Genomic DNA, 144,179 nt, shown 5'->3' with positions numbered 1-144,179 from the left:
CACAACCGCCACTCACCCTCACCACTCATCATCACCACTCACCCTCACAACAACCACTCACCCTCACCGCTCACCACTCACTCTCACCATTCACCCTGACCACTCACCACTCATCCTCACCAATCACACCCTCACCAATCACCAATCACCACTCACCCGCACTGCTCACCCTCACCACTCACCACTCACGCTCACCCTCACCACTCACCCCACACTAATCACCACTCATAACCGCCACTCACCCTCACCACTCACCACTCACCCTCAACACTCACCCTCACCACTCACCCTCACCACTCACCCTCACTACTCACCACTCATCCTCACCAATCACACCCTCAACAATGACCACTCACCCTCACCACTCACCCTCACCACTCACCCTCACAACAACCACTCACCCTCACTGCTCACCACTCACCCTCACTACTCACCCTCACCACTCATCCTCACCAATCACACCCTCACCAATCATCACTCACCCTCACTGCTCACCCTCTCCGCTCACCACTCACCCTCACCACTCAACCTCCCCTCACCACTCAACCTCACCCTCACCACTCACCCTCACAACAACCACTCACCCTCACCGCTCACCACTCACCCTCACTACTCACCCTCACCACTCATCCTCACCAATCACACCCTCACCAATCATCACTCACCCTCACTGCTCACCCTCACCGCTCACCACTCACCCTCCCCACTCACCCTCACTACTCACCACTCATCCTCACCAATCACACCATCACCAATCACCACTCACCCTCACCACTTGCCACTCACCACTCACCCTCACGATTCACCCTCACCACTCTCCCTCACCACTCTCCCTCACCACTCACCAGTCACGTTCACCACTCACCCTCACTACTCACCATTCACCCTCAACACTCACCCTCACCGCTCACCACTCACCCTCACCAGTCAGCACTCGCCCTCACCACTCACCCTCACCACTCACCCTCACCACTCACGCTCACCACTCACCCCTCACCGCTCACCACTCACCCATCACCACTCACAACCGCCACTCACCCTCACCACTCATCCTCACCACTCACCCTCACAACAACCACTCACCCTCACCGCTCACCACTCACCCTCACCACTCACCCTGACCACTCACCACTCATCCTCACCAATCACACCTTCACCAATCACCACTCACCCGCACTGCTCACCCTCACAACTCACCACTCACGCTCACCCTCACCACTCACCCCTCACTAATCACCACTCATAACCGCCACTCACCCTCACCACTAACCACTCACCCTCAACACTCACCCTCACCACTCACCCTCACCACTCACCCTCACTACTCACCACTCATCCTCACCAATCACACCCTCAACAATCACCACTCACCCTCACCACTCACCCTCACCACTCACCCTCACAACAACCACTCACCCTCACCGCTCACCACTCACCCTCACTACTCACCCTCACCACTCATCCTCACCAATCACACCCTCACCAATCACCACTCACCCTCACTGCTCACCCTCACCGCTCACCACTCACCCTCACCACTCAACCTCCCCTCACCACTCAACCTCACCCTCACCACTCACCCCTCACTAATCACCACTCACAACCGCCACTCACCCTCCCCACTCACCCTCACTACTCACCACTTATCCTCACCAATCACACCCTCACCAATCACCACTCACCCTCACCACTTGCCACTCACCCTCACTACTCACCCTCACCATTCACCATCACCAATCTCCCTCACCACTCTCCCTCACCACTCACCAGTCACGCTCACCACTCACCCTCACTACTCACCACTCACCCTCAACACTCACCCTCACCGCTCACCACTCACCCTCACCACTCACCCTCACCACTCACCCTGACCACTCACCACTCATCCTCACCAATCACACCCTCACCAATCACCACTCACCCTCACTGCTCGCCCTCACTGCTCACCCTCACCACTCACCCTCACCACTCACCACTCACGCTCACCCTCACCACTCACCCCTCACTAATCACCACTCACAACCGCCACTCACCCTCACCATTCACCCTCACCACTCACCCTCACTACTCACCACTCATCCTCACCAATCACACCCTCAACAATCACCACTCACCCTCACCAATCACGCTCAACACTCACCCTCACCACTCATGCTCACCACTAACCCTCACCGCTCACCCTCACCACTCACTAATCACCTCTCACAACCATCACTCACCCTCACCACTAACTCTTACCACTCACCCTCATCACTCACCCTCACCACTCACCCTCACAACAACCACTCACCCTCACTACTCACCCTCACCACTCATCCTCACCAATCACACCCTCACCAATCACCACTCACCCTCACTGCTCACCCTCACCGCTCACCACTCAACCTCACCCTCACCACTCACGCTCACCCCTCACTAATCACCACTCACAACTGCCACTCACCCTCCCCACTCACCCTCACCACTCACCCTCACCAATCACCACTCACCCTCACCACTCACCCTCACCACTCACCCTCACCACTCACTACTCACCCTCACCACTCACCCTCACCATTCACCCTCACAACTCACCCTCACCATTGACCCTCACCACTCTCCCTCACCACTCTCTCTCACCACTCTCCCTCACCACTCACCCTCACCACTCACCAGTCACGCTCACCACTCACCCTCACTACTCACCACTCACCCTCAACACTCACCCTCACCGCTCACCACTCACCCTCACCACTCACCCTGACCACTCACCACTCATCCTCACCAATCACACCCTCACCAATCACCACTCACCCTCACTGCTCACCCTCACTGCTCACCCTCACCACTCACCCTCACCACTCACGCTCACCCTCACCACTCACCCCTCACTAATCACCACTCACATCCGCCACTCACCCTCACCACTCATCCTCACCCTCACCACTCACCCTCACTACTCACCACTCATCCTCACCAATCACACCCTCAACAATCACCACTCACCCTCACCACTCACGCTCAACACTCACCCTCACCACTCATGCTCACCACTAACCCTCACCACTCACCCTCACCACTCACTAATCACCTCTCACAACCGTCACTCACCCTCACCACTCACTCTTACCACTCACCCTCACCACTCACCCTCACAACAACCACTCACCCTCACAACAACCACTCACCCTCACTACTCACCCTCACCACTCATCCTCACCAATCACACCCTCACCAATCACCACTCACCCTCACTGCTCACCCTCACCGCTCACCACTCAACCTCACCCTCACCACTCACGCTCACCCTCACCACTCACCCCTCACTAATCACCACTAACAACCGCCACTCACCCTCCCCACTCACCCTCACCACTCACCCTCACCAATCACCACTCACCCTCACCACTTACCACTCACCCTCACCACTCACTACTCACCCTCACCACTCACCCTCACCATTCACCCTCACCACTCTCCCTCACCACTCTCCCTCACCACTCTCCCTCACCACTCTCCCTCACCACTCTCCCTCACCACTCACCCTCACCAGTCACGCTCACCACTCACGCTCACCACTCACCCTCACTACTCACCCTAACCACTCACCACTCACCCTCAACACTCACCACCACCACTCACCCTATTCCCGTTTTAAAAACTTACTTACGTGTCGCCAAGTATGCTTGAGGGTGATTGGTGATTGGTGAGGGAGAGTGGTGAGGGTAAGTAGTGAGGAATAGTGGTGAGGGTGAGTTGTGAGGGTAAGTGGTAAGGGTGAGTGTGAGTGGTGAGTGGTCAGTGATAGTGAGTGGTGAGTGGTGATGGTGAGTGAGGGAGAGTGGTGAAGGTGTATATATTTTTGCCTATGATGACAGCAGTACATGCTGACATTTTGTATGTTAAATGTAAAAGCTAAATGTGTGAATGTGTGTGTCGGAAATGTTAAGCAAGCGTGGCGACACGTAAGTATATTTAATGGGAATAGGGCGATTCTAAAGGAATCTACAACCTTCGATGATTCCTTTGCGCGATTCAAAGAATCGATTCCTGGCGCGTAGGAGGTTTCCATTTTTAATTACAGAGTTTTATTTTCATTGGTATGTTATGTTTTAAAGTTTTCAGGAGTTGTTAATTATATTTTTGCCCCGGTCAACGCCGGATATTTCCCATTCGTAGCAATTTATATCGACTCTATAACAAACTTATATTAAACGGGAATAGGGCGATTCTAAATGAATCTACAACCTTCGATTCCTTTTCACAATTCAGAGAATCGATTCTTGGCGCGGTCGGGTTTAGAATTTTAATTACACAGTTGTATTTTTATTGGTATGTTATGTTTTAAAGTTTGCAGAAGATTTTAAATGTATTTTTCCCCCGGGCAACGCTGGGTATATCGAGTTTATACCACAAAGTCGTCGCCTGAGACGTGTGGGGTGTCGAGGCCTAGTACCGTGCAGAGCCTCCGGCCTTGCCTAGATTGCCCACCCGGCCGAGGCTGGGTGCTGTGGCCGTTACCCCCCCCCCCCCCCGCGCTACAATAATACTGTCTAATCGCTATAATTTTATTATCTACCGACCCTATGATAGTAATTGCACACATTGGAGTGGGGGGGGAGTGAAGAGGACGTGAAACTTTGATGAATTGACCTCAGCGTCGCGTGTTAATGCGTGCGCATATTTTAACGGGAATTAAAAATGGCGTCCACCCCGCAGCGACGGCGTTCCGTTGCCAGGGGCCAACCGCCCGTTGCCAGGGGCAACCGCCTTCGCGCATGCGCAACGGCGTGCTTCGTTACGTTCCGGTCGGCAATAGTAAATAAATAAATTAAGAGAAATCACACTAAATCGATCATCGGTCCGCTTTAAAGTTTAGAGACGAAAAATCGGAAATGCCTAAGTTCACCGCGGGGCCGGGGGCGTGCCCACCGGCAAAATTTTATCTCGGCGAACCCCACGGTCTGAGAGCTAAATCCCCCGGAAGCGAGCGTACGCAGACGGACAGACAGACGGACAGACAAAAAATGAATTAAATAGGTTAGATTGTTAATCACTGAGGCTCCAATAAACTTCAGTGTTACAGTGGTAATGACTGAGACTCCTATGGAGTTCAATGTTCATCATGGTTCTCCCAACCCAGAGCTGGCGAAACGGATGTAAATATGGGCGAGGTGAAGATGTGGAGGGCGGTTCCCAAAGGGGGTTCCCCAAGGGGGATTCTTGGCGTGGGGATTTCCACTTTTCTTCACTTTCTTGATGTGCGGCGACTCTGTGCGTAGTGCGGCGCAAGGCCATGATTGAACAGTCGCACGGCTGTGAGTTCCCAGGGTTGTCTCTCCTTCGCGTGCTTTGCCTTCGCGTCTCGTATGCATGCATGGTGCCTACAATGCGGTTCGAAATGGAACATTTCAGAACTGTGAGTTGTCTCGCGACACTTTTGGCTGTGTGCACGACCTCTTACGAGGGGGATTTCCAATATTCGACTGTGGGCCGCTTTCCTTTTCGAGACTCACTTTTACTGAAATAGCGACGGATGTGTCTAACCTGTATACAATAATACGTAGGCAATAACTATATATTACTTCAGTTGAAACCTGTATTGGATTTAGAGGAAGATAGTCTCAAAGTGACAGTATTAATACGCAGATTTATAGGTACAATATTCACAATTTAGTTATCACGCGTCTTGATTTCAAGTCGGTCCCATCGCTCTAGGATTTCCTCACAGGGGATGGATCGCGCAACTTGATGCTGCTCTATTGATTCGATAGCCAGATGCGTTAATCGGGCTTGGTCCATGGTAGACCGCAGGTCATTTTTCATAAATACATTTTCTTAACATGTTTTACTTGTTCATCTGTTGATTCTGGGCCCTCTTGTGGCCTGATGGTCCCTATGCATCACATATGCTGCACACACCCCCATAGTGTCGCCGCTGGCTGTGTGCGCTGGGTCACCACCAGTGATAGCAGCGATTGTCTGAACAACCGGTCTTCTCGGGGACTCTTCCCCTCGGTCGACTCAGTCTCACATACAAGTGCGTGTATCTTGAACTTCCTTTACACCATATGTAACCAACTGTGGTGATTGGAGGTGCAAAATGAGTACCTGGTGCCGTGTGTAATTAACATCGCCCATCGGGAGACAAAGGCGGCTGGGCGGGCGGGGATGGTGCTGACCAACCACCTCCTCGTGTACCAAAATGCCGTCCTTCATAGTCGCTGCTGTTGCACACTAAGAGCACTTACCCTTACAGCCTGCTAGAGGCTATACGGGCAACCTTCGTATTTGTCTCCTTTATGGGCAATGCTGCTACTCTCTGCTAACAACAGTGCTCGAGTGCTGCCGACCGACTCCATAGTCTTACTGGGTGACTTTAATGCTCAAGTGGGAAATCATGGAGATACCTGGAGAAGCGTGATTGGTAGGAATGGCCCCACGATCTGAACCCGAACGGTGAGATATTATTGGAATGTCGCGCTAGTTACAGAATTTCAATTATAAACACCATGTTCAAACACAAAGATGCTCATAAGTGTCCTTGGTCACAAAACACCTTGAGCCGAAGGTTAATTATTTACTTCATAGTTGTATCATCTGGACACTCGGGTGAAGAGAGGAGCAGAGCTGTCAACTGATCACCACTTGGCAGTAAGTTGTATCTGACGATTGGGTCACTGACCAGATAGACGTGAAAGGCCCAAACTAATCGTTCGGGGTTTCTGGGAACATCTGGCGGAAGACCCAATGCAGAAAGATTTTAACTTTCACCTCTGGAAAAACTTGTCTTACACTCCAGGCGAGGCCATGGACATTGAGTCCAAGTGCACGATGCTCAGGACCGTGATTGTCGATGCAGCTGCGATAAGCTGTGGCCTGAATGCAATTTGTGCCTGTCATGGCAGCAACCCTAGCACCTGCTGGTGGATACCAGTGGTGAGGGAAGCTGTCAAGTTGAAGAAGGAAGCTTTCCGAGTTATGCTCGGAGAAACATCTCCCGACTCAATTGAGAGGGTTGGGCTTGCCAAGTAGTCACTGAAGTGAAAGCCCAGGCATGGGAGGAGTTTGGAGATGCCATGGAGAGGGACTACCGGGCAGCCTCCAAGATGTTCTGGAAAACCATCCGACGCCTTAGGAGGAGTCGACGGGACGTGGCCCAGGCTGTTCTTAGTAAGGGTGCCATAACCTTACACTCAACAAAGGAGATAGTCGAGAGGTGGAAGGAACACTTTGAGGAGCTCCTTGACCCGGTGGACATGCCCTCCTCTCAGGAGGCAGCCCTAGAAACAGCTGAGGAGGGGATAGGTCGGATCCATCATGGCTGCTGAATTTACTGTGGTGGTCGAGGGCCTTCGTAGCGGCAAAGCTGCTGGGGTGGATGAAAGCGCTGGACAGTATAGGAGTATCGTGGTTAACACACCTCTTCAATGTTGCATGGAAGGCTAGTACAGTTCCTCTGGATTGGCAAACTGGGGTCGTAGTCCCCATTTTCTAGGAAGGAGACCAGAGGGTGTGCTCCAACTACAGAGCGCTCACACTCCTCAGCATCCCAGGCAAAACCGATGCCAGCGTCCTGGAGAGGAGGCAGCGCCCGGTGGTCGAGCCTCAGGTTCAGGAGGAACAATGGAGATTCCGTCACGGTCGTGGAACAATGGACACGCTCTTTCCCCTCTCACAGATATTGGAGGGGTCATGGGAGTATGTTTCTCCAGTCTACCTCTGCTTTGCATATGTAGTAAGTATATATGGAGGCTTGACGACAGGATCGGAGGCACACTTATTTATTACACCAACACAGTTGTACAGGTCACTTGGCTACAGGGATTCTCGACAGCTAACCCCTCTAACCTATATCAATTCCTCCACTACGGGACTAGGGGAGGCTATCTGTCCCAGCTTGGTTAAGCTGGGATCCCGGCTCCCTGAGTCACCAGACCAGCTTCGTCTGGGCTCTCGGGGCCACGCCACCGGCTTGCCCTGGTCGGCCCTTATAAGGACAGCGAGCCAGGGGAGCTCTGGGGCCTACACTAGCTGGTCTTCCGTCTTCTCTGGTTAAAGCTGAGTCCCGACCTCGAGCCCTCGAGCTCATCACCTTTTATAGGACTCGCCCCCGAGGGGGGGCCCGTGGGGGATACACATGCGGACGTCGGTGCTAGCGCCACCCTTGTGTACGGCCGTAACCCCGCCCCTTGTGTTTGTTGGCCATCCGTGGCCATGCATAATCACACCTCAACATTCGTAGCCATGCGCAATTACACCTCTACATCACCCCCCCCTGTACAGCTCGCAGCCGTCCCTGGCTGCAAAAAAAAATAAAAAATCAGAATAAAGGTGCATCCCTCACAAAAACCCCGTGTGTGTGCCTCGCGTAATTTTTAACAAGAACAAGAGAACCTTAACAAGAACAACAACAGGAAGAGAGAGAGAGAGAGAGAGAGGAAAAAAAATAACCCGACGCACCCCCCCCGAATAAATACCCCAAAACCAACATATATACACACACTCCGGACGCCACCCCTCCCATTTTCCGCAAGGCCCCCCAACGGCCGACCTCACAATAGTCTGCGCGTTTTGGCGCGCGTCCGCGCGGCGGGCCCGTCACAAGGGCCCGTCCTGGCACGCTCAGTGACGGTTGTTGACGGTCCGGGTGCAAGAGAGTCAGGCGTCGCTGCCGAGTGACCCCCGACCCCTCCGGGAGGGGTTGGTGGGTGTGGACCCGTCACTCCTGTTTCACCTGGGGACGGAACAGTTGGCGTCAGGTTAGGCGAGTGCAGCGACGACGGGGAGTCGGCGACACCCTCACACGTTTGGCCATGCGTGTGTGTGTGTGAACCACGGGGCGGCGCGACAAATGGTTTTAACCTTGAGGGGTGCACATACCACCGGCGCCTCCCCCATTTGACGCGAACACATTGCGGCCGCAAAACCTGCACGACCTCCACTGGCCCCCGCCACGGCCGTACCAATTTCGACGAGGTTGCCAGCGGCACCTGAGGACAGTGCAACCACGCCCTGTCCCCTGGTTCCCATTTGACCACCTGCACCCGCCCCAACCGAAGCCTCTCGTTCGCCTTCTGGCGGAGTTCAGAATTTTGCACGGCCGCTTCCCGCGCCTCAGACAATTTAGCGATGTTAAATTTAATGTGTTCGGACAAATTAGACTTCGCCGGGAGCGCCGAGAGCTTTAGCTGGGTCGCCACAGGGGGGTTAACTTCGCGCCCATACATTAAAAAGAAAGGGGAAAATCCGGTGGCCGCATGAGGAGCCATTCTGTAGGCCTGCAACACACCGGCTATGCGGAGGTCCCAATCCGTCTGGGATACCGACACCTGCTGGGACAGCATGGACGTGATGGTCCGATGCAGCCGTTCCACCATCCCGTCAGTTTGTGGGTGATACGGAGAGGTCCGAACCTTCTCCGTACCCAAGAGGTCGCACACCTCACGTAGGAGTTTACCAGAAAAATTCCTACCCTGGTCAGTAAGCAGCCGTTCCGGAGCACCTTTGTCGAGGACATAGCCCTGGACAAAGGCCTCCGCGATGGCTGCTGCCGACTGGTTCGCCAGGGGCCAGGCCATAGGCCATCTCGTGAAGTATTCAACCCCCGTTAGTAAATACCTATTGCCCCTGGGCGTAGCGGGAAATGGCCCAAGTATGTCCAGAGCGACGAGCTCGTTAACCCGGGAAACTTTTATGGACTGCAGCGGAGGGTTGGACCCCCTCGCAGGCGGCTTCCTCTGCGCGCATTGCGTGCATGACCCCAAGAGATCCCCCACGTCCTTTTCCATGCCCGGCCAGAAGAAATCCAGCTGGAGCGTGGCAAAGGTCTTGTGAACCCCCAAGTGCAGAAGCCGCTCATGAACAGCCCATACCACCTTACCCCTTAAAGCAGCAGGCACCACAAGCCGCTGGCGCCGGGTTTTTCCATCCCAGTGCATCAAAAGACCCTGGAACAACCCCCACGAGTCAACGTTTTCCACCCCCTGACCAGCCCCCCCGACGCGACGGCGCAAAGCGAGGAGGGAGGTGTCCTCCATTTGGAGGCGTCCCCATTCCGCGACCGGCAACCCCAGCAACGAATCCCTCCCTTCTTGCTCGATAGGACCCGAAGCCGAAGGTGCATCGGTAGCGGCCACGAGGACCGAATCGGTGGTGACGTTCGGGGGCCTACAACGCCCCGAACCCAACAGGCACGCGCACTCCGAAGTGGGTGGCAATCGTGACAGGGCGTCAGCGTTCGTGTGGCGGACACCCTTACGATATGTGGTGACAAAGTCATAGTCTTGGAGGATCTCCAACCATCGAGACAACTGGCCCGATGGTTGTTGAACCCGCAGGGCGTACTGTAGGGCCGCATGATCTGTACGGACGGTGAACCGCCGACCGTACAGATACGGGCGGTACTGCTGAATGAAATAAACAATGGCCAATAATTCCCGACGGGTAACGCAGTACCGCTGTTCGGCTGGAGACAGTACCCGACTACCGTAAGCCACCACATGCTCTACGCCCCCGATGAGCTGGGACAGCACACCCCCGATGCCAGTGTTACTTGCGTCAGTATCGAGCAAGAAGGGTTGTGAAAAATCCGGGTAATTCAACGGCGGAGCTCCCACCAAAGCATTTCTGAGGGCGCGAAAAGCAGCCTCCTCCTCCGGCCCCCAATGAAACCTGACTCCCTTGGACGTCAAGGCATGCAATGGTTTCGCAATCGTAGCGAAGTCAGCCACAAATCGCCGATAATACGACGCGAACCCAATGAAACTCCTGACCTCTCCCACAGAGGTGGGAGTCGGCCAGGAGCTGACGCATTCAGTTTTGGCGGGATCAGTGGATATCCCCGAGCGCCCAACAATGTGACCCAAATATCGCACCGATTCGCGGAGTAAATGACACTTCTGTGGTTTAAATTTCAAATTGGCAGCCCGCATTTTGAGAAAAACAGCACGCAACCTCTGGAGGTGTTCCTCGAAGGATTTGCTAAAGACGATGACATCGTCTAAGTAAATCAAACACGAATCCCATTGCAAACCTGCCAAGACCAATTCCATTAACCGCTGAAAAGTTGCCGGCGCAGAATGTAAACCCATCGGCAAACGGTTAAATTGGAAGAGGCCCTGCGGTGTACGAAAAGCAGTCTTAGGTTTCGATTCGTCATCCAGAGGAAGCTGCCAGAATCCAGATAGCAAATCAAGGGTGGAAAAGAATCGCGCACCGGCCAAGGCGTCGAGCGACTCATCCATCCGAGGAAGCGGGTACGCATCTGCCACAGAGATTTTGTTGAGACGCCGAAAGTCAACACAAAATCTCAGTGAGCCGTCGTGTTTTTTCACCAAAACGATCGGCGCGCCCCACGGGCTGGTGGAAGGGGAAATGATATCGGCGGCTAGCATGTCATCAACAGCCGATTTGACATGATCCTTTTCGGCGGGACTCAACCGAAAGGGATTTTGGCGGATTGGCGCGCTGTCACCCGTGTCAATATGGTGTCGCAGCAATTTTGTACAACCAATATCAAATTTGTGTTGACTAAAAACGTCAGCAAATTCGCTCAGGAGAACTCGCAGCTGCGCGCGCTGCGAGTCAGACAGGTCCACTGAACCCGCGCAAAGCGCATCCAGCCATCCGTCATCAGAGTCCGAATGCGGTCGCGACGGAGGATCGGTGGATACCTGACCCACGAGTGGTTCCTCATAGGGCACCGGCGTTGCGTGTGCAAGCACGGTCCCTTGAGGAACCACGGCCGTTCGCGATCCCACATTAAGGACTGCAATGAAGGGGTCCCCATCCCCTCTCACCATAGTCTGAGCCGCGAGCAAATCGGGTCCATTGACCCCGGCCCGAGATGGACCCAACAAGACCCCCCGATCCGCAACCCCTGCATCAAACGGCCGACGCAACCTAAGAGGGACGAGCATCTGAGCCCCCGGAGGCACGCGCACAGTTTTTGTGACGAGCGCCTGCACGGTGGCAAACGCCCGACGCTCCGTGGTGGGGGAAGACAGAAATGTAACGCGTCGGCCCGATGGGAGCTCAATGCACCCTTGGTCAATAAGGATACGGATGGGCATTTTGGCCAGAAAATCCGTCCCCAACAGGCACGGAACCGCGAGTGAGGAGGAAACCAAAACAGGGCCGGATAATTTAATGTCCCCAATGCAGATAGTGGCGCGGATTTGGCCAATAATGCCCAGAGAGCCCCCGTTAGCGGCATAGCACGGCACGTCAACAGGGAGCAAGGGACGACTTTGAACGGGAAGGATGTTATAAATTAAATCAGATATAATGGTCGCCGATGCCCCTGTGTCAATTAAAATCCGCACCTCTACCCCATCAATGTGACCGACCACGACCGATGATCCCGCCGACGCAGCAACGACACGATGGGCGAGCTCCGACCACTGACCCGGTTGGAGCGCTCGCCGCATAACCGAACAATCGCGCGCGACGGACGGGGAATTTGGAGCCCTGTTTAGTTGAGCGCGTGAGTGTGTGTCGGATGTGTGCGTGGGCCAAACGTGTGAGGTGCCGCGACTCGCCGTATTTCTCTGCTGGAGCTTGGGAGGAGACGGCGTGGCGTCCTGACGAGGTGTCGCCCCGCGCTGACGGGGAGCCCGGCATCCAGACGCAACGTGGCCTTGCAGGCCACAGTTGTAGCAGCGTGTGAGCGCCCCAGATGACCTGGGCTGCTCCTGGCGGCTCGGTCCATTCCGAGCCTGCGGTGCCGCCGATCTCCATTCCCCTCGCCGCTCCACCCCGCAGACCTCCTCCGATGGGAGGGCGGTGGTCGCCATGGCATGGCCGGCCGCCCCCTTTGCCGCCTTCCGACGCAGGGACCGCAAGCCCCCGTGGATGTGGCGCGCGACCAGCAGGGACGACATCTCCGCGTCGTCCTGAGCCAAGACGTTGACGTCCAGCTCGTCAGCGAGTAGCAGCAGCTTCTCAGCTACCATGGCATCCACTCCTTCCTCGTCCATCCTTGGGAAAGCAGCCTTTGCCAGAGCCAGGAGAGCCGTCCGGAAGGCCAGGGGTGACTCGTTGGCGCCCCGACTCCGATCGTGGAACAGCTGCCTGCAGTCCGAAGGCGGCCCATAGACGGCTGACAGCAGCTGCAACGCCAGGTGTAGAGTGGCGCGCTTTTCCCTCGGCGCCGAGGTGAGGGTAGCCAGGGCGTCGTTGTCCAGCATCGCTGGCAGCGCGCGTAGAGCCTCGGCGTCCGTCCAGTTCGCCATCTCTTGATGAGCGATGAACCGCCTCTTGAAGCCGCCCCAGTCTCCGTCAGCGCCGACAAATTCTTTAAGAGGCGGCAGACGCTGTTGTAAGGCGGCGTCCGTGGCCGCAGAACGCTCTCCGTCGCTCCCCGCCGATGATACAGTGTGGGCGGGCCGTGCACATGGCATCGCCGGTCGCTCTGATGTTGACGCGCCGGCCGGCGTTGATGATGTCACGGCTTGTGCTTGGCGCTCAGCAGACACGTGACGCGGGCCGGCCCCGCCCTCCGCTCGTACTGTAGAGATGGCGGGAAATTTGACCGCGAGCCGCGTCGGGGTGGCGGGAAACGTCGCCCCGCGCCGGCTGCCGTCGTCGACCCGCGCTGCTCCTCCAGCCCCCAGCCGCGTGATCTCCTCCAACGCGGCGGCCGCGGCGTAGAGCAGGTCCGCCAGGCGGGAGTGGGCCAGCCGGAGTCCTTCGGCCGACGCATCCCCCTCCTCCTGTCGTAGCGGCGCGGGCGTACTCGGCCCCGGCTGCTCCGATTCGACCCCGGCCATCACTGGTGGAGATTCGGCCGCGGCGTCTTCCATCTCCGTCTCCCTGGTACGTGTCGTCCCTCGTGTGTCCATCGTTGGACGTTTACTTCTGACACCAGATGTAGTAAGTATATATGGAGGCTTGACGACAGGATCGGAGGCACACTTATTTATTACACCAACACAGTTGTACAGGTCACTTGGCTACAGGGATTCTCGACAGCTAACCCCTCTAACCTATATCAATTCCTCCACTACGGGACTAGGGGAGGCTATCTGTCCCAGCTTGGTTAAGCTGGGATCCCGGCTCCCTGAGTCACCAGACCAGCTTCGTCTGGGCTCTCGGGGCCACGCCACCGGCTTGCCCTGGTCGGCCCTTATAAGGACAGCGAGCCAGGGGAGCTCTGGGGCCTACACTAGCTGGTCTTCCGTCTTCTCTGGTTAAAGCTGAGTCCCGACCTCGAGCCCTCGAGCTCATCACCTTTTATAGGACTCGCCCCCGAGGGGGGGCCCGTGGGGGATACACATGCGGACGTCGGTGCTAGCGCCACCCTTGTGTACGGCCGTAACCCCGCCCCTTGTGTTTGTTGGCCATCCGTGGCCATGCATAATCACACCTCAACATTCGTAGCCATGCGCAATTACACCTCTACACATACTTGAAAAAGGCATATGACCGTGTTCCCAGAATGTCTTGTAGGAGGTGCTGCGTGAGTATTATGTACCAATGCTGCTTTTTCATGCTATCCGTTCCCTATATTCCCAGAGTGAGAGCTGTGTCTGTATTCTTGGTGTTAAATTTAAGTTGTTCACTGTGAGTGTAGGACTCTGTCAAGGGTGCGCCTTGTCCCCACTCCTGGTTGCGATTTTCATGGACAAAATGTCAAGGCACAGCCGAAGTATGGAGAGTATTCAGTATGGGGGCATGGAGGTGGCATCGCTGCTTTTTTCAGATGACTTTGTCCTCTTTGCCTCGTCAGTCTGTGATCTCCAGCATGCACTTGAACGGTGTGAAGTGGCTGGGATGAGGATCAGCACCTGCATATCCAATGTCATGGTTCACTCCCCCGAGACAGTGGAGTGTGCTCTCCAGGTGAGGGGGGAACAGCTGCCCTTAGTAGAGAAGTTTAAGTACCTTGGGGTTTCTTTTGCGAGTGATGGCGAGTGGAAGTAGGAGATCCGCTGGCGGATCGGGGTGGCATCTGTAATGATGCAGGTGCTGAACCATTCCATGATAGTGAAGCAGAAGATGAGTTTTCGAACAAAGCTCAGTTCGATACAAGTTCACACCCAACGCTATGGCCATGAGCTTTGGGTAATGACTGGAAAGATGAGACCGCGAGTACAACAGGCCGAAATGAGGTTTCGCCACAGGGTTGCAGGGCTCACTCTACATGGTCAGGTGAGAAGCTCTGCAATCTGGGAGAGCCTTAGAGTCGAGCCGTTGCTCCTCTGGATCAAGAAGAGCCAGTTAAGGTGGTTCGGGCACCTGGTAATAATGCCCCCCTGTAGACTCCCCCTGGAACTCTATCGGATACGTCCCACTGACCGAAGACCCCGTGGCCAGCCCAGGACACGCTGGTGAGACTATGTCCCTCGACTGGCCTGGGAACGCCTGCGAAGTTCCCAGGAAGAGCTGGAGTCCGTCGCCAGGGAAAAGGAGGTATGGACCACTTTACTCAACATGCTGCCGCTGCGACCCTCACCAGGACAAGCAGATTTAGAAATGAACGAACACTGGGGCTTCCATAGCGTTCAGTGTTAATCACTGAGACGCCCATAGGCTTCAGTGTAAATCACTGAGGCTCCTATAGAGTTCAGTGTTAACCACTGGGGCTCTCATAGTGTTCCGTATTTATAGCTAGGGCTCCAATAGGGTTAAATGTTAATCACTGAGACTCCCATAGAGTTCAGTGTACATCATTTGGGCTCCCATAGCATTCAGTGTCAATCACTGAGGCTTAAATAGGCCTCAGTGTTAATTACTATGGCATCACAGAAATACACTCCGCTTACTCCTGATGCGGTTATCTGAGCTTGCCTCCCTGAATGTTACATTGTTGTCGTTGTCTCAGCATCTACATCAGTCATACGGAAGAAGAACAAGATGGAGACTGTTACCATCGTGTCGAGGTCACACAGGGGACATGGGATCATCCCCAGAGAAATAATTAAACAATTAAATCGGGGAGCTGGCCAAGGAAGATGGGAAAATGGGATTGGGGCTGGGGGGACCCCAAGATGATATACACTGGTAAAATAAAGTGGGGGAGGAGAGAGGGGATATGAAGGCTCAAATGAATTACTCAGATGGTGCCCTGCAGGTCTCTGTGTCGGTGTTTAACAGGTGTTCTCTTAGGAGTCTTGGCGCCACGGTGGCTAGGAGATCTTAACTCCCTCGCCTGATATGCAGGTCGTGGGTTCGACCCTGACTATGCCTGCTGTATATTTGAAGTTTGCATGTTCCTTCTCTCTCCGTGTGGTCGCGTGCATTTTCTCCACATTTTTTAATCAACGTCACACGTTTAGAGTATTTGGCTGCTGCTATAAATTTATACGTGATGATAATAAGCCACTTCGTTGATCTATTATTTGTGATGGCCGGGTCGTTTTTGAAAAAGAGCTAATTAGCTCAGTGGGCGTTTCCTGATAAAGTAAAAAAAATGTTAAAGTTGTACTTTAACTCACGGGACAGCAACCTGCGGCTCTTTAAGGACTGCAGTACGGCTATTGAAATGAAAAAAAAATGTTATTCTTGTTATGTTGATTGCTGACAGCTGACCATGGAAGTCCAGTTTACAATGGAAGTCCAGTTTATGATGAGCACAGTTCGGCAACCTGGACTCACCATCTCAGCCCATTAAGGATTGCTGCTTCGTCACATTTTTTATTATGGACTCACCATTTCGTATGCTCCACGTGTCATTGCGGCTCTTCAAATATTTCGGTTTTATTTTATTACCGAATTCGAATAAAATGTATCTTTTTGTTATTTTGGTTGCTGACCCTGGTTTAACGGAACAATGGGGGTTCCCTTTGCCGGGATGACTCACGCACAGTCCCTTTCAGCTGCATTGTGGAATAGCTAACGTCCCCTTTTACGTTGCTCCGTTGACAGATGAAATTGCGCAAAAGAATCCGCGCAGTCATTATCTTCGGAGTAATAATCGGTGAGTAACACGACATTGAAGTATACCTGTTATACTCTTCGTTGATGTGTTGTTATTACGTCCGCCATTATCTAAACAATTACGTTCGATTTACATCCTGTTTGATTATGTTTTTTTATTGTAAATCATATTTTTTTTCACGCGGAAGAATAAAAAAAGAAAATTCCTGGGGTACATGCAGATGGCGTTATTAAAATGATGCGGTGGACTGTACATACTGTACATAATCGCCTAACCTCCCAGTCTCCTCGTCTCTTTTGATTCGTTATTACGTTTGATTCCTTACTACGTTGAATGGCCCACAGGGGGTGTGGCAGACGCTAACACTGCCCCTCCCTCACCCTCCCAGTGAGCAAGCTTACATTTGATGTTGAAAATCTGCAAAAATGTACATACAGTAATACCTCGATTTTATGTTTCCCCCTTTTATGTTGTTTCGCAAATATGTTGTCACTTTGGTGAAAAAAATAAGAATATGTTTTACCATTTCTGGCAATAAAACAAAAGTTGTGTTAAGATGTTCCAACACCAAATAGATACATTTTGTAAGGCATCAAGTCTGCATTAACCACACATAGCAAAATATGCAAACAAACATGCTCTGATAATAATAATGTACGCATTGCCTTTGAATCTGATTGTCCGACATCCGACAGACTTATTTATGGCCTTGTCTCACCACCCACTGTTTTAGACCAGAGAACGCCAAAAGTCTAACACTACAAAGACAATGCAAGTGTTGCGCCGTTACCAGGGCGTTGTATGTCACCTTACTTGCCACCACGCTCACAGGCCGATAGGGGGCAGCTGGAAGGGTGAACGGGATGAATGACGGTTAACCTAAGTTAACTCCCCCTGGGTACTTTGGGTATCTCGTGACCGGAGGTGGAGACCCCAGACCCCCAAGGGGTGGGGGATGGGGTCTAACGTTCATTCCTGACCCTTCCAGAACCCTCTGGAAGGTTCGAGAGGGGACGAGTGGCTGGGGGCGGAGTAAGCCCCAACTTGCGTATAAAAGCCGGTCCTCTCAACGGGACTGGCAGTGTTCGTCCACTCAAGACCTGAAGACGTCTGAAGACTAGACCCTGGGACCCTCAACCGAGGCTCTTTTAAGAGCTAAGTTGTAGCAGACCAGCGGTGAGACCCGTACACCCTGGCGAGGTCGGGTCAGCCTAGCCTCCCCTAGGTCCCATAGTGGAGGATCCGTGAGAGCGTAGCCCCGAGTCTGTAGGGCCCCACTAGAAGGGAGGCTGTACTTCCCTTAGGTTATCGAGTGAAGGGGCCGTACCCCTTAGTGTTACTGCTACTGTTAGATGTTTGATTGAAATAAACGAGTTTCCTCTAGATGATGTCTCCGCGAAGTTTATACCCACAACACAAGTATCAGAACACTTTTAACTCAGATCAAGCAGTTATATCTTTGGGACCATTTTGCCAGTGCAATATGATGAAAACATAATAGGTTTTAATCTTTCTGGCAATAAAAAAGGTGTTGTCCCTTTCGTAATACCACTACTTGATTTGCATTTCCTCAACCCACACATACGTCACTGACACCATCCGTCACCTTGGCCTTGTGTTAAAGTTCAGTGCTGTACACGAATGTTGAGTTGAATATTTGTAGTAATTGTAATGTAACATTGTTGTGGGTATGCGATCATTAAGCATCGCACCTCCTCAGCGTATTGTAAGTGACATGGGTGTATCTGTGACTAGGAGGCAGAGTAAATGTGTCACATACTGTATGAGTGAAATTAGATATTAATTGGTGGCGCCGGTGATACAAGACACACGTACACTCCTATGGGTGAGTGTATGAATGTGTGAGTAGTGTAGTCCAGCAAAACAACCGCCTACCTCCTCGTGGTCCCGGACGGCAACGCTGTCGTGGGCAGTGCTGTGGGGGGAGGTCTAACTCCGATTGGCCTTTCTCCTCATGGCGTTTGTGACCACCACAGCGGCCAAAAGGAGGCTTTGGACAGATGCGAGGGACTGGTAACCCCTCCACCTTTAATCAATTACCGCTACACTACGACGGAAATGTTTTATTAATAAGCTTGTGCCGGAGGTCCCAGGGGAACAGGCATCTATGACGTCTCCTGGCCAAACTCCATTTGGGGTAGCAAGGAGAGTGAATCCATACCCTCGGGGCTCCTCCAGAAACAACAAAAAACCACTACGTGTGGCCACGTGGAATGTTCGAACGCTCACTGCGGAGGAGAGGCTGCCACTCCGTCGGGAGCTGGACCGGTACCGTCTGGATCTCTGGTATTCAGGAGGTCCGGTGGACTGGCTCTGGCTCCTGCCACCATGAGGGGTGGACAGTCCTCTTCTTGGGGAAGGAGACTGCCAAACAACAGAGAGTGGCGCTTCTTCTGAACAAAATAATGAAGGGAGTATGGGAGCATGGCGGTGAGGTGTGGGAAGCTGTAAGCCCCAGGTTACTTTGGACTCGCCTACCCATCAAACAGAGGCAAGGAGTGCTGGTCGTGGTCACTTATGCCCCCACTGAAGACGAACATCTGTGGAGGGATGCAGGCAAAGCCAATGAGTCAGATGCCTTCTATGACCTGTCACAGGTGCTGGCTAAAGTGGCCCCTCGGGATAGAGTCATCTTGTTGGGTGACTTCAATTCCCGTTGGTCATGATGCTGGCACCTGGTCTGGAGTGATTGGAAGGCATGGGCCAGATCAGTTCAATAACAAGGGCAGGAGGCTTCTAGATTTTTGAGCAGCCCATGGGCTTGTAATTACCAACACGCTGTTACGGCATCGGCGCATCCACACAACATCATTGATGCATGCCGGGTCCAAGCAAGAACATCTGCTGGACTACATAGTGACGGAACAGCGGATGCGGGCCCATGTCCTTGACATCAGGACCTACCATGGAGCTGATCTGCCCACTGACCATCGACTTGTCATCTGTAAGATGCGCCTGCCATTCTTCCACTCCAGTGGTGGGTGTACACCCAGGACCCAATTCAAACCCTTAGTGGCATGGTCTCAGCAAGCTGATGAAAGTTGCAAGTGAGAATTTAATCATCGCTTACAGCTGGGGTTGGCATCGTTCCCCACTCCTCCTGATGTCGAGGGGAAATGGGCGAGGTTTAGGACTGTGGCTCATGCAGCTGCAATGGCTGCTGTGGGTACATGTGTAGGGGTGTTATGGAGGGGCTGTTATAGAATGGGATCAGATGGGAAAGAAACACAGTGGGCGTGGCTATGTCGGTGCACGGGAAGGTGCTCCCAGCGACGTCCGCATCGGGCAGCCTGGGGGGCTGACTCGGAGCTGGGATCCCCCGGGGCCCCACCCCTCAGCGGGGGTTTTGGTATAAAAGGGGATGAGCCGGAGGGCTCAGGGAGAGATGTTGAAGCTAACCAGTGAAGGCTGAAGATCGTCGTAGATAGAGCCCTGGACTCCCCTGGATCGCCGCCCTTATCAGGGCCAAACAGGATCGAGCCAGCGGCGTGGTCCCGAGAGCCAGAGCCGGTGCTCTTGTAAGAGCTGGTCTGGGACTCCGGGTACCGTGAGCCCGACTTACCAGTGTCGGGCTAGCTAGCCTCCCCTAGCCCGTTAGTGGAGGACCCAGAGGTAGGCTAGGCGTAGCTAGAGAGTGTATTCCTAGTTAGACGGGTGAGGGGGCCGATACCCCCTCCAGTGTTGTATGTCAGTGTTGTGCTGTACCGACACGGAATAAATACGTGTGCCTCCAACCCCGGCGTCCAAGTCTCCTGGAACACTATTACATCTGGCGTCAGAAGTGATCGACCACGAACATGGACACGCGACGGACAGCTCGTGCCAGGGTACCGGGGGCGGAGGACACCGCTGCAGAAGTTGAGCCCGAGATGGCTGAAGGCGACGCCGAGCAGCCGGGGCCGGATCCATCCACACCGCAGCGTCTGGATGGAGGGGAGCCGTCAGCAGATGGACTGCGGCAGGCTCACGCGAGACTGGCGGAGCTGCTTTACGCTGCTGCCGCCACGCTTGACCAAATTACGCGGCTGGGGGCTGGTGGACCGCCACAGAGCGACGACAGCCGACGAGCAGCACGGGTTCCCGCCATTTCGACGGAGCCGGATTTTGAATCTCCCGCAATCGCCGCAGCAGCTGCTGAGGGCGTGGCCGGGCTGAGCCTCGCGTCCGACGTCGGGCGTACAGTGGCTGCAACGTCATCAACAGCGGCCAGCGCGTCACCAGTGGTGCGACCGGCGATGCCACTCGTCGTTCGCGCCGAAGCCGAGCCGAGTGACGGGAGCGACGGGGAGCGACCTTCCACTGCGGCCGCTGCGTTGCACCAACGTCTACCTCCCCTCAAGGAGTTTGTGGGCGAGGATGGTGACTGGGGCAGCTTTCAGCGGCGCTTCCTCGCACACCAGGAGATGGCGCAGTGGACCGATGCCGAGGCTCTCCGCGCGCTGCCGGCGCTGCTCGACAGCGATGCCCTCGCCACTCTCACCTCGGCGCCGAAAGCCAAGCGTGCCACGCTGCAGATGGCGCTTCAGCTGCTGGCTGCAGTCTACGGACCACCGTCTGACTGCAGACAGCTATTCTACGATCGTCAGCGGGGTGCCAAGGAGTCGCCCCTGGCGTATCGCACGGCTCTCTTGGCACTGGCAAGAACGGCTTTCCCGCGAATGGATGACGAAGGAGTGGACGCCATGGTGACGGAGAAGATCCTCTTGCTGGCTGACGAATTGGACATCGTCGTCGTGGCGCAGGACGACGCTGAGATGTCTTCCCTCCGGGCCGCACGACACCTCCACGCCAACTTACTCTCGCAGCGACGAAAGGCCAGCAAGGCGGCGACCGGCCGTGCCGTGGCTGCAGCCACCCTCCCGGCGGAGGAAATTTGCGCCGTCGACCGTCAGCTGGAGTGGAGAGCGGGAGTACGGCCGGTTCGGGACGGACCGAGCCGCCTCGACCAGCCAACGTCATCGGCAGCGCTCCCGCGCTGCTACAATTGCGGCCTCCGGGGTCATGTCGCCTCGGGATGCCGCTCTCCTCGGCAGCGCGGGGCGACGCCTCGACAGGACGCCGCGCCTCCTCCCAAGCTCCAACAACATAACCCGGCGAGTCGCGGCACCCCTCATGTTTGGCCCACACACACACCCGTCACACACTCACGTACCGCAACGAACGGGGGGCCGAAATTGCACACCGTCGCGCCAACACGTACCACTGTGGGGACTAATATCCAACCCAGCCAGTGGTCCGTGTTGGCCCATCGCGTTGTGGCCGTGTCGTCGGGGTCGTCAGCCATTGTGGGGAACATTGATGGGGTTGAGGTGTGCATCCTGGTCGATACGGGAGCATCGGCGACCATTATTTCCGAATTGATTTACAACATTCTTCCTGTTCAGAGCCGTCCTTTGCTGCCCGTTGATGTTCCGTTCTATGCTGCTAACGGGGGCTCACTTGGCATCATTGGACAAATTCGAGCGCAAATTTGTATCGGAGATATCAAATTATCTGGCCCAATTTTTGTCTCCTCCTCGCTGGCGGTTCCGTGCCTGCTGGGGACAGACTTCCTGGGCAAAATGCCGATCCGTATCTTAATCGACCAGGGCTGTATTGAGCTCCCGTCGGGCCGACGTATGGCATTTCTGCCGTCTCCTTCTGCGGGTCGGACGGCGTTCGCGGCGGTACCGGCGCTCGTTGACAGAACGGTACGCGTACCGCCGGGGGCCCAGATGCTGGTGCCTCTTAAACTACATCGGCCTTTCGCTAAAAAGATTGGGGACCAGGGGGTTCTGCTGGGGCCTTCTAGGGTCGGGGTTAGCGGACCTCATTTAATTCCGGCCCAGACCATCGTTAAGGGGGACGGGGACCCTTTTATCGCGGTCCTCAATGTGGGGTCACGGACGGTGGTGGTTCCACAGGAGACCGTGCTTGCTCACGCAACGCCGGTGCCCTGTGAGGAACCCATCGTAAATCACGTGAGCGCTGCCCCTCTGCCGCGACCACATACGGACAGTGATGAGGGGTGGCTCGAGGCGCTTTGTGCGGGATCGACGGACCTGTCGGACTTAGAGGGTCAAAAGCTTAAAACACTGCTGCGTGAATTTTCCGACGTTTTCAGTCGGAACAAATACGATCTGGGCTGTACTCATCTGCTGCGTCACCATATTGATACGGGTGACAGCGCCCCAATATGCCAGAATCCTTTTCGGTTAAGTCCCGCCGAAAAGGACCATGTCAAATCGGCCGTTGATGACATGTTAGCCGCCGACATCATTTCTCCTTCTACCAGCCCTTGGGGAGCGCCGATTGTCTTAGTTAAAAAACATGACGGCTCGTTGCGGTTTTGCGTCGATTTTCGTCACCTCAACAAAATTTCTGTTGCCGACGCATACCCGCTCCCACGGATGGACGAATCGCTTGACGCCTTGGCGGGGGCGCGATTCTTCTCCACATTGGATTTGCTTTCGGGATTCTGGCAGCTTCCTCTGGACGATGATTCGAAACCCAAAACTGCATTCCGTACACCGCACGGCCTGTTCCAATTCAACCGGTTGCCAATGGGACTCCACTCAGCGCCGGCAACTTTCCAGCGATTGATGGAATTGGTTTTGGCTGGGTTACAATGGGAGTCGTGCTTGATTTATTTGGATGACGTTATCGTCTTTAGCAAAACATTCGACGAACATCTACAGAGGTTGCGGGCAGTTTTTCTCAAAATGTGGGCTGCTAATTTGAAATTTAAACCCCAAAAATGTCATTTGTTACGCTAATCTGTGCGTTATTTGGGACATATCGTCGGACGCTCAGGTATTGCTACCGATCCCGCCAAAACGCAGTGTGTCAGCTCCTGGCCGACTCCCACCTCTGTGGGAGAGGTCAGGAGTTTCGTTGGATTCGCGTCGTATTACCGACGGTTTGTCGCGGATTTTGCAACGATTGCAAAGCCCCTACATGCTTTGACATCGAAGGGGGTCCGGTTCCACTGGGGACAGGAGGAGGAGGCTGCCTTCCGATCCCTCCGGGACGCGCTGGTAAAGGCTCCTCCCTTGGTTTACCCTGATTTTTCCAAACCCTTTTTGCTCGACACGGACGCGAGCAACACGGGTATTGGGGGCGTGCTTTCGCAGGTGGTTGACGGCGTGGAACGGGTAGTCGCGTACGGTAGTCGGGTGTTGTCTCCTGCGGAGCAAAGATATTGTGTCACCCGTCGGGAACTGTTGGCAATTGTTAACTTCATCCAACAGTATCGCCCATATCTGTATGGTCGGCATTTCACCGTCCGCACAGATCATGCGGCACTATAGTACGCCCTGCGAGTTCAACAACCATCGGGACAATTGTCTCGATGGTTGGAGATTCTCCAGGACTTCGATTTCGAAACTACGTACCGTAAGGGCGTTCGCCACACCAATGCGGACGCTCTGTCACGGATGCCAACCACCTCCGAATGCGCATGCCTCCTGGGGTCGGGACGTTGCAGGCCTCCGAGTGAGATATCCGTTCTGGTCCTGGTGGCCACCGCTGACGCAACGTCGATGACGGATTCGATTGCACAACAGGGAAAAGATTCCCTGTTGGGGTTGCCTGTTGCTGAATGGGGGCGCCTCCAGATGGAGGATACCTCCCTCCTCGCGTTGCGTCGTCGCGTCGGAAGTGCTGGGCGGGGGAGGGGTGATGTCGACTCATGGGAGATGGTCCAGGGTCTGTTAATGCATTGGGACGGGAGATCCCATCGACACCGGCTGGTGGTCCCTTCTGTTTTGCGGGGTAAGGTGGTGTGGGCTGCTCATGAGCGCCTCCTCCACCTGGGGACTCAAAAGACCCTCGCCATGCTCCAGCTAGATTTTTTTTGGCCGGGCATGAAAAGGGATGTCGGGGATGTGTTGGGGTCATGTCCTCGGTGTGCACAACGTAAACCACCAGCACGGGAGTCTAACCCGCCTTTGCAATCCATCAAAGTTTCCAGGGTCAACGAGCTTGTCGCGCTTGATATTCTGGGCCCATTCCCCGCTACCCCCAGGGGCAACAGATACCTGTTGACCGGGGTGGAATATTTTACGCGCTGGCCTATGGCCTGGCCCCTTGCCAACCAGTCGGCAGCAGCCATCGCGGAGGCCTTTATCCAGGGATACGTCCTGGACAAAGGTTCTCCGGAGCGGCTGCTGACCGACCAGGGCAAACATTTTTCTGGTAAACTTCTCCAAGAGGTCTGTGAGCTCCTGGGCACGAAAAAAATTCGTACCTCCCCATATCATCCGCAAACTGACGGGATGGTGGAGCGTCTGCATCGAATCATCACGTCAATGCTGTCCCAACAGGTCTCGGACTCACAGACCGATTGGGACCTTCAAATTCAAGGGGTCTTGGCAGCATATAGAATGGCTCCCCATGCGGCAACGGGATTTTCCCCCTTTTTCTTGATGTACGGCCGCGAACCTGACCCGCCTGTTCAGACCCAGCTGCAGATCTCCGCGCCGCGGGGTAAAACTAAATTGCCCGACCATGTTAAATTCAATATTGCTAAATTAACAGAGGCACGGGAGGCTGCTATGCAAAATTCCGACCTCCGCCAGAAGGCTAACGAGAGGCTCAGGCTGGGTCGGGCGCACGTGCTGCAGTGGAAACCGGGTGACAAGGCATGGTTACACTGTCCACAGGTACCACTTGCAACCTCCTCTAAACTGGTGCGGCCGTGGCGGGGCCCTGTGGAGGTGGTTCAGGTTTTGCGGCCTCGGTGTGTACGCATCAAATGGGGGAAGCGGCGGTGGTTTGTGCACCCCTCCAGATTGAAACCGTTCGTTGCGTCCCGAGTTCCCACTTCACACACGCGTGGCCAGACATGTGGGGGGTCCGCCGACTCACAGGGTCCGTCTCCGCTGCTCTCACCTAACGTGCTGCCGGCTGTCCCGCCCCCAGGTGCACCGGGAGTGACGGGCTCACGCCCGACAACCCCTCCTGGGGATGCCGAGGGTCACGCGGCAACGGAAAGTGACTCACTCGGACACGGACGGTTGCCACCCAACAGTCCGCCATCCGGGGTTGCCCCGTGTGACGGGCCTGCTGCAAGAACGCGCGCGAAAACGCGCAGACTTTTGTGATGCCCGGAGGATTGTACATATGTTGTGTTCACTGTGTGTTGTGTGTGTGGTGTGTTTTCCTGCAAATTGGATTGTATATATGTTGTGTTCATTGTGTGTTGTGCATGTGGTGTGTTTTCCTGCAAATTGTATATAGGGTGCTCTTACGGAATTCGTATTTATTCGGGGGGGGGGGTGCGTCGGGTTATTTCTCTTCTTGCTGTTGTGGTTCTTGTTGGTGTTCTTGTTGTTGTTATTGTTGAAAAAAAATTATGAGGCACACGCGGGTTCAAGGGGTAAATACACTTTTATTGTTGTTTGTTGCGAGCTGTACAGGGGGGGGTGATGTAGGGGTGTTACGGAGGGGCTGTTAAAGAATGGGATCAGATGGGAAAGAAACACAGTGGGCGTGGCTATGTCGGTGCACGGGAAGGTGCTCCCAGCGACGTCCGCATCGGGCAGCCTGGGGGGCTGACTCGGAGCTGGGATCCCCCGGGGCCCCACCCCTCAGCGGGGGTTTTGGTATAAAAGGGGATGAGCAAGAGGGCTCAGGGAGAGATGTTGAAGCTAACCAGTGAAGGCTGAAGATCGTCGTAGATAGAGCCCTGGACTCCCCTGGATCGCCGCCCTTATCAGGGCCGAACAGGATCGAGCCAGCGGCGTGGTCCCGAGAGCCAGAGCCGGTGCTCTTGTAAGAGCTGGTCTGGGACTCCGGGTACCGTGAGCCCGACTTACCAGTGTCGGGCTAGCTAGCCTCCCCTAGCCCGTTAGTGGAGGACCCAGAGGTAGGCTAGGTGTAGCTAGAGAGTGTATCCCTAGTTAGACGGGTGAGGGGGCCGATACCCCCTCCAGTGTTGTATGTCAGTGTTGTGCTGTACCGACACAGAATAAATACGTGTGCCTCCAACCCCGGCGTCCAAGTCTCCTGGAACACTATTACACATGGTCCAGACCTCCCCAGAGACCCTGACCCTGGCTGACAGAGGAGGTATTCAAGCTAGCTGAGAAAAGCGACAGGCCCACTCTCATCGGCTACAGCATCCCACATCGGAGAATGAGGAGACTTCACTCGGAGGTTCGGAGAGCCGTGAGGCGCTGCAAGGATGGGTGGTGGTCGCGGGTTGCTGAAGAGATTGAGTCTTCCTCAATGGCCCGTGATCACAAATCGCTCTTTAATTCCATCAAAAAAGTAACCTGCAGCGCCGCACCTATTACCATCATTAGGGGAAAGAATGGTGATCCAATCTCCGACCCCCAGGAACAGGTTTGCAGATTTGCTGAGCATTTATGTGAGGTCCTGGGGGAGGGGACATCCCTCAGCCTGGATAATAACGTGGGACAAAGTGGGGATGACCCTGCTGAGGCTGCGGTGCCTCAAATATTGGAAGTCACCCCTGTAAGTGGCTGGTTGAGGTGCCATTTGTTGAGAAAGTACTGAGGGTGATCCAGAGTCTGAGACCACGAAAGGCACCGGGCAGAGATGATCTCCCAAGCGAAATGCTGATGGAGTGTGGCGTTTGTGCACAGACTGCCCTACATGACATCATAACAAGTCTGGACCACTGGACGGGTTCCGCAAGACTGGAACAATGCCCTGGTGGTCCCCCTCTTGAAGAAGGGGGACCGCACATACTTTAACAACTACAGGGGCATCTCACTCCTCAGTGTGCCGGGAAAGGTCCTGAGGAGAGACTTGCGGGGCCCCAATGCGGTTTCAGGAAAGGGTGGTCCTGCACAGATGCCATATTTTCTGTCCGTCTCCTTCAGCAGAGGTGTAGGGAATTCCAACAAGACCTACATCTCTGCTTTATTGACTTGGTCCATCAGTAGGCCTGGGCTTTGGGTTGTTCTTCATGCTTTCGGAGTCACTAAGTGGCCGGGAGTCAGAGCCATTCCCTGTACACCTTGGGTGCGTCAGGGAGTTCCTCTGGCTCCCACATTATTTAACATCTATTTCGACCACGTAGTTCATGAAGCCTTCAATAGCTGTATTGCAGGAATTTCCATCTGGTACACATACAATGGGAGGGTGATCGATGCCTGGGTGCGGTCAAGGGATGGCTCCCTATTGCGCAACCATGTATGCCGATGATCTGGTAATTGCTGCTCACTCAGAGGAGGAGTTGGAGGCGCTGTTGCTGAACCTGGAGCTTGCCACTAAGAGGTGGGATGTTACCATCAGCCCCACCAAAACTAAGCACCTGCCTGGGTATTTTGTACCATCAGACACTCCACCCCCACAACTCCCAATTGGTGATAGGGCGGTTGTGGAGAGAGTAGAAAGTTTCTCATACCTGGGCAGTGTGTTCATGACCGGCTCCAGTTTAACAGCAGAGGTCTCACTTCGAATCAGTCGAGCGGCATTATCTATTCATCGGTTGCATAACGCTGTGTGGAAACTACCTGGTCTGTCGCTGCACACGAAGCTTCAGGTCATCTCAGACCAGTCATTCCCTCCCTTCTCTATGCTTGCGAAACGTGGACCCCCCTAATGGAACATCTTCGCCGGTTAGAAACATTTAGGCTGGCCTGCCTACGATCCATCCTGGGTTTAACTAGGCTGGATTGTGTGAGGAGCTCACAAATCCTTAAAAGATCTGGACAAAGTCCCATCGGTGAGCTCCGCCGGCATGCAAGGCTGCGTTGGCTGGGTCATGTAGCCCGCATGCCCAGCCACCGCATGCCTAAACATCTTTTATTCGGCCAGATCGAGGGGGATAAACGGGCGCGGCACCGGTTAGAGAAGAGATGGAGTGATGTGGTACAGGATGATGTGGAGCTGAGTGGACTTGCCGATGACTGGTACCAGCGGTGTCAAGATCGGCCTCTGTGGAGGAGGCTCGTGAAGGACGCTACTGGGCAGTTGGAGGCAGTCGCCCTCCAACAACAACGGAGGGCAGAGGAGTGACGATTACAACAATGAGCGGAGCGCCGGGTGGCTAAAGCACAGCAAGTTGGTACAGTAGGGGTCTAGGGGGCACAGGTGGTGCATCAGCCAGTCGTCTCAGTCAGTCGACCTGTGGCATCTGGGTCTGCCCCGTGACACTACACGTGCCTCAACGTGCACAAAGCCTAGCACAAGCGTCGTGGTAACGTCACCACCACTTAGTGGTGAATGGCGGTTGTTGTTGTAGTGTAGTGCCACTCACTCACCCACACGCGTTGCGCTATGAACCCGAGTTCGATTCCCGCTCATGGCCAACACCAGTGACGATTATTTTAACCAGTCCTGGGCCTCCGCTAGATCGACTCAACCTCAAATTAGTACCTAATGTGGTGTGTAAACATCGTCATTGGTGGAGATAATTGCAGTCGAACGTAGTTCCGGACTTCATAGGTGCCCACTGACAGCACTTCCGCAACAGTATGTTAAGGCTATACTGAGGATCTTTGTATTTTTTTAATCTGTGTGCGTGGATCTGTGAGTGTGTGATGTCACCACCGCTAGCACGGTGCCTGTGCAAGGTTAGGTGCACTTTTAGGCCACGTGAACTGTCGAAGGCTCCCCGCAAGTCACGGGGACAAAACCAAGTGCCATTAGTTGGCTAACTGAGATGACTGGCAGATGCACCACCTGTGCCCTCTACTGTGCCAACTTACTGCATTTTAGGGTATTATTGTAAATCAAAGCCTATCCACCATTGTGTTTATGACGTCAAAATATAAAATAAGAACCAATAACGATAAGAAAAAATACCCAAAAAGATGTTATGTAACACGTTTAAATATATAAGCTAATATAGAGTGGGTAAGTGTGTGGGTAAGTGAGTGATCGGGTGAGTAAATGTTGTGAGTGAGCGTGTGGGTGAGTGAGTGGCATTCGTGGCAACAATAGCCATGGAAGTGATAGAAGAGTGACACGGGTGATGATGTTTCGCAGATTTATTTGATCTGACGTTACAATTCAGTCCGAGGACGGCTCATTCTGCGCCACAAAGAAGCAATCTTCACTGGAATTGTTCCATCCATGGAGCTTCACAAATCTTCCTCTTTAGAGAACTGGAGGAAATGGTAAGCATTGGCACATCAACATACATATATATGGACACACTAATGTTAAGGTGTTCCAGCTCAGGTAAGTCTTGAACTTGGACCTTTATTCTATCCTAAGCGCTGCGAGTAGTAACGCATCAAGATATCACTCCGTTCAGGCGCCATGAACCCTTTCTCTATGCTCCTTTTATCCACTTCCTCATCCTTTCTGGAGCTTTCCCTGCCTCTCCACACAATCCCTTCCGTCTCTCCTCCCCACGCTCTCCCAACCAAACCCTAATTTGTATTTATTTTTTCTTGGTCTCTTTCAAAAGCACCCTGATGACTAATCAGCTCTGAACGCACGCTCTACATCGTCAGCTTCTCCCCTGTGTAGTTCTGAGCCAATGAGAGATGGAGCACGCCAGAGGCGTAGCTAGGGGGGGGCAGGGGGGTACATATGTCCCCGGGCGCCAAGGTAAAGGGGCGCCAAAATGAGCTTACAACGTTACATTATAACTTATTGCGGCGGGCGCGGCAGCCTGAAACTACTGCACAAAATTACACCTCAACCTAAAAGTTTTTATATCCCGCCACACACAGCCTACATGTCATGTAATTACATTTTTGTACGCGCGCCTATTAAGAATTTACATGGAAGAACGTCCCAAACAACAGACAGGCGCAGTCTTTCAGCCTTAGTCACTGGCCTGTTTTTTGGTGGCGGAAACTACGACGGCCTATTTTTAGTTCTTATTAGTGACACCACGCTCCAGGCGGCTGCAGCAGCCGGAGCAGCCCACGCACGTCAACATAGCGTGGCCTTCATTTAGCAGCACAATGTTATGACAATGCTGCTGTGATGACTGGGCATATATCCGGCCTTCAACAACGAATATGTGACAAAAATCACAGAGCATTGTTTGTCAACTGTGACAACCACAGCTTAAACTTAGCAGGAGTACACTCAGCTAAACAGGATCCACTTGTCTTCACAATTTTTGTAACAGTTGAACGTATATATTTGTTTTTCTCTCGTTCAACAATTCGTTGGGAAGAGTTTAAAAAAGCTGTGCCCATCACAGTAAAGCGGGACTGAAACACGCTGGAGTGCATGGTCAGAAGCTGTTAAAGCTATCTATGAAGGACTGGATGAACTAGTAGGGCTGCTAGACAAATTATCAGAGGACGTAACTATGACGCCTGAAACCAGAAGTGATGCAGTTACTTGCATGCGTATTAAATTTTAACTTCATAGTTTTATTACATTTCTGGAATGTCATTCTTGGAAAAATGTATCGTGTTCAGAAGCGCTTACAGGATCCTACTATGAATTTCAAGGAAGCAGCAACTGATCTTGAATCTTTGGAGCATGAATTTGTCAAGCTTCGTGATGATTTGAGCCAAGTTGCTGTAGAAAACGCCAAAACAAGATGCACAGCCTGGGGGATCGATGTGGACAGAATAATTAGGCGACGTCGGAAGATGCCAGGAGAACTGGCAAGAGTTGCATGACTTTCAGGAGAAGAAGAAATTGTGTGCGTTATGAAGAGCGTATTTTATCAACACGGTTTTTACGACTAAAAGACCTGAACACAAAATTTGGATTTCTGCTGGACGTCAAAACTCTTCTATCCGACACAGATGTCGATGCAATTCGTCGAAATTGCACAGATTTTGGAAATTTCTATGACACCGACATCAATGGCCACGAACTTTTCACAGAAATTGGAGATTGCAAAATGCTGCTCAGTAACCGGAATTAAGTTCTACCAGAAACTCCTTTGGATCATCTTGGTTTTATTGTGTTTTATGGAGACAACATATTTCCGAATTTGCGAATTTCAATGCAAATTGTATTAACAATAGCAGTTTCAATTGCAAGCTGTGAGCGGTCGTTCAGCAAATTGAAACTTAAATTTCGATTTAAAGCTTTCGTGACTGCAGGGATTCATCTTCTTGGTTCTTTCGGTAAAGTCACGTAGAAGGGAAGTAATAAAATATTAAAAATAAAACAATAAAACAATTCTCACGACGTTTCGGCCACAACGCAAGCAGCCGTCCTCGGGTGAAAACCAGGTCTGTCGAGGCGACAGCATCTGAATGAATTGTTTTATTATGTTTTATTTTTATTATTTTATTACTTCCCTTCTACGTGACTTTACCGAATGAACCAAAAAAATTGAAACTTATTTGATCGTATTTGCGTGCTTCAATGGGACAAGATCGTCTCAGCGATCTTGCTCTTCTTAGCGTTAAAAGAGAAACATTGGGAAAAACAGATTTTGATTACGTGATTGACCAGTTTGCGACAATCAAATCAAGAAAAAATAATCTTTTGTAGACTATGTCAACCAGTCTACAACAGTGACTGAGTGAGCCATGTAATATAATTTCTATAAATTTGCTTCTTTAAATACAATGTTTCATTAAAATGTTTATTGTTATTCCTTATTCGATGTATTAGGAAAATGTGATTAAACGGGGGGGGGGGGGGGTGGGGGGCGCCAATTTATAGTTCGTCCCCGGGCGCAAAATATCCTAGCTACGCCTCTGCTTGGCACGGTAACCCCAGACACGAGGAGGCCCAGACTCTGCTCTCGATTCGGCGCGTGTTTGTTTACAAAGAGCGTGGTCACGCACGAACGCACTCGTCAAGCACGGCAAGGGTCTCCCTGCTAACGCTGCCACTACGGCTCGTGGTGCCCGCCTCCGCCCTCTCCTGGGCTCACTGACCCTACGGGGCTGTCCTTTGAGTGTTCAAAGCATTGAGCATTGCAATGTTTTGAGCATTCAAATACAATTGGATCACAGTGTGTCAGGTCAACTATGGGCGGATACACCAGTTGCATACAGCACGTAAAGTGGAAATCTTAACTCAGAGCTAAGGGGCCGTCCATAAATGACGTCAAGCGATTTTGGACGATTTTTGACCCCCTCCCCCTTGTCACACGGCGTCACAAAAAGTCAGACCCCCCCCTCAAATATGACGTCACAAGGCTCTGCCCCCCCCCCCCCAAAAAAGAATAAAACATGCTTCAAATAGCTTTAAACTATTGCCATTGTAGTGCGTATTTAATGTGGCGCTGCACTATTATGTTGTAAGAGAAAACATTAAAAAAGTATATTACTGGTAGGAACCTCCTGGTTACACCAGCCCACATGGGATTATTGTGTCCGTCCGTCCGTCGTGCAGGGAGGGGCTGGGTGGGGAGGGAGGGGAGGGTGGAGAGGGGCTGGGTGGGGAGGGGAGGGGCTGGGTGGGGAGGGGCTGGGTGGGGAGGGGCTGGGTGGGGAGGGCGGGGAGGGGCTGGGTGGGGAGGGTGGGGAGGGGCTGGGTGGGGAGGGTGGGGTTGGGTGGGGGGTGGGTGGGTGGGAGAGGTGGGGCTGGGTGGGGAGGGGCTGGTCACCCCGTGGTGCCCTTATAAAACGCACCGTTTAACCTACTCACGCCGGATTGTGCCCGCCCTCACAGTCGGCCATATTTGCGGAATACACCACGCCGCCGTTGACCCTGGTCATTGACCGAGCAACCCAACGTTCCTACCAGCTCCCTCCGCAGGAATGTGTTTAATTAAGTAGAACGTGTTGTCTATATTTAAAGTTGCGCATTTTGATGTGACGTCACATTTCTCAACCCCCCCCTCTCGTCACACATTGTCACAAATGTCTGACCCCCTCCCCCCCCTAGGTGCGTGACGTCATTTATGGACGGCCCCTAAGGGAGTGTTGCACTCGCTTGTGTTGGGAGCTGCCTGTGGTGGCGTCGTCAGCGGCACCGGGTCGAGTCCCAGAGGCGTAGCTAGGGGGGGGCAGGGGGGTACATATGTCCCCGGGCGCCAAGGTAAAGGGGCGCCAAAATGAGGCTTACAACGTTACATTATAACTTATTGCGGCGGGCGCGGCAGCCTGAAACTACTGCACAAAATTACACCTCAACCTAAAAGTTTTTATATCCCGCCACACACAGCCTACATGTCATGTAATTACATTTTTGTACGCGCGCCTATTAAGAATTTACATGGAAGAACGTCCCAAACAACAGACAGGCGCAGTCTTTCAGCCTTAGTCACTGGCCTGTTTTTTGGTGGCGGAAACTACGACGGCCTATTTTTAGTTCTTATTAGTGACACCACGCTCCAGGCGGCTGCAGCAGCCGGAGCAGCCCACGCACGTCAACATAGCGTGGCCTTCATTTAGCAGCACAATGTTATGACGATGCTGCTGTGATGACTGGGCATATATCCGGCCTTCAACAACGAATATGTGACAAAAATCACAGAGCATTGTTTGTCAACTGTGACAACCACAGCTTAAACTTAGCAGGAGTACACTCAGCTAAACAGGATCCACTTGTCTTCACATTTTTTGTAACAGTTGAACGTATATATTTGTTTTTCTCTCGTTCAACAATTCGTTGGGAAGAGTTTAAAAAAGCTGTGCCCATCACAGTAAAGCGGGACTCTGAAACACGCTGGAGTGCACGGTCAGAAGCTGTTAAAGCTATCTATGAAGGACTGGATGAACTAGTAGGGCTGCTAGACAAATTATCAGAGGACGTAACTATGACACCTGAAACCAGAAGTGATGCAGTTACTTGCATGCGTATTAAATTTTAACTTCATAGTTTTATTACATTTCTGGAATGTCATTCTTGGAAAAATGTATCGTGTTCAGAAGCGCTTACAGGATCCTACTATGAATTTCAAGGAAGCAGCAACTGATCTTGAATCTTTGGAGCATGAATTTGTCAAGCTTCGTGATGATTTGAGCCAAGTTGCTGTAGAAAACGCCAAAACAAGATGCACAGCCTGGGGGATCGATGTGGACAGAATAATTAGGCGACGTCGGAAGATGCCAGGAGAACTGGCAAGAGTTGCATGACTTTCAGGAGAAGAAGAAATTGTGTGCGTTATGAAGAGCGTATTTTATCAACACGGTTTTTACGACTAAAAGACCTGAACACAAAATTTGGATTTCTGCTGGACGTCAAAACTCTTCTATCCGACACAGATGTCGATGCAATTCGTCGAAATTGCACAGATTTTGGAAATTTCTATGACACCGACATCAATGGCCACGAACTTTTCACAGAAATTGGAGATTGCAAAATGCTGCTCAGTAACCGGAATTAAGTTCTACCAGAAACTCCTTTGGATCATCTTGGTTTTATTGTGTTTTATGGAGACAACATATTTCCGAATTTGCGAATTTCAATGCAAATTGTATTAACAATAGCAGTTTCAATTGCAAGCTGTGAGCGGTCGTTCAGCAAATTGAAACTTAAATTTCGATTTAAAGCTTTCGTGACTGCAGGGATTCATCTTCTTGGTTCTTTCGGTAAAGTCACGTAGAAGGGAAGTAATAAAATATTAAAAATAAAACAATAAAACAATTCTCACGACGTTTCGGCCACAACGCAAGCAGCCGTCCTCGGGTGAAAACCAGGTCTGTCGAGGCGACAGCATCTGAATGAATTGTTTTATTATGTTTTATTTTTATTATTTTATTACTTCCCTTCTACGTGACTTTACCGAATGAACCAAAAAAATTGAAACTTATTTGATCGTATTTGCGTGCTTCAATGGGACAAGATCGTCTCAGCGATCTTGCTCTTCTTAGCGTTAAAAGAGAAACATTGGGAAAAACAGATTTTGATTACGTGATTGACCAGTTTGCGACAATCAAATCAAGAAAAAATAATCTTTTGTAGACTATGTCAACCAGTCTACAACAGTGACTGAGTGAGCCATGTAATATAATTTCTATAAATTTGCTTCTTTAAATACAATGTTTCATTAAAATTTTTATTGTTATTCCTTATTCGATGTATTAGGAAAATGTGATTAAACGGGGGGGGGGGGGGTGGGGGGCGCCAATTTTATAGTTCGTCCCCGGGCGCAAAATATCCTAGCTACGCCTCTGCTTGGCACGGTAACCCCAGACACGAGGAGGCCCAGACTCTGCTCTCGATTCGGCGCGTGTTTGTTTACAAAGAGCGTGGTCACGCACGAACGCACTCGTCAAGCACGGCAAGAGTCTCCCTGCTAACGCTGCCACTACGGCTCGTGGTGCCCGCCTCCGCCCTCTCCTGGGCTCACTGACCCTACGGGGCTGTCCTTTGAGTGTTCAAAGCATTGAGCATTGAAATGTTTTGAGCATTCAAATACAATTGGATCACAGTGTGTCAGGTCAACTATGGGCGGATACACCAGTTGCATACAGCACGTAAAGTGGAAATCTTAACTCAGAGCTAAGGGGCCGTCCATAAATGACGTCAAGCGATTTTGGACGATTTTTGACCCCCTCCCCCTTGTCACACGGCGTCACAAAAAGTCAGACCCCCCCCTCAAATATGACGTCACAAGGCTCTGCCCCCCCCCCCCCCCCAAAAGAATAAAACATGCTTCAAATAGCTTTAAACTATTGTCATTGTAGTGCGTATTTAATGTGGCGCTGCACTATTATGTTGTAAGAGAAAACATTAAAAAAGTATATTACTGGTAGGAACCTCCTGGTTACACCAGCCCACATGGGATTATTGTGTCCGTCCGTCCGTCGTGCAGGGAGGGGCTGGGTGGGGAGGGAGGGGAGGGTGGAGAGGGGCTGGGTGGGGAGGGGAGGGGCTGGGTGGGGAGGGGCTGGGTGGGGAGGGGCTGGGTGGGGAGGGCGGGGAGGGGCTGGGTGGGGAGGGTGGGGAGGGGCTGGGTGGGGAGGGTGGGGTTGGGTAGGGGGTGGGTGGGTGGGAGAGGTGGGGCTGGGTGGGGAGGGGCTGGTCACCCCGTGGTGCCCTTATAAAACGCACCGTTTAACCTACTCACGCCGGATTGTGCCCGCCCTCACAGTCGGCCATATTTGCGGAATACACCACGCCGCCGTTGACCCTGGTCATTGACCGAGCAACCCAACGTTCCTACCAGCTCCCTCCGCAGGAATGTGTTTAATTAAGTAGAACGTGTTGTCTATATTTAAAGTTGCGCATTTTGATGTGACGTCACATTTCTCAACCCCCCCCCTCTCGTCACACATTGTCACAAATGTCTGACCCCCTCCCCCCCCTAGGTGCGTGACGTCATTTATGGACGGCCCCTAAGGGAGTGTTGCACTCGCTTGTGTTGGGAGCTGCCTGTGGTGGCGTCGTCAGCGGCACCGGGTCGAGTCCCAGAGGCGTAGCTAGGGGGGGGGCAGGGGGGTACATATGTCCCCGGGCGCCAAGGTAAAGGGGCGCCAAAATGAGGCTTACAACGTTACATTATAACTTATTGCGGCGGGCGCGGCAGCCTGAAACTACTGCACAAAATTACACCTCAACCTAAAAGTTTTTATATCCCGCCACACACAGCTTACATGTCATGTAATTACATTTTTGTACGCGCGCCTATTAAGAATTTACATGGAAGAACGTCCCAAACAACAGACAGGCGCAGTCTTTCAGCCTTAGTCACTGGCCTGTTTTTTGGTGGCGGAAACTACGACGGCCTATTTTTAGTTCTTATTAGTGACACCACGCTCCAGGCGGCTGCAGCAGCCGGAGCAGCCCACGCACGTCAACATAGCGTTGCCTTCATTTAGCAGCACAATGTTATGACGATGCTGCTGTGATGACTGGGCATATATCCGGCCTTCAACAACGAATATGTGACAAAAATCACAGAGCATTGTTTGTCAACTGTGACAACCACAGCTTAAACTTAGCAGGAGTACACTCAGCTAAACAGGATCCACTTGTCTTCACATTTTTTGTAACAGTTGAACGTATATATTTGTTTTTCTCTCGTTCAACAATTCGTTGGGAAGAGTTTAAAAAAGCTGTGCCCATCACAGTAAAGCGGGACTCTGAAACACGCTGGAGTGCACGGTCAGAAGCTGTTAAAGCTATCTATGAAGGACTGGATGAACTAGTAGGGCTGCTAGACAAATTATCAGAGGACGTAACTATGACACCTGAAACCAGAAGTGATGCAGTTACTTGCATGCGTATTAAATTTTAACTTCATAGTTTTATTACATTTCTGGAATGTCATTCTTGGAAAAATGTATCGTGTTCAGAAGCGCTTACAGGATCCTACTATGAATTTCAAGGAAGCAGCAACTGATCTTGAATCTTTGGAGCATGAATTTGTCAAGCTTCGTGATGATTTGAGCCAAGTTGCTGTAGAAAACGCCAAAACAAGATGCACAGCCTGGGGGATCGATGTGGACAGAATAATTAGGCGACGTCGGAAGATGCCAGGAGAACTGGCAAGAGTTGCATGACTTTCAGGAGAAGAAGAAATTGTGTGCGTTATGAAGAGCGTATTTTATCAACACGGTTTTTACGACTAAAAGACCTGAACACAAAATTTGGATTTCTGCTGGACGTCAAAACTCTTCTATCCGACACAGATGTCGATGCAATTCGTCGAAATTGCACAGATTTTGGAAATTTCTATGACACCGACATCAATGGCCACGAACTTTTCACAGAAATTGGAGATTGCAAAATGCTGCTCAGTAACCGGAATTAAGTTCTACCAGAAACTCCTTTGGATCATCTTGGTTTTATTGTGTTTTATGGAGACAACATATTTCCGAATTTGCGAATTTCAATGCAAATTGTATTAACAATAGCAGTTTCAATTGCAAGCTGTGAGCGGTCGTTCAGCAAATTGAAACTTAAATTTCGATTTAAAGCTTTCGTGACTGCAGGGATTCATCTTCTTGGTTCTTTCGGTAAAGTCACGTAGAAGGGAAGTAATAAAATATTAAAAATAAAACAATAAAACAATTCTCACGACGTTTCGGCCACAACGCAAGCAGCCGTCCTCGGGTGAAAACCAGGTCTGTCGAGGCGACAGCATCTGAATGAATTGTTTTATTATGTTTTATTTTTATTATTTTATTACTTCCCTTCTACGTGACTTTACCGAATGAACCAAGAAAATTGAAACTTATTTTATCGTATTTGCGTGCTTCAATGGGACAAGATCGTCTCAGCGATCTTGCTCTTCTTAGCGTTGAAAGAGAAACATTGGGAAAAACAGATTTTGATTACGTGATTGACCAGTTTGCGACAATCAAATCAAGAAAAAATAATCTTTTGTAGACTATGTCAACCAGTCTACAACAGTGACTGAGTGAGCCATGTAATATAATTTCTATAAATTTGCTTCTTTAAATACAATGTTTCATTAAAATTTTCATTGTTATTCCTTATTCGATGTATTAGGAAAATGTGATTAAACGGGGGGGGGGGGGGGGGGGGGGGCGCCAATTTTATAGTTCGTCCCCGGGCGCAAAATATCCTAGCTACGCCTCTGCTTGGCACGGTAACCCCAGACACGAGGAGGCCCAGACTCTGCTCTCGATTCGGCGCGTGTTTGTTTACAAAGAGCGTGGTCACGCACGAACGCACTCGTCAAGCACGGCAAGGGTCTCCCTGCTAACGCTGCCACTACGGCTCGTGGTGCCCGCCTCCGCCCTCTCCTGGGCTCACTGACCCTACGGGGCTGTCCTTTGAGTGTTCAAAGTGTAGTGACAGAACGGTCACTACTGTGTTGGCCCGTACGAGGGCTGGGGGCCCCAAGGGGGTGCCTGGGGGGTCACGTGCTGGAGGGATCCGGACCTTCCCAGAGGTGGGGGAAGTGAGGCGTGGCCTGGGAAGTGAGGCGTGGCCTGGGAAGGGAGGCGTGGCCTGGGCGGAGCCGGCCACGCCAGAGAGAGACGAGATATAAGGGTGGTGTGAAGGCAGAGCAGGGCTGTTCCTGAGAAGAATGAAGACACCTCGTGAAGATGCCAGAAGAGAAGACCTACAGTGAGCGGACTGCCAGCAGCCACCTGGCTGGGTCACGCTGGAGAGAGACTAAAATACAATTGTGTGTTAGCTAGTGTAGGTCGGTGGTCACCACCCTATGTGTAGAGTAAGAGTAACTGTTGAGTAAACGTTGTGTTAATTAATAAATGAGTGTTGCCTCCCAAGAAGTGTGTGCGCCTAAATTGAACCCATTACATTTGGTGTCAGAAGTTGTGGAAAAATAAATATTGCTAGGTGTTATCCTAGGGAAGTAAAATGGGCACACGAAAAACAAATATAAAACTCATCTGGACGTCTTCGTACGACGGGGATGGTGTGACGACCATCCTTCGGACAGCCCCGGGGATGGCAGCCCCGGTGACAGAGAGAGAGAGAGATGGCGCTGCACGCGGAGCGGCGGGACTTGCATCGCACTGCTGCTTCGCCGCCATCGGGAACGGAGCGACGGAGCCGCGGCGAGAGGACACCATCGTCGCTGCGGTGGCTGGCGGGGGAGGCCCGGGCATGCGGGCCACGCGGTGGGCCCGCCATTTCGGCGGCTGGTCGGGGCGCGGTTCCCGCCAAAACGCCGTTCCCGCCATTTCGGCGGCTGGTCGGGGCGCTGTTCCCGCCAAAACGCCGTTCCCGCCATTTCGGCGGCTGGTCGGGGCGCTGTTCCCGCCAAAACACCGCTCCTGCTGCCGAAATGCCGCTCCCGCCGACATCAACGCCTGCAGAGGGGGAGTTCCAGCCTTCTGCTCGAGCGTGAGAGGTGGATGGGTTCGCAACAGCAGGCCGTGTTCACCATCAAAGATTCTTCGGGCCGTTCCAGTGCTCCACCTTGCCGCCCTCCGCTATACACAGTTTGCCAGGCGAGTTGTGACTTGACAAGCACCCGGCCCCAATAAAAATAATAATAATAACTTCACCCATCTTGCGTGTGCCGGGTTGCGATCGCGGGTGGTTTTTTTTTACTCGCTGGGTTGCGGAACGTGTTCGTCCGGTTGTGTGCGTGAGAAATTGACGCGGCGACCAGTGTTTGTTGTTAATTACGGCGTCGAGATCGGTATCTTCTGCGTGTAGTTAATGATTAATTCGTTGTTGGTGTCCCGAGTTCCGTGGATATCCTGTATGTTGCCGTGTTAATGACTCGTGTTGTTCCATCGTTGTGTTGCGAAATCACCATTGTTATTGTGTATACTGTATGGAGTTTCGCTCGTGATTGTCACTTGCAACTGTCAGAAACTTTGATCGTCATTGTTAACAGTGTATGGAATGTTGGGTACTTGCTTGTGATTATTTACTATGTACGGATTGTCTGGAGTATTGATTGTGTGTGTTGCCATGTGGGGACTGGATGGTGCATTGTGCCAAATGATTGACTGTACGAACTTCGTATACTGCATATACTGTATTAATCAATTCGGCGATTCTTGGGGTTTGTGTACAGTTTTTTTCTCTCAAAATTCGAATGCCCTGAGTCCCATGGTTAATGTTGAAGGGGATTTTGAAGTGACAGGTTCGGTTTGTTTCAAACTCACTGGTTGGTTCCTGTCCGTTGTTGCACAGATGATGTCTTTTGTGCGGGAATGCTCCTTGTGTTCTACATGGATCGGGGGTGCGTTTCCGTTAATTGCCGTCAAATTGCATTGCTCTCTCCACTCGGTTGGTACAGCTGCATTGCTGCAATGCGAGTCTCGGAGATGATGTGTACGGATACGGGATGTGAGGTGTATTGTTGTGACCATTGAATATTCGGGATCGTCACAAATTGTGCGTACCTGTTCGGCATTGGATCAGTTCTGTGGGGGATCATAATTCAAATTGTATGTGTTGTGATGGTGTTAAATTGCGATGGTGACATGCTGCCAGGGATTTGGAATTGTGGTGCTGGCTGTCACTTATCTTGGGGCGCAGATCCTGACCAGGATGGCCCAGTGAGTGTTGCGTGTCTAACATGAACGTTGTGGTCCCGTCATGCAATGGCTGACGGCTTGACCTGACAGCCCGGAGATTGAAACACTCCGTGGTATGTCTAGCCTAGTGGGCTGTGCGCTCACAGGGCTCGGAGAGTGTGGTCCCGTCATGCAATGGCTGACGGCTTGACCTGACAGCCCGGAGATTGAAACACTCCGTGGTATGTCTAGCCTAGTGGGCTGTGCGCTCACAGGGCTCGGAGAGTGTGGTCCCGTCATGCAATGGCTGACGGCTTGACCTGACAGCCCGGAGATTGAAACACTCCGTGGTATGTCTAGCCTAGTGGGCTGTGTGCTCACATGGCTCGGAGTGTGTGGTCCCGTCATGCAATGGCTGACGGCTTGACCTGACAGCCCGGAGAGCGAGACACTCTGTGGCTTGTCGAGCCTTGTGGGTTGTGCGCTCACATGGCTCAGGGAGGGTGGTCCCGTCATGCAATGGCTGACGGCTTGACCTGACAGCCCAGAGATCGAGACACTCTGTGGCTTGTCTAGACTTGTGGGCTGTGCGCTCACATGGCTCAGGGAGGGTGGTCCCATCATGCTATGGCTGACGGCTTGACCTGACGGCTCGGAGGTTGAGACCCTCTGAGGCGCGTTGAAACAGTGGGCTGGAGATTCGTAAGGTTCGGGTGGAGTTGGCCTGTTACGTTGAGACTGTTTCCCTCAGTTGTTAGGGTGCATGTTGTGCAGTGAGTGAACGATGGGTCGTTTCAGCTCGGTCGGTACAGCTATATGCTGCGATGCGAGTCTTGGAGAGAGACTGGGTTAAAATCCCACCGATATGGCCGACGTGTGCTACTGGTTGTGACGCCGCGTCGGAAAGGCGGTGGGGTGGTAACATGGAAATTCCCCCCCCGATATGGCCGACGCGTGCTACTGGTTGTGACGCCACGTCGGAAAGGCGGTGGGGTGGTAACATGGAAATTCCCCCCCCGATATGGCCGACGCGTGCTACTGGTTGTGACGCCACGTCGGAAAGGCGGTGGGGTGGTAACATGGAAATTCCCCCCCCGATATGGCCGACGCGTGCTACTGGTTGTGACGCCACGTCGGAAAGGCGGTGGGGTGGTAACATGGAAATTCCCCCCCCGATATGGCCGACGCGTGCTACTGGTTGTCACGCCACGTCGGAAAGGCGGGGGGGTGCTAACGGGTGACTGTCATTGCATGCGTGATTCTAACGGTGGGGGGGCTGTGATGGAGCGTAAGTGGGTTAGCCGGTTTTCATGTATATTTGTTGTTAATTCCCCGTTTTCTATGCGGTTCCCTTTTACCCTCGTCGATTCTGTATATATTACGTGATGGTATTTCTTATCGGTCGCCGGTCATTTATTGATGTTGCTGGTTCGGAGGCACACCTTTTCGATGTTCACAGTTGTGTTACAGCCGGGGACGGCTGTGTGTTTATACAGGAGGGGGTGATGTAGTGACAGAACGGTCACTACTGTGTTGGCCCGTACGAGGGCTGGGGGCCCCAAGGGGGTGCCTGGGGGGTCACGTGCTGGAGGGATCCGGACCTTCCCAGAGGTGGGGGAAGTGAGGCGTGGCCTGGGAAGTGAGGCGTGGCCTGGGAAGGGAGGCGTGGCCTGGGCGGAGCCGGCCACGCCAGAGAGAGACGAGATATAAGGGTGGTGTGAAGGCAGAGCAGGGCTGTTCCTGAGAAGAATGAAGACACCTCGTGAAGATGCCAGAAGAGAAGACCTACAGTGAGCGGACTGCCAGCAGCCACCTGGCTGGGTCACGCTGGAGAGAGACTAAAATACAATTGTGTGTTAGCTAGTGTAGGTCGGTGGTCACCACCCTATGTGTAGAGTAAGAGTAACTGTTGAGTAAACGTTGTGTTAATTAATAAATGAGTGTTGCCTCCCAAGAAGTGTGTGCGCCTAAATTGAACCCATTACAAAAGCATTGAGCATTGAAATGTTTTGAGCATTCAAATACAATTGGATCACAGTGTGTCAGGTCAACTATGGGCGGATACACCAGTTGCATACAGCACGTAAAGTGGAAATCTTAACTCAGAGCTAAGGGGCCGTCCATAAATGACGTCAAGCGATTTTGGACGATTTTTGACCCCCTCCCCCTTGTCACACGGCGTCACAAAAAGTCAGACCCCCCCTCAAATATGACGTCACAAGGCTCTTCCCCCCCCCCCCCAAAAAGAATAAAACATGCTTCAAATAGCTTTAAACTATTGTCATTGTAGTGCGTATTTAATGTGGCGCTGCACTATTATGTTGTAAGAGAAAACATTAAAAAAGTATATTACTGGTAGGAACCTCCTGGTTACACCAGCCCACATGGGATTATTGTGTCCGTCCGTCCGTCGTGAAGGGAGGGGCTGGGTGGGGAGGGAGGGGAGGGTGGAGAGGGGCTGGGTGGGGAGGGGAGGGGCTGGGTGGGGAGGGGCTGGGTGGGGAGGGGCTGGGTGGGGAGGGCGGGGAGGGGCTGGGTGGGGAGGGTGGGGAGGGGCTGGGTGGGGTTGGGTGGGGGGTGGGTGGGTGGGAGAGGTGGGGCTGGGTGGGGAGGGGCTGGTCACCCCGTGGTGCCCTTATAAAACGCACCGTTTAACCTACTCACGCCGGATTGTGCCCGCCCTCACAGTCGGCCATATTTGCGGAATACACCACGCCGCCGTTGACCCTGGTCATTGACCGAGCAACCCAACGTTCCTACCAGCTCCCTCCGCAGGAATGTGTTTAATTAAGTAGAACGTGTTGTCTATATTTAAAGTTGCGCATTTTGATGTGACGTCACATTTCTCAACCCCCCCCTCTCGTCACACATTGTCACAAATGTCTGACCCCCTCCCCCCCCTAGGTGCGTGACGTCATTTATGGACGGCCCCTAAGGGAGTGTTGCACTCGCTTGTGTTGGGAGCTGCCTGTGGTGGCGTCGTCAGCGGCACCGGGTCGAGTCCCAGAGGCGTAGCTAGGGGGGGGCAGGGGGGTACATATGTCCCCGGGCGCCAAGGTAAAGGGGCGCCAAAATGAGGCTTACAACGTTACATTATAACTTATTGCGGCGGGCGCGGCAGCCTGAAACTACTGCACAAAATTACACCTCAACCTAAAAGTTTTTATATCCCGCCACACACAGCCTACATGTCATGTAATTACATTTTTGTACGCGCGCCTATTAAGAATTTACATGGAAGAACGTCCCAAACAACAGACAGGCGCAGTCTTTCAGCCTTAGTCACTGGCCTGTTTTTTGGTGGCGGAAACTACGACGGCCTATTTTTTGTTCTTATTAGTGACACCACGCTCCAGGCGGCTGCAGCAGCCGGAGCAGCCCACGCACGTCAACATAGCGTGGCCTTCATTTAGCAGCACAATGGTTTGACGATGCTGCTGTGATGACTGGGCATATATCCGGCCTTCAACAACGAATATGTGACAAAAATCACAGAGCATTGTTTGTCAACTGTGACAACCACAGCTTAAACTTAGCAGGAGTACACTCAGCTAAACAGGATCCACTTGTCTTCACATTTTTTGTAACAGTTGAACGTATATATTTGTTTTTCTCTCGTTCAACAATTCGTTGGGAAGAGTTTAAAAAAGCTGTGCCCATCACAGTAAAGCGGGACTCTGAAACACGCTGGAGTGCACGGTCAGAAGCTGTTAAAGCTATCTATGAAGGACTGGATGAACTAGTAGGGCTGCTAGACAAATTATCAGAGGACGTAACTATGACACCTGAAACCAGAAGTGATGCAGTTACTTGCATGCGTATTAAATTTTAACTTCATAGTTTTATTACATTTCTGGAATGTCATTCTTGGAAAAATGTATCGTGTTCAGAAGCGCTTACAGGATCCTACTATGAATTTCAAGGAAGCAGCAACTGATCTTGAATCTTTGGAGCATGAATTTGTCAAGCTTCGTGATGATTTGAGCCAAGTTGCTGTAGAAAACGCCAAAACAAGATGCACAGCCTGGGGGATCGATGTGGACAGAATAATTAGGCGACGTCGGAAGATGCCAGGAGAACTGGCAAGAGTTGCATGACTTTCAGGAGAAGAAGAAATTGTGTGCGTTATGAAGAGCGTATTTTATCAACACGGTTTTTACGACTAAAAGACCTGAACACAAAATTTGGATTTCTGCTGGACGTCAAAACTCTTCTATCCGACACAGATGTCGATGCAATTCGTCGAAATTGCACAGATTTTGGAAATTTCTATGACACCGACATCAATGGCCACGAACTTTTCACAGAAATTGGAGATTGCAAAATGCTGCTCAGTAACCGGAATTAAGTTCTACCAGAAACTCCTTTGGATCATCTTGGTTTAATTGTGTTTTATGGAGACAACATATTTCCGAATTTGCGAATTTCAATGCAAATTGTATTAACAATAGCAGTTTCAATTGCAAGCTGTGAGCGGTCGTTCAGCAAATTGAAACTTAAATTTCGATTTAAAGCTTTCGTGACTGCAGGGATTCATCTTCTTGGTTCTTTCGGTAAAGTCACGTAGAAGGGAAGTAATAAAATATTAAAAATAAAACAATAAAACAATTCTCACGACGTTTCGGCCACAACGCAAGCAGCCGTCCTCGGGTGAAAACCAGGTCTGTCGAGGCGACAGCATCTGAATGAATTGTTTTATTATGTTTTATTTTTATTATTTTATTACTTCCCTTCTACGTGACTTTACCGAATGAACCAAAAAAATTGAAACTTATTTGATCGTATTTGCGTGCTTCAATGGGACAAGATCGTCTCAGCGATCTTGCTCTTCTTAGCGTTAAAAGAGAAACATTGGGAAAAACAGATTTTGATTACGTGATTGACCAGTTTGCGACAATCAAATCAAGAAAAAATAATCTTTTGTAGACTATGTCAACCAGTCTACAACAGTGACTGAGTGAGCCATGTAATATAATTTCTATAAATTTGCTTCTTTAAATACAATGTTTCATTAAAATTTTTATTGTTATTCCTTATTCGATGTATTAGGAAAATGTGATTAAACGGGGGGGGGGGGGGTGGGGGGCGCCAATTTTATAGTTCGTCCCCGGGCGCAAAATATCCTAGCTACGCCTCTGGAGCACGCTGTATGAACTCACAAAGCTGTTAGACCCAGTGAGTACAGTAGGTCCTCGTTTAACGCGATAGATGCATTCATGAAGTGTCGTGCTAGGCGAAAAATGTTGCGAAAACAATTTCCCCATAAGTAATTTAGTAACGATACAGTTTGGCGAGATGTGATGTACTACGCACACAGTAAGATGGCGGGAATAACTGAGCATTACGCCGACACTGCGTTACTGTATCGTTTCACATTACTGTATCATTATACTCTGCAGCCACTCATAAACCGAGTTATATTGGGTACATTCTGCATTATAACTGTGCGCATTCTGCGTAATAATGGGGCGATTTCTGCATTTTAACAGTAGGGGCATTCCGCATTATGATAGAATGGGCTGTCATCGTTATAACAGAGCACGTTTAGCATTATAACGCGGAGCATTCCGTGTGTTCACGGTGATGGTACCGCATTAACACAGATTACGTTCCGCGTTGTATGAAAATTGCTCCTAATGGAATAAATGCATTATAGCGAAAACGCGCTATAGTGTGAACACCACACATTAAGGAAGGACTTACCATGTTGTTAATATCACCAACATGGATATATAGTCTGTTTTAAAATAACGCCGCATGTTTTCATAACGTGAATTGGATATAACGCGATCAAGTGAACAGAATTACGTCGCGGGAGTATGGCTGCCTCGGCCTAGCATCGCACAAGGCGGGAAACTGCTGGATGCTTATGTAAAGACGACTTCAATGCACTTGTCCTCGGAAAGTTTTCTTTATGAAGGAGTCACCTGCTCACCCTCGGACAGGCGGAGACCCTACTGCACAGCCTTGAGTCTCCCGCGCATTCCCCTTATATATAGTGCGTGGCCACGCGCCCGCCCCGTGCCCACACCCCTATTCCCTAACCTTCTCGCTGGCTCTAGACCACTCGTTCTATCGGCTTACTCCACTGTCCTCTTACATCACCTGGCCACGCACCTATTCTCGATCATTCCCGTGGCCACCAGTCCACTCGCACTGCAGGCTGACTCCCCTGTCATTATATCCAGTGCCACTAGTCTACTCGCACTGTAGGTTGACTCTACTGGCATTACCCTTATATATGCTACCCACGCGCCTCAGACTTTGTTCAGCCTACGTACGAATCTCACATGTTATCTTGGACTGTGCTTTACTTAATATAATTTATTATAACGCGAGTTATCCCATAACACAGTGTTCTTCAGGAACTCAACTACTTGGTTACAGGAGAAGGGATTACAGGTTTCCGTGTGAGTCTGTGTTAGTATTGGTCTATGAGTAATCCTATTGCGTTTTTGTTTCATCTAGGCAAGCTGCTTTACGGTGGGCCAAAACACCTGTTCGTCAGTGACAGATAGTCTCCAACTGGACGTAATTGACTGGGAAGTGCCTCGGGGCCTGATCTTGCAAGACGGAAACGAGACCGGGCCCTACACTGTGAAGGTGGAGACGCCAAACGGCGATTCAAAGACCTGCCCACTATCGAATTCAGCTGGTGAGACACAGAGATGAGTTACACCCGGAGCGAGTAATACCATCATAACCTCTCAATTGTAACGTTCATCCTAACCCCCCATGAATCGCCGATGAGGTTCAAAGTTAGTGTGCCATTTAATTTAACACGTAGCAGGCTTTTGCGACCAATATTCATAAGAAAGGTATTTGGTTAGATCGCGTGAATGTAAATGTGTCGTTAACTCACTACCAAACCTTACAAACCTTTCAGCCAATAAGTAAGGTTTGACACGTAAATAAAACATACCAATTAGTTACTACTTCAGCACACCGGTGTGTTGGAGAGTAAACCCACAACATTTACAATTTGAAACCTTTATTATGAATGCCCCATTTAATTAAAGGATTATGTGTTGGTTTGGTGTGGTCTGAAACTGTTGTTCTTGTTGTTTTTGTTTTGCTGCCTTGCCCCAAGCTTGAATTTGGTGTTGAAAAATCAACAAGGATATATCCTTATGGAATTTATACATACATACTTTATTTATAGTTGTTTATTTACTTTTAGTGGCTTTCTTACCTTTATATATTTTGCACTCCTATCGTGTTTTGGGATTTTTTTTGTAACTTGCTGACTCGCCCTTACTTGATATATGTGAAAAAGAGCTTTATAGCTAATCGAATTCCTCCTCCTGTATAAAATACAGATTTAAATTCTGACTCCCCCTAGACTTAACACCTCCCATAGACGTAAAACTGCCGATAGATTCAACACTGATCCATAGCCTCAACACTGCCCATAGACTTAACACTGCACCATAGACTCAACACCATCTAGATTTGAAGCTTTCGTGACTGCAAGGATTCATATTCTTAGGTTTTTTCGGTAAAGTCACGTAGGTAAAACATCAAAATTAATAAAAATAAAATAAAATAAAAATCACGACGTTTCGGAGGCAACACAAGTCTCCGTCATCAGGTGGGACCGTCACAGCCAGATTAGCTGCATCAAGTGAGGCAATGATTCAAGATGTAATCCCTTAAAAGCAAGTTGAGGGGGGAGGAGAGGGGGGGAGCTCATCAGAATGTGGTAGCCAATGAATGGAACGTATCGGGAGGGAGGGAGGCGGGGCTCAAAGACGGCACGGAGTGCCACGTACAACGCATCGGGAGGGGGAGGGGGGCGGGGCCAAAAGGATGGACGACGGCGTGGACGCGGTTGTGCGCAAGCAACTACTGCTGCACACGCCAACGCATTGGACAGAGAGGGGGAGGGGAGGCCTGATACACATGATAGAAAAGAACGAAAATGCCCATGTTTATACCAATGCTGGCTGAACAATGAAGAGAGTACTGTTAAACACTGGGGATGTTAACACTCGGTAAAGTAAAGTAAAATAGTGCCTGTCAGATAAGATGGTCTAAAAAAGTGTAATTAAGTCTTTTTTGCGTGGTTGATAACATCTGTCCAATGATTACTAAGTTTGTACCCATCATCACGGTTGAAATTATGTTTGTTTAGAACATAAGATCCAAGTCCGATTCAGTACAGTGCATAAAATCCGTGATCTGATTCCATCTGTGAAGGATGTCGTTCCTGACTTACAGTATCCTGGAGTCTACAAATTGAGTTGCATTTGTGGTGATTGCTACATTGGAGAAACGAAACGTCATGTTTCTGATCGTGTCCGCGAGCACTGTACTGAATCGGACTTGGATCTTATGTTCTAAACAAACATAAGATCCAAGTCCGATTCAGTACAGTGCATAAAATCCGTGATCTGATTCCATCTGTGAAGGATGTCGTTCCTGACTTACAGTATCCTGGAGTCTACAAATTGAGTTGCATTTGTGGTGATTGCTACATTGGAGAAACGAAACGTCATGTTTCTGATCGTGTCCGCGAGCACAAGTCAGATCTGAAACACGGCAGAACTGATTCTTCGGCCGTTGCCGATCATTGCTACAACTCGGTGGGCTCTCATGAAATTGTCTTTTCCGAGACCAAGGTTCTCTGCAAACCTCCTGGCTACCATCAAAGGTTTGTACACGAAGCCATACAAATATACAAACACAGACATAATTTCAACCGTGATGATGGGTACAAACTTAGTAATCATTGGAAAGATGTTATCAACCACGCAAAAAAGACTTAATTACACTTTTTTGGACCATCTTATCTGACAGGCACTATTTTACTTTACTTTACCGAGTGTTAACATCCCCAGTGTTTAACAGTACTCTCTTCATTGTTCAGCCAGCATTGGTATAAACATGGGCATTTTCGTTCTTTTCTATCATGTGTATCAGGCCTCCCCTCCCCCTCTCTGTCCAATGCGTTGGCGTGTGCAGCAGTAGTTGCTTGCGCACAACCGCATCCACGCCGTCGTCCATCCTTTTGGCCCCACCCCCCTCCCCCTCCCGATGCGTTGTACGTGGCACTCCGTGCCGTCTTTGAGCCCCGCCCCCCTCCCTCCCTCCCGATACGTTCCATTCATTGGCTACCACATTCTGATGAGCTCCCCCCCTCTCCTCCCCCCTCAACTTGCTTTTAAGGGATTACATCTTGAATCATTGCCTCACTTGATGCAGCTAATCTGGCTGTGACGGTCCCACCTGATGACGGAGACTTGTGTTGCCTCCGAAACGTCGTGATTTTTATTTTATTTTATTTTTATTAATTTTGATGTTTTACCTACGTGACTTTACCGAAAAAACCTAAGAATATCAACACCATCTATAGACTCAAAACTGCAATTGCAAGTTTATCTGGAAACATGACAAAATTGACACATTTTGTTTTGGATATTAATTGATATTTTACTGATATTTAATTTTAAAATGAATTTAGGTAAATTACCTTCATTAAACTACTCTATTTCGTGTATTTGACTGCTGCAAATTTCCACTTGATAAGCAACTTCGTTGAGCTATCATTTGTGATGGCCAGGTCGCTTCTGAAAAAGAGCAACACTGCTTATTTGGGCCTTACCTGGTAACATAACAATATTAGTAACAGTAAATGCCAATGCTATAACAAAACCTTATAGCTGCGTTTAAACATGTGTTATTTTACGAATCGTGTTGTAGTATGAGTGGTATTTAGTTAGAGAAGTGAATGTGTCGTGTCACCAGGGGTGGGGAGCAGCAGGGTGGTTTGTGGAAATGTTTGCATCAGCGATATTGTGAGATGTAGTTTGCATTAATGAGACTATAAACTATATTTGTTTAATTCAATGGTGAATATGATTACGAATTATTGTAACACTGTTCGGAGGATAGCGTCTAACATGAACCAGTGTTGGAAAGAACCTCTCAAATATTCCGTACATGACCAGCACTAATTATGATGATTGTCCAGGTCAATGAGTCCACAGTGTTCCGGTCGGATGTTTAACCCTAATTCTGGTTTACTCGAGTCGCAACAGGTCACTTGTAGACAGCAATAAGTGCAATTGTGACTATAGGACCAGTTCTTCTGTTATGCTTTACATGCAGGGCCGGATTAAGGTTATAAGGGGCCTAGGTCTAATGGGAGGTAAGTGCCTAATTATGTTGAGTATATATTGCAAAAAATAACAATTTTCAAACATACTTGATTTCGATGTAAATTAACACATAAATTCGACTCAAGGGAAGTCATTAAAGATTAAAGCACTCACTGCACTCCATCATACGTCAAGGTCACGAATGATGTCATCATGATTCAAGGTCACGAATTATGTCATCGTAATTCAAAGTCACGAATTATGTTATCGTAATTCAAAGTCACGAATTATATCATCGTTATTCAAAGACAAACCATTTCTGCTGGCAATGCTACCCATCGCTCAGCTGTTACTTCAATGTGGAATGGAGGAGGGCCTATAAGGAGGGCCTCCAAAATATGAGGGCCTAAGGCCTTATTAGCCCGTTGTTTAATCCGGTTCTGCTTCTATGGCACATGATATTGCCATTCTGTGTGCAAAATGCAGAGAGCCTCGTTTGGATTAATTTGCGTTCCTGATTTTTGTTTTGTCTTTCAGAGCCCAGCGACGCTTCTCAATCTCAGATGAAAAGCGTGCCAAGGCTTCTCTTCCACACCTCGTCTGCACCTGAGGCTTCAGCGTCGCAGCCGACCCTCCACAGTCGAGTCACTACTGCAGCCGTGGTGTCTCTTTCCTTAGTTTTCCTTCTCGTCATCTTCTGTATAATCATCATTTACAAATGTTCAAGATCAAGATTATGCAGTGGCCCACTCCCCATTCCCCCAAGCGGCCTTAACCCCCACCTGGCCACACGCTACCTACTACCCGCACCCCCCAGTTGCCACCCACTAACCCCCACCGACCACCTGCTAGCCCCACCCCCCACTAGCCTCCACCCACCATTGGCCACCCACTTACACCCACCGGCCACCGGCTAGCCGCCACCCCCACTAGCCCCCATTGGCCACCCACTAGCCCCCTCCCCGACTGGTCACCCCCCCACCCTCACCTACCACCAGTCACCCCCCCCACCATAACCCCACCCCCCATTGGCCACCCACCGCCACCCCCACCCTGACCACCTTCACCCACTCCCCCCACTGGCCACCCATTCGGCCCTGTGGTGAGTTCTGTGAGCCGTGATAAATCAGCTATGGCGGAATTACCGTTGTTTTTTTTGCATGTGAGCTGGCCGTACAAAAAAAACCTAACCTATAAACAACTTGTTTTATATTACCAAGCAAGGCCCACTGATAGCTCAACGATGCGGCTTATCATGTGGAAATGTATAGCAGCGAAATCATCTAAATAATCTCAATGCATGTATAGTGAGCGATTTCCGAGACATGTCGAGTAGAAGGCTTCTTATTTATTAAGAGCACACGGGGCAACACTCAACCTAACAACCTGGCACCACACAACCCAACAACCTGGCAACACTCAACCCAACAACCTGGCATCACAAAACCCAACAACCTGGCAACACTCAACCCAACAACCTGGCATCACAACCCAACAACCTGGCAACACTCAATCCAACAACCTGGCAACACTCAACCTAACAACCTGGCATCACACAACCCAACAATTTACCAACACTCAACCCAACAACCTGGCACCACACAACCCAACAACTTGGCAACACTCAACCTAACAACCTGGCATCACGCAAACCAACAATTTACCAACACTCAACCCAACAACCTGGCATGACACAACCCAACAACCTGGCATCACAAAACCCAACAACCTGGCATCACACAACCCAACAACCTGGCATCAAAACCCAACAACCTGGCACCACACAACCCAACAACCTGGCAACACTCAACCTAACAACCTGGCAACACACAACCCAACAACCTGGAATCACACAACCCAACAACCTGGAATCACACAACCCAACAACCTGGCATCACACAACCCAACAACCTGGCATCACACAACCCAATAACCTGGCAACACACAACCCAACAACCTGGCATCACACAATCCAACAGCCTGGCATCACACAATCCAACAACCTGGCATCACACAACCCAACAACCTGGCATCACACAATCCAACAACCTGGCATCACACAACCCAAAACCTGGCAACACACAACCCAACAACCTGGCATCACACAACCCAACAACCTGGCACCACATAACCCAACAACCTGTCATCACACAACCCAACAACCTGGCAGCACTCAACCCAACAACCTGGCATCACTCAACATAATTACTCGCCAGAAACACAGCTAAATATGCACATTTACGAACATTTTCTAGCCTGGCTAACTTATTTAGCTGTCAACACGACGTGCATCCAATATCTTCCATACTCACCACGAGACCAGAACACCCCCCCCCCTCCCCCGTCACTGCACACCAAGACTGTGTCGTGGCAATGTTGAGCTTATTTTACCTTGGATCCCTCACCTTAGCCAGATACGCTCTAAGTCAAAGAAGGAATGCTGTTTGTTGAGTTGTTGAAATCCAACCCCCACCCACCATCAATCAACGTGGTCGAACGAGTGTTTTGTCTGTGTGTGTTTGCTTATCGTGCCCGTATGCTCGGAATCGCTGCTCTCGGTGGATGTGCGTGCCGATGTGTATGAGAGCGTGTCTTTGCGTAGGGAGCGGTGGCTCTATGAATTCCTGCGACCCGAGTTCGATTCCCGCTCACAGCCAACACCAGTGACGATTATTTTAACCAGTCCTGGGCCTTTCCTAGGGTCGACTCGGCCTAAAATAAGTACCTGCTGCGGTGTGTAAACATTTCCAATAGGGAGACAAAGGCGGTTGGGCGTGGTGCTGGCCACCCACCCCTCGTAAACCGTGCCGGCCTTCATAGGTGCTTGCTAACAGCACTTGCCCCTACAGTCTGTTAAGGCTATACGGGGGATCGTTGTCTTTGATGTTATGGTTATAAAGCAAGCGGGTCAATTTTAAACTGTATGAAGAATATGGAGCGAGTTGATAAACAAGTATAACCCGTAAAAACAAAGTTTATCACTATAAATCCTTTATATGCGTGGCGGCTAGAGTCCTCTCGTCCTCTGGCTTGAGATGGCTGTCACCTATGGGTCAGATGATTGCATGCCACCATTAAGCAATTGGTAATTAAATATAATATTTTTGTCCTAAAAAGTGTACAATTTAGGAAAAAAAATTTCACGAACATTAATTGTCACGCACAACGTGTCTGTGTGCAAAATGTCAGCTCGATTGGATCACGGGAAGTGGGTTAAAAACGACCGAAAGATTTGCACGGTCGTAAGCACGCAAGCAAGCAAGCAAGTGCATCTTCTTGGTTCTTTCGGTAAAGTCACGTAAAAGGGAAGTAATAAAATAATAAAAATAAAACATAATAAAATAATTCTCACGACGTTTCGGCCACAACGCAAGCAGCCATCCGACCTTATGGAAGAGGTACGTAGACGACACTTTTGTCATCTGGCCACATGGCCGGCCTGCTCTAGACCAATTTCTCGACCACATCAATTCCATACACCCAGCCATCAGATTCACCATGGAAGTCGAAAAAGATGGCAAGCTACCCTTTTTGGATGTCCTAATCAAAAGGAGACCTGATGGTTCAATGAGCCACTCTGTCTACAGGAAAGCCACCCATACGGATGCTTACCTAAAACCTGATTCCCACCACCATCCATCCCAGAAGAATTCCCTCATCAAGACTCTATACCATAGAGCCCAATGCATATCCGACCAGGAACACATTGCCAGTGAACTCAAACACGTACGCAAAGCTCTTAAGGCTAATGGTTACTCCGACTACACAATCCGCAAAGCCATCACTCCAATCATCAAGAAGGATCCTGTTGAGGAGCCTTTCAAGACCATCACCTTACCCTACATTGCTGGGGTCACAAAAAAGATCTCCAAAATCCTGATTAAACACAAGATCCAGGTCCGATTCAACACAGTACATAAAATCCGTGATCTGGTCCCGTCTGTAAAAGATGTGGTTCCAGACATACAGTACCCTGGCGTCTACAAACTAAGTTGCCTCTGTGGTAGCAGTTACATTGGAGAAACCAAACGACATGTCTCGGACCGCATCCGTGAACATAAAGCAGACTTAAAACACGGTAGGACAAACACCTCAGCCGTGGCAGATCACTGTTACAATTCAGTGGGCTCACATGATATTGACTTCTCCAAGACAGAGGTTCTCTGCAAGCCATCTGGCTACCATGAGAGATTCGTTCATCAGGCGATCCACATATACAAACACGGAGACAATTTCAACCGAGAAGATGGATTCTGGCTTAGCAATCATTGGAAGGACGTAATAAACCATTTCGGATCTTAACTGATTATGTTCACGTTTACGGTGACTTTCAGACTGCGTTCCACTCACTGGCATTGTATTCTCCGCAGGGAATGGATTCTTTGCTCCGCTGCAAGTTTTCCCCCCACGACTCACCCATTGACACGACGATCAATGGTACAGCGTATAATAACAAATAGTAGAACATTTATATACAATGTACAAAGTAATATATATTATCGTAATTGTATAGTAAACATATAGCAGTGTGATACACATTAGGGTGGGTAGAATAATACATAGTGTTATATTAAAATGTATAATGTGGTTTATAGCAATACAGTATATAATTTAATGTTGGGTTTATCTATGGCAGTATATAGTACGGTGTATGCTCGTGTGATGTAAGAGAATAAAGTTTAGATGGAAGCATATTATATAATCTTTACGACGTAGAATTGTAATGTATTACTTGCTGTTAGTAACTCAGCTTATTGTAGAGTATAGTAAGTATACTGATGGTGCTATGCAGTTTATACTTTAGTTTTTTATGTAGTTTATACTTTAGTTTTCTACGTGGTTGTTTAGTAACTGCAGCTACATACTATTAACATTCCTTTCCTTTGTTAATGCTACTCCCTGCACCCTCCCTTGGTGCTGCTGATCCTGCATAATGAATGGGCATAATATGACTATGAAACCCCCCCACCCACCTCCTACGCATTTCCCATGAATATGCTAAATTCCTCTTCATATGCACATTCTTTTTGTTAAGGCGCTCTTCCACCTCCAACCCAGCTTATATATAAGCTCCTAGCTTGGTAGTGTCTCATTCTTCACCTGAAGACGGCTGCTTGCGTTGTAGCCGAAACGTCGTGAGAATTATTTTATTTTATTATGTTTTATTTTTATTATTTTATTACTTCCCTTCTACGTGACTTTACCGAAAGAACCAAGAAGATGAATCCCTGCAGTCACGAAAGCTTTAAATCGAAATTTAACCGCCTCTACGGGGAGGGTTTCCACATAACTTTGAGATCCTTCAACAAGCTCCGTGATAAGAAGGCTCAGCTAATCGAGTCTCTCACCTTTCTGAAGAGATGCCGCGACTCTAAGGTAATACCAAACGCATTTACACTAACATCTGCTGCTGTAACTTCTTCTAATGCGAAACTAATTCTGTCTAGAACTAGCTTAGCTCTTATCTCAGAGAAAATCAGACTTACGCGCACCGAACTAGATCAGTTAGACAAGACACTCTACAAATCACACTTATCTTTGAGTGCAACAATGTCCACATCGGATTGGAAACATGTAGAAAAAATGACTGCCTCTTCAGCTGCCGCTATGTCGACTAAATGTAAGGAAAACTTGATTTCCAAATTCAACCGCCTCTCAAACAAGAAACCGGACCCACACATTGAAAAGCTAGATGTTAACAAAGTCGTAAAATAATCGCAGTAACAGTACTATTTCTGAAGGTCTGAAATCCGTTTTAACTAAAGGACTAAACTTTGCAGTCACACCTAGACACATACCAGTTAATTATATAATTGCTCGAGTAGATGTAGCGCTCAAGGGCTTGAGTCACATCGCTGCAGACGTAGCAAGATCTGAAATCTCTGCAACCCTCAAAAACGCTAAGATGCCAGCTAGCAACATCAGCAAAGATGAGCGTTTTGAATTAGCTCAATTAAAAAAAAGAGGGATGACATTGTCATCCTCTCAGCCGACAAAGGCAATGCCACTGTCATCATGGACAAAATAGAATACAACAACAAAATTCAAGAACTACTCAACGATAGCAGCTATACAAAAATAAAAAGAGACCCCACCAACAGCCTCGTCACTAAAACCAACAAAATCATTTCTGATTCAACCGCATTAATTGATCAGACCAAACAGTTATCGTTGAAACCTTCTGCAGCCAGGCCACCAAGATTATACGGCTTGCCAAAGATACATAAAGAAGATACACCTCTTCGTCCCATTGTCTCTACTATCAACTCCCCCACCTATAAATTGGCTCGTTTTTTGTCTGAAATCCTACGGCCTTTCACTGGAAAAACCACCTCTGCGGTACTAAACTCTACTGACCTGGTATCGACAATCAAGGGGATTGCCCTGTCCCCAGACGACCTGCTTGTCAGTTTTGATGTGGTTTCCTTATTCACCAAGGTTCCTGCACCTGACACCATCGCAATCATTGAAGACTTGGTTCATCAAGGACTGAATGCTGGGGTACCCCCCCCTGGTGAGACACTGCTTAACCAATACATACTTCACCTGGAATGGAACTTTCTACAAGCAAACTGAGGGCACCCCAATGGGCTCCCCCCTATCTCCGGTTGTAGCCAACATCTTCATGGAGAAATTTGAGACTGACGCCATCCAGACTGCCACTCTACGCCCGACCTTATGGAAGAGGTACGTAGACGACACTTTTGTCATCTGGCCACATGGCCGGCCTGCTTTAGACCAATTTCTCGACCACATCAATTCCATACACCCAGCCATCAGATTCACCATGGAAGTCGAAAAAGATGGCAAGCTACCCTTTTTGGATGTCCTAATCAAAAGGAGACCTGATGGTTCAATGAGCCGCTCTGTCTACAGGAAAGCCACCCATACGGATGCTTACCTAAAACCGAATTCCCACCACCATCCATCCCAGAAGAATTCCCTCATCAAGACTCTATATCATAGACCCAATGCATCTCCGACCAGGAACACATTGCCAGTGAACTCAAACACGTACGCCAAGCTCTTAAGGCTAATGGTTACTCCGACTACACAATCCGCAAAGCCATCACTCCAATCATCAAGAAGGATCCTGTTGAGGAGCCTTTCAAGACCATCACCTTACCCTACATTGCTGGGGTCACAAAAAAGATCTCCAAAATCCTGATTAAACACAAGATCCAGGTCCGATTCAACACAGTACATAAAATCCGTGACCTGGTACCGTCTGTAAAATATGTGGTTCCAGACATACAGTACCCTGGCGTCTACAAACTAAGTTGCCTCTGTGGTAGCAGTTACATTGGGGAAACCAAACGACATGTCTCGGACTGCATCCGTGAACATAAAGCAGACCTGAAACACGGTAGGACAAACACCTCAGCCGTGGCAGATCACTGTTACAACTCAGTGGGCTCACATGACATTGACTTCTCTAAGACAGAGGTTCTCTGCAAGCCATCTGGCTATCATGAGAGATTCGTTCATGAGGCGATCCACATATACCAACACAGAGACAATTTTAACCGAGAAGATGGATTCTGGCTTAGCAATCATCGGATCTTAACTGATTGTGTTCACGTTTAAGGTGACTTTCAGACTGCGTTCCACTCACTGGCATTGTATTCTCCGCAGGGAATGGATTCTTTGCTCCGCTGCAAGTTTTCCTCCCACGACTCACCCATTGACACGACGGTCAATGGTACAGCGTATAATAACAAATAGTATAACATTTATATACAATGTACAAAGTAATATATAGTATCGTAATTGTATAGTAAACATATAGCAGTGTGATACACATTAGGGTGGGTAGAATAATACATAGTGTTATATTAAAATGTATAATGTGGTTTATAGCAATACAGTATATAATTTAATGTTGGGTTTATCTATGGCAGTATATAGTACGGTGTATGCTCGTGTGATGTAAGAGAATAAAGTTTAGATGGAAGCATATTATATAATCTTTACGACGTAGAATTGTAATGTATTACTTGCTGTTATTAACTCAGCTTATTGTAGAGTATAGTAAGTATACTGATGGTGCTATGCAGTTTATACTTTAGTTTTTTATGTAGTTTATACTTTAGTTTTCTACGTGGTTGTTTAGTAACTGCAGCTACATACTATTAACATTCCTTTCCTTTGTTAATGCTACTCCCTGCACCCTCCCTTGGTGCTGCTGATCCTGCATAATGCATGGGCATAATATGACTATGAAACCCCCCCACCCACCTCCTACGCATTTCCCATGAATATGCTAAATTCCTCTTCATATGCACATTCTTTTTGTTAAGGCGCTCTTCCACCTCCAACCCAGCTTATATATAAGCTCCTAGCTTGGTAGTGTCTCATTCTTCACCTGAAGACGGCTGCTTGCGTTGTAGCCGAAACGTCGTGAGAATTATTTTATTTTATTATGTTTTATTTTTATTATTTTATTACTTCCCTTCCAATATTTTTGTTGACTTTTAATAGTAAAGATATGTTTGTATGTTATATTGTACTGTACATATTTATCACGTTTACTGAATGCATAAGATGCATAGTTAGACTTTGATTAGTGTTAACCACGGCCGCGGAACATAACCCCTTATTTGCCAACCACGGTTTTGCCAAACATGGGGGTTTTCAGGAACCTAATCCCCGCTGTTGGCGAGGCATTCCTCTACCACAAAGCAATTGTCATTCACAACATCAAACAACCTGATTAATCCGTTGTAGAAAAATCATGGGAGGAAGGTTCCGTGAGCCTGTGGTCACTGGCTGGGATCACCTCCCCCAATAAAGACAGGCCGTGGGACATTCAACCTTCATGGACGGTCACCAGCACCTTGGAGACATGTAAGTGTAATGACCGAGGCAACAGACCACTTACCCTGACATAGCGCACATGCGAACGGACAGTCAGGAAGTCAATCAAGGCCTCCGGTGCAGGGAGGTCTCAAAGACGATTGGTTAGGATAAAAGATTAGCCTCAGACTTAAAGGCGGGAAACGACGGTTGACAACCGTTGGAGGATGAGGACGAGGATGGGCTGAGGGATATGGGGTGAGCAAAACTTCCAGAAAGGGGCTCGGAGGATATTAATGGGGATAGCACAAAGGGAGGGGACGGTTGGAGAGAATACTAAGTTCAAGCATCAAGAACAATGCCCGGGCCTAGGAATAGTGTTGTTTCCGAAATAAAGCCTCTAAGTAAAGCACGAATGTGTCTTGGCGTCACTACACAAGGATAGGCACATTTTCACACTTATATACAAATGTAATGTGGGCGTAAACGGCCTCGCGGATATGACGTCACGGGGGGAGGGGTTAGGTCACGTGAGAGAGAGGGGTAAGCTCTTAAGGGCGGTAACCGGAAGAGACGGGGAGAGAGTGAGAGAATAAAGACAGGAGGAGGCCACGCAGGGCAGAGGGTGGAGGGTGGCGCGATCGCCACGCGGTGGGACTCGGCACCGTCGGCCAGCGGTGTCCGGGCACGGGTGGAACGGAGAGCAGCTGTGAGGCTGCAGCGAGAGCAGCTGAGAGACTGCACAAGGGGGAAAAGGCTACGTGAGTGACGCCTGCAGCGGAGCTGCATCGGGAGCGGGGAAAAGGCTACGTGAGCGACGGCAGCTGTCAAGCTGCCAAGCGGAAGGCTCTGAGCGAGGGCCGTGCGAGGCAAAGTTGTAAGAACCCAAATAAAGGACAACAGAGACAGACAACGTGGAAGAGTCCTTTATTACACATATGCCATCCCTACTTTGGGGTAACCGCTCATGGAAAATTGGAGGTTTGGGAATTAACCGGCCCAGTTGTAAAGCGACTTCTTTACCAAGAAAATTCAAACAGCTACGGGTGCACCACGATATCCCACAGTAACATGTCTTCAGATACCTACATATCAGGGATGCCATCACCAAGCCCCGGACAAGAATCTGGATGATTCTGCCAATCCTATCCTGAACTGGCTGGTAGAGAAAAGGAAAAAATACAGTCTGGCAGAGGCATACAACCTGATTGTTGGAGATGGGGACTGGATACGACGTAACATTATAAATATTTGGGGAAAGGCTTACAGGACAAGACATTCCCTAACATAATTGGACCCGGATATGGTCGGCCCTAGCTACAGGCCCCATATTACTGCCACTGAAACTCATCCAGTTTAAATGCAAACATGGGACCTATGTGACTAACAACAGTAGAGCCAAATTCACCAATTCTTCCCCAGACTTCCCTAAATGCCGACAGCGCATAGTGCAGACGTACCTAAATGTCTTCTGGACATGCCCAGCTATTTATACATTTTACCACGACATTGATGATGATATGATTTCAAGATCAGCAGCCTTCATACTGAAACCATTTATTTGATGAAGCAGGTTACAGTTATGCTTCAGGAAATTTCGATTCATCCACACCCTGATCTCAGAGACACTGAGACAGGACTGAAACAGCAGCATCAATACCAGGCTTACTTTGTAGATATATCTGGGTGTAAGCATACAAATCATGATTAAGACCATGACAAAGGAAAATGCTCCCAAATGGCAACAAATAAATGACAAACAAACAAAGGCCCTAAAATAGACCTCTGGTGGACACCAGTGGCAACTGGGCGAGTTTCAGATACATGGCTCACCAATGTAACAAACTGTTTCCGATCAGTCAGATAGGAGCTAAGCCAGGAAAAAGCTGCACCACTGATTCCAACCAGGGTCTCTATGCGCTTGGGTGGAATATGATGCTAATTGCATTGAATGCTGCACCAAGATCCAACAGCACCAGGATCGAAACCCCGAATCAGCAGTCATGAAAATATCATTGACCACCTTAACAAGTACTGTCTCATTACTGTGCAGTGGCCTAATCACAGACTAAAATGGCTTAAAGAGTTTGTGATTTGTAAGATGAACCGGTAACTGCTGTACTACCACACGTTCCAAGATTTTTGACAGAAACAAGAGGTGTGAAATCGGCCCATAGTTTAACATAACATTGGAGTCAAGACCGGGCTACTTTAATAATGGTGAAATTGAAACCAGTTTAATTGACACAAGCAAGACTCCAGTAAAAAGAGAGGTATCTATTAAGGAAGAAACCAATGGACACAGAACATGAAATATTGAGCCAACGATAAATAAAAGGATTGGATCAAGGACACTAGGACGTCGTCTTTAGTTTAGAAAAATGATCACAACATTGAGATGGTAAAGATGGGGTAAACAGACTTAATACAGAGCCCGAGAACTCACAAGAAGAGGTCAACTGAGGCTCGGTGACAACAGGGCAAACAATATTACTCAATCTTGGACTGAAAGGACGCCAAAAAAACATTACATTGGGCACTGGAACCAGTGTGGTTAACACTAGTGGATGATTTCCGCATCTGCTCAAGGGTAGAGAAGATAGTTCTAGGTTTACCAACACCATTATTAATGAGGCTTGAATAAAACCATGATCTGGCCTTATTTAATGCATCCCTATAAATTAACTGGTGATATTTCCAGATCTGGCGCTTAAACTCAAGGTTTGTGTCCCTCCGTCTGCGTACTAACTTACACCCTTGTGACTTCAGACAACGGAAAAGGTCATTATACCAAGGCAATCGATGGGCGTAGTATCAACACGTGTCTTGAGTATAGCCAGAGGTTTCAGTGCGTTATATATAATTAAGTTGTACAGACTGACCATGTCATCCAGACTCGAATATTGAAAGTACAATGTCAGCAAATAAGGATATACGTCCACGCACGTGAATGGAAAACACACATCCACCACCACCTCCACAATCTGCTGCTAGAAATGTCCATGTCATAAGTCACTTCATTGAGCTATCATTTGTGATAGGCACCTTCTACAAACAGAATGAGGGTACCCCTATGGGCTCCCCCTTGTCACCAGTTATAGCCAACATGTTCATTGAAAAGTTTGAATCAGACGCCATCCAGACATCCACCCAGCGTCCTTCCCTGTGGAAGAGGTATGTGGATGACACTTTCGTCATCTAGCCACATGGCCTCCCAGCATTGAACCACTTCTTGGACCACATCAATTCTAGACACCCATCCATCAGATTCTCCATGGAAGTGGAGAAAGATGGTAAACTACCATTATTGGATATTCTGTTTGAGAGGAGACCTGTCGGATCCTTGGGACATTCTGTCTACAGAAAAGCCACCCACACAGATTCCTACTTGAAACCGGATTCCCACCACCACCCATCTCAAAAGAATTATCTCATCAAAACGCTATACCACAGAGCCCATGGCATTTCTGACCAACACCACCTGGCCGATGAATTAAGACATGTACATCGGGCCCTCAGGATGAACGGATACTCTGACCGCACCATCCGCCAAGCTGTTTCTCCCACCATACAGAAACAGCCACATGAAACTCCGATCAAAACTATCACGTTACCATACATAGCAGGCGTGACCAAAAAGATCTCCAAAATTCTAAACAAACATAAGATCCAAGTCCGATTCAGTACAGTGCATAAAATTCGTGATCTGATTCCATCTGTGAAGGATGTCGTTCCTGACTTACAGTATCCTGGAGTCTACAAATTGAGTTGCAGTTGTGGTGATTGCTACATTTGAGAAACGAAACGTCATGTTTCTGATCGTGTCCGCGAGCACAAGTCAGATCTGAAACACGGCAGAACTGATTCTTCAGCCGTTGCCGATCATTGCTACAACTCTGTGGGCTCTCATGAAATTGTCTTTTCCGAGACCAAGGTGCTCTGCAAGCCTCCTGGCTACCATCAAAGGTTTGTACACGAAGCCATACAAATATACAAATACAGACATAATTTCAACCGTGATGATGGTTACAAACTGAGTAATCATTGGAAAGATGTGATTAACTATGCAAAAAAGATTTAACTACACTTATTTGGACCATCTTATTTGACAGACAACTATTACAGGTTATTGATAGACAGCCAGTCTTGTTTTACAAGGTTTAGTTTTTTCTTTTTTCACACTTTTGTTATGTAGGCTAGGCGTAGTCACAAACCGTACCTCTCCATAACAAAGGCTCAGTCTTTTGTTATGCAGTCTATTCTTAGTCTTAAGCCTCACCTTACCATATTAATAAAAAGTGTGCCGTACTTGGCCCTTCCCCTCTTCAACCATTATATATACGGAGTGGTAGCTCTTGTAATCTCTCATTTACTTGATACAGCTGTCGTGGCTGTGACGGTTCCACCTGAAGACGGAAGCTTGTGTTGCCTCCGAAACGTCGTGATATTTATTTTATTTTACTTTTATTAATTTAATATTTTTACCTACGTGACTTTACCGAAAAAACCTAGGAGTAAGAGCTATATAGCTCAGTGGGCCTTACATGGTAAAATACAAATAGTTTCGTTTCATAATTTCCCACAGGGCACGGGGCAGACATACTTGCACAAATTCGGGACATGCCCTGATATCTCAAGTTTTTTCCATATTACAGACTACTTTAACAGGATCTGTGGCACAGCGGTGAGGCCTTCAGTATAGACTCAACGCTGTGGGGCTTAAAATAAAAATGAGCATCCATGCACCAGCATTCTCTACTCCAGACCTTCTATATAGTGACAAGGAAAACTGGAAAGACCATGAACCCCCCCCCCCCTCCTTGGGGACTGGCATAGAACTCTCCTCTCCCTCATAATGAAGGTTTTTGGGTTAGATCGTGTGAATATAAATGTCATAAACCCACCACCACCCGACACAGCCAATTAGTAAGGTTAAAACTAAATGTGCCAATTAGTTACTTCAGCACACCGGTGTGTGGGAGAGTAAACCCACATTTACAATTTCAGTACGACGTTTCGATGGTGATTACAACCAGCTTCTATTCTATTTTGTATTTATAAAGCACCATTCAGCAACGTGCTTCACAATGCTTACTCACTACAGTACAAAAATGCAAGATAATGGATGGGCATCGGGCAGCCACTCGGGTGGAGGGAGCGAGGTGGAGGCTGCGGCAGTGGAGGCATTAATGGCGTTAGGTGGTGCTGGTAGGGATATTGGAAGAGGAAGGGAAAAGGCAAGAGAAAATAGATAGGACTTGAGGGCAGTGCGAAATGAGGAAAGCGGTGGGGGGGAGAGTCTGATGTGGATGGGAGAGGGAGTTTATTCCAGTCTAAGGGGCCATCAGTGAAAAGGAGTAAAGTGATTTGATTAAGATTTTATAAACTTCGCTCCTTCATGGAATAGTATTTCCACAGATCCCAAATCCCTCATAAATCGTACACTAATGCCTTAAGCATCTTTATAATTTGAACCTGCGAATTGCAGTTTAGCTGCAATCTATTAACACTGACAAATATTTTTGACCAGATGTATAAAAATTGTACATCACGTGCTGCTCTTGAAGAAACTAAAAAATATGTATTAATGCAGTTAGTCCTATCTTACTGAAAGAATATAATTTGTCTCGATCAATGGTGCCGACTCACAATCCATGGAAATAACAATACGTGCTCCCCAGCGCCCTACACTGGGGGCCGTGTTGGTGTTTAATCTCATAATTAATTGGCACACAAAAGACATATGTGGTGCCACAGCGACGGGACCGCTCTGCCGAGCCAGGGAGCCGCCCGGCTTCCCCCACCGCACTTCCCCCCCCATCACCCCCCCCCCCCACATAAGCACGCACCCGCACCCACGTAGGGCCTCGTGGTCGGGTCACCTACCCTGAGTTTTCACCCGAGGGCCCCCTCGGGGGGGTTACCCCACGGTTTCTCAGGGCCAGGGAATTGGACAGGACCCTTCCCAGGCCAAGTAACACTGCGGCGCCGTGGGCGGATTTGAGATCGCACGACCACGGCGAGCTCAGAGAGCCCCGCAGTTAGAAAGGCATACAAACACAAACACGGGTCAGCAAGGCGGATAGCTGGGATCAGGACCAAAGGTCAAAAGGGCGGGAAATCCTAGGCTCAGGATTGGTCGAGAGACCAAGGCGGTTGGGAATAGCATAAAGGACGGAGGGCAGAGTAGGGGAGGTCTCTCTTCTTCTGGAGTAGTGACACGGGGTCAACGACGAGGGAGTCATCGGGCGAACCGCGAGATTGTCTGCAGGACGATCTGAGTGCCGCAAGGCCACCAAGGACTACAGACGGTATCGTATTACGCGCCTTAAAACACCTCAGAGCGGAGAGTAGGATCCGTAGGAGAAGGGTTAGTTCGGGGTAAGGACGAGAGGGAGGCAGTTTAACAGAGAGCGCAGCATAGAATAGGGCTGCACGCCACCAGAGTGTGGGTTAGAAGCGCCTCGCTGGCCCGCACACACACACGGGTGGCTCGGTTGGTTAACAAGGGCTAATAAAATCTCGAGCATAGTAATAAAACCGTGTTGTTGGGTATTTTTGCACGTGGTATTAGCGTGCGCTGCATTCGCGGGTGTGTGGTCGTTGTATGCGTAAAGGCCGTGGTCTCTGTACGATTGTGCGGGTACGGAGGTGTGTGTGTTGACGCCCGGGGAGCGCACAGTGTATTTGTATAAACGCGCGGCCGCGCAAGAGGGGGGTTTTACGTGCTCTCGCTCGAGCGTGGGCGTCGCTCGCGTGTGTGCACGCCGCGCTCGGTAAAACCCGCAAGCCGCACACGGTGAACCCGCGAGCCGCGGCGCCGGAGCGCGCTGTGATCGCACGGCCGGGGGGAGCGAGAGGAGGAGGAGGGAGAGCGCTTTTGTGTGTTTGCGTGCCTACGCAGCCGTGTGAGAGGAGAATCGTCCTTGTAAGATACTTGTGTTGACGTGCACGTGCGAGTGCGGGAGGGGACGAGTCGTTGTGTCGGCGTGTGCCCCGCTCGCGTGTGCGAAACCGCTGTGCGCATTGAAGCTGTTAGCTTTGTGCGATCGTGCGTGTGCTCGTTACTTGCGTAAGTGCGGCGCGGTGGTGGGCCCCTGACCCCCAACCCCGCGGCTCGAGCGCGTAATCGGCTGCGCATTGTTGTGCTGTTTATCTCGCGCGCACGGCGGCGGCAACTTGCGCTCCGCGGCCAACATCAGCGCAGGGGGAGCATGCACACACGATCCGCAGCACTCACGGGGGTACAGGATAGGGAGCAGATGGGGGACGAAAGTCCGGACCCCACCAGACAGCAAGGGGGTAATGATACGGAGGGGACGATGGAGACAGAGGCGAGCAGCCTCCACACATACATTTCCAACACTCACCTGGATGGTGATGATATAATACTGTACTACAGTACGAAACATTCTACTGATCTAATCAATCTGTTTTCTAATTTGAATAACATAGAACAGTATCCCACATAATCTAATTACCAATGGCATAAAATGTAATCAATCATTAATGGCAATAAAGCCGTCTGCATGGTACTGATTTGGAGGCAAAGGCTGGCTTCCACGAGTGATCAACACAAAAACTACTTAACAATCTCTCGAAAATGTCAATGAATGTTAATATGTACAGTGAGGGAAAAAAGTATTTGATCCCCTGCTGATTTTGTACGTTTGCCCACTAACAAAGAAATTATCAGTCTATAATTTTAATGGTAGGTTTATTTGAACGGTGAGAGACAGAATAAGAACAACATAAATCCAGAAAAAGGCATGTCAAAAATGTTATAAATTGATTTGCATTTTAATGAGGGAAATAAGTATTTGACCCCCTCTCAATCAGAAAGATTTCTGCCTCTCAGGTGTCTTTTATACAGGTAACGAGCTGAGATTAGGAGCACACTCCAAGGGAGTATAAAAGACACCTGTTCACAGAAGAAATCAATCAATCCGATTCCAAATTCTCCACCATGGCCAAGACCAAAGAGCTCTCCAAGAATGTCAGGGACAAGATTGTAGACCTAAACAAGGCTGGAATGGGCTACAAGACCATCGCCAAGCAGCTTGGTGAGAAGGTGAGAACAGTGAGGAATCAGCCCAGAACTACACGGGAGGATCTAGTCAATGATCTCAAGGCAGCTGGGACCATAGTCACCAAGAAAACAGTTGGTAACACACTACTCCGTGAAGGACTGAAATCCTGCAGCGCCCGCAAGGTCCCCCTGCTCAAGAAAGCAAATATACATGTCCGTCTGAAGTTTGCCAATGAACATCTGAATGATTCAGAGGACAACTGGGTGAAAGTGTTGTGGTCAGATGAGACCAAAATGGAGCTCTTTGGCATCAACTCAACTCGCCGTGTTTGGAGGAGGAGGAATGCTGCCTATGACCCCAAGAACACCATCCCCACCGTCAAACATGGAGGTGGAAACATTATGCTTTGGGCGTGTTTTTCTGCTAAGGGGACAGGACAACTTCACCGCATCAAAGGGACGATGGACGGGGCCATGTACCGTCAAATCTTGAGTGAGAACATCCTTCCCTCAGCCAGGGCATTGAAAATGGGTCGTGGATGGGTATTCCAGCATGACAATGACCCAAAACACACGGCCAAGGCAACAAAGGAGTGGCTCAAGAAGAAGCACATTAAGGTCCTGGAGTGGCCTAGCCAGTCTCCAGACCTTAATCCCATAGAAAATCTGTGGAGGGAGCTGAAGGTTCGAGTTGCCAAACGTCGTCAGTCTCGAAACCTTAATGACTTGGAGAAGATCTGCAAAGAGGAGTGGGACAAAATCCCTCCAGAGATGTGTGCAAACCTGGTGGCCAACTACAAGAAACGTCCGACCTCTGTGATTGTGAACAAGGGTTTTTCCACCAAGTACTAAGTCATGTTTTGCAGAGGGGTCAAATACTTATTTCCCTCATTAAAATGCAAATCAATTGATAACATTTTTGACATGTGTTTTTTCTGGATTTTGTTGTTGTTATTCTCTCTCACTGTTCAAATAAACCTACCATTAAAATTATAGACTGATCATTTCTTTGTCAGTGGGCAAACGTACAAAATCAGCAGGGGATCAAATACTTATTTTCCCTCACTGTACGTGTATGGGTTGATCCGCAACTTTTTTTTAATAGTGTCCGCCGTGATAAACATCAGCTGTAGACTTGGTATATTTATACTGAAAAAGCAACCTATTTCCCTCCCCCAGCCGCGCATTTGTGCGGGATACACGGCCTCCGCGGAGGGTTGGGGGGGTGACGTCAGCAGGCACACTGCGTCACGCTGCTACATGCGGGTGACATGACAGCTATGTGACGTCACCGCTCACTTGCGTGCAACATATATGCATTATTGCGCCCCCGCCCTCTCCAAAAAAGTATATTTTTTTAATTTTTGCATGGTGTACAGTCTGGAAAGTAACCACATGGCAAATTTCAAGTTTGTTGCATGTCGGGAAGTGCGCTAAACATTTTGAACATACATTCACAAATTTCCCTTTTATATATAGATTCTATAATATAATAAATAACATTCTAGTTTTACATTCCCGCGCAGCACTTTGGCTGTCTTGTTCGTGTTTTTGACACTATATTATAGACTGTGTAATGTTTACTGTTTGAGTCATACATTCTAAAATGTTTGTGTATACGTCATATTTCGTGTTTGCTATGTCTGTGTCACTTGACAATCTGAACCCCCTTTCAGCACTGCCCCCCCCCCCCCCGACAATCTGTAACGAGATGTTTACGCTTTCAAGGAATTATAAAGGTAAAATATTTTCATAAATAATGCATGCGATGTTGAAAATGAGACACAAAGAAAGCAACGACATTGTTAAAACCAGTGGAAGCAAGCTTATTTGTATGTGGAGGGACAGAATGAAGTTCTGCATTATGTGTTTATGAACATACAAATGACATGCTCTGGAAGTCGAGACCACGGTCCCTAATCAAAATGTAAACTCCGCCCCTCTAGCGTTGTGCGCTGGGACAAGTGAGCAGTTTCACAACCCGATTTGTGAGTGCAGGTGTTCCTCGACTTTCAAGGAGCCTTTTATTCAACTAAATCAGTGAATTAGAGATCTAGTACTAGCACACGATAATACAAAGACATCTAAACACAAACACATCACACAAACACACATCACACGGAAGGAGAGACACCGCATCGAGATCCAGGGTTTGACTGTCAGCTGCCTTCGCGGACCGAAGTGAGTCAACCATTGTGTGCGCGCGCATTCAAAACGAAACTACAGTCTGTGCCATCGTAAAACGAAGGTTCTGTTCAAATACTGAGGATCAAGTTTTAATAAGCGATGAGTGAGTGGTGGCGATTGCTATAGTAATCAGGGTAGACGTTGGGTAATTGACAGTGCGAGTTTAATTAATCGAGTGGTTTAAAAAAGTAAGTAGTGGGGTGATGGCTTGAGCCGATGCCAAATGACACAATCATACGTATGTACATGACGAAAGAATAACCAGCGTCGTAGTGGAGAATACAAATAAAATTAAATGATCAAACAATACGAACGCTGTATTAAGCAGCTCTTGTTGCACACTGAATTGATTCCCAAACTCAACATGGAGCTGTGACGATGTTCGGTTGTTTTTCAAATTATCAAACGAATGAGGAAGTGTGTACTGTAGAGTTTACCCAACCACACACGCGAATGTACACGCACACACTAAAACAAACTCAACGCCGCCGATATACACACGTAAAAATACACACATGAAGGTAAATATATTTACCACAACGTAATAATTAGCGTCGTTGTCAAGAATATACGCGAACTCGAAAGAGACAAATTCCCCTCTTTTACACATCTGTCCCTTAGCGTAAAAATAACAGCATTGCTTCCACATCACCTGCACATAAGACGTACATATCAAGACTAAGAATATTGCGTGAAACCCACATACATATTGTGTCTAGCACCAGTTGCGTAGTGCTGGCCACCCATCCCGCCTCGTGTGCCACAGTTCCGGCCTTCATAGGCGCTGCTGCTACTCGATTCTGACAGGAATTGCCCCTCCAGCCTGCTAGAGGCTACACGGGGTGGAGGGGGGAGCTTTGTCTTTGTGTCGTCAAATCACAACCTTGTTAATATCCTTCAGGCGAAGCAAACAAACAATTCATCCATCAGCTATTCACACGAAGCCACCGAGGGGTCTTGTAAAAAATGCTACTCGACAGGCTGTGCTAAACACTCTACGTGCGTGTAAAGTGTACAGTATTTTGAAAACAGGCTACAACTGCTCGATTCACACGAGGAAGTTGCCAGGGCTCAGTCTGCTCAGCCTGCCGCCGCACTACAGCAAGCAGCGCGCATTTGACTCCCCCCGCCACTCGCCCTGCACCGCCCTCGGGCCGGGGATTTCCACCACACTAAGCACGACAACTCGAGCACTTCCTCAAAGACACGCACACAAGACGAAGGCTAAGTTCATTACACACACACAGTCCGCTTGACACAAATGAACCACAATACACCTCTGCTGATTTCGTCAACAAGGAGCATCAACCATAAATCACGCGAACTGCGATAATTAGCGCAGCGGCTTTTGGCTCGGCCATCGATCAAAGACGGCGGTCACCGCACCGCCCGGCGCTTTCAGATGCGGGGTCAGCGGCCGTCTGGAACGCTCTTCCGATATTAGGAAGCCACTGGAGCTATGCACTTTAAAAACATCTAAAATTAAAAACTCGTTTCTTTAGGAATGCTTTTTGTGTTTGGTTTGTTATCCTTACCCCGCACCTCCGATTAGCACGGTTGGCTACGTACGGAGCGAAAGAAGTTCAGCACACATACATACTTTACCCATATGTCCTTAACAGACTGTTTGGGCAAGTGCTGTTTGCGGGCCGGCAAACTGCACTGGCTACTCATGTGAGGCTGAGTCGACCTAGTGGAGAGCCATAACAGGTTTAGATAATTGCTGTCACCGTTGTTGGTGGCCGTGAGTGGGAATCGAACTCAAAAACAACAACCGCCGTTCACCACTTAGTGGCAAAGACGTCACCATGCCACTTGTGCCAGGCTAGGTGCACTTCGAGGCCACGTTAAGTGTCAAATGCCCGCTGGCAGGAGGTCACATTTAGCTTTCCTATACTCTGATCAATGTTGTGAACGTTCGACTTATCACTTAAACCATTTTGATCAAATCCAACAGTTGTGTGAATGTATTTCCAAAACTACCGGTACTGGTGGTGCTGAAGCAGTAATAAAGCGACATGTTTGTTCATCACGTGACAACTTTATATAAATCGGCTGTGTAGGGTGGAGGGGGGTTTCCATTTTTACTCACGCGATCTGACCAAACAACTGTATGAATCATTTAACACGTAGGCTTTCGCGACCAATATTCATAATAACGCTGTTTGGGTGAGGTCTAACTGATAAGCTGGCTAGATTTTTGGAAAAACAAAAATTCCCGAATGAGATTTGGCACAGTGAAGAAATACGAAAACTTATATCTGATACTAAAGATGATCTACCAAAGCTTTCAACAGAAGGCGTTTACTCGATTACTTGCTCCTAGGTGCGGACAAAAGATTAGCACGACTTAAAGAACACCAAAGGAACATCAAATACTCACAAAAACACGACTGTCGGCAGTTGCAGAACATACTTGCCAACAAGGAAATTCAATAGATGTTGATAACGTTGATGGTTTGTGTCAAACTAATTACTGGTCAAGACTAATTACAGAATATTTTAAATTGTTTGGAATAAAGATAATTTCAACCCTCCTGGTATCTATAGGTTGTGCTGCATGGAAGCACATTTTTTGAGTCATGACGGCAACAATGGTTAATTAATTGAAATTGACACAGGATAATTGTAATACTAACCATGTACTATTTTGCACACAACACACACCACATGCCATGCACAAAACACCCTTACCTTATTTAAAACAGACGCGACCATGTGCCAAGCACACAACACAATATTGAAATAAACACAAAAACTCAGGCAACCTGTGCCCTGCACACAATACAAACACCGTTAATGCTACACCGTCGACTATTCAATAGAACGAATGATCTCAGTACGTTTATTAACTGTGACTAACCTAACCGATTATGTGTATTTTTTCATATTAACATAATGTTTATTAAGCCGCTGTCGGTAGCCTAAAAGAGGCCTAGAAATAGGGTTTCGTTCCACCAAGTGGGGCACTACCTACTTTTTTAATATCTAACATCAGAAATATATAGAGATTCCTTAGGAAAAAGTTATCTGCACACAACCTTGCAGTTTTTGAGAAAAATGATGCTAAAGGTGCCCATTTTGAAAAAGGGAAACCATAGGGAATTTTGCACTTTTAAACCTGTTTATCATATAAACCCAAAAATGCAGAATTACCACTTGAAGTACAAAATAAACCAGTTTGAAATGTGTGATATACCTGAAGTTGCTATCTATGCACAGTAAACATGATAAGATTATCAAGAAAACTTCTGCTGTAGCATTAACATCCCAATTACTTCTCATTATGTTGTTCCAATTCAAAGGTAATATTTGAGGTAAAATCTGAATAACAAATAGAATTAAGCCAAAATATAATATAAATAAAAGCACTTTTCAAAATAACACATTTAATGGTGAATTGTCAATTCGCATACATGAGCAGCAACTGCACTACATGTACATATTCACAGCAATGATTATTGTAAACAAGATTGAATTTTGATTGATTTGTATTAAATATATATGTCCTACATTAATTTTATTATCATATACACATCACTAAATATCAAGATCACTGTCCTCACTATCAATATCCTCAGTTAATCTCACATTGTCACAATGAACACATTTGCATAGGTCAGTGCAGGCCAGGCCAGCCTTGTGGCATGAGCACCTTCCACCTGTACAAGTACCAGACTTACACCCACAGTAGAGTGACCCCAAAATCTGTTGAGGAGCTGGATCTTTAGTCATCCATGATATGATGAGATCACCATCCTTGACAATCCATCCAAAGCCGTCTGGACTGGGAGCATTTATAAAAGGATCCAATGCTCTCCTGTGGATTGCAGCTTGGTAGTTAGCATGCTTGAAGTGCTCTGTAAGTGCATCTTTTGTTGGAGGTAATGCCTGTTCGAAAGAGGCCTGGACACAGAACCTATTGTATCTGGCCAAATTAACATCTGATACCTTTTCTCCATACAGCTCACACACAAAACGTTCTATGGTCACAAATGTGGTGCTGTCCATTCAAATTGCCTCCCAAGAGCAACAAATGCACTGATGTACTCTGCATTTCCAGACACTATATTTAGTGGTTTCTCTTTTCCTTTCCCATAAAAGGAACTAGTTGAGTCACAGCCAGTGAATGTGTGTAGTCCTATCAGTGCCTCTGTTAGTGAAGGACCCAAAGCAGAACCAATAGCCTGGAGATCTAACATTCTTTGTCTGTCTTTTGTTCCTGTCAGAAAGTACATCTTTGCTGAGGGAAGCTTAGCCATTATTGAAAGTGAAATGATAGCAACATCAGTGTCAGGACTCTGGATGATTATCTTATTATAAAGTTAACTCCAGGCATGTTTTGCATGAAGTAGGAGCCTCGTGTCAGCTTCTTCATGGTCACAAGTCAAAGATTCTACCTCTTTGACAGACATAATGCCATCTTTAAGAGTGAGTTGATGACATACATTTCTGTGTGCCACAAAGATAGCTATGTCTTTTCCAGCTGCTTGTAAAGGCACAGTTCTCCATGTCTCAAAGAGAAAGTCTGTCAAGGCTTCTTTATTTTCACCACTGGCTAGAAACTTGGTCCACTGACTTGGAGAATTCTGCTTGATGCTGTATATTTGCAGTAATTGTTGTCCAGCAACAGCACGTCTTGATCGTTCAGCATTTTTGATGCTCACTGCCGGTTAGCGATAAATGACAAAATCGACCCTTGGACAACTGAACTTTCTACCCATCTTAATCATAAGTTGAAGAAGATCATCAGCAAGCTCACTGAATGTGTCTGGTATATTCTTGAGACTCCTGATCAATGCCATGCCATCTATCAGTAGAGCACCATTATCACCAACAGTCTTGTTTATATGACAGTCCTTGTTCTTTGATTATAAACAAGCTAGAAGAGCAGCCTTATTTGTTTTGGCTAATGAACCATCAGTGCTTGCTAGCGGGGATGAGATATTGCCAAGTGAATATGTCAGAATCTCTTTCAAGTTTACAGACCGGGATTGACTTATCACTAACAGTCGTGCAAAGAGTCTCCTGTCATTTTTTAGAATGACTTGATTTCCATCTTTTGTCTTGGATGATTTCTTCATTTGATCCCCAAACGTAGTAAGCTTCAAGCACTTTATTGGAGAGAAGAAGTCTGTTTTTGATGACTGGACTCGATCTTGGATGAAAATTTTCAGAGCTGTTTCACCTTCATCACAAGCACTTTGTATGTCATCTCTGACAGTCTTTGTAGCAACAACACCAGAGCTAATACATACAAGATCTTCACGAGGCAGGAAGGGATTGATCATAGACTCAACCGCTGAAACCAAAGATATAACAGCAGCATTATCTTTTGCAATTCTTGTTGCATCCAACTCTTTATGACCCCTCTCTTCATGTTGCATTCCAGCCATCATTTCACACTGCCTTGTGATTGCAGAATGTTCAGGATGAGACAGTATCCATCGCTGGACGGCACCTCTGTTCAATGTTATCCCAGTTATGCCGCCTTTGGTCTTTGAATCACGGTTGCAGGTTTGTTCTATTGCTTGGTCACAAGCTATGGATGAGAACCTGTTAGCATCCTTACGCTGTACTGTCCAGTTTCCTTTTGCAGTAACTTCTTCATAGCAGTGTTGATGAGTCTTTGGAAGATTGATCATCTCGACCCAATATGCTGATAGGTACCTTGCATAATTTTGGCGGTCATATGCAAAATACCATGCCAGCATACGTCTCACTGTTGCTAAGTGAAGGTTCCAGTCAGAGCATTAGATAGGACATGTATATTTAAAGCCCTACCTTCTATAGAGAAATAATTTGATTATGGAATTACATTGCATTCACACGAAATATGTAAATGTAATTGGAGTGACCCCACAGATTTGTGAACAAACATTTTTTTGTACCTACCTATATGTTTTTCAGTTTTGCTGAGAAATCTTGTGTAATCTCGATAGCAGGATTTGTGGTATCGGACCTCGATTGCAATGCAGTCTTTCCCACGAATGTGTGTCAGAATGCTCTCATCTGATTTCATTTGAGCTGCCTAACGAAAACGTCCTATATTAAAGATATGAAGAATAAATTATAAACCCAGTTGGCAATATATTAACTTGCATAACATTCAATTCAAGTGAGTAAACATACCTGTGTTAATCGAGCTTGATCGCCGCTATCAGATGAAGCTGCGCTGCTTACGTCCTCCTCCATGTTTACATGTGCGTAGTGATATTGGCTTGATTTTGGCTCTGACCTACTTACATTTTCGATGCTGATTGGTTGAAAATCTAGCTCAACAGGTTTTATATGTCTCAATACGCAGTCAATATAGTGCGCCAATAAATTACACTTTTCTCATTAACTGCAGGATAATGCGTGGAGAACTTTTTGCTTGGATACCTTTTATTAACGTTGAACATATTGAGCAAAATAAAAAGTAGTGCCCCGTTTGTCGGAACGAAACTGAACGATACAGCTCACGTACAGCGGCCTATATGTTTAAAATAATACATTCACCACCCGTGGGTCCTTCTCACTTGTGAGCACACAGTGATAACATCACCACGCCCTATTTAAGAGCAACAAAAAAAGATATTTGCATTTCTGGATAAATTCCTGTTGTTTTAATCACCAAGATAACGTGTACTCAATTGTAAACATTGTGAGTTTGCTCTGTAATTCTGGCAAGCATCTGTCATTTATTTTCATTTGGCTAGGGCAGGGGTCGAGAACCTGCGGCTTCAGACAGCCAAATACAATTTTAAACAAAATTGAACGTGAAGATAATATCACTTTCCATATCACTTTCCCAACCATACCTTAACCAATCCGGTCTGTTCTGTCTCCGTAATTACACCATCACTTTTAATAACAGCAACCCCACCACTATTCCCCCTGGGTCTTTCGGTAAAGTCACGTAGATAGGTTCAAAGAAAATAACAAAAAACTACGACGTTTCGATCACAACTCTTGATGACGATCGCTTGAGTTGTGATCGAAACGTCGTAATTTTATTGTTATTTTTTTGTTATTTTCTTTGAACCTATCTACGTGACTTTACCATAAGACCCAAAGAATATGAATTCCTGCAGTCACGAAAGCTTTAAGTTAAGATTTAACTCCACCACTCTTTATCTCAACCACTATCATCTTGCGTACAATTTTATAATCGCTGTTAAGCACCTTGGGAAAAGGTGCTGCCATTTAAATCTATATTAGATATGAAGATAAGAAACGGTTACTGGTTCCAACTTTCTGCACCGATGATCAATTTAAACCGGCAGCCCTAGATTATAATATACTTATATTACATATAAACACTCAATTACCATGAGGTGCCTCGAGCCAGCTATGTGATCGGCTACAACTGCTCATATCAAAGGTCAAATGGGTCATGCATCCGGTAAAAAGAATCTGCACTTTTGAAGTCGTAATAGGCAAAGGGTCAATGGGTTGCTTTAATTGAGGTGGGTAGTATTGTAGTGAGTGGCTCCGACACGGTAAGTAACTTCAAGTATTTATTAGTAAATCTTTAGTACAGCCACTCTCTCTCTCTCTCTCTCCGCGGATGTTGACCCGCTCTCATGGCTGCGCTGCCCCGCGCCACGTGCCGTTCACCCCGCTCGCTAACACACCGCTGACTGGCGGCGCGCTAGTGAGCGGCTAGAGGTCGAGCCGCCACGTGGCAGGTGGAGATGGCGGGGCAGCAGCGACGGGGAGCTCCTCTTCGATCTTCAAACACCGACCCCTAACGTTGCTGTACCCCCGACTTACAGTGAGGGAAAAAAGTATTTGATCCGCTGCTGATTTTGTACATTTGCCCACTGACGAAGAAATAATCAGTCTATAATTTTAATGGTAGGTTTATTTGAACAGTGAGAGACAGAATAACAAAAAAAATCCAGAAAAACGCATGTCAAAAATGTTATTAATTTATTTGCATTTTAATGAGGGAAATACGTTATTTGACCCCTCTGCAAAACATGACTTAGTACTTGGTGGTAAAACCCTTGTTGGCAATCACAGAGGTCAGACGTTTCTTGTAGTTGGCCACCAGGTTTGCAACATCTCAGGAGGGATTTTGTCCTACTCTTTGCAGATCTTCTCCAAGTCATTAAGGTTTCGAGGCTGACGTTTGGCAACTCGAACCTTTAGCTCCCTCCACAGATTTTCTATGAGATTAAGGTCTGGAGACTGGCTAAGCCACTCCAGGACCTTAACGTGCTTCTTCTTGAGCCACTACTTTGTTGCCTTGGCCGTGTGTTTTGGGTCATTGTCTTGCTGGAATACCCATCCACGACCCATTTTCAATGCCCTGAGGGAAGGAGGTTCTCACCCAAGATTTGACGGTACATGGCCCCGTCCATCGTCCCTTTGATGCGGTGAAGTTGTCCTGTCCCCTTAGCAGAAAAACACCCCCAACGCATAATGTTTCCACCTCCATGTTTGATGGTGGGGATGGTGTTCTTGGGGTCATAGGCAGCATTCCTCCTCCTCCAAACACGGCGAGTTGAGTTGATGCCAAAGTGCTCCATTTTGGTCTCATCTGACCACAACACTTTCACCCAGTTGTCCTCTGAATCATTCAGATGTTCATTGGCAAACTTCAGACGGGCATGTATATGTGCTTTCTTGAGCAGGGGGACCTTGCGGGCGCTGCAGGATTTCAATCCTTCACGGCGTAGTGTGTTACCAACTGTTTTCTTGGTGACTATGGTCCCAGCTGCCTTGAGTTCATTGACAAGATCCTCCCGTGTAGTTCTGGGCTGATTCCTCACCGTTCTCATGATCATTGCAACTCCACGAGGTGAGATCTTGCATGGAGCCCCAGGCCGAGGGAGATTGACAGTTCTTTTGTGTTTCTTCCATTTGTGAATAATCACACCAACTGTTGTCACCTTCTCACCAAGCTGCTTGGCGATGGTCTTGTAGCCCATTCTAGCCTTGTGTAGGTCTACAATCTTGTCCCTGACATTCTTGGAGAGCTCTTTGGTCTTAGCCATGGTGGAGAGTTTGGAATCTGATTGATTGATTTCTTCTGTGAACAGGTGTCTTTTATACAGGTAACAAGCTGAGATTAAGAGCACTCCCTTTAAGAGTGTGCTCCTAATCTCAGCTTATTACCTGTATAAAAGACACCTGGGAGCCAGAAATCTTTCTGATTGAGAGGGGGTCAAATACTTATTTTCCTCATTAAAATTCAAATCAATTTATAACATTTTTGACATGCGTTTTTCTGGATTTTGTTGTTGTTATTCTGTCTCTCACTGTTCAAATAAACCTACCATTAAAATTATAGACTGATCATTTATTTGTCAGTGGGCAAACGTACAAAATCAGCAAGGGATCAAATAATACTTTTTTCCCTCACTATATTCACTCCCTGGAGGCTAAGCCCCGCCTCTGGCCACGCCCTCCTGGAACCTTCGGGAACGTTCCAGAGGCTTCCCTGGTAGATCCGCCCATTCACCTTTACCCCAGATAGAATCCCGACTATCGATAAGCCGTGGGCTGTATGGTGTGTAATGTAACCCCCACAATAATGCAGGAGATGGCGCTCTCTTATTACATCACCCCCCCCCCCCCACCCCGATGAAAAAAGGAAGGATAAAGCGTAATACAGAGCGCCATCAGTAACTGAGCATAACAAGAATGGAATAAGAAGAATACGGAATGCCCCAACAATCAACACACAAAAAACAACAATGCGGACGAGGAACTGTTTCCGACTCACTGTGCGTTGCGTTGCACCACTATCCGAGTAGATAACCTCGCATTCAATAAACCTTCAGAGCCAGGGTGAACATCCGACTCCAAACGTATTTAATGAATTGAACGAGGTGAAACTGATGGAAAAACAGCACATACAGCATCTGTTAATACTTGGAAATATCAATACAATGAATGAACACTACAGCATCATAACATTGTCTTACATAACATGAAACTCAACAATAGATCCTGGATGGACAATAGATCCTGGATGGACCAGGCACCCACATTAGTACTGAACAGCTATACAAGAGAATTAGCTACTCTGTTAAGTAAGGGCACATTGTGTTATCATCATACTGCAGCCTAAATGTACAGCACAACACAACACTGAACTGTGGATGAGATATTTTGTCATCCTTACTCTAAAGATTGCAATAAGGTTAAATGGATATAAGTCTGACTCGACTTATTCAATTACAAGTAACATTCACCATAAGGCAAGTGGCAGGCTTCGTTGTTAACTAGGCCTCATATTTATCATAACAATTTAACAGCATTATAAAGGCATTTACAGCATTATAACGGCTATTCTAACATAACAGCATTCCCAGTATTATAAGAACATACACGAACTTACAGACATTGCTTCTTAAAGTCCCACAATGAACAGTTGCACCTGTCTTGACTGGGATGCTCATTATGCCACCATTGTATACTCTGTTTAATGGCTGATACCCTGCTGCGTGGCTGAGAGGTTGTCAAATCATGACTTCCTGGTCACGTGACCAAACTCAACATCCAACTAGGAAATTCCTGTCTACACACCCCCCCACACCTGCCGTGAGGCAGAACAGGAACAGACACGCCTGTGAGAGGAGATCAAAGTCGTTCAAGAAAACCGTGACGTCTTGGAGCGTATCCGCGTAGCCGTCCCATCTGCCTGAGGCGGGATCAACACTGGAACACCGCCAGGTGGAAACAGTGGTCCAGTAGAGGGCGACACAGCCGGATCCAACGTAGGTGGGCATGGCGGGATAACGGCGTCCACCGGTCCCGCCGTCTCACTCAAGGGCGCTGTGGGCGGTAAAGAAATAAACTTTGGAGGATCACCTTGCACAGGGGCGGCTGGCCGGTTGGACACGTCAGGCACCGGGTACCCGGGAATGGAGATGACGATGGCCCAGCGGGAGCAACAAACGGCTTCAATCGCGACGGGTGAACAAATCAACGCTGGCGGCCGTGATGAACATGAACACACTGAGTACGCAAAACCTCAATAATTTTCACCAGACCCTGCCATGGTTTGTGGAGCTTGGGTGATGTGCCAATGGGCACCTGCGGGCAATGAAGCCAAGCCTCATCCCCAACAGACCATGTCATGTCCCCTTTTGACCTCCGCGCACATCGTTCATTTCTAGCCTGGGTCCTGGAGGTATTCAACCTGGCATCCTCCCGCGCCTAAGAAACCCAACTAAGGGACTCTTGGACATGGTCAGGAAGAGTCGACTTAAGAAGTATAACCGGGGAACCCAATTGAACATCAACGGGCGGCACGTTCTCCCTCCCATACATGAGGAAGAACGGTGAGTATCCCGTAAAAGCATGAGGCGCCATTCAGTAAGCAGAGAGGACACTGGGTATCTGCAAATCCCAGTTAACCTGCCTCTCATTGACCGTTTGGCACAGCATGACGGACAAGGTACGATTCAAGCACTCAACCATACCGTCCGTCTGAGGATAGTAGGGAGACGTATAAATCTCCTGGTATCCAAGGCACTGCAAACGTCACTCAATAGCTTGGAAGTACAGTTCCTACCCTGATCAGTGAGCAACTTTTCCGACGCCCCTTTATCCATCACGTAGCCATTCACAAAAGCATCAACGATGGATAAAGCCGATTGATCTGGCAGGGGCCAAGCTACGGGCCAACGAGAAAAATATTCAATGCCGACAAGGAGAAATCTATTCACGCGAGGTGTAACAGGGAACGGACCCAACACATCAAGGGGAACTAATTCATTAATGCGCATGACAGAAATGGATTGCAAGGGCGTAACATAACGCTGCCGGGGCGATTTCCTCCGGGCACACTCGGTGCACGATTCAAGTGCACTAGTGACGTCAGACGTCATATCCGGCCAATAGTAATCCCTCTGCAGGGTGAGCAACATTTTCTGAATGCCAAGATGGAAAAGGTTTTCACAATGCAATGTGCGGATCAACCCCGCGCGGAGAGAATCCGGCACAACCAATCGACGCCGGCGCGACATGTCATCCTTTCACATCAACAAACCCTCATTAACCAAAACCCGATCCTCCTTGACAGAATCGGAATCACCCGCGAACGGTACAGCCCGTTTCCGCAAGGAGGTCAAAGAGTCAACTGAAAATTGTTCGCGCAACCACACCAAACGTGTGAGGCGCAACACACCATCGGCAGGAGGAACCCCGGTTTCGTCCGGAAGTGTCTCAACTGCGGACACAGCCAAAGGGCGAGACTCATCATGAGGAGTACAGCGGTTTATACCGGAGCGGCAAGCACATTGAGACGCGTGTGGCAACCGCGACAACGCGTCAGAAGTAGCGTGACGAGTCCCCTTCCGGTAGGTGACATCAAATGTGAATTCCTGCAAGCACTCCAACCAGCATGCCAACTGACCGCCCGGCTGCTCGATTTTCAATGAATATTGGAGAGCCGCATGATCAGTGCGGATAACAAACCTCCTGCCATATAAGTCGGGCCGAAAAAGTTTCACAAAGTGAACGATCGCCAGCAACTCCCGATGAGTGACGCAATAGCGGGTTTCCGCCTGCGAGAACACCCGACTACCGTACGCAACAACGCTTTCCACGCCCCCCTTCATCTGCGACAGGACAGCCCCGATGCCCGTGTTGCTGGCGTCAGTGTCAAGGATGAAAGGGGACGAAAAATCGGTGTAGTCGAGACTAGGCGCCTCAGACAACCGATCCCGCAGGGTATTGAACGCAGCCTCCTCCTCCAGTCCCTAGTGGAAGCGCTGATTTTAGCCATGAGTGCATGCAATGGTTTCGCAATGGAAGCGAACCGAGGGATGAACCGGCGATAATAGGAGGCGAAGCCGACAAAGCTCTGCACATCTACACTCGCAGGAACCGGCCAGTCACGAACACACGCTGTCTTTGTAGGATCGGTGGAAATACCGCCCGCACTCACAATGTGGCCCAAATACCGAACGGAAGTCTGCAAGAGGTGACACTTTTTAGGCCGAGCGCATCCGCTCAAAAACAGCGTGCAGCCGGAGGAGGTGGTCATCAAACGACCAGCTGAACACAATAGCGTTGTTCAGATAAATTTAGCAAGTGTCCCATTGTAGACCAGCCAGGACGAGTTCCATGAGTCTCTGGAACGTGGCAGGAGCAGCATTCAATCCCATCGGCAAACAATTCAATTGAAAGAGGCCTTGCGGTGTTCGGAATGCAGTCTTCTGCCTCAAAGACTCATCGATGGGCAGTTGCCAAAACCTAGAAGATAGATCAAGGGTCGAGAAAAAACGTGCTCCGGACAAAGCATCCAAAGATTCATCCATCCGTGGCTGGATACGCGTCCGCCACGGAAACCTTATTCAACCACCTAAAATGAACACAAAATCGGAGGTTGCCATTCTATTATTTTTTACCAAAACAACAGTAGCACCCCACTGGCTAGTGGAGGGCGAAATAATGTCCGCGGCCAACATATCATCGACAGCACGCCGCACACTCTTTTTCTCGGACGGCCCCATGCGATGTGGGTTCAAGGGAATGGGGCTAGCGTCACCCGTATCTATGTGATGGGACAACAAGGACGTCCGACCCAAGTCGAAATCGTTCTTGCTGAAAACATCGGAAATTTCGGAAAACAATACCCGCAAATCTTCACGCTGAGCCAGACACAGCGACATGTTCTCGTCACACAATCGGCGATCCATCAATCGTCCGATGGACACCTTTTACCGACAACGCCTGTGCTGACGTGCGCTCCTCACGGTTAGTAAAAGTGGTGGTGGCATGAGCGAGGACAATAACATCACCAGGTCCCCCATTCAAAACCTGCAGTTCTGAAAATGGTCTGAGCACAAACCAACATCAATCCTCGTGTAGCAGCATTAGAAGGCGTCAACAAGATACCATTTACCGCGACATCGCAACAGATTTTCTTGCGATAACGAAGCGGAAATCAACATTTGAGAACCCGCCGGAACTGTAAAGGTGGCATCAACCAAAGCCTGAACCGTTTCGGTGGACGCCGGTCGAGGAAGCGGTGATAACAAGAACCGCAATCTACGACCCGACGGCAGCTCAAGACAACCCTGGTCCACAAGAATCTTGACCGGCATTCTTGCCAAAAAATCTGCCCAACAAGCACAGCACGGCCAACGTACGCGGGATTAACACGGGACCCGACGCCTGAATGCCCCCAATGGCGATACACGCGTCAACCTGACCAATGATCCCCATACTACCCCCGTTAGCTGCAACACAAACATTGTATACAGGGCGAATGCACGACGCAGGGATTGATAACAATTTAAAAATAACATCTGAAATGATCGTCGCAGATGCCCCCGTATCAACCAAGACACGGACATCAACACCCTGAATAGTGGCCGTAACCGTCGAGGATCCCGCCGCCGCGGCAACCACCCTTCGAGCCAATTTCCTCCATTGTGTCTGCGAAGCCGGCCACCCCTTAGCAACGGTACCCGAGTATGAGCCATCGCGCGAACCGTCCTAATGCGATGGACCCATCCCGATGACATGAGATGGGTGAAATGGCGAACGTGCCCGGGTGCCCGATATGTGCCAACTCGCCTGTGTGGAGGGAAGTGAAGGCGGACGGTCGGCTGCAGGAGACGTGGTCGGCAATCCGGACGGCGATGCAGGACGAGCACGGCACTCCCTGGAATAGTGGCCCACACGGCCACACCTGTAGCACATGACGGGAGGCCACTGGTGCAGCAAATCGTTGTCCCGGCGCGGTCGGTAGACGTTCTGGCGACGTCGACCATCCTTATGTCGCTGGTTCCACGGAGGGACAGCAGCCGGGATGTCACCTGCTGACTGCGCCTCGTCGGGGATGACAATCACTTTAGACGGACACCAGCCGATGGGTTGACCATCCCTAGCCGGGTCCCCCGTCCACGCCGCCATCTGTGCCCACCGCTTCAAATTCTCATGTGCGTTAAGGAAACACGCGGCCCACAAGGATGTCTTCGTTTCGTGGCTGCACGTGGGAAGGACAACATCCATCTCCCTAGCGTTCCATTACCAGCGGATCCAAAATTTCCTGTTTTACGTCGGGGTAGGCATTAACTGTTAAGGCCATCAAAGCGCTTCTGTAGGCGAGGGGCGACCCCGAGCTCCCACGCCTACGGTGCTGAAATGTTCTTGTTCTGTCATCCGGCGGCTCGTAGACCTCCGCCATCTCCTCAAAAGCTTCTTTGAGCGTCTTCTACTTCTCCGGGGGAAGGGAACGGAAAACAGCCAACGCATCATCGTCTAGCATGGTAGGCAAGGCAATGAGCGCCTCCTTCTCCGACCAGCGGACAGATTTGTAGGCAGCTTCAAAGCGCCATCGAAAGGCACTCCAATAACCGCCAGCTGCCACAAACTCAAGCACTTGGGGTAGGCGTCGACAGCGATCGGCGCTTTCCTTCGCAGCGGGTGTCGCGATACTCGGCAAATCCCCGCATGGCAGCGACGAACTGGAGGCCGACGCACCGCTCTCCTCGGCGGTGTTCAAAATGGCGGCCGTGACATGCGTGTTTGGCAGGAACTGTGAAATGGCGGCCGTCACCACCCCGCCTGGGATGGCGGCCATATTATCCAAGGGGGGACCCTTCGAGGCACCGTCACTGGTCCTTTGCTCGTCCACCCCCAGACGGTCCGCCACCGGATTACCTCCAGCGGCGATCGGCGTGATGAGAGCGACGAGGTGGAGGAGCTCTGTGGTTAGAGCGCCCAGCTGCGTCTCAACCTTCCGCCACGGATCGTCAGGGCGAAGCTGGTGGGAAGACTTTGTCGCGCCATCCGCCGCAGGTGCGACATCGGCACCCGTCGTGGGCTCCATCACCAGGACCACAGAACCCGGGGTCGGCAGGAGCTGAGTCGCCGTCTCGTCGTCATTGGAGGACACTGCAGGTGGATTCTTCTTTTTCTGGTGTTTAGACATCGCATCTTGAGTAGAACACCATCAGGAAAAGTCCACTATCTGACACCACTGTAATGAGTGGCTCCGATACAGTGAGTAACTTCAAGTATTTATTAGTAAATCTTCGGTACAGCCACACTCTCTCTCCGCGGATTTCGACACGCTCTCGTGGCTGCGCTGCCCCGCGCCACGTGGCGCTCATTCCGCTCGCTAACACACCGCTGGCTGGCGGCGCGCTAATGAGCGGCTAGAGATCGAGCCGCCACGTGGTAGGTGGAGATGGCGGGGCAGCAGCGATGGGGAGCTCCTCTTTGATCTTCAAACACCGACCCCTAACGTTGCTGTACCCCCGGCTTATATTCACTTCCCGGAGGCTAAGCCCCGCCTCTGGCCATGCTCCTCCTGGAACCTTCGGGAACGATCCAGAGGTTTCCATGGTAGATCCACCCATTCACCTTTACCCCAGATAGAATCCCGACTATCGATAAACCGTGGGCTGTATGATGTGTAATGTAACCCCCACAATAATGCAGGAGATGGCGCTCTCTTATTACAGTATTAAGAACTTAAAATGCACTTCTGCCGCCGTCTGGAACGCCCTTGTGATATTAGGAAGCCACTGGAGCTATGCACTTTTAAGACATCTGTATTGAAAACTAACTTCTTTAGAACTACCATTTGTTTAGTTTGTTGTCCTTCGCCCGCACCTCCAATTAGCGTGGTTGGCTACTTACGGTACGAAAGAGGTTGAACACGCATATATATGTAGTGTCCTCCTTCCTCGAGGTGTGTATGTGCGTGTGGTGTGTGACAAACACACTCAGTCGGAGACGAGGTAGTTGCATGAGGCACCGTCTCTCTTGATAATCCGTTTACACCACTCCAGCCTCCGCTCTCTCGACCACGCTGCCATACAACCAGCCTTGACACGACTCTCCTTGCATTGCACTGACTGTGTCGACCGGGACAACCAACTACTGTCCGGCCGCACAATGATCGCGTGAAGGTGGCAGCGACAAAGATGACGACAGCGATGATGAGACGAGTCCACTCCCAGAACCGACAGCCTAGATGTATCGCTCTCCACTGCTTATATTCCCCTCGGCGTGGCTTGGCTCCGCCCTGGCCGCACCTCCCTTCTCGAACCCACCAGAGGGGGCCTCCCTATGAGGTCTACCGTGACCCTTGCCCCAGTTCCTCCGCCCTGCCGGCACACCTGTATATATGCTCAAAGGCGTGTGCTCTAAGCGTCCACTGCAGTTTCTGCTGCTGTACAGCAGTTGGCGCTGTGTCACTACACATATATGGGTGTAGCGACTTATTTACGTGTGAAGAATTTAAAAAAATACACTGAGTCGAATACATTTGTTAATTTTACCAACGGCAAATTATGAATAATTATGAATAATGACGTTGCAAATAATTTTCGTCGTTGCTGCTGTCACGAATATTTGCGGGGGCGCCATGGTGGCTTGGCAATTTTAACACCCTCGCCTGGTATGCAGGAGGTCGTGGGTTCGATCCCCAACCTGACGATACCTACGGCTATATATTTGGAGTTTGCGTCTCTCACTCTCTCCGCGGTGGTCAGGAGATGTTGGTTCGATCCCGACCCAGACGATGCCTGCTGTATATTTGGAGTTTGCGTCTCTCTCCCTGTGGTAGTCGCGTTGATTGTTCTCCAAGTCCTCCGATTTTTCCCTCCACATTTAATATAAAAATCAAGCCTTGAGAATATTTGCCTGCTGCTGTAAATGTACACACGATGATGATAAGCTACTTGGCTGAGCTATCATTTCTCGCCGGGTAGACTCTGAAAAAGAACTACATAGCAGCTCCGTGGTCCTTACCTGGTAAAATGAAAAAAAAAAGTTTAGTTGCAGTATGTGTAATACGACATAATGAGCCTCAGACCCCCCTGATAGCTTTAATCAGGCTCTTTTTGCCAGGAGTGGATGACAGTGGGGAAACGGGAGTCAGGTATTCATGAGTATGCACATCCGGTGTTTGTGTGTGTATGTGGCTGTGATTCTGTGTGTGTGACGCAGTGGTTAGCACGCTGCGCTACGAACCCGGTGGATCTGAGTTCGATTCGCACTCACGGCCACTACCACCAGCAGCAGCGATTATCTGAACCGGTTCTGGGCCTCCCCTAGGTCGACTTAGCCTCAAATGAGTACCTAATGCGGTGGTGTGTAATAAACATAGCCACGAGGGAGACAAAGGCGACCAGGCAGGCGTGGAGCTGGCCACCCACGCCCTCGTATGCCACAGTGCCGGCCTTCATAGATGCTACTCACTAACAGCACTTTCCCCAACAGTCTGTTAAGGCCATACGGGGAATCTTTGTCAATCGTGTGTGTGTGTGCACGTAGGTAAGCAACCAGTCATTTATGGCCTGGGTGTTCCGTGACTCACCTATGTTGCTGTATTGTCTAATGTATAGTCCACCACACATGTACGTGTAAGTACATGCGTAACATGGAACAACCTCTCCATATGTATATTTGTGTGTGTGTGTATGTGGGAAGCGGTGGCGCAGTGGTTAGTGCACTCTGTGTGCATGTTTTGGAACGGTGACCGAGTTTGATTGCTGCTCATGGCCACAACCACTAAGCCCCAAATGAGTACCTGGTGCGGTGTGTTGTAAACATCGTCACTGGGGAGACAAAGGCGGCCAGGCTTGGTGTTGGTCACTCATTCCTTCATGGGCCATGCTGGCATTCATAGTTGCTCGCTAACAGCGCTTGCCCCAACAGTTTTTTAAGGTTATACGGGGGTCGTTGCCTTTGTGTGTCTGTGCAATTGTGGTGACTCATTGTGCCCCTACCGACAAGAGAGCCAGAATCAGGACTCAAGGTGTTCTGCCTCACGGCAGGTGTTTTGCTCCATGGCAGGAGTGGGGGTGTGTGTACACAGGAATTTCCTGTTTTGAGGTTGAGTTTGGTCACGTGAACAGGAAGCTACGATTTGACAGTCTTTCGACCACGAGGCTGGCGTTCGCCATTACACAGAATTCAAAATGGTGGCACACATCGCGTCCCAGTGAAGATAGCTGTAACTGTACATTGTGGGACTTTAAGAAGCATTGTCTGTAAGTTCGTTTATGTTCTTATAATACTGAGAATGCTGTTATAATGTTAGAATGACTGTTATGATGCTGTAAATGCCTTTATAATGATGTTAAATTGTTATGATAAATATGAGTCCTAGTTAACAACGAAGCCTGCAACTTGCCTTATTGTGAATGTCACTTGTGATTGAATAAGTCGAGTCAGACTTGTACCCAAGTAACTATATTGCGATCTTGAGAGCAAGGATGATGAAATATTTCATCCACAATTTAGTGTTATGTGTAGTGCTGTACATTTGGGTGCAGTGTGATAATTACATGTGCCTTTATTTAACACAGTAGCTTATTCTCTTGTACAGCTGTTCAGTACTAATGTAGGTGCCTGGTCCATCCATGATCTATTGTTGAGTTTCAGGTTATCTAAGGCAATGTTATGATGCTGTAATGTTCATTCATTGTATTGATATTTCAAAGTATTAACAGATCCTGTATTTGTGTTGTGTTTTTCCATCAGTTTTCCTCGTTCAATTCAATAAATTACGTTTGGAGTCTGATGTTCACCCTGGCTCTGAAGGTTTATTGGATGCGAGGTTAACTACTTGGATAGCGGTGCAGCGCAGCACATAGCGAGGCCAAGACAGTAAAAAGACATTCTTCAAGGAGCTCTCAAGCAGTCAGCCCTGCAGCAGAGGCAAGGAGCTCTCAAGCATTCAGCCCTGCAGCAGGCAAGGAGCTCTCAAGCAGTCAGCCCAGCAGCAAGCAAGGAGCTCTCAAGCAGTTAGCCCTGCAGCAGGATTGGAGCTCTCAAGCAGTCAGCCCTGCAGCAAGCAAGGAGCTCTCAAGCAGTCAGCTCTGCAACGAGTCTGTTGCAAGTGTAGAGGTGTAATTGTGTATGGGCACGGATGGCTAACAAACACAAGGGGCGTGGTTAGGGCCGTACACAGAGGAGGTGCTCACACCGACGTCCACACCTGCATCCCCCACCGGCCCCTCCCGGGGGCCGAGTACTATAAAAGGTGGTGAGCCGGAGGGCTCGAGGTCGAGTATTAGCTTAAACCAGCGAAGAGCGAAGACCAGCTAGAATAGGCCCCGGAGCTCCCCTGGCTCGCTGTCCTTGTCAGGGCCGACCAGGGCAAGCCGGTGGCGTGGCCCCGAGAGCCCAGACTGATGTTCTTATAAGAGCCGGTCTGGAGACTCAGGGTGCCGGGATCCCAGCTTGACCAGGGCTGGGATAGGTAGCCTCCCCTAGCTCCGTAGTGGAGGACTCGGGCGTAGGTTAGTGGGGTTAGATGTTGCGTCTCCCTGTTAGACGAGTGAAGGGGACGATACCCCTCTAAGTGCTGTGTGTACCCGTTACTGTGCACAAGTTGGTGTTAATAAATAAGTGTGCCTCCGACTCCGTCGTCAAAGCCTCCTGAATACTTACTACATCTGGGGTCAGAAGTGAACGTTCAACGATGGACACACGAGGGACGACACGTACCAGGGAGTCGGAGATGGAGGATACCTCGGCCGAATCGGCGCCAGAGATGGCCGAGGTCGGATCGAAGCAGCCGGGGCCGAGTACACCCGCGCTGCTATGACAGGAAGGGGGGATGCGTCGGCCGAGGGACTTCGGCTGGCTCACTCCCGCCTGGCGGAGCTGCTCTACGCTGCGGCCGCCACGTTGGAGGAGATCACGCGGCTGGGGGCTGGAGGGGCTGCGCGGGACGACGACGGCAGCTGACGCGCGGCGACATTTCCCGCCACCCCGACGTGGCTCGCGGTTAAATTTCCCGCCATCATTACAGTGGGAGCAGAGGGCGGGGCCGGCCCACGTCAGGTGATTGCTGAGGGCCATGCACAAGCCGTGACATCATCAACACCGGCCAGCGCGTCAACAACGGAGCGACCGGCGATGCCATGCTCGCAGCCCGCCCACACTGTAACGTCTGCTAGGAACGACGGAGCGCGATCCGCAGCCACGGACGTCGCGTTACAGCAGCGACTGCCGCCTCTTAAAGAGTTCGTGGGCGCAAACGGGGACTGGGGCGGCTTCAAAAGACGGTTCATCGCTCATCAGGAGATGGCGAACTGGACGGACGCCGAAGCACTACGCGCGCTGCCGGCGATGCTGGACAACGACGCCCTGGCTACCCTCACCTCGGCACCTAAGGAAAAGCGCGCCACGCTGCACTTGGCGCTGCAGCTGCTGTCAGCTGTCTACGGCCCGCCTTCGGACTGCAGGCAGCTGTTCCACGATCGTCATCGGGGCGCCAACGAATCGCCTCTGGCCTTCCGGACGGCTCTCCTGGCCCTGGCGAAGGCAGCTTTCCCGCGGATGGACGAGGAGGGAGTGGACGCTATGGTGGCTGAAAAGCTGCTGCTACTCGCGGACGAGCTGGACGTCGCCGTCTTGGCTCAAGACGACACAGAGATGTCTTCCCTGCTGGTCGCGCGCCACATCCACGGGGGCTTGCGGTCCCTGCGTCGCAAGGCTGCCAAGGGGGTGGCCGGCCATGACATGGCGGCTCCCGCCCTTCCATCGGTGGAGGTCTGCGGGGTGGAGCGGTGGGAGGAATGGAGATCTGCGGGACCACAGGCTCGGAACGGACCGAGCCACCAGGAGCAGCCCAGGCCATCTGGGGCGCTCACACGCTGCTACAACTGTGGCCTTCAAGGCCACGTTGCTTCAGGATGCCGGGCTCCCCGTCAGCGCGGGGCGACACCTCGTCAGGACGCCGCGCCGTCTCCACCCAAGCTCCAGCAGAGAAATACGGCGAGTCGTGGCACCTCACACGTTTGGCCCATGCACACATCCGACACACACTCACGCGCTGAAACGAACAGGGCTCGCAAATCGACGGCCGTTGCGTCGGATTGTTCTGAAATGCGGCGAGCGCTCCAACCGGGTCAGTGGTCGGAGCTCGCCCATCGTGTCGTTGCAGCGTCGGCAGGATCGTCGGTCGTGGTCGGTTATATTGATGGGGTAGAGGTGCGGATTTTAATTGACACAGGAGCATCGGCGACCATTATATCTGATTTGATTTATAACATCCTTCCCGTTCAAAGTCGTCCCTTGCTCCCCGTTGACGTGCCATGCTATGCTGCTAACGGGGGCTCGCTGGGCATCATTGGGCAAATCCGCGCCAAAATTTGCATTGGAGACATTAAATTATCCGGGCCTGTTTTGGTTTCCTCCTCACTGGCGGTTCCGTGCCTGTTGGGGACGGATTTCTTGGACAAAATGCCCATTCGTATCTTGATCGACCAGGGATGCATCGAGCTCCCGTCGGGCCGACGTGTTACATTTTTGTCTTCCCCCGCCACAGAGCGTCGGGCGTTTGCGACCGTGCAGGCGCTCGTGGCAAAAACTGTGCGCGTACCCCCGGGGGCTCAGATGCTCGTCCCTCTTAGGTTGCGTCGGCCGTTTGCTGAGGGGGTTGCGGATCGGGGGGTCTTGTTGGGACCATCTCGGGCCAGGGTCAATGGACCCGATTTGCTAGCGGCTCAGACCATGGTGAAAGGGGATGGGGACCCCTTCATTGCAGTCCTTAATGTAGGATCGCGAATGGCCGTGGTTCCTCAAGGGACCGTGCTTGCACACGCAACGCCGGCACCCTATGAGGAACCACTCGTGGGTCAGGTAAGCACCGATCCTCCGTCGCGACCACATTCGGACTGTGATGACGGATGGCTGGATGCGCTTTGCGCGGGATCGGTGGACCTGTCCGACTCGCAGCGTGCGCAGCTGTGAGTTCTCCTGAAAGAATTTGCCGACGTTTTTAGTCAACACAAATTTGATATTGGTTGTACTAAATTGCTGCAACACCATATTGACACGGGTGACAGCGCGCCAATCCGCCAAAATCCCTTTCGGTTGAGTCCCGCCGAAAAGGATCGTGTCAAATCGGCCGTTGATGACATGCTAGCCGCCGATATCATTTCCCCTTCCAACAGCCCAACGGCTCACTGCGGTTTTGTGTCGACTTTCGGCGATTGAACAAAATTTCTGTGGCAGATGCGTACCCGCTTCCTCGAATGGATGAGTCGCTCGATGCCTTGGCGGGAGCGCGATTCTTTTCCACCCTGGATTTACTTTCTGGATTCTGGCAGCTTCCTCTGGATGACGAATCCAAACCTAAGACTGCTTTCCGTACACCGCAAGGTCTCTTCCAATTTAACCGCTTGCCGATGGGCTTACATTCTGCGCCAGCAACTTTTCAGCGGTTAATGGAACTGGTCTTGGCGGGCTTGCAATGGGATTCGTGTTTAATTTACATGGACGATGTCATCGTCTTTAGCAAATCATTCGATGAACACCTCCAGAGGTTGCGTGCTGTTTTTCTCAAAATGCGGGCTGCCAAGTTGAAATTTAAACCGCAGAAGTGCCATTTGCTCCGCGAATCGGTGCGGTATTTGGGTCATATTGTTGGACGCTCAGGGATATCCACTGATCCCGCCAAAACGGAATGCGTCAGCTCCTGGCCGACTCCCACCTCGGTGGGAGAGGTCAGGAGTTTCATTGGGTTCGCGTCGTACTACCGACGGTTTGTGGCTGACTTTGCTACGATCGCGAAACCATTGCATGCCTTGACGTCCAAGGGAGTCAGGTTTCATTGTGGGCCGGAGGAGGAGGCTGCTTTTCGCGCCCTCCGGAATGCCCTGGTGGGGGCTCCGCCGTTGAATTACCCCGATTTCTCACAACCCTTCTTGCTCGATACAGACGCAAGTAACACGGGCATTGGAGGCGTGCTGTCCCAGCTCATTGGTGGCGTAGAGCATGTGGTGGCTTACGGTAGTCGGGTACTGTCTCCGGCGGAACAACGGTACTGCGTTACCCGTCGGGAATTATTGGCAATTGTTTATTTCGTTCAGCAGTACCGCCCGTATCTGTACGGTCAACGTTTCACCGTCCGTACAGATCATGCGGCTCTGCAGTACGCCCTGCGGGTTCAACAACCATCGGGGCAGTTGTCTCGATGGTTGGAGATTCTCCAAGACTACGACTTTGTCACCACATATCGTAAGGGCGTCCGCCACACGAACGCTGACGCCCTGTCGCGGTTGCCACCCACTTCGGAGTGCGCTTGCCTCTTGGGTTCGGGGCGTTGTAGGCCCCCGAACGTGACCACCGATTCGGTCCTCGTGGCTGCCACCGATGCGCCTTCAGCTTCGGGTCCTATCGAGCAAGAAGGGAGGGATTCGTTGCTGGGGTTGTCAGTTGCGGAGTGGGGACGCCTCCAAATGGAGGACACCTCCCTCCTCGCTCTGCGCCGTCGCACCGGGGGGGTTGGTCAGGGGGTGGCGAACGTTGACTCGTGGGGGTTGTTCCAGGGGCTTTTAATGCACTGGGATGGGAAATCCCGCCGCCAACGGCTCGTGGTGCCTGCAGCATTGAGGGGTAAGGTGGTATGGGCTGCGCATGAGCGGCTCCTGCACCTGGGGGTTCACAAGACCTTTGCCATGCTCCAGCTCGATTTCTTCTGGCCGGGCATGGCAAAGGACGTGGGGGATCTCCTGGGGTCGTGCACGCAATGCGCGCAGCGGAAGCCACCAGCGAGGGGGTCCAACCCTCCGCTGCAATCCATAAAGGTTTCCCGGATTAACGAGCTCGTTGCTCTGGATATTCTCGGGCCATTTCCCGCTACACCCAGGGGAAATAGGTATTTATTGACAGGGGTCGAATTCTTCACGAGATGGCCCATGGCCTGGCCCCTGGCCAAACAGTCGGCAGCAGTCATCGCGGAGGCCTTTGTCCAGGGCTATGTCCTCGACAAGGGTGCTCCGGAACGGCTGCTGATTGACCAGGGTAAGAATTTTTTGGGGAAACTCCTCCGCGAGGTGTGCGACCTCGTGGGTACGGAGAAAATTCGGACCTCCCCATATCACCCACAAACTGACGGGATGATGGAACGGCTGCATCGGACTATCACGTCCATGCTGTCCCAGCAGGTATCGGAATCCCAGACAGATTGGGACCTTCGCATTGCCGGTGTGTTACAAGCCTACAGGATGGCTCCCCATGCGGCCACCGGATTTTCCCCTTTCTTTTTAATGTATGGCCGCGAGGCTAACCCACCTGTGACGACCCAGCTGAAGCTCTCGGCGCCTCAGGCGAAGTCTACATTGTCCGAACACGTTAAATTTAACATCGGCAAATTATCTGAGGCGCGGGAAGCAGCCGTGCAAAATTCTGAACTCCGCCAGAAGGCGAACGAGAGGCTTAGGCTGGGGCGGGTACATGTGTTCAAATGGAAACCGGGGGACAGGGCATGGTTGCACTGTCCCCATGTGCCGCTGGCGACCTCGTCAAAGTTGGTACGGCCGTGGCGGGGGGCCCGTGGAGGTCGTACAGGTCTTGCGGCTGCAATGTGTACGCGTCAAATGGGGGAGGCGTCGGTGGTACGTGCACCCTGTTGTATATGTTGGTTATCAAAATTTGTTATGTTGTATGCGTGCGTGGGTGAAATTATCATGTTGTATATGTGGGTTATGAATATTCAGTGAAAATAATAATAATTAAATGAAATTTGGCCAAATGTGTAATTATCCGGAAATATGTTAATTTATGTAATTACGCACATTTTAATTATGCCAATTCGAGAGGTAATCGTATTAATTATGCGAGTGGGTGTAATTATGATAATGCAAGTCGTTATGATAACCAGACCCCGCCTCGGTGATGAGGGTGGGTTATCGATCGGAATAAGGCAATTAATCGTATGCAGTTATGCAGGTGTGGTGTAAGTATGCAAGATTAACTTAGATTAACTCGGCATCGTTGTCTAGGTTCGTCTCATTCTCGCTTTAACATTCCCAGAGTGTGTATTCGTGGTTATATTTTAGGTCCCCGGTTCACCCCGTTATCGCTTTAACATTTACTGAGTATGTGTTAGTGTGTTTATTAAGGTCACCAAGTTCAGATCTCAACGCAGAAGCAGATCTTATGCATAGATTTCAGGAAAGAATCACACAACCACTTCTGTATTGATCAATTTATTACTAATTCAACCTTAACTATGATATAGTATGCGAACTCTCAATCCCGGAACGTCAACACGGCATCAATACAGTATCATCAACGATTGTCTGATTTCACTTTGACAACGGCACATGGATCCCGCATAACGCGATGGTTGTTAGTGAGAGAGAGAGTCGTTAAAATATGCAAATACTATGCTAAGAAAACCTTAACGTTAATGAATGATTATACTCAATTTTGTTCACGCAGTACCGCACTCCTTATCGATCATACGCAACCCTTATCACGTTGTTAGCACCTTGGGTCACGGGACAGTTGAATATTCTGTAGAGGATGCGAGTACGTGCGGCGATTATGACTGAAAGATACTTGAAAGATTATACGGCGATAAAAAAAACACAATCAAAAACAGTTATTATTCTTAAAGGCACCAATCTCAACAGATACATCGGCAGGTTATCTGACAACAGAACGGCTCGGAGTAAGGGCCTGCGACGGTGTTCCTTTTCCGAAGATCGTTATCTTATACCAAGTTTACTAATTGGGGACCAGATCACCTGATAAGGATCCGGTGGGCCACCACTCCCCACGTGAGCGTGGCTCGGCGGAAGGAGGTGCCAAAAATCAGTTCGTATTGATGGATCTGTTGGGAATTTATGCGATTAAGAGTACAGCCCACTAAATATTAAAGATAAAAATTACGAATACTTTTATAAACGACGGATGGCCATCACTCGGTCTCGTTGTGATGCCTTCCCAGCCACGGATGGCTTATGGGTTCGAGTGTGTTTGAGTGGTAAGAGTTGTCTTGAATAGTCAGTGTTCGGAGTCGATTCTTTATGTCAAACAGACGCCTGGTGGTCGTGTGGTGAGGGGGCGGTGCGCGTCATACGTATCAGTCGCTCCCCTGTCACCGTGGTGAACTGGTTCGGATGGCTGTTGATACGCTGTCGCAGTTCGGAACCCGGTCGGTAGGTGGCGCCCACAACCCGCTCGCAGCGCGCAGTGCTGGGTCGTCGCCGAACCGCGATGCTCACCACTCCGGCGGCAGCAGAGACCTCCGACTCGGCAGAGGTTGACGAGCTGAAGATGAGTCGAGCCGACCCGCTGGTCGCAGCTCGCTCCTGAGCCGACACTCCCGGTCGAGCTCGCTCCTGAGTCGACCCGCTGGTCGCACTCCTGAGTCGACCCTCTGGTCGCACTCCTGAGTCGACCCTCTGGTCGCACTCGTTCCTGAGCCAACCCACTGGTCGCACTAATTTCCAATGCTCAGGATCCTTTCCTTTATGCCGAAAAATCCCCCTGGATCCCGCCCACAAGGCGGGGCTTCTTTTCGATTTTTGCTGTGTCAGGATCTGTCCGTAGGCAGGTGTGTCCATGTGTGTGTCCGTACGTCCGTATGTCCTTGTGTGCATCACTCACGGTATTCCGTTGTCCCACTCCCTCCATAAAACCCACGAGCAAACAATCAGATGTTACAAATTGCCTCGAGGTCGTCTCTCTGTCTGGGTGCAATATTATCTCTTGTCTGGCCTTCTTCATGAACCCAAAACACAGACGTTACAAATCGTCTCATAGGCGTCTTTGTTCGTGTTGCACCACCTGGAGGGAGGGGCAACACTCTCTCCGACCCGGCGCACAAAGAAATGGTTAAGAAGTTTTAAGTTAACATTTGTCCCTTACTATTTCACAGTTATGATTCTGTATGTAACCTAAGGTCTGTCGTTTCCCATCGTGGTGCTTGACTCAAGTGGAGGTGTTTCCCCGAGCGTATACACACTCCTATCCCGCGCTGCGGAGATACAAAGACGGCCGGGATCTCCCTTTCTCTCCGACCCTGGGTTTAACATCGTTTTTTATTATGTATTTATATTCGACCTGGTGGTGATTCATCCCGTTATCCTGGCTTTTCATAAGTTTTACTTTTGTCTTTTCATGCATATGCTTCGGGTCGAGTTGTATAGAAAGCATTAAAGTATGGAAATAACATTTCATATTGACTTAATGATGGTGATGGTTCAGTAGGCGTACTTGTGACCTGGTTTAATTGGAGTGGGTGTGAATATCAAACTTTAGCCTACCCTGTTGTTAAATTCCGACTTTAACGTTACTTTAATAGCAATACAGAATAATTGAGCTTTTTGTCTTAACTAGGCGAACGCGAACTTCTGGTGACCCCCGCAGCCTTGTTGTTCAGCTGGGTCTGCATCCTTGAGAGATATACAACCCTCTTATTCTCGTCTCACCGTGGTCATCCAACCTTCTGCTCTGGGAGTGTTATTCTTAATTTCAGGTCCAGGGCCCCCTCACGTTCAGACGTGCAGGGTTGTTTAAATCAGCTCCCTCCCCTGTGCACACAGCCTTGAGCTGACCCACTTAATTTAATTTCTTGGCCTTCTTGGGTTTATCTTTGCTCCCTCAGCTGCAGGAGGACAAGGCGTACTTCTACCTCCCCCCCTGTGTGCACGTGTTCCAACTAGCTCGGAATCCCTAAACACACAATCAGTGATGATTCCTGGCTTTCTGTGGTTGTGATTCAGACAAAGGCGCCTCTGTTTTCTTCCATTGCCTTTGAGTCGACACTGCCCTATTATTTGCCCATGTGCTGAGGTCATAGAATTCGTTTTGACTTCAGTAATATTAACATTCAGTATTGGATTAGCAAATGGGCAATGGTTCATTGATGTAGCTCGCAGCCTGGTCTCCAATTTGAGCGAGCGCGAGGATCGATACTTTAGCCTACTCTGTTGTTGAATTTCGAATTTTGACGTTACTTTAAAACCATGCAGGATGGTTGGGCTTTTTGCCTTAACTATGTCTGGCTGACACTCCCACTGTCTCTGCCGCCTGCACGGGTGACATGTGCCCGTTCATCAGGCCTTATCTTTCCTTGAAGCAAGGTTGCAAATTCTGCCATCCTAGCCCTCCTCCAGTTCATTACTTAACAACACCTGGTGTTTTGCAGTTTGCTGCGCTTTTGGTGTGTTTCATTCATTAAAAAAACAAGTAAAAAGATAATATATAAAAATATCAAAAAATATTATTAATCTCAATTCTGGAAGAAGGGTTAGTATACAACAACCCCTCCAGGTTGAAACCGTTCATTGCGCCGCCCGGTGGTTCGCACACACACACGCATGGCCAAACGTGTGAGGGGTCCGCCGACTCCCCGACGTCGCTACTTTCGCCTAACCTGACATCGACTGTTCCATCTCCAGGTGCAACAGGAGTGACGGGTCCACGACCGCCAACCCCTCCCGGGGGGGTCGGGGGTCACTCGGCAGCGAAGCCAGACTCTCTCGCACCCGGACCGTCAACAACCGCCACTGAGCGTGCCGGGACGGGCCTTTGTGACGGGCCCGCCGCGAGAACGCGCGCCAAAACGCGCAGACTTTTGTGAGGTCGGCCGTTGGGGGGCCCTTGCGGATGGTGGGGGGAGGCGAATGGGGTATTTATTCGGGGGGGTGCGTCGGGTTATTTTTTTCTTCCTGTTTCCTGTTGTTGTTGTTGTTGTTATGGTTGTCATTGTTCTTGTTAAAATTACGCGAGGCACGCACGGTTTTGGGGAGGGATGCACCTTTATTCTGATTTTATTGCAGCCGGGGACGGCTGCGAGCTGTACAGGGGGGGGGGGGGGGGGGTGATGTAGAGGTGTAATTGTGTATGGGCACGGATGGCTAACAAACACAAGGGGCGTGGTTAGGGCCGTACACAGAGGAGGTGCTCACACCGACGTCCGCACCTGCATCCCCCACGGGCCCCTCCCGGGGGCCGAGTACTATAAAAGGTGGTGAGCCGGAGGGCTCGAGGTCGAGTATTAGCTTAAACCAGCGAAGAGCGAAGACCAGCTAGAATAGGCCCCGGAGCTCCCCTGGCTCGCTGTCCTTGTCAGGGCCGACCAGGGCAAGCCGGTGGCGTGGCCCCGAGAGCCCAGACTGACGTTCTTATAAGAGCCGGTCTGGAGACTCAGGGTGCCGGGATCCCAGCTTGACCAGGGCTGGGATAGGTAGCCTCCCCTAGCTCCGTAGTGGAGGACTCGGGCGTAGGTTAGTGGGGTTAGATGTTGCATCTCCCTGTTAGACGAGTGAAGGGGACGATACCCCTCTAAGTGCTGTGTGTACCCGTTACTGTGCACAAGTTGGTGTTAATAAATAAGTGTGCCTCCGACTCCGTCGTCAAAGCCTCCTGAATACTTACTACACAAGCATCACAGCATGGAAAGCCACAGTTCAGCAGGGAGAGATGCTGAAGAAAGTGATTTAAGTAATCCAGGACCTCCCATCTTGCCTCAATACGACCAAGGGAGTTCAAGGCCCCAAAGAGAGGTCAGGCTGACACAACGGGCCTTGGAAAGCTATGATGCTGAGAAGCAAGACCTTGATGCCAGGATGCAAAGGCCATGGGACCGGGTTGAAGCAGATGTATCTGAAGCTCAAAACAACTCAGACACAGTGGCCTCAATTCAGCGGGCCATACAGCGAGTGAAGGTGAGCAGTTCAAGCTACAAGCTGCTGGCAAATGAATACATTTCCCTCCTGATCAAGGTGAAAACAGACGAGGGCATCGAGGGAGTGCGCATGCAAGAGCACTTCCTTGAACTGCTCGATGATAATGTGCAGGCAGTGATACAAGACGCAATGGACCGTGTGGAGGGCTTAAGAGAGACACGATCTCAGCATTCTGTCTCATACAATTTCACCACAATATCTAAAGGCTCAGCACACTCACAGATATCTACCAGTATGGCAGCAGCTCAGGCACATGCAGCAGAAGAAGCAGCAAACGCCCGTATTGCCTACATGGCTGAAGAGGAAGCCATGCTAATTGGGCCTGCATACAAGAAGAAGCAAGCATAGAAACTGTTGCCGCATGGAAGAAAGCAGAGCAAGAAAAAGCAGAGCTTGAAGAGCAAGAAAATACATTAGTGGCTACCGGCACACAAGAAAATTGAGCTGGATGCTAAGTTAATCACCCTACAACTCAAAAAGGAAGCAGCTGCTGCAAAGGCTCAGGCAGAGGTGCTCGAAGCAGCAGCCAATCTGGATAAGGAAGATAATTGGAGTGAGTTTGGCACTCGGATACCTGTCAAGGACCATGATAAACTCACCAGAAAAAATATTTTGGACTGGTCTGAACAATGCACCAATGCTCCTCCACCAAACGATACTGAACAAAGGGTGGATGTTCAGGCATCGCCATCTCCGCACCGAGTCAACATGAATGCTGTCTACGGGAATGGTGGAAATGCATATCCTACCCTGGCAGTTAGTCGCCGACTCAGCGTCGCACACGTGGGGTTAGACGTGGATGCACCACGTCAGACCCACATTCCAGACAGTCACATAAAGGAATCAAACCAACGTGATCGAAACTTTTTGGGCCCACAATCCAACGCCATCGCGAATGACGGCATGCTAAGGCAATGCATCCAATAATGGCACTTCACAAGTGCCAGTATGGACACACCCTGGATCAGCAGGCTTAAGGGAATTTGCTAGGTACCTGGCTCACCGCGAACTAATCAACACAGGACCCGTTAAGTTTGATGACCACTCTGAGAACTATCGAGCCTGGATACCTACCTTCAGGAACGCAATCAGAAATGCAGACATCTCTTCAAGTGAAGAACTCAACCTGTTGGTGAAATGGTTAGGAAACGAATCTGCAGAGTATGCAAAGAGGATCCGGTCGGCAAACATAGACGACCCTGCCTCAAGCCTGCATGCGGTGTGGAGAGGCTCGAGGAATGCTATGGTAGCCCAGAAACCATTGAGAAGGCTCTCTTCAAGAAGTTGCAGAACTTTCCAAAAATCTCTGGTCGAGACAATAAAAGGTTACGAGAGCTTGGAGATCTTTTGATGGAGCTTGAATCAGCCCAGGCTGACCCCTACTTACCAGGTCTCATTTTCTTGAATACCTACCATGGCGTGAACCCCATCGTAGAGAAATTGGCATTTGACGTGCAGGAAAAATGGAGAACAACGAGTTCAAGATACAAGTCTGAGCATCAGGTTGCATTCCCCCCATTCTCTTTTTTCGCAAAGTTTATCCGCAACCTGGCTAAGACCAGAAATGACCCGAGTTTTATGTTTGGCACCACCGGGATTTCCTGTCCAGATCTCCCAAAAATGGAAAGAGCAATGGCGAAACGAGAAACAGCGAGAGTGCCAATTTCCGTACACAAGACTGAGGTCTCTCCTACGACATTCGCAAACTCCGTCCAGGCAACCATCACAAAGAAGAAGATAGAGGATCCAGAAAAGGAATGCCCATTGCATGATAAACCTCATTCCCTCCAGAAATGCCGTGAGTTCAGGAGGAAGCCATTGGAAGAGCGGAAGAACATGCTGAAAGAATTTGGAGTGTGCTTCAAATGCTGTGCTTCTACAAACCACCTTGCAAGGAATTGCAAGGCAGATATCAAGTGCGAGGAATGTGGCAGCGACAAACACGCAACTGTTCTGCACATTTTACTCCAAACCTAGTGGCACTAAGGCTTCCGATCCCGAAGCAGAGCACGGCGGGGAGCAAGGCGAGACAGCCGCACTCACTTCGTCAATCACAACCAAATGCACATAAGTCTGTGGAGAAGGCTTCAAAGGAAGATCTTGCTCAAAGATATGCCTCGTCCGAGTGTATCCCAAAGGACATCCTAAAAGTGCAGTAAGGATGTACGCCATAATGGATGACCAAAGCAACAAGTCTTTGGCAAGTTCAGAGTTCTTTGATCAGCTAAGCGTATGTGGGAATTCTTTTCCATACACGCTCAGAACATGCTCAGGACTGATGGAGACAGCGGGAAGGAGAGCGAGCAGCCTCATGGTGGAAACCATGGATAGTACCATGAAGCTAGCCCTTCCTACGGTGATAGAGTGCAATGAGATACCGGACGACAGGAGTGAGATTCCCACACCCGAAGTCGCACGTCACCACCCACACCTGAAACCCATAGCAGAGTTCATCCCGCCATTGGATCATGGAGCACAGATTTTACTTCTGCTTTGCAGGGACATGCTGAGAGTCCACAAGGTTCGCGATCAACGCAACGGACCTCACGACGCTCTCTATGCCCAGAGACTCGACCTAGCATGGGTCATCGTAGGTGATGTCTGTCTCGATGGAACACACAAACCAGACCACATTAGCACATTCAGAACAAGTGTGCTCACGAATGGGCGCACGTCGCTCTTCAAACCGTGCCCCAACCACTTCACGCTTACAGAGAAATTTGAAGAGAGAAGTCAAGGTTGTACCATGCAGACCTACGAAGAAACCATCATGCTGACCACGACTTGGCTTGTACATCCACCGTCTTCGCGGGATTTTGTTCCTCCACGTTTCTGCAAGCCAGTCATGACTGACAGGAAGAAGACAAAGATGAAGCTGCTGCTCGTTGCTCTGCTGGTGGTCGTGGCGGTTGTCGCTGCGACTGTGGCCTCTCCGTTCCTAGATCCGGAGCTGCCGTCCGAGCAGGAATCCTGGAAGGAGTTCCACGGCAAGGCCCCACAACCAGAACATACCATCCCAAGGCTCGAGCTGTGTGGAGCCGTTCTAGCTACAGAAGTGGCGGAACTGATCTTAGACGAATTGGACATTAAACTGGATGCGGTCAAGTTCTACACGGACAGTAAGGTCGTACTAGGCTACATAAACAACCAAACCAGAATGTTCTACACCTACATCAGCAACAGGGTGGAACGCATCAGGAGATCGACGCAGCCGGAGCAATGGAATTACATTCCAACTGAACAGAATCCAGCAGATCTCGCAACTAGGTCTGTCCCTGCTTCTCTGCTGAAGCAAACCATCTGGCTGACGGGTCCAGCATTCCTCTCACGACGTGACGGTGGCCCAGGTACTACCAAAGAGACTTTTGGACTCGTAGAGCCCGAGTCAGACAAGGAGATTCGTCCTCAAGTGACAACTTTCCACTGAGTCCACACCATTTTGAACATTTCTCGAAATGGACGATGCTCGTGCGAGCGATAGCACATTTAACGCATATCGCAGACTGCTTCCATCGCCCGATGAGAGGCACCACTGGTAGCTGCAATGGGTGGCATCACTGCACAGTGCCACGCACTGAAGATGAGCTTTCCAGAGCAAGGAAATCAATCTTCCGCTGTGTGCAACAGGCAGCTTATGCAAGTGAGATCAAGGCCATCAACAAGAGAGAAGACCTTCCTAGGGTCAGCACCCTCAAGAAGTTAAACCCCAGGATGGACAAAGACGGCTTGCTCAGGATCGGTGGTCGGCTAGGGAACGCAAGATTAGATGAGAATGAACGAAACCCCCTTATAAGCCCAAGCCAGAACCACATCACAATTTTACTTGTGCGCTACTACCACGAGAAGGTCAAGCACCAAGGTCGGCACTTCACAGAAGGAGCAATCCGATCTGCAGGGTTGTGGATCGTTGGAGCAAAGAGGTGCATCACCAGCACAATCCACAAGTGTATCAGGTGTCGCAAGCTACGTGGAAAACAGGAAGAACAGAAAATGGCAGACCTCCCAGCCGATCGACTCAGTGTGGAACCTCCCTTCACCTCTGTAGGGATCGACGTGTTCGGACCATGGACAGTCATCTCCCGCCTCACCAGAGGAGGGCTCGCGAACAGCAAACGTTGGGCAGTGCTGTTCACCTGTATGAGTACACGAGTAGTGCACATCGAAGTCAACAAGTCCATGGACTCTTCGAGCTTTATAAATGCACTCCGGAGATTCTTCGCCATCAGACGGCCAGCCAAGCAACTCTGTTCTGATTGTGGAACCAATTTCACTGGAGCATGTAAAGAGCTTAAGATCAATACAGAAAATGTTGAAGATGACTCTGTAGGGAAATACCTTAGTGACCAAGGCTGCACATGGATCTTCAATCCTCCTCACTCTTCGCATATGGGTGGAGCCTGGGAACGCATGATCCGGATTGCTCGACGCATTCTCGACTCCATGCTGTGTGATGTCGGGTCCTCACGGCTCTCTCACGAGGTCTTGACCACTCTCATGGCCGAGGTCTCAGCCATAATTAATTCAAGACCCCTGATCCCTGTCTCAAACGACCCGGAGTCACCATTCATCTTGACTCCTGCTACACTTCTTACCCAGAAGACAGACGTGCTCACAGCACCCACCGAGGATGTCAGCACTGCAAACCTCTACAGACGTCAATGGAGACAAGTGCAGAGCTTCGCCAACACGTTCTGGCATCGCTGGAAAACGAGTACCTTACGACACTTCAAGTGCACAGCAAGTGGCAGTCTAACAGGCCAGACATCCAAGAAGGTGACCTCGTCTTACTGAAGGACAACCAAGTCAAACGGAATGAGTGGCCAATGGGCTGCATCCTCAAGACGATTCCCAGTGCCGATGGGAAAGTTCGAAAGGTCGAGGTTATGATTGCGAAGCAAGGTGTCGCAATAACTTTTGTCAGGCCCATAGTCGAGACAGTACTACTTCTCTCTCGTAAAGATATGGACAAATAAGTTGACCCGTTGAAGTTGGCAGGTGTTTTGCTCCACGGCAGGAGTGGGGGTGTGTGTCCACAGGAATTTCCTGTTTTGAGGTTGAGTTTGGTCATGTGAACAGAAAGTTACGATTTGACAGTCTTTCAACCACAAGGCTGGCGTCCGCCATTACACAGAATTCAAAATGGTGGCACACATCGCATCCCAGTGAAGACAGCTGTAACTGTACATTGTGGGACTTAAAGAAGCATTGTCTGTAAGTTCGTTTATGTTCTTATAATACTGGGAATGCTGTTATAATGTTAGAATGACTGTTATAATGCTGTAAATGCCTTTATAATGATGTTAAATTGTTATGATAAATATGAGTCCTAGTTAACAACGAAGCCTGCAATTTGCCTTATTGTGAATGTCACTTGTAATTGAATAAGTCGAGTCAGACTTGTACCCAAGTAACTATATTGCGATCTTGAGAGCAAGGATGATGAAATATTTCATCCACAATTTAGTGTTATGTGTGGTGCTGTACATTTGGGTGCAGTGTGATGATTACATGTGCCTTTATTTAACACAGTAGCTTATTCTCTTTTACAGCTGTTCAGTACTAATGTAGGTGCCTGGTCCATCCAGGATCTATTGTTGAGTTTCAGGTTATCTAAGGCAATGTTATGATGCTGTAATGTTCATTCATTGTGAAACAAACCACTGCGACGACGATCTGGGCTTGTGTCTTCATCTTTATTATTTTCTTTCCACAGCTGGACAGCTCCGCTCTCTCTCTCTCTCTGACTCGGCTGCACTCCGTTCCGCGCGGCTGTGTGGTTACTCACGCCTGCTCTCTCTCAACCTCTCCCGCTCCCGCGCGCCGCTGACAGGCGGTGCGCTAGGAGGAAGCCTCCAGCCCGCTACGTGGCCGCTGGCGTCCCGGAGGCGAGCGACGTGGTCCCACTCTCTGATTCCACACACTGACCCCGAGCTCTCTTCCGCTTCCCCTTATATCCCCTGGCCTACGTCACCAATCCCCGCCTACAGCCACGCCCCCTCACGAACCTTCTAGATGGTTACTTCCCCAGAGCCTTTTGAGCTCCGCCCCTAACCTCGGCCCATCCCTCTGATTGGGTGATGGCCCAAGCGGCGGAGCCTATCCACTGATCGGCGCTCGTCGGTGAGCTCTCTTATTACAATTGCATTGATATTAAGTATTAACAGATGCTGTATTTGTGCTGTGTTTTTCCATCAGTTTTACCTCGTTCAATTCAATAAATTACATTTGGAGTCGGATGTTCACCCTGAAGGTTTATTGGATGCGAGGTTAACTACTCGGATAGAGGTGCAACGCAGCGCACAGCGAGGCCGAGAGACAAGGTAAGTGAAGATAAAATAGATTTTTTAAATATGAATTTCACTTTATTGTATGTTATGTTTACTATACAGTATTTTTTTTAGTGTTACATACAAATGTACAATAATTATTTTTTATAATTTTAACAACGCTTCTCTTTTTGTTGAACTTTAACACATTGCATTGCACTGACCGTATGGGTATTTTAAACACAGTACCATAGTGTGTTCCGACTTATGAACAGTTCGACTTTCGAACGTGTCTCAGGAGCGGAACCCATTCATAAGTCAAGGACTGCCCATATAAATCAATGGTGCATCCATCCAGACCGTTGCTTTCAAAAACAACGTAGCGGCCCTTGCGAGCCGCTCCTCTTCCTCTGCCCCCTCTCCCTCGTTCCGCCTCTCTGGATCATGAGGCAAGTGACTTAATATCCACCGTTAATGCATGCTGGTTGTGCCTCGGGGTGATGCGGTGCACTGGGAACTCGGGTTGGCTGGACTGTTTAAAGAAAGGTTTGAGAGAGGTCCTGACAGACCCGACCTGACCCTCACAATTATGATACATATACGTTAAACCAACAGCTCCCATTTGTCAATATACACGTATGTTTAACACGTAGGCTTTTGCGATTAATATTCATAATAAAGGTTTTTGGGTTAGATCGTGTTATTTATAAATGTGTCGTAAGCCTCCACCCGACACGGCCAAACAGTAAAAAAAATTATTACGTTTACAAAGGATAAATAGTTCACTACTTTAGCCCACCAGTGTGTTGAAGAGTGAATCAACATCACTTAAAATTGTGAGTATGACGTTTCGCTGGTAATTACATCCGGCATCATCGGGTAATTTGCCAGAATGGTGAGGCTCCCCTCTTGCTCCCGGTCTTAAATAGAGCAGCAGCAGGGTGACGTCATCATGTAACTCATTTCAGGTGCAGTGATTTGAGGCGGCGAGGGTATTGTAATATATATTTTATTTAATAATAATACACTTCCAGGCCGCACTAAGCCTGTAGCTGTCAGAGCGATTAAAGTTATTTGTATTTCTCCCAATTTCAATGGATTCTCTAATTAGTCTTGGCCAGTAATAATTAGTTTTACACAATACTTCAACGTTATCAAAATCAATTGAGTGTCCTTGTTGACAAGCATGCTCATCTACTGCCGACAGTTGTGTTTGAGATAATTTAATATTTCTTTGGTGTTCTTTTAGTCTTACGCTGATGTTACGTCCAGTCTGTCCAATATAGCATCTGCCACATACACAATTAATCCGATATACACCTTCTGTTGATAATTTAGGCAATTCGTCTTTAGTGCCAGATGCCAGTTTTTTTATTTTGTGTACTGTACCAAATCTTACTTTAATGTTTTGCTTTTGCAAAACACGGGCTAATTTGTCAGTTACTCCTGAGATATATGGTATTTTAATTTTGAACAATCTGATCGCTTTCAGCAGTGTTTCTTTGCGTTCGTGATTTGGCATTCAGTGCTCTGTTAATTTGAGCATTATTGTAGCCATTCTGTCTTAGTGCTTCTTTAACATGTTTAATCTCTCTCACTAGACTTTCACCATCTGACACTGTTTTAGCCCGATGTATGAGTGTCTTGATAAGAGAGGATTTCTGAGCTGGGTGATGATGTGAATCAGCATTCAGATAGGCATCAGTGTGCGTTTGCTTTCGGTAAACGCTGTGTGTTATTTTGCCATTTAGACCATGTCCAAGCAAAATATCTAGGAACGGGAGTCTGTTATTCACCTCCATTTCCATGGTGAACTGGATGGCCGAGTTTTGTGCATTGAGATTATTTAGAAAATCATTAAGTGCATCTTACCATGTGGCCAGACAACCAAAGTCTCATCAACATATCTAAACCAAAAAGATGGTTTTAATGTACTTGAGGCAAGTGCTCTTGTTTCAAAGTTTTCCATGTACAGATTTGCTATAGCGGGAGATGAAGGAGAGCCCATTGCGGCTCCTTTCTTTTGATTAAAGAAATCACCTCTCCATAAGAAGTAAGTGTTATTTAAACAATGATCAGCTAGTTTCGGGATATCTTTTGGTAAACCTGTATTCTTTACTTGTGTATCAAGTAACTTAAGCGATTCATTCACTAGAACCTTTGTGAATAGAGAAATCACATTAAAACTCACCAGAATATCATTAGGGTTAAGTTTGATATCTTTAATCACATTCACAAGATGTTCTGAATTTTTTTTATGAATGAAGATGTCCTACCGATGTAGGGCTGTATTTGTTTAGTTCTATATTTTGCTAATTTATATGTGGCAGAGCCAATTGTACTGACTATGGGTCGTAATGGGATGCCGATTTTATGAACCTTTAGTAGCCCATACAATCTCGGTGGTTTTGAGGCCCTTGGCTTAATTCGGCATTGCTCATTCTTAGGGATTAATTAATTTGCAATGATTGCAGTAGTCTTATGTTCTAAAGTATTGGTTGGATCTCGTTTAATTCTATTGTAGGTACTTTCGTCTAGTAAATCTTAAATTTTATTATCATAATCGGCTCGTGACATCACTACAGTAGTGCGGCCTTTATCAGCTGCCATAATTTGAATATCTTTATTTAATCGGAGCTCTCTTAAGGCTTTTGCTTCGTTCGAGCTAATATTTACTTTTGGTACTTTACTATTCTCAATTATTTGGCAACCTCGTGTCTAGTCATCTCTGCCTTATTATGTGGAAGTAGTCTTACTGCTGATTCTACCTCAGCAATTCAGTTAAATGATTATGTCACCTTGCTGCTGCTCTATTTAAGACCGGGAGCAAGAGGAGAGCCTCACCATTCTGGAAAATTGCCCGATGCTGGATGTAATTACCAGCGAAACGTCGTACTCAAAATTTTAAGTGATGTTGATTCACTCTTCCACACACCGGTGGGCTAAAGTAGTGAACTATTTGTCCTTTGTAAACATGACACTTTTTTTACTATTTGGCCGTGTTGGGTGGTGGAGGGTTACGACACATTTATGAATAACGCGATCTAACCCAAAAACCTTTATTATGAATAATATAAGCGGGAAAATATGGTACTCGCAGGTTCCCGGGCTTACCTCACGTGCCCCCTCTATCACCTCTCCCCAACATTCCTTTCTCTGACTTATCACATGACCCGCTGGCAGACAGGGCTGCTGCAACTGCAGATCCCCTTCTCTGTCAGCAACCCGCGCAATGCTACGTAGTGACCCATTCCATGTCACTACAAATGTATTAAATATGTTGATTTAATTGGTGTTGGTTGTATTGCCTAGATTGTCAGCCGATGGTTGTATGACTGTATTATTTGTATTACCAATGTATGTTGAATTTCAATAGCACCGTACGTAGCCAAGTTTCAAGTTTTCAAGTTTCATTTATTAGGTATAGCCCTGTGAGCCATGCGGCTCTTAAGTCGGGTGCAACAGCAACAAACAAAATATGAACTCTCAAAGCGACGACGCGCAACAGAAAAATCCTGGATAAACCAGCAAATCTTTAAAAAAAAAACGCTGTGCAAAAATCCCCGTGTGATGCAAGTCAAACAATTAGCCAACTGTACTAATCGGAAGCGTGCGGGGAGGACAACAAACTAAACACAAAAGGTAGTTGTAAAGAAATGAGATTTCAATCTAGATCAGTTAAAAGTGCACAGCTACAGTGGCTTCCCAATATCTGAAGGGAGAGCGTTCCAGACAACCGCAGAAGCGCATCTGAAAGCGCATGATGCAGTGACCATCATTGTTCGATGGTCAGCCGAAAGTGGAGTATATAGTGTACCGTATAGTATTGTAGCGTATAATGTAGTATAATGTATAGTAGTTTTGTGTATAGTAGTGTAATATATAGTGGAGTGTACATAGCATCTGAAAGCGCGTGATGCAGTGACTGTCTTTGTTTCGATGGCCAGCCAAAAGCTTCTGTGATGGTGACCGGAGTTTGCATGATGGTTTATGCTCCTTAACAAGATCAGCGAGTCATCTTCTTGGTTCTTTCGGTAAAGTCACGTAGAATGGAAATAATAAAATAACAAAAATAAAACATAAAATAATTCTCACGACGTTTTGGCCACAACGCAAGCAGCCGTCCTCAGGTGGAGAACAGGTCTGTCGAGAAGACAGAGTCTGAATGACACACCCCAGGCTTGGAGCGACTATTTAAGCTGGGATGGAGGGGGGAAGAGCGCCTTGACAAAATAATTTACATATCAAGAGGAATTTAGCATATTTATGGGAAATGCAGATATGCGATTAGTACTACTTGTGAAATGCGTAGGAGGTTTGGCGGGGGGTTTAAAGTCATTATGCCCGTGCATTATGCAGGATTATCAGCATCAAAGGGAGGGGATAGGGGTAACATTAATAAAGGGAAGGAATGTTAATAGTATGTAGCGTAACTAAACCACCACGTAAACAACTAAAGTATAAACTACATAGTATCATCAGTATACTAAATATACTCTCCAATAAGCTGAGCTACTAACAGTAAGTAATACATTACAATTCTATGTCGCAAAAAATATAATATGTTTCCAGCTAAACTTTATTCTCTTACATCACACGAGTCTACACCTTACTACATACTGCCATAGACAAACCCAACATTAAATGATATACTGTATTGCTATAAACCAACCTAAACCTTATACATTGTAATATTACACTATGTATTATTCTACCCACCCTAATGTATATCACACTGCTGTATATTCACTATACAATTACGATACTATATATTACTTTGTACATTGTATTAAACATTACAATTTTATACTATTATTATACAATCCGCTATACACTGTACCATTGACCGTCACGTGAAAGATACTAAAAGGAAGCAACGAAATATGTCAATGGGAGAGTAGTGGTAGGAGACTTGCAGCAGAGCAAAGATCAGCGAGGTATTGTGGTTCATTTGTGGAAAGCACTTTGTGTGTTATGAGTGCGACCTAATAATGTATTCGTTCGACAACTGGAAGCCAATGCAGCTCGGTGAGCACTGGACGGACATGGTCAGATCTTGCACTACCCGCCACATCACAACACCTGCCAGTTAATGTTTTATATGCTGCAGCTGGATAATGTAATATTTTAACCAAAGTGAGACCTCAACCGCAGAGAATCGGACCGCTTTAACACATAGGCTGTCTTTGCCAAAATTATGTTTACCTATAAATGTCATTGTTTGTCTGTCTGTGTGTGGCCGAAACTTGCGAAGGATTTGGCTCGCAAACCGTGAGGTTTACGTTAAAAAAAATTACCCAGATAGCATGCCATAAGCCCCGTGCTGAGCCAGCACTATTCCGATTTTGCGTCCGTCACCTTTAAAGTAATCTTGATTTGAAGCTTTCGTGACTGCAGGAATCCATACTTTTTGGTTCTTTCGGTAAAGTCACGTAGGAATAAAAATAAATATTTATAATATATCACGACATTTCGATCGCAACACAAGCGGTCATCCTCAGGCTCAGACCCCGCTTGCTTGCCCATTGCCACATATATAACCTTGTTCTAACAGCTCTCTCGCTGGTTCAGCAGTTCCATTGCTGGATTATTTTTTCCACCTGAGAACGACCGCTTGTGTTGCGATCGAAACGTCGTGATATATTCTTTTTATTTTGTTTTATTTTTCTACCTACGTGACTTTACCGAAAGAACTAAGGAGTACCTTGAAAGTAGTTTAATTAGCGATTTAGTGCTGTTTTCGGTTATTCATTTATTAAATAGCGCATGCTCGACCTTACCAACTCACACGCATTCGGTGGGGGGGGAGGGCCCCTACCAAATCACACACGTTCGGTGGGGGTGAGAGGGGAATTCTCTTTCGCATGGACACTGCGCAAGGTAACACAGATTTACAGCTCCATGACTGTTTACTCATTTCAAATTGCCTTTTATAGGTTAGATTTAACGACAGGGATGAACCAATGCTTATGAAGAAAACCCTTTTTTGTACTCTTGAGGCATGACAGGCCACGCAATATCACTTACTGCACAGAGGCAAACCAATAAATATACTCAATTATGTCTTCTATCATATTTACACATGCCCCCTCAGTAGGGGGGTTGAGCAGTGACGTTATGCCAATTACGCTTGTTTGGTGCGCATCTGCTCATAGTTACAGGTAGGTTAGGTTCATTTTGTCTTCATTGACTTTAATTTCTTTGCCACTCTTGCTCTCGGCAAATGTTTGCACCAAAATGGCGGAACACCCTCGCAGACGCTCCTAATTACTTCTTATACACGCGTGTATTTCCCCATTCCCTTGCTTCTTTCGCTAAAGTCACATACATAGAAAACTATTTAGTCTATATAAAAGTTAGTGTGTACGTCCACGTGTGCATGTGAGTCCATGTATATGTGTGCGTTGTGTCTGCAAGTCCGTGTGTGTGCGTCAATGTGTGTGTGAGTCAATGTGTGTGTGACAGTCACTGTGTTTGTTTGTGTACGTCCATGTGTGTGTGTGCAGTGTGCGTTTAAGTCGATGTGTGTGTCAGGCGATGTGTGTGTATATTAGTCCATATGTGTGTGTGTAAGTCCATATGTGTGTGTGTAAGTCCATATGTGTGTGTGTAGTTCCATGTGCGTGTGTTTAAGTCGATGTGTTTGTGTGTGTTAGGTGGCAAAAGCCAGTCATCTCGGTCAGTCCACCCGTGGCACCTGCTGGGTCTGCCCCGTGACCTCCTGCCAGCGGGCGTTCGACACTTCACGTGGCCTCAAGGTGCACTTGGCCTGGCACAAGCGTCGTGGTGATGTCACCGCCACTTAGTGGTGAATGGCGGTTGTTGTTGTTGTGTGTATTAGTCCATATGTGTGTGTGTAAGTCCATATGTGTGTGTGTAGTTCCATGTGCGTGTGTTTAAGTCGATGTGTTTGTGTGTGTTAGTCGATGTGTCTGTGTGTGTGGGTCCATGTGTGTCAGTCGATGTGTGTGTGTGTACGTCGAAAAGTGCGTCTGTGTTAGTCCATGTGCGTTTGTAAGTTGACGTGTGTGTGTGTAAGTCGATGTGTTTGTGTGTGGGTCCATGTGTGTCGGTCGATGTGGACCCCCCTAATGGAACATCTTCTTCGGTTAGAAACATTTAGGCTGACCTTCCTACGATCAATCCTGGGTTTAACCAGGCTGGATTGTGTCAGGAGCTCACAAATCCTTGAAAGATCTGGACAAAGTCCCATCAGTGAGCACCTCCGGCAGGCAAGGCTGCTTTGGCGGGGCCATATAGCCCGCATGCCCAATCACCGCATGCCTAAACAGCTTTTGTTTGGCCGGATAGATGGGGCTAAACGGGCGCGGTACGGGCTAGAGAAGAGATGGAGTGATGTAGTACAGGAGGACGTGGAGCTGAGTGGACTTGCTGATGACTGGTACCAGCGGTGTCAAGATCGGCCTCAGTGGAGGAGGCTCGTGAAGGACGCTACTGGGCAGTTGGAGGCAGTCGCCCTCCTACAACAATTGAGGGCGGAGGAGCGACGCTCACAACAACGAGCGGAGCGCCGGGTGGCTCAAGCACAGCAAGTTGGCACAGTAGGGGGCACAGGTGGTGCATCAGCCAGTCATCTCGGTCATCTCAGTCGACCCGTGGCATCTGGGTCTGCCCCGTGACCTCCTGCCAGCGGGCATTTGACACTTCACGTGGCCTCAAGGTGCACATGGCCTGGCACAAGCGTCGTGGTGACGTCACCGCCACTTAGTGGTGAATGGCGGTTGTTGTGTGAGTCCATGTGTGAGTGTGTGGGTCGATGTCTGTGTGGGTGTAAGTCGATGTGTGTGCGTGTCTTTTTCGCCCGGGCAATGCCGGGTACTTCCCGCTAGTTCATAATAAAGGTTTCTGGGTTAGATCGCATGAATATAAATGTGTCATTAACACACCACCCGACACAGCCAATTAGTAAGGTTTGTCACGTGAACAAAATGCGTCAGTTACTAGTTCAGCACATAGGTGTGTTGGAGAGTAAAACCCACAAAATTTACATTGAGTACTGTGATGTTTCGCTGGTGATTGCAATCAAGTTCATAAGGCGCTATGCCAGCTTCATCAAGCGGTTTGCTTCACCAAGGGACTAAATATAAGCCACGTTCTCGGAATCAACGGAGCCTTGAATATAACGGATGATCAACACACTCTATTGCATTCCTCTTGTTGTTTGGGGTTGTTTTCTTTTTTTCAGGACTGAGATTAAACTAAAAACGGTTGAAATCGTGAATTCTTGAATGGAAATTGCATGTCACCCTGGAGCAAGATCATCGCGCTGCTGATAGCACTCCTTGTAAGATGTACGTAGACCACATTCGGTCACATTGTTGTACCTTTTACATCCGTTTACTGACAGAGAGAGACACCAGGTAGCATGGTGCGGATGCGGTATCTGTCACCGTGAATGCATTGTGGTGGTGATATTGCCGATGGTTCTGCTGCTGCCAGTGATGCTGCTGATGTTTATTGATTCTGATGGTGATCCTGATGATGTGTTAGTGTGTCTGCTATAAGCACATACTGTGTGTTTGACGATTCTGAAGTACGTATGATGATGTACATAGATGCTGATGAAGCATATATATGACGATAACGCTCATGATGTATATATATAGATGGCGCTGATGCTAATTATGTATAGAGATGTTTCTGATAATGTATGATGTATATAGATGATGATAATGATGATGTATTTTGATGATGCTATTAAATGTATGATAATATCTTCTATATAGATGATGATACTTTAGGACGAACCTGATGCAGTTGTGGTGGCTGTCCGTCTGCATAAAAGTACTGCACACGCCGAGTATTTGTCTCCTACTGCTCACAGATGCCCGCGCTGCAAGAGAAATCGCCGTCCACACAGACACAGAGGTTGCCATCATGCAGGGCAGCGACGCTCTCCTGTCGTGCACCTACGACTGCACGCCCCACGGGGACAACCACACGGTGGTGCAGTGGTGGAGAGTTAAAGAGGGTAACGTTGAACAGGCAAGTCATTGTCTCGTGGACCCAGTCCTGAAGCCTCACTGAGAGCGTCCAAATGCTCGCTGAGCTCCATTGGATTTTGGTTGCCGAGCAAATAAATTGTTATGAGGTCGCACTCATTACACACAAAGTGCTTGCCACCAATGAACCACAATCACCTTGCTGATCTCATCAAGAAGCGTAAACCTTCACGCGAACTCCGGTCATCCTCGCAGCAGCGGTTTTTGGTTAACCATCGAACAAAGACGGCCACTGCATCGCGCGCTTTTAGATGCGCTTTTGCTGCCGTCTGCAACACTCTTGCTTCCTATATTAGGAAGCCACTAGAGCTGTGCACTTATGCACAAGCTAAATTGAACACTCATTGTTTTAGAACTGCTTTTTGTGTTGAGTTTGTTGTCCTTCCCCCACACCTCTGATCATCACGGTTGGCTATGTACGGTGTGAAAGAAGTTCAACATACACACATACTCACTGAGTGTGAGCATGGGGCTGGGTCTCTATAGCAATGACGTGAATCCCACAACATTGACTACATCAGAGGTGAGCATCGCGAGCATCATGCCGGGCAGAAAAAACACGGAAAGTTGGCGCAGGTGGTGCATCTGCCAATCATCTCAGTCAGTGAACCCATTGCACCTGCTGGGTCTCCTGTCAGCGAGCCTTCGACGCTTCACGTGACCTCAAAGCCCATCTAGCCTGGCAAATGGTGGTTGCTGCAAGGTTAGCCAGGCAATTCTTCTCGGTGACATATTTACAGCTAACGTAATAGGAAGTATTTATTATAAAAATAATACAAAAAACGTACAACACAATATCTCATTATAGGCACATATTTAATGGAAAATAATGTTAAGATAACGTTATATGTCTCTAGTAACATAACTAAAAGAAAAACAAATGAAAATTATTAACACCAACTAATTTATGAGAAAATGTTGTGCCTGACATGCAGGCTCAAAAGTGTAAATATTCCCAGTTACGGGTGCAGCCTGGGACCCTTAACTCAGCCCTCCCACCCATTGGGCGTTTTCATTACATCACAATTTAAATCGCAATTGGTTTCCGATGACATCATCCTGCACCATTGTGGAATAACAATGTTACAGCCCTTAAAAGGTGGAGATATCCTCCATCAGGAGATTCCACTTCACATTCCCTTTGCTTCTACCACTTTCCCGATCCTTCGAACACCGCGGGAGTCTGGAAATTAAATCTAAACTCAATAACAAAATAAGACAGACCTTCCTTTGAGAGAAGGAGTGAGAGGGAGCATGAGGCGGTCACAGGCATTCTGCTGGTACTATGTACAGGTAAAGGGACAGGCTGGTGCTCATTCTTACATAACCTCGCTATGCTCGTTTTAGATATGCTGCTAATATGCAATGTACATATGTATGTTGAAGTTATTTCACACCGTACGTAGCCAACTGTGCTAAATCGGAGGTCCGGCGATAGCACACTGGACTTGCGATCCAAAGGTCAGTTTTGTTCTCTCCGTGCGGCAATTGAAACAATTAACAGTCAAAACAACCCTACCCCTCTTCTGTCCACTCGTCAATATGAATGGGTACATGAGTTTGTAGCATATGGTGGGATAGTCTGAGTACTCCAGCCTTTTCCAAGCCATCTGATCAGCGTGGAAGAGGAGACCAAACACCTTCGAGAGGGGCTCTCTATAACTCGCACCAGTAAAGGCCGATTAGCACGGTTGACTACGTACGGTGCAAAAGAAGTTCAAGATACATACATAGAAAGGCCCTTCCATCAGCTGTGACCTCAAAGCAATTACAGGTGTGTTGCATCATTGTATTGCAGCGTGATATCATTACATTTACATGACGTCATTGTTTCTGAACATGGCTGATGATATCTGACATGAGTTCACTGTTCCTTCTATTTCCCGTTTTCCTTTTCCATTCGTAGGTTTTGATCAAAAACGGCAAGGAGGTGAACAGACACCCCCGAGTTCAATGGATGGGCAACCTGGCCACGTGCAATGCTTCCATTGTGATGCGCGAGGTGCTGTTGGAAGACTCGGCTCGATATCGCTGCGAGGTCTTCCGCATCCCCTCCTACAACGAGGGGGGCAGCGTGGTGGAGCTGCACATGATACCCTCCACAGGTGACCTACTGACTGAGTCATCATCGTCATCATCATCATCACCTACAACACTCCCCCTGGTGGCTAAAGCTACGATTTGAGGCCCCTTTGACAACCACCATAATATATGTTTTTAACAACAGTGTAAAAGAGCAACAACACATTTAAAACGCGGTTGAAATGTATTTGTTATGAAAATTATTTCATTTACATTTGATCTTAATCAGTTAGAGCAGTAACGTAATATTGCAACGAGGTACTACTACGGAGCTGTAGTGGCTGCATTTTGTGAAGACGGAGCGCCCCTATGGTGTTAAATGTTTCGAGACCGTGCGCATAATGATTATGTGATTAGGGCAAGAGGAGCCGCGATAGAACCCCTGGGTGTGACAGTGCGAGACAAATTGAATATTGGGGCCCCACCGATTGCCGCACCCCCTGAGCTGATAACGTAGTTACTACATCACTGCCTACTACACCACTAACTACCAACCACTGCCAACATCATAATTGTCTTCATTCCTTCATCTCTCGCCCTTAATAAAAACAGGTCTGTCGACAGACCTGTTCTTCACCTGAGGACGGCTGCTTGCGTTGTGGCCGAAACGTCGTGAGAATTATTTTATTATGTTTTATTTTTATTATTTTATTATTTCCATTTTACGTGACTTTACCAAAAGAACCAAGAAGATGAATCCCTGCAGTCACGAAAGCTTTAAATCGAAATTTAACCAGGCTAGAGTCTACATTATAGACTGCCAGTATGCTCACTGAGGTTAATAATCAGGCTACAGTCTACATCATAGACTGTCAGTATACTCACCCAGCTTAATAACCATTGCTACAGTCTACATTATAGACTGCCAGTACACTCACCAAACATAATAACCAGGCTACAGTCTAAATTATATACTGCCAGTACACTCACTCCGATTAAGAACTAGGCTACAGTCTACATTAATGTTTTTTATTATTTTTATTCACTTTATTTATTTTTTCTACGTGACTTTACCGAAAGAACCAAAGAATATGAATTCCTGCAATCACGAAAGTTTTAAGCCAAAATCAATGAGGGTTACCACATAGTGCACTTTCAGATACGCTTCTGCGGCCAACTGGAACGCTGTTCCTTCCGATATTAGGAAGTCACCGAAGCTTTGCATTTTATATCATCTAGATTGAAAGCTTATTTGTTTAGAACTGGTTGTTATTGTGTTTAAGTTGTTGTCCTTCCCCGCACCTCTGATTAGCATGGTTGGCTATGTACGGTGCAAAATAAATTCAACTTACAAACAATAACACAATTATGGTAACAGTGGAGAAAAACATATGAACATTAAGATAAACAATAATTTTTAATTTTACGTTCAGACCTAAGCAATGTTGTTGTCACGTGTGTACCTGTTCTCGTGAAGATCTCATCATCTACGCACCAACTGAAGAGACCACCAATGTTGGAAACGATGTTCTTCTGAAGTGCTCCTACTTCTGCAAAGGCCCCAGGGATAAGTTCACGCTGGTGCAGTGGTGGAGAATTCGAGACGGCAGGGACGAGAAGGTAGTGTCTTCGCGTGGTCAGATAAGGGAATCTTGAACTTTATTGACATCAGAGTTAAGGTTCGTGTGTTTGCAACTTGTCACAGAGGTTCACGGTTCGATGCACTGACCTTCCTGATTAATAATGTAGTTGTATTCACTCTTTTTTGTTCCGATGATGTACGTGTACATTGTAAAAATTAAGCTGGAAGAAAAAATTAAATCACTTTCGGTACAGATCCTTCCACAAGGCCATGCCATGGGGGTGTGTGGCACAATTTAGTGCCAGCGTGCGGTCATATCGCTACGGTTCTCTAAATAAAATTTACTCTGAGCCGCTTGCACGTTCTGAGATTCAGAGGAGAGCGGGACACCTACACCCTGCAACTTGCAGTCAACTTGGAAAAGGGAAGGGTTAAGTGAACACATTTGCTATCGCTACTTTACAGTAGCCATAAATGGATAGCTCAACGATGTGGCTTATCACGTTGACATTTATAGCAGCCAAATACTCTAAACGCATGATGTGGATCCTAAATGTGGAGGGAACACCGGAGGACCTGGAGAAAAAAGCATGCGACCACGGGGAGAACATGCAAACTCCAAATATACATGCGTCAGGGTCAGGATCGAACCCATGACCTCTTGTATACAAAACGAGGTAGTTAACATCTCTCCACTGTGGCGAGTTTTGTGCACCTTGCAATTCTCAAGGCAACATTGAGGGTTCTAATAAGATGAGCGGCGTCCGGGTCGGACCATAGTGGTTGCTTGCCTTAAATATCAATTTATTTAGTGGGTGGGGTAGGGGGTTGTGTTTGTATAAATATTTGTACGTAGGTATTAATGTTTGGGGAGCAGTATGTAGCGGGTAGCGCACTCGGCTATGAACCCGGCGTCCCGAGTTTGATTCCAGCTATAATCTAAACCGGTCCTGGGCCTCTCCTAGGTCGACTCCGCCTCAAATAAGTACCTGGTGTGCTGCGTAAACATCGCCGCTGGGGAGACAAAGGCGGCCGGGCGTGCTGCTAGCCACCCATTCCCTCGTGTGCTGTGCCAGCCTTCATAGGTGCTCGCTAACAGTAATTGCCCCAAAAGTCTGTTAATGTTCTGTGTATGTTGAACTTCTTTCCCACCATACGCAACCGACCGGGCTAATCAGAGATGCAGTGTTTATTCGTGATTTAAAAAAATTGCTTTTGGAAAAATGCCCAGGCAGTTTCTCGCCAAGGATATGTTATGGTTACGTTTCCTTGGCAAATATTTGATACGATGGTAAAATTGTTCAATTTTGAACAAATGATTGTCAAGTACAAGCATGATCAGAGATGTCCATCCCTCTGTCTGAGTCAAAAAGGTCTTCACAAAAAACGGCCAAGATCACGTCGTCGACTCGCGGTTCGCGTGGCGTGGGAACGAGACATCATGCGACGCGTCCATTTCCATAAAAAACGCAAGCCTCAGTGACGTGGCCCAGTACCGCTGCGAGGTCACTTACATCCCGTCGTACAAACAAGGCAGGAAGGTGATGCGTCTCAACGTGCAGGCGCCACCAGGTTCGTCCGCACTCTCCCTGCATGGATGGTGGGCGTTTTATGACCATTTTGATGATGATGGTAGCGATGATGACAAGCGACAATAACGTACGGTGGTGTTTTTATTTTTCCTTTTTGTGCAGATACACCAATTAAAACAACGCCCAGAATAATTCCAACAAACAACTACCCGATTCCAGATGAAAATCCACTGATCACAGTTATTGTCGTTATAGTAGTATTGCTTCTTCTCATTGCTTGCACTTTCCTGGGCAAAAAAAGTTTACAACAATGCCGGTGAGTTCATCGCCTCTGTTTCTTTCTCCTTTCTTAGTCATCTTGCCAACCACCATCCAGTGCACTCCTCCAAACCTCACCTCATCCCGATAGCTGACTTAGTTTGTGTCTGACTCCGTTTCTCCTTGCCTCCATGTATGTGTTTTGCACTTCTTTTGCACCATACGTAGCCATTCGTGCTTATAAGAGGTGCGGGGAAGGACAAAAAGCTAAACACAAAAAGCAGTTCTAAAGAAATCAGTTTGTCAATCTAGATTATTTAAAAGTGCATAGCTCCAGTGGCTTCCTAATATCGGAAGGAAGAGCATTCCAGACGGCCTCAGAAGCGCATCTGAAAGCGTGCAACGCAGTGATCATCTTTGATGGCTAGCCAAAAGCCACTGTGGGGATGACCGGTGTTTAAGTGATGATAGTTTATGCTCCTTGACGAGATCAGCAAGGTTTTGTGGTTCATTTGCGGGGAGCTCTTTGTGTGTAATGAGTGCTACTACCTGTTAACATATTCGTTTAGCAAACGGAAGCCATTCTCCTGCATCCGAGGGTTAGTTGTGTAAATGTAGCATTGAACCCCGAGCTGGATGTCCTGTTCAACTCCATTTCAGTAAATGACTTGGGTTTACACGAGTTTCGATTCTCAAATTTTCATTTATATTCATGTCCCTCCTTGTTACGGTCAACATCATCCTTCTCATTGCCCTTTGTTAGACTTCAGCATATTCACGTACAATTTCAATAGTTCCAGCAAGAATGTGAATGCGTTTTCCCCCCATACACAATCGTTGTGGTGGTGCAATAACCAATTGCATATAAAGAATGCACAATCCTGTAATTCATGGTTGTTATTGAGATACACATTTGACAAATTTGACAATTTGTATATCTGCCGAGATTACTCATGCTTCCTGGCGATGCTGATGGTAGCCAAATTTAGATTTAGAAGACGCTGCTATGGAAGCTTTCGTTTCCCTATGATTTGGGCGCCAGATGTTAACTACCTCGCCTGGTATGCAGGAGGTCGTGGGTTCGATCCCAACCCTGACGCCTGCTCCATATTTGGAGGTTGCATGCTCTCCCCGTGATCGTGTGGATTTTCCTCCGGGTCCTCTGCTTTCCCCCTCCACAATAGAAACATGTTTTCAAAATATTTGGCTGATATAAATTTCCGCGTGGCAAGCCTCTTCGTTGAGCTATCATTTGTGACGGCAAGGTCGCTTCTGAAATAGCTATATAGCTAAGTGGCCCTTACCTGGTAAAATACAAAAAAGTTTCCTTTTAGTTTATTTCGCGCTCATGGCCAATTCACAAGGGGCACTACACGCCAGGTTTGGGTGAGGACAGAAATGTCCGGAGAATGGGGGAATTACAAGCCAATACTCAGTAGATAACAGTGATAGCTATTGTGGATAGGTGAAGGAAGGACCTTACGATTGTGTACAGAGAGAGGTTTGGAAAACAAGGTCAGTAGTATTAAGTATTTAGGTGCAATAGTAAGTGGGTGGGGAGAGTGTGGGGTGGAGGTAAGAAAAGGTGGCTCGACAAATGGAGAGAGGTTCCAGAAATTGTATGAATTTCAAATATGGCACTAAAATTGAAAGATAAACATCTATAAGAGTTACTACGATCAGAACCGGCCCTAGACCTTTTGGGGCTGTTGTATATGTTGGATTATGAAATTTTGATAAAAATAATAAAAATTAATAATTTTCCAAAAAATGCGCAAATCGCATTAATTATGTTAATGTGTGTAATTATATGCATAAATTATGATAATCACGGTGATAATCGTAGTAATTTATGCGGAAGCTTGCAATTATGTTAATGTGTGTAGTTATGATAATTAGGCTTAGTTTCGTTTATCCAGAGTTATATCAATCGGAATAACACGATTATCATTGATTAAACATTTACCGATTATCTTAGTGTGTTTTATGTTATTTTAGGTCTCCAGTTCCAGATCTCATCACAGGATACAGTTCTCAAGAATAAGACAGTTTTGCATGGACTCGGAAGGAACACTCGATATGCTTCTGTGATAACAATTTTATTCTAAACAACATGTGACATTCTAACATGCAGGTCAAACATGCGTTAATAAATTCATGAGCAAGATTATGCAATTAACGAAAATGGATAACTAAAAATACTTCTTCATTTGCGAGATTATGCATTTAACTAAATTGAATAACTAAAACTCTTATGCATTTGCGAGATTATGCATTCAACTAAAATGAATAACTAAAACTCTTATGCATTTGCGAGATTATGCATTTAACTAAAATGAATGAATAAACACTTATGCATTTGCGAGACTATGCATTTAACTAAATTGAATAACTCAAAACTCTTGTGCATTTGCGAGATTATGCATTTAACGAACTGAATGACTAAAAACCCTCCTAACAATCATAACCTCTACCTTTCCACCAGGCATCTCATTAGTTCCCCCATGTATCAATCACAATCGGCGATAATAAAAGCACTTATTGTATCCCAGAGGCGAAAGTATATGTCAATAGATTCATCGGCAAGTATAAAATCCTTTCAACGGAATGTTTGAGATCATGGTGGGTGAGGGCGTGTTTGGTGGTGTGAGAGCGAATCTGGCTCTGTTTTAATTAATGCTTCGGCGAGACTCTATGACAAAGGAAACTGGTTTGACAAGATATTCTCTCTCTGTGTACGGGTCGATTCGTAATGAGGATTTCGAGAGTTTGAGTTTGCCTCGACGAGTCTATTGATCGCCTATGTGATGAGCGGAACAAGGGAAAGGCACGGAAAACAACCTCACTCTTATAACCGACGGACTCTTAATCACTCGATGGGCCACGATTCCTCATGGCCAGCTGATGGTTCATGTAATTGATAATCATTCTTCCGATAATTGTGTAGGGTTGATATGATATGATGGTAAGGACGAAATAGATAGTCTCACAGGGGGGTGGGCGTCGACGCGAGCGCGTGTGAGCCTATGTGAGGGAAGTTGTGGGTACGAACGACTTTCGGAGAAGGGCCCTCTGGCTGGCGCGGCTACGGTGATCGGCTGCTTCCGACTCCTCCCTCGGCTGAGCCCGTACGAAGATTGACGGCGCGGCCGCGCTCGTTTGCGTGGTCAGGCGAGCACCTCGGCGTGGTGGTGGCAAGGGAGCTGGCTCGTTCACTCGTGTGCGGCAGGCGAGCACCTCGGCGATGCATGTCAAGGCGATGCACGTCGCCACCCCACGAGCCTCGTCCTTCTGGATGACGAGAGCTTCTTCGTTGGCGGCGACGAGGAGAGATGGCTGTAGCCCTGGAGATCTCTGGTGGGGGCCTTAGCCCGGAGACGAGATGAGATGTAGGCCGGAGCTCGTGAAGATCTGTGGTGGAGCCAGAGCCCTTGACGATCTGGTGGGGGCTGAAGCCCCGGAGACGAGATGGTGGGGGCTGAAGCCCCGGAGACGAGATGGTGGGGGCTGAAGCCCCGGAGACGAGATGGTTTGAATGGATTTTGCCTTTGCTTATATCGGGAAAATCCACTAGTGTTTCCGAGTTTGTTCAAAGGCTGTGTCATATAACTTTTCTCTTTGTTTGTGTGCGTTGTGGGCGTGTTCGTCCGTTCGTTTATTAGCTTTGAAGACACAGCTGTGTAATTATTCTGGAAGGAGGGGTGGGGGCCTCGCGACGGCGCCACCTAAGTTATCCATTAACCAGACCGACGATTCGCGTTCGCATCGAGTTATAAAAAAAGATATTCTAATCCATGTTTTTGTTTCTGAATAATATTTGTCGCTAAAACCTACGCGTTAAGCGAGCTTAATTATTCCCTCCCTTGCTCTGGGCGTTATCTTTGTCTCACACAGCTTAAGTTGTTTTGGTTTGGAAGTTGAAATGCGCTTAGTTCCATTATGCCCAAGTTATGCCGAAACCGTGTTCACGATGTTTCATCGTGACCCGATCTCCCATGGAAATGTTATTTGCTCGCGTGTGCAAATCCTGCTGTCCGTGTTGGAACGCCCTGCACGTGTTTTATTTATTAATTTCCTTTCTCGAGTTGTTGCCCGCGCGCTACGATCTTTATGGGGCCATTTCCTGGCTTTGTGCCTGCGTGTGGAGATCCTCTTCGGGAAAACAAAGACGGCCGTGTTGCTCGCTTCTCATGGGGTGTTGCGTTTGGTTAATTATGAGAGACTTCTCCGTCCTTAGCTCCTCTAGGAGATCCACTTTAATTCCGTACTTATTATTTGACTTCTTGTGATTATTTAATCTGATATCCCGGCTAGGAATTTTTGTTTTGGAGCGACCCAAGCCATAATTATTCTTTGATGCTTCGGCCCGGCCGTGTCGAACTACCAAGTGTACATAATGTCCGTATGGAATTTAACAATGGTGGGTCGCGACCCTGGTGACTGTAGTCTGGTTTCCAATTGGAGTGAGGATAGATACTGTTTGCTTAATCTTCATGGCTAAGTTGGTAACTTGTTTATCTAACATGGTTCAAAACCCGTCTGTGCTTTTTGTCGTCAATGTTGTTTCCTTTGTTAAGAATATAATTATATATTTCGTGGCCTGGTTTTGTATTTATCAAAGGGTTTTTTTTTGCAATGCTTTTTAACGAAAGGATGTCCTCCTGACCCTCCGCCTGCCATTCCCCCCTCCCTTGTTCCTCTTGTGTGAAATTAGGGGAGTTTTTATGACCTTTATTGCCCTCTTTCATGCCCTCTAGCCCTTTGAGGTGAGGTATGCGCGCATCTGTGGAAGTGTGGGGGCGTGTTCGTTCCACGTTGCCCCGTGTCTAAAAAAAAATAATTATATATGTTGGCAGAATAATTCTTTAAAAAAATAATAATATAAAAAAAATAAAAAGGGGGTATATACACAAAACAGGGCCCTAAGCAAAATTTGGTTGGAGGCCCCTTTGATGTATGATTTTTTTCACCCACTAGCTAGCAGTGACTCTAGGGGGCCCTCTGCTGGCCACAGGGCCCTTTGCAATTGCAAGGGTCGCTTAGTGGCTGGGCCGGCTCTGACTACGATATTATTTTAATAGTATATATGTTGTTTGTCTTTTAACGGTGATTCTTAAATAATGTATTTAAGTTGTAATATTAGGTTAGTTGCACATATTACGTGCTCTTCAGTTTGCTGGGTGAAGAATTTCCAGGGGTAATACTTGAAGAACTAATCACTGCCCTTCGCAGTATGAATAGGAAACGACTCTTTGACCAGACGGAATAACTGTGACCATTTATGAAAATATAATTAAATGAATCAATGTGAACAGCTGTCAGAACAACCCTAGAGGATCTCTTTACCGAATATTGATTTGAAGTTTTCATGACTGCAGGAATCCATACTCTTTGGTTCTTTCGGTAAAGTCATGTAGGTATAAAATAAAATACATCACGACGTTTCAGGCGCAACACAAGCATCCTTCATCAGTTGTGAAAGCATCTTTACCAAATGTTTGCAGACAAATGAAATACAGTAAGCAATAATTAATGCTTACATCCTTCCCCTTTACAAAAAGGGAGAACATCAGACTTGAAAAAGTACAAATCCATTTGCATAATTTTGCACGCACTGACTTCGACAATCGATTATCATATGGTAATTAAGAATGGAATTCTTAGAGACAAACATTTTCTGTGAGCTATCAAGCTGGATCTAGAAAAGGGTTTTCAACCATTGTGACACGTATGCTCGCAGTTATATCCTAGAAAAGATAATGTATTTCATATATCACTATGTCTAGCTTGTATGCGTTATGTTGCTCGATTAGTGTAAACTGTTGGGAGTTATTCAAGCATTGATCAGCTTGGTCATTACAGCAACCAGTGGAAATGAACAATGACTTAACTAATTACACAATTTTGTATGTTTATACCTGGTATGCATCGCGGCTGTGTTGACAATCGCTTATGATACATTGTCTTTGTATGTAATTGGCCAATTGAAAGACAACGAAGGGAACAAAGGAACAACCCAGATCGTAAGTACATTTACACACATGTATTCAATTACAGTGTGTTTGACATGTTTTATATACAATGTGATGCTCCATATGTGTGATCTATACACCCACTCCATGTGTGTAATCTCCATGTATGTTATCTATACACTTAATCGATGTGTGTGATCTTTACACCTACTACATGTGTGTGATCTATGCAACAACATTCACTATTCGCCACTAAGTGGCTGTGACGTCACCATGGCTCTAGGCTAAGTGCACTTTAAGGTCATGTGAAGTGTCGAACGCCCACTGGCAGGAGGTCACGGGACAGACCCAGGTGCCATGGGTTGACTGACTCAGATGACTAGCAGATGCACCAGCTGTGCCGCCTACTGTGCCAACTTGCTGTCTTTTAGCCGCCTGATGCTCCGCTCGTTGTTGTGAGTGTCACGCCTCTGCCCTCAGTTGTTGCTGTAGGGCAACTGTCTCCAACTGCCCAATACCGTCCTTCACGAGCCTCCTCCATAGAGGCTGATCTTGACACCGCTGGTACCTGTCATCTGCAAGTCCACTCAGCTCCGCATCCTCTCGTATCACATCATTCTATCTCTTCTCTACCCCATACCGCGACCATTTAACGCCCTCTATCTAGGCGAACAAAAGCTGTTTAGGCATGCCAGTGGCTGGGCATGCGGGCTACATGACTCAGCTAATGCAGGCTTTCCTACCAGAGGAGCTTACCGATGGGATTTTGGCCAGATGATGATTTGTGAGCTCACATAATCCAGCCTGGTTAAACCCAAGATGGATCGTAGGCTGGCCAGCATTAATGTTTCTAACCGGCATAGATGTTGTATTAGAGGGGTTCATGTTTTGCAAGCATCGAGAAGGCAGAACATGACTGGCCAAGAAGACCGGAAGCTTCATGTGGAGGGACAGACCAGGTAGCTTCCACAAAGTGTTACACAGCCAACGAAAAGATAAGAAGTTCAACATAGCATTTAACTTGGAAGATGATCTCTGCTCGGTGCTTTTACTGGTCTCAGATTCTACATTGCCCCTCGTACTCTGTCTACAGATAAAACCTCAGCCAATTACTCACAACGGGTGGCTACTTCTGGCAATACTTGAGGATGTGCAGCCCCAACGGGGTCATCTCCAATTTGCCCCACGATGTTGTCTGGGCTAATTCCCCTCCCCCAAGACCTCACAGAAATAATCTGCAAACTTGTAGACCAGTTACTGGGGCTCGGTGATCGGATCACCATACTTTCCCTCAAGGATGGTGATAGGTGAGGTGCTGCAAGATACCTTTTAGATGGAATTAAAGAGTGATTTGTGATTGTGGGCTACCGAGGCAGATTCCATCTCATCAGCACCCCGTGCCCACCACTCATCCTTGCAGCACTGCACAACTCCCTGAATGTTGGATGTTGTCGATGGGAGTGGGCCTGTCATGTGCTCTTAACCAGCTTGAACGCCTCTTTCGACCAGGGTCTCTGGGGAGGTCTGGACTGCATACGCAATGCAGCAATTGCAGCTGCATGAGCCACAGTCCTGAACATCACCCATTTCCCTTCAGCATCAGGAGGGGGAGGGGGGGGATGCAAAACGCAGCTGCAATCGATGTTGAAATTCCTGGTTGCAACTATCCTCAGCTAGCTAAGGCCAGGCTACTGTGGGTTTTAATAGGGTCTTAGGTGGATTCCCACCACTGGAGTAGAAGAATGGCAGGCGCAACTTACAGATGATCAGCCGATGGTCAGTGGACAGATCAGCTCCACGGTTGGTACTGGTTTGTTGTCCTTCCCCCACATCTCTACTTAGCACGGTTGGCTACATGCAGTGCTAAATAAATTCAACATGTATACATACATGCTTAACTCCAGCAAACTCCTACTATTATTATTATTGAACTGATCTGGCCCAGACCTTCCAATAACTCTGGCCCAGGTGGAGAAGATGACAACCTTCCCGTCGTCTCCACTGTTACGTGCTTGTCAGGGCCAAACTTACCGCAGTGTGGGGCCGGCACTACATTTGTGCCATCTAAATATAGAGGGCCTGTCAAGGCCCAAGTGTGACTTCCTGAGATGTTTCCTCGAACTCCACAAAGTCGACGTGCTCCTGCTCCAAGAACCCATACAGCCAATGACGAAAGAGCCTCAAAAATGTATTTCCCTGGAATTATGCTAGCTGCCAGCCACCACCATCCCAAGCACAGACCAGCAACGTACGTGAATCCCCATCTCAAGGACCTCATCACAACGAACCCATCATCAAAATCGAGGATGTATCTGTCATAAATGTATATAAACCTCCAATCACTGCATGGAGCCCAAACATGCTGCCTACCGTGACCCATCTCGCGGTTTTCGTTGGTGACTTCAACAGCCATCACACGGCCTGGGGCTATGCAACCGATGAAACCTGCGGAGAACAAGTTATCGACTGGGCAGTAACTGGTAACCTATTCCTCCTGTTATATGCTAAAGATCGAGGCACCTTCCATTCTGCACGATGGAGGAATGATTCAAACCCTGACCTGTGCTTTGTGTCATGTGCCAGTTCAGGTGAACCGCTGCGTGCATCCAGAATGGCTCTAAACAATTTCCCAAAGAGTCAGTACAGGCTAGCCTTGGTGTATATCGGGGTTGAAATCCCGATGATCACGTCCACCCCTGTACCTAAATATAACTTAAGACAGGCCAACTGGGAACCTTTTACTGAAGATATCAAGCGCATTGTCTCCCGGATTTCACCAAAGCCAGAACGCGGCCCACTCACGCATCCCACAGGTTTACCGGGTAGAATACACTTCATGCTAGAACAAACAAAGCGAGTCTCTGCTCAAGAAATACACAGAATGAGGAAACCTAGAATGTGGAAAAGCTCTTCTGGACTCCCTAAAAAAATCCATAAAACAAGGGTGGACAGAAGCGATGAAGTCACTAGATTTCACGCACTTAATCCATAAAGTCTGGCACCTCCTGAGACACCTCGGAGCGGCACCACCACCAACAAACAAGACGGCCAATGTGCCCATTAATGCTATTGCTGTACAAATGCTACTGAATGGAAATATCCCTACAGATCGGGACACAAGACAGCAAGTGAAGGCACAACTCCATCAATCAATTGCAGAATATGCACCGATAACAGCCTTATCATCCCCCTTTACTGAAGAAAAGGTTATTAATGCCATGAAAGCCACCAGATCAGGAAAAGCCACATAATTAGGTGGGATTTATCCCGAGTTCCTGAAACTCCTTGGCCAAAAAGGATGCTGCTGGCTTGCCAGATATTTTGCGGACATAATGGCCTCGGGCAAAATTCCGACAAAATTGGCAACAAACAAAGGTCATTTCCATTCTGAAGCCTGTAAAATCAACTGCAAACCCAAATAACTTTCACCCCATATCCCTGCTTAGTATGGTGTGCAAACTCCTCGAGAGGATGCTACTGACTCACATGTCACTGATCTTTATGGAGGCTAAACCAACTAAATAGGCTGGTTTCCACCCTAGCCACATTACATGTGACCAAGTGCTGTCACTCAACACGCACATTGAAAATAGCTACCAGCGCAAGGATATCACAGGAGCTGCTTTTATCGACCTATCAGCAGCATGCGACACAGTATGGCGGGAGGGCCTCATGCTAAAGGTGTTGAAGCTCATCAGATGCCAGCAGTATTGCTCCGGATTTTTTTTACATGTATATAAGTGCTCTGTCACTATCCGCTGCAAATTTGGCAATGCCGATGACCTGGCACTTGCCATCCAAAGATGGATAAAACGTGTGGTCCAAAACGACCTTTGCGAAGTCTTTAAGAAACACGAAATGTACTTCAAGTGCTGGAGGCTCTGTCCAAACCCAAGGAAAACTGCCATTACAACATTCCACCTAAACAATGCAAACCCCGACCATAAATTGGCCATCACTTTCTGTGGCGAAAAAGTTCATCAGAAGTACCCAAAATACATCGGTGTAACTCTCCACGGGAGCCTCACCTTCCGCAAACACCTGCATAATACTGCTGTACAAACAAAATCACGAGTTAATCTCGTGCATAAACTGGCCGGAACAACATGGGGAGCAAACACAATGACGAATTAGATGGCCATCACAGCACTAGTCTTCTGCATGGCAGAATATTGTGCCCAGGCTTGTAACAAAAGCGTGCACACGAAACTGGTGGATATGCAGCTAAATGCAGCCATGAGGATCATCGGAGAGTCGCTAAAGAGCACAACGTTGCTGTGTCTTCTGGTCTTCACATATATCGCTCCTCCGCAGCTCTGCTGCAATGCCGCATGTGTGAGGGAGTACCGCAAGGCCATCAGAAATCCAAACCTACCAATAAACAAGGACATCTCCATGCCACCACCACACATGCTCAAATGCAGAAAACCTATCTGGAAATCTGAAAAGAACCTCCATGACTATAACACCATCAAAGCACGATGGGGGAACGCCTGGAAAAACACCAACCTGCTACAAAAATCCATTTTCAGCGATCCCTGAATCCTCCAACCTGGAACTGACCTATCGAGGAAGATATGGTCCTCCTTGAATCGGATACGGACACTCGATAGAAGATGTGGACACTTTCTCCTTGAATTAAAAATTTACGAGAGTCCAGTTTGTGACTGTGGTGCGACATCTCAGACTGTGCAACATATCCTTAACGGCTGCCTAATCAGATCATTCAGCGGCGATCTGAAACATATCCACACAGTTACTCCTGAGGAAGTCGGATGGATATCAAATCTCGGGATAAATTTGTAATCTGTTGCAATACCCAAAAATGCCATACGAAAGAAAAAGACTCCGACCTAGGTGTCTGCGTCATGACCCACTTGGCCACTGAAGTCACCCAACAGGATGACTCTATCCCAAGGGGCCACTTTAGCTAGTACCTGTGACAGGAGGTCATAGAAGGCACCTGACTCATCAGCCTTGTCTCCATCCCTCCACTGATGTTCATCTTCGGTAGGGTCTAAGCATCCGTGACCATTCCTCACCTCTTGGTGATAGGGAAGCAAGCCCACAGCAGCCTAGGACTCATAAATTTCCACATGTCACCTCCGCGCTCCCACACCTCCTTCACTATTTTGTTCAAAAGAGGTGCTATTCCCTTTTGATTGGCAGATTCCTGCCCCGAGTGGCAAACTATCCACCCCTCATGATGACCGGCACCAGAGTCAGTGCACTGGACCTCCCGTATTCCACAGAGGTCCAGGTAATACCGGTCCATCTCCTGACAGAGGAATTGCAGCCTCTCCTCCGCAACAATTCATCTATACACCCACTTAATGAGTGACAAAGACACCCACGTCATTTGTGTGATCTATACACAACCACTCTATGAGTGTGATCTATACACCTACCCCATGAGTGTGATCTAGACACCCAGTCGATTAAAGATATAGACACTAACTTCATGTGTATGATCGAGACACCCACTCCATATATGATCTGGACACTCCATGTAGGATCTGGAGACCCATTGTGAACAATATGAATACGTGCTTAATACCCTGGTTATGTTGGGTTAGCTGGTAATGTCATGGATTGAGGCACTCATACCTATGTCTTGCCAACGTAGGATTCCCAAGATCTATTGGGGGCACTGACTATTGAAGACATACATCTTTTAACTGTGATACTTCTCGAAGTGATGATGATGTCATATGGGGTAATAGTAATATGTTATAGTTTGATGTTAAATATAGATAATTGCATTGACTAAATTGAAAACTCATTACTTGTGAAGTGCATTTTGTGTTTAGCTGTTGTCCTTACCCCACACTTCTGATTAGCATGATTTACTACGTACAGTGCGAAAGAAATTAAATATACTTACATATTGCTGTACTCCTATGCTCATTCGTTTTTGCACTGAGCGGTGTGTACATATTCTTTGGGTCTTTCGGTAAAGTCACGGAGATAGGTTCAAAAAAATAATAACATAAACGAAAAAACAACGACGTTTCAATCACAACACAAGCGATCGTCATCAGGTGACGATTGCTTGTGTTGTGATCGTTTATTTTTATTATTATTTTAACCTATCTACGTAACTTTACTCAAAGACCCAAATAATATGATTTCCTGCAGTCACGAAAGCTTTAAGTCAGGATTCAGTGTGTACATGTAGCCACGTAGCCCACGTAAGCAGTCTGGCATGGGAAGACCCTAATCCAGAAGTGGATTGACAGACGTACAAGCAAGGCTGCACCTGTCTCAGTATGGGTACTTCTTTTTTCAGCTCCAGGAAATGGAGGACGTAATGAGGAGGTACCGGAGGGAATTCCGTTGCAGTTAAGGCCCTCGTCTGAAGGTATTATTTTATTTATTGGTTTAATCAGACGCGTGGGGAGATGATACACTTAACAACACCACCTCGGTGTCCTTAACAACAACACTGTCCTTAACAACAATACGGCGTCTATAACAACAAGACAATCCCCTTAACAACTGCACGGTGCCCGTAACAACATGATGCCCTAAACAACAACACCGTGTCCTTAATAACCACATGGTGCGCTTAACAACCACATGGTGTCGTTAACAAGACGGTTTCCTTAATAACAACACGATGCCCTAAACAACAACACGGTGTCCTGACCAACAACACAGTGTCCTTAACAACAACACAGTGTCCTTAACAACAACACGGTGTCCTTAACAAAAACACGGTGTCCTTAACAACAACACGATGCCCTAAACAACAACAGTGTCCTTAAGAACAACACAGTGTCCTTAACAACAACACGGTGTCCTTAAAATAAGGTGGTGCCCTTAACAAACGATGGACATGGTTCCCTTAACATTAACATGATGCCCTCTGATGTTCTCAGGTGCTGAGTCTCAACGTGTCGAGCTCATGAGCGCGAACACCGAGAAAGAAGAGGCGACATCCTGGCGGGTCAGGGGGGGATTACCAACCGGCCCTGACCAGCAGGGTGAAGTATGATGAAAATAGGACTGCAAGACGCCTCTGCAGCAGTGGGAAACCCCGAGCATTTTTAACCATAATTTATCACCTCCAGCCGGCGTTTCCCACTTCAGAGGCGTCTTGCAAGGCTACTTTCACAATGTTTCCTCACGGTGAAATGTGGTAAAGATTTGTTGAATTAATCTACATCTCAGGGGCCATTAGATAATATTCATTAGTGATATAATGCCACTAATTTCCAAGAGGTTTGCCCAATTTGAAAATAATGCTGCCTCGCTAAATCATTTACGTTTATATATGTGAAAAACAAATTTAGTTGCGTCTGAAATTAACGCTAAAAATGTACGTTGCATTACAGTACAAATATTATCGATATTAATTCGTCATCTTCATCATCAGCCGTGATCTATCAATGAATGAATAAAGGTTCTACCCCTAAGCCATCAGTCACCATCTCTCAGGGTCTGCCAGATGCAACTATCCATCCTGGAGTTGCACACCAGCTGCTCATTGTGCTTCGACTGCCACTCTGGCACTATTCTTCATGATGTGTATGTATGTTGACTTTCTTTCGCACCGTACCTAGCCAACCGTGCTAATCGGAGATGCGGGTCAAGGAAAACAAACAATACAAAAAGCAAATGTAAAGACATGCGTTTTCAATATAGATGATGTAAAAGTGTGTCGCTCCAATGCTTCATAATATCGGCAGGAAGAGCGTTTAGGCCGTAAGGTGAAGACGTTTTACGTTTAATCCCGTTCCCATATATGGGGCACTAAATTATTTTCATTCTAATAAAAAGATATATTATTTTTGGGCGTGAAAATAAAAGTTCTCCATGTCTAATCCTGCAGTTTATTTTTATTACTGTCGGCAATATTTCTTTCCTCGCGTAATTATATTTTGATCATCAGTGATGAGGCTTCGCGGAACAATCGTCACGTGCTTCCCGCTAGACCAATAAGGTGGCCACTTTTTGGGACGAGAGGTAAACATTAGTCCAAGATGTCTGCGCCCTTGTTGTCAATATCGAGTAGTGAAGAGGAGGAAATTATGGCCAGACCTCCTTCAAAAGTCCGTAAAAAGTATTTTAAACAATGCTAAATGCATCTCACGTCCATAAAGAAAGAAGAAACAAAGGATTTTACACGCACACGGTGGGATACATTCAGAAACTGCGTCAAACGGTTGCTTTTTTTGCAAGGTGAGAATCGGAGAATAGCAGAAACATACAAACATTGTCTAGAAATCGAGTTTGACAATGTTCCCGAAGACGCTGGATTTCACTCCACTTGCTACAGGCGTTTCATTGACAAAAAGCGCTTGGGTGCGGCCGAGAAACGGGCCACACAGCGTCCTGAAGCTCAAGATCAAGGCCAGTCTGTGCCATCGGGTAGTAACGTTAGTATCGCTGCAGTTGATTGTCCCGCAAAAAAACGTAGGTCCAGGACCGGCCTGCCAGTAGCTTGTGCTGGACCTGTGCTTTCTGCCTTGTGCATAATTTGTAAGAAAACGGACAAGTATATTACTGTGGGAGGCAAACGCCAGAAGGACCATCTTTCACAGGCAGAAACGTCAGCAGGTAGGTAAAAACAAAACACACACACAAACACACGTTTGAACTTTTATTCCCTTATGCTGGGTACCATGGCTAACTTTCAATTACAATTACATAATTTATGTAATGTTTATTTTACAGTCAGAGACAGATTTGCATTGTTTTGCATACAGCTACAGCCAGAACACTCAATATTGTTTAACTCTTAACACAGTTTTTTATTAGTTTAATTAGCTTTTATGTATTTATTTACATGCAATTTGCTGAAAGCTGCTGAGATGAAGGAAGACACTAGCATTCTTGTGCATATTCGAGACAAAGACTGTCTCTGGAGGTGCGAAACCACAAGTCCTGTTATAGACAGTACACCAGGTTCTTGACAAAGTCTAGTACATCAGTTACTGTGACCTCAGAAGAACAGTGAGTTAGCAATATTTTATATTAATAAATATTAATTAATAATTCCCTCACATTTTCACATTTCAAAAGTAGGAGGTTGGCCCGTGATTTCCCCCAGCTGGTGTTTCACTCCCCCAAGAAGCGCAACATAAGTGAGATGGTTTTCGTTGAGACATTGTCTGCAGATAAGCTGATAGACAGGCTACCTCATCCATCAGGTACAGAAACAACGGAGTCAACTGAGGTAACTAGCGAAAGTGACTGTGAAAACAGGGCTAGTGCAAAAGCTGGTCCACAAAGACCAAGTTCAATGGCCTCCATCAATACTGCAGAGGACACGAGGACACTTTACAGTGCGGCATTAATATTAAAGATGCTTCTGTGTGACTCTCCCGGTATGAAATGCCCGTGGCCACCCACATCAGATGACCTAAATGTGAGCGAGGCAAAATCTGTCGTTCCAATTGAACTGTACAATCTGATTTCCTGGATTATTGGTGCAACTGAGGAACCAACACTGGCCTATTATGTTGATATTTCAGATGATTTGAACCTAAAAGTGATATATATCTGTCAATACATTGTGTATCTTGCATCTAAGAGTCGGAGGCAGACCCCTAAATCATTGTGTCTTGGTCTAACGGTTCGCCATTTATCAGGTTCATCACAAATTGTGTCACTTCTAAATAGACTAGGACATTGTGCAGCATGGGACACAGTTGTCAGTCTAGACAACTGTTGGGGCCGCTGGTCCCCGAGGTCCCTCCCTGCTTCGTGCCGATGGCTGGGGCTCCGCCGTTTGCCGACCCCTCGCTACTCTGCGACCAGCTGCTGCCGTCGCTGGGCTCATCGCCCGATGGCTCCCCTCCCTGGTCCGCCCCTCCGCGAGCTCGTGTGAGAGGCATAGTTCGCCGCCCGCTCTCGTTCACCTGTAAACGCTGCGTTGTCTCTCCACCAATCACGCGCTCTGAACGGGGGTCAGGGGTCGGAGGGCGAATGACGCTGCCCTCACACCACGCGAGTCCCTGCGGCGATAGATGGAGCGGGTACCTGTGGACGCACCGACCCCCCTCCCCCCACGCTACGAGCGCACACACCTGCACACAGCACCACGCGCTCCACTCACTCGTAAGACCACTCGAGGCTGCGCTGGGTTATTAATGGTTTATTTTCGGCTACCTGGGAATTGATGTTAAATCAGTATGAGTCGACGAAGCTGGCCTATTCCACTACCCCTGGACCTATTCCCTATTTATCGGCTTATGATACTAATTCCCTTCTTACTCACGGTTAGGTGCCCACGGCGGTCCGTTGATCCCGTCCTCGCTGCGTACCTCGATGCGTCGCACGGACGTCCGGGTCGCTGGGCTGGAGAGCGTCTCGTGGCCTGATGCTGGAGCAAGAGAGGGCTCTACCCGTTTTCGCCCCCCTTTTATCGTCCCTACATCAAAGTGATGCTGCTCCGCCTGTTGTGGTGCTCTCCCAGTTTTTCTTTAACAATGGGCGCGCGCCAGTCAGGGCGCGTGCAGCGGTTCCGGGCGCCTTTGCTATGCTAATAAGATGTGCTGCGTGTTGCGGCGTTTATTCTAATTAATCCCTTTCTCATGCATGGTGCCTTGGTTATGCAAATTATGCAGCGGCGTCCATCACAAAGGCTTGCCGTGAGAAGTTATGCGCGGAGCGTTCGCGTGTCTCCACCACTTACCCTATCAATTGTGCATGATGCGCCCGAGTCGCCTCTTTGATTATTTGTAATTCCAGCCTTTACTCCCCAACTTCCCTAATTTCCCTAATAATGGTGCCTACGCACTCAAGCGTAATTATCCTAACCATCAGCGACTACGCGCAAGAGCCCCTGCGGTCATGCTAATCATGCCGTCCCGTCCCTCCCCTGCCTGCCTCGTCGATACGTGCGTGGGTGTGGGGGGGTGTTTCAACCGTGGTGGCCGAGTGGCCCCTCGCCGCGACCTTGCAATGTTAATGCCGGCCGCAGCGCCGCGAAGTAGCATCGGGAGAGGTCGTCCAATTCCCTGGTCTCCGGAAACCGTGAAAGTTATCCCGATAAGGGCTTCTCGGATTAAAACCGGTCGGCCAGGTGACTTCCCCTCGGAGCTCTATGGGGGGGGGGGGGGGGGGGAAATGCGTGCGGGTGTGTTCATGTGAGGTGAGGTGGGGGGACGCGGGGGTCGGCTCCGTCACTTGGTGGTGGCGAGGTCGGGGGTGGGGCGCCCGTTGAGCGTCTTCGTGGTGGCGGCATCACACAACTAGCCTTGCCCAACTTCAACTAGTAGAGGGCAGAGACAAAATACCAAAGGGATTCTCAAAGAAGGTTCCTACAGTACTTGTGTGGGACAATATTGACTTTGGGGAGGAGACACTGTCAGGTCGTAGAACTACCCACCACACAAATGGGATTATGCTGCAAAATTCTGTAGTTGAACCTGTGTCAACAACAGACAACCACTACAGAAAGGAAAACCCTCATTGAAAGTACCCCCTAGCATCCCTGTCGAACAGTACCATCAGTCTAATAGACAAGGACCACATAACGTGTTTCATCAGGAAAGTGTTCCATTACAGGCAGACACATACAAATTGAACACGGTGTCTGCTGTACAAACTGAACTGGCATATGTTTTTGTAAAGTCCATAGATGCTGAAAGATGCACAATACCAAGCTGGACAGGTTTACATACATTACTTCAAGGTGATGGCACTCTGCAAAAGTCAGCACTGTATTATCTTCCAGTCATTGAAGCTTCACCGACAGAGATGTCAACAGTAAACACAATTCTGAAGCGAAGTGTCCAAATTTATAATCAGCTAGAACTGGACCATATAGTGTTAGTTTTTGACGAAGCTATATATGCCAAAGCTGAGCAAATCCGCTGGAAAGATTATGACTTTACTCAGCGTAAAGTGATTAGACTAGCTGAATTTCACACATGCATGTCCTACCTGAGCATTCTAGGAAAAAGGTTTGGAGATGCAGGACTGCAAGACATACTCATTGAGTCAAAAGTTGTTGCCCCAGGATCCATCAATGGAGTGATCAGTGGTCATCATTACAACCGCAGCATGAGGGCACACAAACTTCTGTATGAGAGTCTGCAACGCATGAGACTTCTTCTCACCTTCTTAGATTCTCTGCCACAAGAGGAGAGATATGAGTGTCTGGATGTTATCAATGAGATCAAATGTGCATTATCGGACAGAACAATGGTTTTGTGTGCAAATGAGATATTTGACAAAATTTGTTCGAAATATGAAGACTTTGTTAAAAGAAGAAGTGCAGAAACCCAACGTTTGCCTTCTGGAGTTCATACATCGACATGGTACAGATACCCCTTCTATTTGTGAGAGCAACACGAGAATCGGATTGGCAGCTTCACCTGTCAACAGTGCGCTTGATGATGGCATGGTTTTTTGCATACGATCGTGTAAATTATGCTATGTATTTATCTTCTTACTGGCTGGAAATGGTCCATTTGCCCCTCACACATCCTTCTTGCCACAGTGAGCTCAGTGTTAAAGGCCAGTGGACTGTCCAACGTCAAAGTGTCCATGGATTTGCCTCGATTGCTTGTGACCAGGCCATTGAGCAAACATGCAACAGAGATTCCAAGACAAAGGGTGGTTGTACAGGGTTAACACAGAATCGGGCTGCAGTATATCGCTGGATATTGTCGCAACATGAAAGGGCTGCCATAGCAAGACTAAGTGAGGCAATGGTAGGTAAATCTCCCGATATAAGGAAACGAAAAGACCTTGACAGCACACGAATTCATGCTGATGAAAGGGCTGTGACCAGCATAATTTCCACCCTAGATTCCATGCTGAATCCTTTTGACACACACCAAGATGGTAATGTGTGTCTTAGCTCTGGGACAGTAGCAGCTGAAGAAATCATGCGGGATTTGCTCGCAGCTCCGGAAAAGGGGGAAAATGCTGTCAAAGAGTTTATGGACCAAAGACTGTTATCACCATCAGTTGACATATTTGCTCCCATCAAAACACAGAAAACTGAAGACCTTTAGTGACCAAGCAAAGACAAAGAAGAAATCTGCAGCAGGCAAGGAAGTGATTCTACGTGCCGACAAGAAACTATTCTCCAGATTACTCGTCATAGGTCAAAGTAGAAAAATTGACCTGCGGGAAATTCTGTCTTACTCCTTGGGAACTGTGTCATATCCTTTAGGCAGTGCTGATGGTTCACTTGCTAAAACAAACAAATCAGCTCTTATGGATTTATTGGAAACCAAAGGTGGAGACTGTTTAGTTGACAAAGTTCCGACAGATGGAGCTATTCTCTTTGATGGCATGGCAGTCATTCAAGCCATTCGGTCAATACCAAGTACCTTTGGAGAGCTTGCAGAGACCATACTGCAGTACATAGTCAAGCTTGCTCTGAAACACAACTGTCCACGGATAGACTTTGTGATTGACCCGTATCCAAAAATGAGTATTAAAAACCTAGAACGGTCACGTAGAGCTGGTGGTGGTACACAACTGGAGAAAATTTATGGACGGGATCAGAAGACACCAACACAATGGAAAAAGTTTCTATCAGATGGAACAAACAAAGAAGCACTGGCAGAATTCCTCTATGTTGTGTGGCGAGAGGCTGATCTTACCACTGTGGGAAAGGACTTAAGCTTGTACATAGCACATGGAGACCTGTGTCACTGTGTGACTAATGGAGGGTTTACATACTCTCAGTGCTGTTGAAGATCTGACATGTTATCATGAGGAATGTGACACCAGGGTGATTTTACATGCACAACATGCTGCACAGGAACATCAAACTGTAGTCATCAAGAGCCCTGAAACTGATGTGGCAGTGATTGCTTTAAGTCTGCAGCCAGATTTACCATGTAGGTTGTATTTTTTCACGGGGGTTGGCAACAAAACAAGGCTCATTGACTTAGCTAAGGTGTCGTCAGCTCTTGGCACAAGTGTCTGTTTGGCACTTATTAGGATCCATACCTTCTCAGGTTGTGACTCTACAAGTGCCTTTTATGGCAAAGGCAAAAAAAGGCATTTTCTGTTACTTGTGAGAAAGAGGAATATCTGACTGCTTTTACAAATCTGGGTAGCAGTTTTAACCTAGACCAGCCTACCTTTGAGCTACTTTGCACATATGTGTGCCACCTGTATGGCCAGTCATCTGCCGAAAATGTGAACGATGCAAGATACAAAGCATTCTGTATGGCATCGTCAGCTTTTCCAGAGCTATCCATGCCCCCGACAAGTGACGCCCTGTACCAACACTGCAAAAGGGCAAACTACCAAGCAGCCATAATGAGACATTCTCTGAAAGGTATAATGTGTGCCCCTTCACCCGTTGGCAATGGATGGCACCTCGAGGATGGTGAGTTAACAGTGACCTGGATGACTAGAAATCCTGCCCCTGAAAGTGTGTTGCAGGCAGTCCACTGCAGTTGCAAGCATAGCAAATGTGAGACTGGAAGATGTTCCTGTATGTCTATAATTTAAGGTGATTTTGAGCTGTAAAGAATCTGTGGTAGAATTGTAATTTTTTTTGGCAGCATTCCAAAACAAGGGGACAGTGTAGCATTTCGAGTCATTTCAGCCAACTTGGGCCAAAGTGTGCTTATATTTGTATCTTTCTGTGATTACACAGTACCTACTGAAAATTTTGATGTACAAAACATCACAGTTTTGCTAAATTTAAAATGTTTATGTTTAATTTTGTTTAGTGCCAATCCGTGAAGTTGAAGCATATTTTCTACAAATGTGCCATATTTCATGGTCTACATTCACACTTGAGTATATAATGCACCAAAACCTGTCTCAAGTGTTAGGTACATGTATAAGTGTCAGTTTGAGAGATATTTGGTGTTGCTAAAATGTATATAAATAAAGTTACAAGCAAAACCAGCAGCATAAGATTTTCATTTTTTCCAATTCACAATTATATACATTCATGGATTTTGAAAAAAAAACTGCAGGGTATTTTGCGGAGAACTTTTAACATAAAGTCGAAAATGGTTTTGTCTATGAAAAAAATCATTTAAAAAGTAGTTCCCAGGTGTAGGAACGAAAATCATTTTCTAGCCACTTTTTCCTAGTTCACCTTACGGCCTATATGTAGCTGTATGCAAAACAATGCAAATCTGTCACTGACTGTAAAATAAACATTACATAAATTATGTAATTGTAATTGAAAGTTAGCCATGGTACCCAACATAAGGGAATAAAAGTTCAAACGTGCGTGTGTTTGTGTGTGTGTTTTATTTTACCAACCTGCTGACAACGTTTCTGCCTGTGAAAGATTGTCCTTCTGGCGTTTGCCTCCCACAGTAATGTACTTGTCCGTTTTCTTACAAATTATGCACAAGGCAGAAAGCACAGGACCAGCACAAGCTACTGGGCAAGCCGGTCCTGGACCTCCGTTTTTTTGCGGGACAATCAACTGCAGCGATACTAACGTTACTACTCGATGGCACAGACTGGCCTTGATCTTGAGCTTCAGGATGCTGTGTGGCCCGTTTCTCGGCCGCATCCAAGCGCTTTTTGTCAATGAAACGCCTGTAGCAAGTGGAGTGAAACCCAGCGTCTTCGGGAACATTGTCAAACTCGATTTCTAGACAATGTTTGTATGTTTCTGCTATTCTCCGATTCTCACCTTGCAAAAAAAGCCACCGTTTGATGCAGTTTCTGAATGTATCCCACCGTGTGCGTGTAAAATCCTTCGTTTCTTCTTTCTTTATGGACGTGAGATGCATGTAGCCTTGTTTAAAATACTTTTTACGGACTTTTGAAGGAGGTCTGGCCGTAATTTCCTCCTCTTCACTACTCGATATTGACAACAAGAGCGCAGACATCTTGGACTAATGTTTACCTCTCGTCCCAAAAAAGCGGCCACCTTATTGGTCTAGCGGGAAGCACGTGACGATTGTTCCGTGAAGCCTCATCACTGATGATCAAAATATGATTACGCGAGGAAAGAAATATTGCCGCCTTTAAACAGTAATAAAAAATAAACTGCAGGATTAGATATGGAGAACTTTTATTTTCACGCCCAAAAACAATAGATCTTTTTATTAGAATGAAAATAATTTAGTGCCCCATATATGGGAACGGGAATACACGTAAAACGTCTTCACCTTACGGCCTAAAGGTTGAATACGATCTGAGCAGAGTTGTTTTAGGTTTGTTGAAGGGGGGCAAAATGGTAAATGGGGAGACCAAACATAAGAGAGTTTCAGTAGTCCAGACGAGCATAGATAAGATAATGGATGAGGATTTTAGCAGCAGACGTGGAAATAAGGGGTCGGATTTTATGAATGTTGAACAAATCAAACCGGTAAGCACGGGTAATGGCGAAAATGTGATCGGTGAGGGAGATAGAAGAGTCAAATATAACACCAAGGTACATCTCAATGCACCGTTTATGGAAAGGAGAAAATAACCAAAACCAGGATAAATGGCTTGGACTAAAGGAAGTCATGGCTA

General features: G+C 48.2%; 2 protein-coding genes and 1 long non-coding RNA gene across 9 annotated transcripts; 2 read left to right on the top strand and 1 right to left on the bottom strand.

Moving 5' to 3' along the window:
* Positions 1 to 8,515: 8,515 nt before the first annotated feature.
* Positions 8,516 to 14,219, bottom strand: LOC133351457 (uncharacterized). Its single transcript, XM_061566683.1, has 2 exons — positions 12,522 to 14,219; positions 8,516 to 8,716 (listed from the first exon to the last, which is right to left on the bottom strand). Exons 1-2 carry the CDS (start codon positions 13,821 to 13,823, stop codon positions 8,702 to 8,704), a joined length of 1,317 nt encoding a protein of 438 aa, XP_061422667.1. The 5' UTR covers positions 13,824 to 14,219; the 3' UTR covers positions 8,516 to 8,701.
* A 1,973-nt stretch (positions 14,220 to 16,192) lies between these two features.
* LOC133351365 (uncharacterized) lies at positions 16,193 to 52,594 on the top strand. Its single transcript, XR_009756174.1, has 4 exons — positions 16,193 to 16,900; positions 29,825 to 29,955; positions 48,052 to 48,238; positions 52,221 to 52,594. It is a non-coding gene; the product is annotated as an uncharacterized LOC133351365 (long non-coding RNA).
* A 13,731-nt stretch (positions 52,595 to 66,325) lies between these two features.
* LOC133351411 (uncharacterized) lies at positions 66,326 to 135,589 on the top strand. Of its 7 annotated transcripts, XR_009756177.1 has the most exons (13): positions 70,472 to 70,689; positions 107,304 to 107,428; positions 114,031 to 114,132; positions 115,581 to 115,686; positions 116,220 to 116,380; positions 118,304 to 118,502; positions 119,897 to 120,039; positions 121,375 to 121,573; positions 121,696 to 121,849; positions 126,506 to 126,557; positions 127,783 to 127,814; positions 134,053 to 134,124; positions 134,645 to 134,668. XR_009756177.1 is itself a non-coding variant. In XM_061566592.1 (12 exons), exons 4-12 carry the CDS (start codon positions 115,635 to 115,637, stop codon positions 134,758 to 134,760), a joined length of 1,128 nt encoding a protein of 375 aa, XP_061422576.1. In that variant the 5' UTR covers positions 66,326 to 66,790; positions 107,304 to 107,428; positions 114,031 to 114,132; positions 115,581 to 115,634; the 3' UTR covers positions 134,761 to 135,589. The 7 variants fall into 7 exon arrangements, 5 of the variants coding, with proteins under 5 accessions (XP_061422576.1, XP_061422575.1, XP_061422578.1 ...); XM_061566592.1 differs by lacking the exons at positions 70,472 to 70,689; positions 126,506 to 126,557 and adding an exon at positions 66,326 to 66,790 and having other exon boundaries at positions 134,645 to 135,589; XM_061566591.1 differs by lacking the exon at positions 126,506 to 126,557 and having other exon boundaries at positions 134,645 to 135,589.
* The last annotated feature ends 8,590 nt before the right edge of the window (positions 135,590 to 144,179 follow it).

The sequence above is a fragment of the Lethenteron reissneri genome, chromosome 37 (genome assembly GCF_015708825.2).
Source record: "Lethenteron reissneri isolate LAM-NWPU_2019-01 chromosome 37, ASM1570882v1, whole genome shotgun sequence".
In the NCBI taxonomy this organism is placed as follows: Eukaryota; Metazoa; Chordata; class Hyperoartia; order Petromyzontiformes; family Petromyzontidae; genus Lethenteron; species Lethenteron reissneri.
This window is presented reverse-complemented; position numbering and strand designations above follow the sequence as displayed.

Bases quoted from the DNA above. Each gene is read 5' to 3' on its own strand.
- LOC133351457 (XM_061566683.1), bottom strand. From the start codon at position 13,823: ATGGACACACGAGGGACGACACGTACCAGGGAGACGGAGATGGAAGAC.
- LOC133351411 (XM_061566592.1), top strand. From the start codon at position 115,635: ATGTCACCCTGGAGCAAGATCATCGCGCTGCTGATAGCACTCCTTGTA. The intron at 116,381-118,303 runs GCAAGTCATTGT...TTCCATTCGTAG, and splicing joins AAGAGGGTAACGTTGAACAG to GTTTTGATCAAAAACGGCAA. The intron at 121,574-121,695 runs GTTCGTCCGCAC...CTTTTTGTGCAG, and splicing joins CAACGTGCAGGCGCCACCAG to ATACACCAATTAAAACAACG.